This window comes from Sus scrofa, chromosome 11, assembly GCF_000003025.6.
Source record: "Sus scrofa isolate TJ Tabasco breed Duroc chromosome 11, Sscrofa11.1, whole genome shotgun sequence".
Taxonomy (NCBI): Eukaryota; Metazoa; Chordata; class Mammalia; order Artiodactyla; family Suidae; genus Sus; species Sus scrofa.
The window spans coordinates 31243068-31387246 of NC_010453.5; positions in this window are offsets into that span (position 1 = coordinate 31243068).

Sequence of the window (144179 nt, forward strand, 5' to 3'; positions counted from 1 at the left end):
GATAAGAAAATTAACAAATGGTTTAAACACTGGCTACTGCCTGAAACAACATTAAGGATAAATCATTGCAAATGGTGATTCAACAAATGAAAACAATATCCAATATCATTAATATTCAAATAAATCCAAACCTTGAAGTCATGATCATGTATTTTGTTTACTAAACCTGTAAGATGAAAAAAAAAAATCATGGTACCTCCTGAACTAGGTAGATAAGAAGGAAGAAGGGGCCAATTGATAGCACCAATTTTCTCACTTTCATCCTATAGCAATTGGGATAATTAAAAGTCCACAGATGGAGAAAAAAACATCCCCTTTATTACTGAGAAAGAATTAGCTGGTGGACATACCATAGTATGAGAACCAAAATAGGCTTCTTAACACTATGGTCAACCCCATACGCAGGTCTAGCCCTTGGGAAGGTAAGTTTAATATTGTAGAACACCAACACTTACCAAGGTTATTGTCTCTCACTGATCCAGGTGGAGAGAGAAAGAGAACTTGGCAGGGTTTGCACAGGGAAGAGAGTTATTGGGTGAGTTATCAGACAAGGGATTTATTATAGAAATTAAACATTGCTTAACTGTGGAAAGAGTCAAGGAGATGAAAATCTGAAAGGGAAGGTTGGATTATCAGAGAAGGCAACAACCAATTGATCTGAGAAACTAAGCATGTCTAACTAATAATGTGGCACCAAGGGATGCTGGCAAAGAAGGTGGTATCTTCTGTGGTTCTGCAACTAAATATTTTGTAAAGGATGTAATGACTCTCTTGGTCAGCAAGGCCAGCAATTTGGAAGAAGAGCTGGACATGGAGTAAAGGAAAATAAAAGGTGCCTCTGTGATCACTGGCATTGCCTCCAACTGCATGATCTTCCACAAGAAATGGATTTTGATTTCAGTTTTCAAATGTCTTATAAATTCCTTGTTGGACAACTATAATCTGGAATCAACAGGCAAGGGAGTTCTAAGGACTAATTCTAGTTTAACTAATGGATAGCACAAACCATCAAGGGATCCATCAAGAAAGATGGATCAATGATTGTTAGCTTTAAACTACTAACTTGCTTCTCTGTTGGATGGATGGAGAAAGAGTTGGTCAAGAGGTCCAGAATGTTTATGGAAAAATATTTTATTATTTATTTATTTTTGTCTTTTAGGGCCACACTCACTGCATATGGAGGTTCCCAGGATAGGAGTTGAATTGGAGCTGTAGCCACTGGCCTATGCCAGAGGCACAACAACGCTGGATCCAAGCCACATCTGTGACCTATACTACAGTTCATGGCAACACTGGATCCTTAACCCACTGAGCGAGGCCAGGGATTGAACCCACAACCTCATGCTTCCTAGTCGATTTCGTTTCTGCTAGCCATGACTCGAACTCCAAAAATTCTTTTTAATTAACATAAAGAATGGGTAAAAGAGATTTCCCGTATTAATGAGGATATTCTATAAAATTGGATTGTGATGATCGTTGTATAGCTATAAATGTAATAAATTCATTGAGTAATAAAAAATAAATTAAAAAAGAAAAGAAATAGAGGGGAAAAAAGAAAAGTGGCATCTCATATATTATTGGGAGACACACATTAATATATTTTTGAAATGCAATTTGGAAATACATACTAAAACATTCAAAACATTAATTCTCTCTAATACATTATTGTCATTTACAAGCATGTATCCAAAAGCAGTAATTAGAAACATGTGAAAAGATATATTTATAATTATATAAGTAGTATACTTGTAGCCTTATTTACAATGGGAGAAACTAAAAAGCAACTTCAAGCTCCTTCGATATGTAATTGCCTGAAAAATTGTGATGTTAGCATCATTGTTGTTAGGAGTTATTAAGCCTGAAATATGTGATTATAGATATAAAAATAATATGATTTCATAATGATGAATAATGACAACATATAGTGTGTGAAAATGTCAATAGGGTAATTTAATACAGTTACAAGAATTCAGCTAATATATTTCTTCATGGTTAAATGTTGTTTGAATTTTTACAAGGGATATACATTATATTAAAAAGGAAAATATAGTTATAACATTTTGAGAACAAACAACTATGTGAAAACTGGCTATTCAAGTAAATACTCTGAACAAGTTCAAGTTTTTTTGTTTTTTTTTTTAAGAAAATTGAATTTATTTTGGATGACTGCAGCAAAACACACTGGTTAAAAGACTTCTATCCATGTCATGCTTGTTTGAAAAATTTCAAGTATAAAGTTGAAAAATGTGAACACATTTAAACCTCCTGAAGTTTTAATGAAATTGAGAATGGTATTATTTCTTTAAGCCTGTTGAAATGGTTTCAATATAATCTTTTTTCCTAAAACAGTTTATTGCATTTAATGTGAGCGTCAGAAACACTTCCCCTTCCTTTTCATACAAGACTGTAAGAAGATAGAGCTTATTGTTACTATTCTATTCTTCATTCTTCCTTTGGCTTTGATTCTAAGGACAGAGCACCCTTTTCTTGCTACAGATATGACTCCGCATAAATTTTGTAGGAAAGCTCTCTAGGTAGGAAATGGTTTGGTGAAAAAAATTCTTTCCCCTTTTTATATAGTTTTTCCCTCTGCGAGCTTGTGGTCTGACCCTAAGTTTTATTATGAATCTCAGTTGCCAACCAACTTTCTTTTGTGAATTACAATCATTGGCTTCTTGCTTTGTCAGAGCCAGACATTTAAACAATAAGGGCTTCCTTGTGTATGCCTTCTTGCCATACTCCCCTGTCTTCTTTCAGGTCCTTTCTTATGAATAAAAAGGCTTTTAGAATGAAGCTAAAAGTCAGATTTGTGGACAAATATTTTTCTTTGAGTTGACTGAAGGTCAAATTCTCCAATTTACATTGGTTAAATACCACCAAGACACAAGTACATTAGCTACTAAAAGAAAGGAATGTTAAATATGGAATTAAATTCTATATAATCCTTCACATCAAATGAATGAACAACAAAGCACATCTCATAGTAATCCATAGAGTGATGGACTTTCGATGACAGGTCTGTGGCTTAAGGTTATGACCAGAGATTCTGAAGCCAGACTTTCTCAGCAGCAACATTCAGCTCTGCTGTGTGCTCCTTGGGCAAGTTTGTAAGCCTCTCTATACTTCAATTTTCCATCTATAAGACAGGAATAATAATGGCTACCACATGTAAGAGCTGGAAGGATCCAATGTGTTAGTATATGTCAATTATCTAAAAATGTACTTGCTCTACAGATTCAATGCAATCCCTATCAAATTACCCATGACATTTTTCACAGAACTAGAACAAACAATCCAAACATTTATATGGAACAACAAAAGACCCAGAATCGCCAAAGCAATCCTGAGAAACAAAAACCAAGCAGGAGGCATAACTCTCCCAGACTTCAAGAAATACTACAAAGCCACAGTCATCAAAACAGTGTGGTACTGGTATCAAAACAGACAGACAGACCAATGGAACAGAATAGAGAATCCGGAAATAAACCCTGACACCTATGGTCAATTAATCTTTGACAAGGGAGGCAAGAACATAAAATGGGAAAAGGAAAGTCTATTCAGCAAGCATTGCTGGGAAACCTGGACAGCTGCATGCAAAGCAATGAAACTAGAAAACACCCACACACCATGCACAAAAATAAACTCAAAATGGCTGGAAGACTTAAATATACGACAGAACACCATCAAACTCCTAGAAGAAAACATAGGCCAAACACTCTCTGACATCAACCTCATGAACATTTTCTCAGGTCAGTCTCCCAAAGCAATAGAAATTAGAGCAAAAATACACCCATGGGACCTCATCAAACTGAAAAGCTTTTGCACAGCAAAGGAAACCCAAAAGAAAACAAAAAGACAACTTACAGAATGGGAGAAAAGTTTCAAATGATGCAACTGACAAGGGCTTAATCTCTAGAATATATAAACAACTTATACAACCCAACAGCAAAAAAGCCAATCAATCAATGGAAAAATGGGCAAAAGACCTGAATAGACATTTCTCCAAAGAAGATATACAGATGGCCAACAAACACATGAAAAAATGCTCAACATCGCTGATTTATAAGAGAAATGCAAATCAAAACTACCATGAGATACCACCTCACACCAGTCAGAAGGGCCATCATTAATAAATCCACAAATAACAAGTGCTGGAGGGGCTGTGGAGAAAAGGGAACCCTCCTGCACTGCTGGTGGGAATGTAAATTGGTACAGCCACTATGGAGAACAGTTTGGAGATACCTTAGAAACCTATACATAGAACTTCCATATGACCCTGCAATCCCACTCTTGGGCATCTATCCAGACAAAACTCTGCTTAAAAGAGACACATGCACCCGCATGTTCATTGTAGCACTATTCACAATAGCCAGGACATGGAAACAATCCAAATGTCCATCCACAGATGATTGGATTCGGAAGAAGTGGTATATATACACAATGGAATACTACTCAGCCATAAAAAAGAATGACCTAATGCCATTTGCAGCAACATGGATGGAACTAGAGAATCTCATACTGAGTGAAATGATCCAGAAAGACAAAGGCAAATACCATATGATATCACTTATAACTGGAATCTAATATCCAGCACAAATGAACATCTCCTCAGAAAAGAAAATCATGGACTTGGAGAAGAGACTTGTGGCTTCCTGATGGGAGGGGGAGGGAGTGGGAGGGATCAGGAGCTTGGGCTTATCAGACACAACCTAGAATAGATTTACAAAGAGATCCTGCTGAATAGCATTGAGAACTATGTCTAGATACTCATGTTGCAACAGAAGAAAGGGTGGGGGAAAAACCTGTAATTGCAATGTATACATGTAAGGATAACCTGACCCCCTTGCTGTACAGTGGGAAAATTAAAAAAAATAAAAAAATAAAAAAAAAATGTACTTGCTGCTACAAGTATTATATGCTCTACAATGATTTTTTTTTATGTTCTTTCTTTGGCCACACCCACAACGTGTGGAAATTTCCCATCCAGGGATCAAACCTGTGTCACAGAAGCAACCCAATCCACTGCAGTGACAGCACTAAGTCCTTAACCTATACTGTGATTATTAAGCTTAATATAGAGAACTCCCTATACTGTGATTATTAAGCTTAATATTTTGATAAAGGGAACAGGAGAATCATTAGAGTAGGTCAGTATCATTCTCCCAATGTTAAAGGGCTTACTGGTTTTGTGCTCAGTGTGTATAGTTGTCATTTTCATAATTATATGATAACTACAAACAATGTCAAGGGCTTACTATGAGATACACTTTGTATTTAAACACTTTATATGTATTACTTCATTTGTTCCACACAAAATCTATGCAGCACATCAGATATACAGATGAGCAAATTGAGGCTGATTAAGTGCTTAAGGTTAGCTAGTGAGGAGTTCCCGTCGTGGCGCAGTGGTTAACGAATCCGACTAGGAACCATGAGGTTGCGGGTTCGGTCCCTGCCCTTGCTCAGTGGGTTAACGATCCGGCGTTGCCGTGAGCTGTGGTGTAGGTTGCAGACACGGCTTGGATCCTGCGTTGCTGTGGCTCTGGCGTAGGCCGGTGGCTACAGCTCCGATTCAACCCCTAGCCTGGGAACCTCCATATGCCGCGGGAGCGGTCCAAGAAATAACAACAACAACAAAGACAAAAAAAGACAAAAAAAAAAAAAAAAAAAAAAAAAAGGTTAGCTAGTGAGTGACAGGCCCAGTTTGCCCAATGCTGAAGTCTTTGCTTTTAAACACTGTAGGAGTTCCCGTGGTGGCGTAGTGTTTAACGAATCTGACTAGGAACCATGAGGTTGTGGGTTCGATCCCTGCCCTTGTTCAGTGGGTTAATGATCCGGCGTTGCCTGAGCTGTGGTGTAGGTCGCAGAGGCGGCTCGGATCCCGCGTTGCTGTGGCTCTGACTAGGGGTCCGATCAGACACCTAGCCTGGGAACCTCCATATGCCACGGGAGCGGCCCAAGAAATGGCAAAAAAAAAAAAAAAAAAGACAAAAAAACCAAAAACCAAAAACCAAAAAACCTTGTGTAGTGTACTTTCAAAGCTTTGTTTGTTTGTTTGTTGGCTGGACCTATGGCAGGCAGAAGTTCCTAGTCCAGGGATCAAACCTGAGCCACAGCAGTAGTAACACTCAGTCCTTAACCACGAGAACACCAGGGAATTCCCCAGAAATAAAGTTGAATGTAGGAGGTATGCATTGTTCTTATTTAGTTTCTCTAAACATTACTATTAATTTAGACCTTATTTAAAAATTCAACCATGAACATTACCTCCCCTTATGGGATAAATCATTCATAAACTACTGTTTTTTTTAAAATATATTTCCTAAATTGACTCAAGATATCCTTATTGGTCCATCAATTAAAATAAATCAAAGATTTTTAGGTTTCTAAAAGGTATATATTGTATCAACTTTAATCAACATGAATATAATAAAGAATATCCAGAGTTAACATGGCAAAAAGATCACCAACATTACAAAATCACAGACTATCACATTCCCAATAAGATAGGATCCGGACTTTATATACTCTCTTAGGGACTTGCAATTTTAATTTTAAATGCATATATTTTTTTTCTCAATTTGTAGCTCAGAGTTAATGATGTTGTCCTTTTTTTTCCTTGCAACTCTGGGAATTAGAACAATCTAAATTTCATTTTTTTTTCTTCAGATACTGCAGGATCTGTGGAGGATCAGGACTGGAAATCTTGAATTTGTCTAAGCAAAGAAAATAAGTGAAAGATGGCTAATGGAAGGAACTATATTTAGTAAACAGAGGATTTGCATTATTAACTAAAATATATATCTATATATATGCACACCCTAAAAGCTGAGAGTTAAGTTTTACTGGGGACAAAATGAGAAATTAAGCCTAGGAGGCAGCATCTAAAATAACCCTGGGAAAACCAGCTCTGAGAAGGAGTGTGTGTGTGTGTGGCAGTGCGAGGAGGGGGACTAGAACATATAGGAGTTTTGCAACAAAAGAGCAGGTACTAGCAAAAAAAAAAAAAAAAAAAAAAAAAATTACTTTAATTAAGGAATTTAGTGCTTTTCTATGTACGGAAAGATGCAAGGTTTGGGCTCACTACTCCCAACAGTAGGCAGATCACCCCAGAAGAATAACATCTGAAGAGAGTCAGGCTGCTTGCATTCAGTGGATAAGAATGAAGAACCCAACATATTGCCTCAATGACTTACTGAGATCTGCCTCCCCATCCCTCATTTCTCCCTTTAAAAACTGGTTGAGTGGAAACTTTGGATGTGGTCTCTGGACAGAGATAGATCATCTCCCCAGATTGCTGGCTTTTCTAACTGAAGCAACTTTCCTTTCTACTGACACTTGACACTCAAATTATTGGCTTTTGAGTGACAGGGAGCTGACCCTGTGTTTGGTTACAATCATATTCAGTTACTTGTAGATAAGTGTGGATGAATATTTAAAGAGGCACAAATGAAGAAGAACCAGCAATATAAATGAAGAAATAATATTTTAAACTAAAGATGAATTTCAGATTTTTTATTTTCTAAATCATCTTGAATATGGCCTTGAAGTCTGCTTAATATCACATAAATTTCATTTTATCAATCTAAGGATTATCAAGAGTTCTAATTTTACTGTTATACTTGGGTATAAATTATACTCTTAAGGTACATAGTTGGAGTTCTCTCATGGCTTAGCATGTTAAGGATCCTGCATTGCCACTGCTATGGTTCTGGTTATTGTTGTGGTGTGGGTCAGATCCCTGGCCTGCAAACTTCTACATGCTGTGGGCATGACCTAACTTAAATAAATACGTAAAAATAAAATTGCATAGTTAATAAGATTAAACATTTTTGAATTGTTTGCAAATTTCCTATCATCCTGTAACGTAATGAGATGGATATTTAGAATGCAGTATGTTTGTTTCCCTAGGATGTCTGTAACAAAGTACCACAAGCTATGTGGCTTAAACCAACTGAAATGTATTGTCTCACAAATCAGGAGACTGGCAGTTCAAAATCAGCCCTAGTGTCTTTAGAGTCAGGCTCCCTCTGAAACCAGTAGGGGAGGATCCTTCCTTGCGATTTTGTTTCTGGTGGTTGGCTTGCAATATTTGGTATCCTTTGGCTTGCAGCTGCAACACTTCCACCTCTGCATCTATTATCACATGGTGTTCTCTCCTCACCTGTCTGTGTTCCTGAAAGGAAGTTTCTTGTTCTGTTGCAGAAAGAATTCAGAAATGAGGCAGAAATTGATAAAGTAAAAGTGAGGATTTATTTAAGTGAGAAATACACCTCTTAAAGAGAGGTGGGTAGAGAGACGAGCAGCTGCCCTGTGTTTCTTTGGTACACTGGTTATAAGGGGCATCTGAGTGCATGGGCATTGGCGTGATATTCACTGGAAGGAGGGGTTTGGGGATTGCATCATATTCCCTGATTTTCATTCCAGCTCCAGAAGGAAGGAGGGACTTTTGACCTTATTCAGCCTTGACTAGGAGTGTCATGGCCTCAGTGCATAATGGGAACTTCTTACCTTCCATCTAATTTTATTTTAATGAGGGCATAATGAGCAAGAAGTTACATTTAGATGTTGGAGATTTATGGCCTTTTCCACCTTTCTTTGCCTCCAGAGCACTTATCAGCCCAAAATGTGTGGTTTCAGTCAGTCTGGAGGTTCTTGCTTTTCTTTGTATGCCCATGGACCCTGCTGTTTACATGATGCTTGATTTCCTGCCACCTGGCCCTGCACCCCCTTTCTCTGCTCATACCTAGCTGCCTGCTGTAACATCTGTGTCTTAGAGTCTCTTCTGTTCTTATAAGGACACCAGTCATACTGGATTAGAGCCCACGCTACTTCAGTATGACCTCATCTTAATTTGATTACATCGGCAAGCACTCTATTTCCAAATAAGGTCACATTCTGAGATACTGGGGGATAGGAATTAGTTCGACAATTGTGTTGTTCTATCCTTACTTATTATTGTTTTGTATTGTTGTTGATATGTCAAAGTTATGCTAAATCAAGAGCATGCAAAATGGCACCATTTTGTAGGTAATATAAGACTTCAGAGCTGCACAGATGAACTGATCATTTGAAAGGCAGCCCCAGCCTTTGTGTAATGTGTTATCTTCATTCCAACTTTAGATAAATTTACTATGCAGTTAATTATTTCAGGCTGTTACATAGTTATGATTACATCAGAAATTCCATGCCAATTCAGTGAAAGTAGCTGTTCATCTTATAGTGTTTTTAATATCTATACCTAAATTTTTATGATTGATTTAAAAGTTAAAACCTAGTGTAAGTATTTAAAATTAACAACAACAAAAAAATTTAGGGGAATGAATTTTGTTCCAGGTAAGCACCTAAGGATGCACAGAGAAAACTCAGGCTTCCTTCTAGAGTCTGAAAATATTGCTAACCAGTAATTTTGTAATAAACCTCCTCATTAGCAATACTTGGTGCTCTCTACATTAGATCTCCTTTTGTACCTGAACTTGAAACTAACTTTATGGGTTTTAGTTTCAGTTATATTCACTATTTCAGGAAGTTCCTTGCTGGGTATTTCTTACTTGTTTGATGAAGCTTGATCCTTCTGCCTGACCTTGTTTTAGAAGTAGTTGCTGAAAGGCTGTGAGTTCTTGTTCCAGTATATCACTAAAAAGTTTTTCTCTGACAAAACTGAGCAAAATTCTCTTCCTCTTGGACTGCATTCTTTGTGTTAAGTAAAGCAAGCCCCCAAGCAAGCTTATGTTCCTTCTGCAGGGTGGTCTGCTGGGGAAACACATGAACCTTTCTTCAGGGAGGCAGACACCACTTCAGGCCTGGCCAACTCCCTGTATGTGCCTTTCAGGCTTGCCTCCAGCCACAGGGTTGGATGGAGTGCCCTCCCAGCTGTAAAGCTGCTGCGGCCTTTTGTGCCTGTGGGCTTTATCTCAACAATCTGGCTGAAGCCTAGAATGCTGTCTCCTAATATTGACATCTCTTTTGGCTCCCAATGCAAATACTTAAATATGTTTAATGTAAGACTTCTGTTGTTAAATGGTACCTGCAGGAGTTTCTGTTGTGGCTCAGTGGGGTAAGAACCGGACATAGTGTCCATGAGGATGCGGGTTCAATCTCTGGCCATGCTCGGTGGATTAAGGATCCAGCATTGCCACAAGCTGCAGCTCTGATGCAATGCCTAGCCCTGGGAACTTCCATATGAAGCAGGTATGGCCATAAAAAGAAAACAAAAATGATATCTGGAAAGGTTTAAATATATATATTTAAGAAACAGAAAAGTATATATATTATATAAATATATTTACATTATATACATTATATAAATTTATAGTATATACCTTTTAAACAGAAAAATTAAAAAAAAAAGAAAACTGCAGCCTCACTATCATGTATCTTTGGTAAGAAGCCTCTAAACCAAATATTCTCCATTATAAAGTTGAGACAGAGAGAAGCCAAGTTACAGATTCTTGGTAAATTTAGAATAACTACCAACACTTCTGCTTTTTCATCTGGAATCCTCCAGAACTCATAATTATTGAATATTTTTAACATCAATACTCATTCATAACTTTGTCCATTTGTAACATCTGTGCACAACACCTCAATTTTGAAAAGCAGATAACAAATCTTGTTCTCAGTTATTAGCTGTATGACTTTGCACAAGCTGCTAAAACTTTTTGAGCCCCAGATTGCTCCAAAAGATGAAAATTATAGCTAATATATACAGGAGTACAAGAAGGAAAGAAGAAATAACAATCAATATTTAAGAATGTATATAATTTAGGAAGTGTATAAAATGTGTTATTTGGAAAATTACTAGTGACCTTTTTAGTGACTAAAAAAAAAAAACCTATGGAATGAATTATGATTTTGGTTACAAAAATTGCCTACTCAATAAAATAGCCTGAAGTCCTCAAGTAACAACGAAGTACACAAAACACAATAATGTATACACCTTTCAACTTGCAATAGTGTGAAGGATGTATTTTGAGGTGAAAATACTCAATTAAAAATACAATGTATGGTACAATCCCTACCAACATATCTATATGTATATTCATAGTGATAGTGATATGGATGTATAGATATGTAAATAAATATGTAAAAAATATTCTAGATGGAATAAAAAACTAAAATAGTAACCAAATATAGTATTATATTTGTTTATTTTGATTCTTTATTTTTCTAAATAAACTATATTAATTCCATAATAAAAGGAATTTCATATTTAAACAAACAAAAAACTGGCTGAAAACCAAACATAACAAAAATATACCCTCTTGAAAATGGCAGTCAAATGATGGTTGTGAGGAACTAATCCAATACAAAATAAAACCTAAACAACCAAAATATTTTAGAGAGAAAAACATTTTTCTGTTTATATATATATTTGACAACTACTCCCTTTCCTTACAGGCTTTATAGATGAGGAAGGGGGAAAATGAATTCAGTTCCAGGTGATCCATAATTCATGTAAATTCATTTTTTAAGGAACTGAGCTCTAGCAGTTATTAATTATTAGAAGATTTACAGTATATGTAAGAATGATGCATAGCAATGTCTGCTAGAAAAGAATGGATCCCATCCAAATAGCATGGAAATAAGTGCTGCTTTTATACATAAGGAAAGAGGATTTAATTCCATCATTATCATTGCCATTTTTAACAGCACTACAACTCTGCAGCAGTCATCATAATTATTGTCATAGGCTGGGAGGTTGTGGGAGGGCAGGAACATTTTTATAGATTAATATTCTCTTGAGGTCATGAAGTACCCAATGTGTTTCTTTTCTATCAATGGGAGGGGGAGGTGAGGAGCTGAGACTGATTAAATCTGAGAACCCTGGGTTTCTGTATGAAGATCTTAACAAGGAAATGAGATTGAGCTGCTTTAAAAGTCATCCCGTTCAGCTACAGTAAATATTGCTTGGCGGCAGTGAAATCTTAATTAGTATTTCCCTTCTGTTAAACAATTTCAGTGGTTAAGAGATCCTGAAATAGTGGCATTTGCTTCTTCTGACATGTTCTTCTTTAGCTCATTTTTTTTTTTAAATCTCAGCGTTTCAGATGAAGGACAGTCTATAAACCGCGCATATCTTTCTATGCTTATTTGCCATTGCCTTGTCCATCCGGAAAATTTTTGATTTCCTACTTATTTTTTATATTTTTAAAATTTTTTTTATTCCTCAATGAATTTATTACATTTATAGTTTTACAATGATCATCACAATCCAATTTTATAGGATTTCCATCCCACAACCCAAGCACCCCACCCCACCCCCCATGAAATGTCTCCTCCGGGAACCATAAGTTTTTCAAAGTCTGTGAGTCAGCATCTGTTCTGTAAAGAAATTCATTGTGCCCTTTTATAAGACTCCACATGTCAGTGGTAGCATTTGATGTTGTGTCTCACTGTCTGACTGACTTCACTTAGCATGATAATTTCTAGGTCCATCCATGTTGCTAAGAAAGCTATTATTTCTTTCCTTTTAATGGCTGAGTAATATTCCATTGTGTATATGTATCACATCTTCTTGATCCACTCCTCTGTCGATGGACATTTACGTTGTTTTCATGTCTTGGCTATTGAAAACTGTGCTGCAATGAACATCGGAGTACATGTGCTTTCCGAGTCATGGTTTTGTCTGAATAGATGCTCAGGAGTGGAATTGCTGAATCAAATGGGAGTTCTATTTTTAGTTTTCTAAGAATACTTCATACTGTTTTCCACATTGGTTGCAGCAATTTATAATCCCACCAGCAGGGTAATAGTGTTCCTTTTTCTCCACATCCTCTCTAGCACTTATTATTTGTAGACATTTTGATGATGGCCATTCTGACTGTTATAAGGTGGTACCTCTTAGTGGTTTTGATTTGCATTTCTCTAACAATGAGTGATGTTGACCATTGTTTCATGTGTTTTTTGGCCATCTGTATGTCTTCTTTGGAGAACTGTCTGTTTAGATCTTCTGCCCATTTTTTGATGAAGTTGTTTGTTTTTTGGTATGGAGCTGCAGAAGGTGTTTATAAATTTTGGAGATTAATCCCTTGTCAGTTGATTCATTTGGAAAGGTTTTCTCCCACTCTGTGTGTTGTCTTTTCATTTTGTTTAGGGTTTCCTTTGCTGTGCAGAAACTTTAATTTAATTAAATCCCATTTGTTTATTTTTGTTTTTGTTTTCATTACTCTAAGAGGTGGATCTGAGATGATGTTGCTGTTATTTATGTCAGAGAGTGGTCTGTGTTTTCCTCTAAGAGTTTGATAGTGTCTGGTCTTATATCTAGGTCTTTAATCCATTTTGAGTTTATTTTTTGTGTATGGTATTAGGAAGTGTTCTAATTTCATTCTTTTCCATGTGGCTGTTCAGATTTCCCAGCACCACTTATTGAACAGGCTTTTTCTCCATTGTATATTCTTGCCTCCTTTGTCATAGATTAGTTGGCTGTAGGTATGTGGGTTTAATGCTGGGCTTTCTATCCTGTTCCCCTGATCTATATTACTGTTTTGATGACTGTTGCTTTGTAGTATAGTCTGAAGTCCAGGAGCCTGATTCCTTCTAGCTCCATTTTTCCTTTTTCAGGATGTTTTTGTCTATGCTGGGTCTTTTGGGCTTCCAAACATATTTTAAAATATTTTGTTCAAGTTCTGTGAAAAATGTCCTTGGTAATTTGATAGGGATTGTACTGAATATGTAGATTACCTTGGGTAGTATAGTCATAACTCTTCCAATCCAAGAGCATGGTATGTCTTTCCACCTGTTTGTGTCATCTTGGATTTCTTTCATCAGTGTCTTATAGTTTTCAGAGTACAGGACTTTTGTCTCTTTAGGTAGGTTTACTCCTATGTATTTTATGCTTTTGGATGTGATGCTAAACGGGATTGCTTCCCTAATTTCTCTTTCTGATCTTTCATTGTTAGTATATAGAAATGCTGTTGATTTCTGTGTATTAATTTTGTATCCTGTGACTTTCCCAAATTCATGGATGAGCTCTAACAGTTTTTTGGTAGAGTCTTTGGTATTCTCTAGGTATAGTATAATGTCATCTTCAAATAGTGATATTTTACTTCTTCCTTTCCAACTTGGATTCCTTTTATTTCTTTTACTTCTCTGATTTCTGGCTTGGACTTCCAAAACTATGTTGAATAGTAGTGGTGAGACTGGAAATCCTTGTCTCTTTCCTGATCTCAGTGGGAATACTTTCAGCTTTTCAACTTTGAGAATGATGTTCGCTGTGGGTTTGTCATATATGGCCTTTATTATGTTGAGGTAGGTTCCCAATATGCCCACTTTCTGAACGGTTTTTATCAGAAATGGGTGTTGGATTTTGTCCAAGGCTTTTTCTGCATCTATTGAGAGGATCATATGGTTTTTATTCTTCAGTTTTTTAATGTGGTGTATCACACTGATTGATTTGCAGATATGGAAGAATCCTTGCATCCCTTGGATAAATCCCACTTGATAATGATGTACAATCCTTTTAATTTATTGTTGGATGTGGTTTGCTAGTATTTTGTTGAGGATTTTTGCATTGATGTTCATCTGTGTAATTGGCCTGTAGTTTTCTTTTTTTGTGGTATCTTTGTCTGGTTTTTGGTATCAGGGTGATGAGAATGAGTTTGAGAGTGACTCTTCCTCTGCAATTTTTTGAAATAGTTTCAGAGGGAGAGGTGTCAGCTCTTCTCTGAATGTTTGATAGAATTTGCCTGTGAAGCCATCTGGTCCTGGACTTTGGTTTGTTGGAATTTTTTTAATCACAGTTTCAATTTCAGTTCTTGTGATTGGTCCACTCACCTTTTCTATTTCATCTTGGTTTAGTCTTGGGAGATGGTACTTTTCTAGGAATTTGTCCATTTCTTCTAGGTTTTCTGTTTTATTGGCATATATTTTCATATAGTTGTCTCTTATGACCCTTTGTATTTCTGTGATGGCCATTGTTATTTCTCCTTCTTCATTTCTAATTTTATTGTTTTATGGAGTTCCCGTGGTGGCGCAGTGGTTAACGAATCCGACTAGGAACCATGAGGTTGCGGGTTTGGTCCCTGCCCTTGCTCAGTGGGTTAACGATCTGGCGTTGCCGTGAGCTGTGGTGTAGGTTGCAGACGTGGCTCGGATCCCGCGTTGCTGTGGCTCTGGCGTAGGCTGGTGGCTACAGCTCCGATTCAGCCCCTAGCCTGGGAACCTCCATATGCCGCGGGGAGCGGCCCAAGAAATAGCAACAACAACAACAATAACAACAACAACAAAAAAAAAAAGACAAAAAAAAATAAAAAATAAAAAAAAAATAATTTTATTGTTTTGTGTCCTCTCTTTTTTTTTTCTTGATAAGTCTGGCTAAGGGTTTATCAATTTTGTTGTGCTCTTCAAAGAACCAGATTTTTGTTTCATTGATCTTTTCTATGGTTTTCTTTGTTTCTATTTCATTGACTTCTGCTCTGATCTTTATGATTTCTTTCCTTCTGCTAACGTTAGGTCTTGTCTGTTGTCTCTCAAAATGCTTTACATTTAAAGTTAGCTTGTTCATTTGAGCTTTTTCTTGTTTCCCGAGGTGGGCTTGTATTGCTATAAACTTTCCTCTTGGAATGGTTTTGCTGCATCCCACAGATTTTGGAGTATACTATCATTATTGTCATTTGCTTCTAGGTATTTTTTAATTTCCTCTTTGATTTCTTCAGTGATCCATTGGTTGTTTAGTAGCATGTTGTTTGGTCTCCACGCATTTGTGTTTTTTGCCGTTTTATTCTTGTTGTTGGTTTCTGGTCATATAGCATTGTGGTCAGAAAAGATGCATGATATGATTTCAATTTTCTTAAAGTTACCGAGGCTTGATTTGTAGCCCAGGATGTGATCCATCTTAGAGAATGTTCCATGTGCACTTGAGAAGAAAGTGTATTTTGTTGCTTTTGGATGGAATGTCCTATAAATTGATATTAAGTCCATCTGGTTTAATGCATCATTCAGGGCCTGTGTTTCCTTATTGATTTTCTATCTGGTTGATCTGTCCACTGCTGTAAGTGGGGTGCTAATGCTTCCCACTATTATTGTGTTATGTCAATTTGTCCTTTTAAGGTTGTTAGCAGTTGCCTTATATATTGTGGTGAAGCTATGTTTGGTGCATATTTAAATTCGTCATATCCTCTTCTTGGATTGATCCTTTGATCATTAGGTAGTGACCTTCCTTGTCACTTAAAATATTCTTCATTTTAAAGTCTGTTTTGTATGATATGAGTATTGCTAACCCAGCTTTCTTTTGATCCCTGTTTGCATGGAATATTTTCTTCCATCTTCTCACTTTCAATTTGTATGTGTCCCTGGAAGTGAAGGGGTCTCTTGAAGAGTTCTCTCCTATTCTGTTTTGATGACTATCTCTAGTGTTCTATTTGAGTTGATTTTTCTTATTTGTTTATGTATCCATTGTAGATTTTTGGTTTGCAGTTATTCTGAAGTTTTGATATAAGCATCTAAATATATACAAGATTGTTTTAAGTTGTTGGTCTCTTAATTGCAAGTGCAACTCCAGTACATTCATACCCTCTTCTTCTCACTATTTCTGATTTTGGTGGCATAATTTTGCATGGATGAGTTTGTATCTTTACTGTATATATACCTTTACTGGTGAGACTTGTCATTTGTGATATTTTTGTTTCTGCTGCAGCCTTTTCTTTTCTGCCTAGAGAAGTTCCTTTAGTATTTGTTGTAAAGCTGGTTTAGTGTTGCTGAATTCTCTTAGCCTTTGCCTATCTGTGACACTTTGATTTCTCCTTCAAATCTGAATGGGAGCCTTTCTGAGTAGAGTAATCTTGGCTGGAGGTTTTTTCCTTTCATCACGTTAAGTATATCATGCCACTCCCTTCTGGCCTGCAGAGTTTCTGCTGAAAAATCTGCCAATAACCTTATTGGGGTTCCCTTGTATATTATTTGTTTCTTTTCCCTAGCTGCTTTCAATATTTTCTCTCTGTCTTTAATTTTGGTCAGTTTGATTAATATGTCTTGGGGTATGCCTCCTTGAGTTTATTTTGTATGGTACTCATTGTACTTCCTAGATTTGAGTGAGAGGTTCCTTTCCCATGTTAGGGAATTTTTCAGCCATTATCTCTTGGAATATTTTTTCTGTCCCCTTCTCTCTCTCTTGTCCTTCTGTCACCCCATAATATGGATGTTGGTACATTTAATGTTGTCCCAGAGTTCTCTGAGACTCTCCTCATTTGTTTTCAATCTTTTTTCTCTTTTCTGTTCTGCATCTGTAATTTCCACTAATCTGTCCTCCAGCTTGCTTATTCGTTCTTCTGTGTCCTATATTCTGATCTTGGCTGCTTCTAATGAATTTTTTATCTCAGTTATTGTATTTTGCATTTCTTCTTGTTTAAGTTTTATATCTTGTAGTTCTTTGCTAAGTGTTTGCTGTAAATTATCCATCTATGCCTCCAGTTTATTTCCAATGTCTTGCATCATCTTCAGCATTAACAGTCTAAACTCTTTTTCCTGGAGGCTGAGAATCTCCTGATCACTTAGCTGTTTTTCTGTTTTTTTTTTTTTTTTTTGCTTTTTTTTCTCCCTCCCTCATCTGAGTTACAGTTCTCTGTCTTTTCATTTTTATAGGATTTTAGGTTTTTGGTTTCATTTCCTATTTAAAACTTAATTTGTTAAACACAGCATTAGAATCTATTTCTCTCAGGTCAGGTTAATCATCTCAGTTTCTTTTTTATTTTTTTAAGGCTGTACCTGAGGCATATGGAAGTTTCCAGGCTAGGGTTTGAATTGGAACTGCAGGTGCTGGTCTGTGCCAAAGACATAGCAATGTGGGATCCAAGCCATGTCTGCAATTTGCACCATAGTTCATGGCAATGCTGGAACCTTACTCTGCCCAGAGAGGCCAGGGATCAAATCTTCATCCACTTGGATACTAGTTGGTTTCTAAATCCACTGAGCCCCAGTGAGAACTCCATCATTTCAGTTTCTGTTACAACAAATATGTTTCCACAAACTCTCCTCCACTGTTGGTAGAAATTTAAATTAGCACAACTACTATGGGAAAAGTGTGGCAGGTCCTCAGAATACTAAATATAGAACTATCATATGGTCCAGCAACCAAACTCTTGGGTGTGTATCCAGACAAAACTATAACTCAAAAAGATACGTGCACCCCTATGATCATAACAGCACTATTCGCAACAGCCCCGACATGGAAACAAACTAAATGTCCATTAACAGATGAATGGATTAAGATGACGTGCCACATATATGCAATGGAATACTACTCAGCCATTAAAAAGAATGGAATAATGTCATTCCCAGCAACATGGATGGACCTAGGGATCACCATACTAAGTGAAATTAGTCAGAAAGAGAAGGAAAAAGACCATATGATATCACTTATATGTGAAATTGAAAATATGGCACAAACAAAACTATCTGCAAAATAGAAGCAGACTCACAGACATAGAGAACATACTTGTGGTTGCCAAGAGGGAGAGTGGAGGGAGTGAGATGGATTGGGGTTTTGGAGTTAATAGATGAAAATTATTACATTTAAATGGATACACAACAATGTCCTATTATATAGCACAGGGAACTCTATCCAATCTCTTGGGATAGACCTTGATGGAAAATAACATATCAAAAAAGAATGTGTGTGTATATATTGTTACTTTGCTGTACAGCAGAAATTGGCCCAACACTGTAAACCATCTACATTTTAATTTAAAAAAATGGATAAATTCTGCCAAAATAAGTTGTTAAAAAAGATGTTTCCACACAAAAATGCTAAGCTGAAAAGTGAATTATGTCAGTACTTAGTCTATTTTTAGAAACATAAATCATTTCAGATGGCTTTGTGAATGTATTTCTAGAAAAATATCATGACATATTTAATTATGATGCAATATAAACTTAAAACCATGGACAATTCTTCTGAAACTGAGAATGGCTTTTCCCAGATTTATTCCTAAATTTCTAACAGAATTCATACTCATTCTTCATTCATTTTCAGTCATTTCATATTTATTTAGAAAATCTAAATATGTTGAGAAGTTTAGCCATGGATATTACTCTCAGGGGACTATCAAACTCTTTGGAGAAGATAGGTTATGCACACGAGAAACAAATATGTCTACCTTCCAAAAGTTTAGCTAACTTAAATGGTGAAATTTAAGAAGTGCAGAAATTGACAGAACATTGTAAATCAATTATTTTAAAAAGAAGCACCAATAATACAAAGTTAAGAAAGGTAATTAAACTAATTTTTGCACATACATTTTTTCAACTGGTTTAAATGTGTTTTTCTTTTTTCCTATAAATTGACCAGGAAATATACTCTTTGAGCATCTTAACCCCAAATTAGTATACTTATGTGCGTGAAAAGGGATAGTAAGGGGCCAGGATATTGGAACAATACTATAAAATAAGACTGTTCCCAATAAAATAGGACATAACTTTTTTAGCTTATTTTTTAGTAGACTTAAGAATTTAATCTCTGCTCTTTTCTCCCTACAATTGTTTCTACATGTTGATAACAGAAGTACTTCATTTCTCTTAGTAGGTAAGAGAAGTGAACCAGGAGTGGGTGGTTAAGATAGAGTTGCATAGCCTTTATATTTTATTTTTTTTTTTTTATTTTTTTTTTTTTTTAATTTTATTTTCCCACTGTACAGCAAGGGGGTCAGGTTATCCTTACATGTATACATTACAATTACAGTTTTTCCCCCACCATTTCTTCTGTTGCAACATGAGTATCTAGACATAGTTCTCAATGCTATTCAGCGGGATCTCCTTGTAAATCTATTCTACGTTGTGTCTGATAAGCCCAAGCTCCCGATCCCTCCCACTCCCTCCCCCTCCCATCAGGCAACCACAAGTCTCTTCTCCAAGTCCATGATTGATTTTCTTTTCTGAGGAGATGTTCATTTGTGCTGGATATTAGATTCCAGTTATAAGTGATGTCATATGGTATTTGTCTTTGTCTTTCTGGCTCATTTCACTCAGTATGAGATTCTCTAGTTCCATCCATGTTGCTGCAAATGGCATGATGTCATCCTTTTTTATGGCTGAGTAGTATTCCATCGTGTATATATACCACATCTTCCGAATCCAATCCTCTGTCGATGGACATTTGGATTGTTTCCATGTCCTGGCTATTGTGAATAGTGCTACAATGAACATGCGGGTGCATGTGTCTCTTTTAAGTAGAGCTTTGTCCGGATAGATGCCCAAGAGTGGTATTGCAGGGTCATATGGAAGTTCTATGTATAGATTTCTAAGGTATCTCCAAACTGTTCTCCATAGTGGCTGTACCAGTTTACATTCCCACCAACAGTGCAGGAGGGTTCCCTTTTCTCCACAGCCCCTCCAGCACTTGTTATTTGTGGATTTATTAATGATGGCCATTCTGACTGGTGTGAGGTGGTATCTCATGGTAGTTTTGATTTGCATTTCTCTTATAATCAGCGATGTTGAGCATTTTTTCATGTGTTTGTTGGCCATCTGTATATCTTCCTTGGAGAAATGTCTATTCAGGTCTTTTGCCCATTTTTCCAATGATTGATTGGTTTTTTTGCTGTTGAGTTGTATAAGTTGCTTGTATATTCTAGAGATTAAGCCCTTGTCAGTTGCATCATTTGAAACTATTTTCTCCCATTCTGTAAGTTGTCTTTTTGTATTCTTTTGGGTTTCCTTTGCTGTGCAAAAGCTTTTCAGTTTGATGAGGTCCCATGGGTTTATTTTTGCTCTAGTTTCTATTGCTTTGGGAGACTGACCTGAGAAAATATTCATGATGTTGATGTCAGAGAGTGTTTTGCCTATGTTTTCTTCTAGGAGTTTGATGGTGTCCTGTCGTATATTTAAGTCTTTCAGCCATTTGGAGTTTATTTTTGTGCATGGTGTGAGGGTGTGTTCTAGTTTCATTGCTTTGCATGCAGCTGTCCAGGTTTCCCAGCAATGCTTGCTGAATAGACTTTCCTTTTCCCATTTGATGTTCTTGCCTCCCTTGTCAAAGATTAATTGACCATAGGTGTCAGGGTTAATTTCCAGATTCTCTATTCTGTTCCATTGGTCTGTCTGTCTGTTTTGATACCAGTACCACACTGTTTTGATGACTGTGGCTTTGTAGTATTTCTTGAAGTCTGGGAGAGTTATGCCTCCTGCTTGGTTTTTGTTTCTCAGGATTGCTTTGGCGATTCTGGGTCTTTTGTTGTTCCATATAAATGTTTGGATTGTTTGTTCTAGTTCTGTGAAAAATGTTATGGGTAATTTGATAGGGATTGCATTGAATCTGTAGATTGCTTTGGGTAGGATGGCCATTTTCACAATATTGATTTTTCCAATCCAGGAACATGGAATATCTTTCCATTTTTTTATATCTTCTTTGATTTCTTTGATTAAGGTTTTATAGTTCTCGGCATATAGGTCCTTTACCTCTTTGGTTAGGTGTATTCCGAGGTATTTGATTTTGTGAGGTACAATTTTAAAAGGTATCGTATTTTTGTATTCCTTTTCTAATGCTTCATTGCTGGTATACAGAAATGCAACTGACTTCTGAATGTTAATCTTATATCCTGCCACTTTGCTGAATTTATTAATCAGTTCAAGGAGTTTTGGGGTTGAGTCCTTAGGGTTTTCTAGGTATAGAATCATGTCATCTGCATACAGTGACAGTTTGATCTCTTCTCTTCCTATATGGATGCCTTTGATTTCTTTTGTGTGTCTAATTGCTGTGGCTAAGACTTCCAAAACTATGTTGAAGAGCAGTGGTGAGAGTGGGCATCCCTGTCTTGTTCCAGATTTGAGTGAGAAGGCTTTCAGTTTTTCCCCATTGAGGATTATATTTGCTGTGGGTTTATCATAAATGGCTTTGATTATATTCAGGAATGTTCCCTCTATACCCACTTTGGCGAGGGTCTTGATCATGAATGGATGTTGAACTTTGTCAAATGCTTTTTCTGCGTCTATTGAGATGATCATATGATTTTTGACTTTTTTCTTGTTAATGTGGTGTATGATGTTGATTGATTTGCGTATGTTGAACCATCCTTGTGAACCTGGGATGAACCCAACCTGGTCATGGTGTATAATTTTTTTGATATGTTGTTGGATTCGGTTGGCTAAGATTTTGTTGAGAAGTTTTGCATCTATATTCATCAATGATATTGGGCGATAGTTTTCTTTTTTGGTGGTATCTCTGCCTGGTTTTGGAATGAGTGTGATGGTGGCCTCATAGAATGTCTTTGGGAGTATTCCTTCTTCTTCAACCTTTTGAAAGAGTTTAAGGAGGATGGGCACCAATTCCTCTTTATATGTTTGATAGAATTCACCTGTGAAGCCATCTGGTCCTGGGCTTTTATTTGTAGGGAGTGATTTTATGACCTCTTCAATTTCATTTCTGGTGATTGGTCTGTTCAGTTGGTCTGTTTCTGCTTGATTCAGTTTTCGCAGGCTGTAAGATTCTAGAAAATTGTCCATTTCTTCCAGATTGTCAAACTTATTGCCATATAGTTGTTCATAGTATTCTCTTATGGTTTTTTGTATTTCTGCTGTATCCGTTGTGATTTCTCCTTTTTCATTTATAATTTTGGTGATTTGGGTTCTTTCTCTCCTCTTTTTAGTGAGTCTGGCCAGGGGTTTATCAATTTTGTTCACCTTTTCAAAGAACCAGCTCTTGGTTTTATTAATTTTCTCTATTGTTTTTTGAGTCTCTATTTTATTGATTTCTTCTTTGATCTTTACAATTTCCTTCCTTCTGCTGACTTTAGGACTTCTTTGTTCTTCTTTTTCTAATTCATTTAGGTGGAGGGTTAAGTTGTCAATTTGGGATCTTTCTTCTTTTTTGAGAAAGGCCTGGATTGCTATAAATTTCCCTCTGAGCACTGCTTTCGCAGCATCCCATAGATTTTGAGAGGTTGTGTCTTCATTATCATTTGTTTCAAGATAGTTTTTAATTTCCTTCTTGATTTCCTCATTGACCCATTGGTTTTTTAGTAGCATGTTGTTTAGTCTCCATGGAGTAGGTTTTTTCTCTTTCCTTTTCCCATGGTTGATTTCTAATTTCATGGCATTGTGGTCAGAGAAGATACTTGAGATAATTTCTATGCTCCTAAATTTATTGAGATTCGCTTTATGTCCCAATATGTGGTCGATTCTTGAGAATGTTCCATGAGCATTTGAGAAGAATGTGTATTCTGATTTTTTTGGATGTAGTGTCCTGAAGATATCAATGAAGTCTAACTTTTCTATTGTTTCCTTTAGGATCTCTGTTGCTTTATTGGTTTTCTGTCTAGAGGATCTGTCCATTGATGTGAGGGGGGTATTTAGGTCTCCTACTATGATTGTATTCTCATCAATATCTCCCTTTATGTCTGTTAATATTTGTTGTATGTATCTGGGTGCTCCTATGTTTGGGGCATATATGTTGATGATAGTAACATCCTCTCCTTGGATGGATCCCTTAATCATTAAATAGTGTCCTTCTTTGTCTTTCTTTATGTCTTTTGTTTTAAAGTCTATTTTGTCTGATATGAGCGTTGCAACTCCTGCTTTTCTGTCATGTCTATTGGCATGAAATACTTTTCCCCAGCCTTTCACTTTCAATCTATATGTATCTTTTGTCCTAAGGTGAGTTTCTTGTAGGCAGCATATTGAAGGTTTTTGCCGTTTTATCCACTCAGCCATTCTGTGTCTTTTGATTGGGGCATTCAGTCCATTGACATTTAAGGTGATAATTGATAGATGATTATTTATTGCCATTTGATCCTCGTGTTCCAGTTGATTCTATGGTTCTCCATTCTTCTTCTTTTTTTTTTTTTTTTTTTTTTTTTGGTTGGATGGTCTCCTGTTATTATCTGCTTGAGTGTATTTTTTTTTTTCATTTTTTGCAAATGCAATATTTGGTTTTGGCTTGTGGTTGCCCTGTTTTTTAAGTATGCTAACCCCTTCCCATAATTGTGTGTTTTAGCCTGATGGTCCTGTAAGTTCAAACACTTCATTATTATATTAAAATTAAGAAGAGAGACATACATACAAACAAAAAGGATTATTTACCTCCTAACATCCCTTGCCCACATTTTATGGTTTTGATGACTCTTTTATTTTTTTCTTTTTAATTTTATTTTGTTTGAAGCATGTTCATGATTAAATCTGTATGCTGGCTTATTTGAGTGACTGCTCTCTGATTGTATCTTCCTCAGTCCTAGTTCTTCCTCTTCTTCTTCTTCTTCTTTTTTTTTTTTTTTCTTTTCTTTTTTCTTCCCTTTCCTTCCTTTCTTTTTGGTTTAGAGAAGCCCTTTCAATATTTCCTTTAACCTGGGTTTTGTGTTGCTGTATTCTTTAAGTTTTTGTTTGTTGGGAAAAATTTTTATTTCCCCTTCTATTTTAAATGATATTCTTGCTGGATAAAGTATTCTAGGTTGCATATTTTTTCCTTTGAGCACTTTAAATATCTCTTGCCATTCCCTCCTGGCCTGTAGTGTTTCTGTAGAGAAATCAGCTGATATTCTTATGGGGGTTCCCTTGTAGGTAACATTCTGTTTTTCTCTTGCTGCCTTTAGGATCCTCTCTTTATCACTAACTTTTGCCATTTTTATTATGATGTGTCTTGGTGTGGGTCTGTTTGGGTTCAGTTTGTTTGGGGCCCTCTGTGCTTCTTGTATCTTGAATCCAGTATCCTTTAGATTTGGGAAGTTTCCAGCGATAATTTCTTCAAATATATTTTCCATTCCTTTATCTTTTTCTACTCCTTCTGGAATTCCTATTATGCGTAGATTGGCCCGTTTTATATTATCCCATAGGTCTCTTATATTGCTTTCCAGTTTTTTGATTCGGTTTTCTGTCTGTTGACCAGATTGAGTGATTTCCATTATTCTATCTTCCATATCACTGATTCGTTCTTCTGCATTATTCATTCTGGTTTTTACTGCCCCTAGTTCAGTTTGCATCTCTGCAAATGAATGTTCTAGTTTTTCTTGGCTCCTCCTTATATTTTCTAGCTCCTTTCTGAGGGTATCTGCATTGCTGTTCATATCTTCTCTTAATTCCTTCAGTATTTTCACTATTTCTCTTTTGAACTCCAGGTCTGTCAGACTGCAGAGATCAGTTTCATTGTTGACTGTTTTAGGTGAGTTCTCCTGTTGGTTTGACTGGGGGTGGTTTCTCAGCTTCTTCATCTTGCTTGTTGTCTTCTTTCTCCTGAGGGAGTTGTACTCTCCGTTATCGGGTAGTGTTTGCCTTGTCACTGCCCTGGAATATTTCCTGAGGGCTGTCGTTGTTGGTCAATCTTTTTTTGAGGCAGTGTGGCTTTTCTGGAGTGTTGATGGGACTAACAGTGTTTCTTTGAAGCAAAGGAGGACTTCCTGAGGGCAGACAGGACTGGGAGGTCCACCCCACGATGGTAGCAGATTTCACTTGGTTCTCAGCACCCCCTGGGGTCTTGGGCGGGTAGCAGGGCCCTTGGAGACTCAAGAGGTTCCTCCCCAGGGCAGCCCGACTCAGAAAGACCGTCTGAGATCTTTTCCCGATTCCGCCAGGCTTGTTGCAGCTTTTCTGGGCTGCAGGGGGTCCTGCCTGGAGCTGGCAGTCCTATGCAGCTGGTCCACTAGGTCTCAGCACCCCTTGGGTTCTTGGGCGGGTAGCAGGGCCTTTGGAGACTCAAGAGGCTCCTCCCCAGAACAGCCCGACTCAGAAAGACCATCTGAGATCTTTTCCCAAGTCGGCCAGGCTTGTTGCAGCTTTTCTGGGCTGCAGGGGGTCCTGCCTGGAGCTGGCAGTCCTATGCAGCTGGTCCACTAGGTCTCAGCACCCCCTGGGGTCTTGGGCGGGTAGCAGGGCCCTTGGAGGCTCAAGAGGCTCCTCCCCAGGACAGCCCGACTCAGAAAGACCGTCTGAGATCTTTTCCCGATTCGGCCAGGCTTGTTGCAGCTTTTCTGGGCTGCAGGGGGTCCTGCCTGGAGCTGGCAGTCCTATGCAGCTGGTCTACTAGGTCTCAGCACCCCTTGGGGTCTTGGGCGGGTAGCAGGGCCCTTGGAGGCTCAAGAGGCTCCTCCCCAGGGCAGCCCGACTCAGAAAGACCGTCTGAGATCTTTTCCCGATTCGGCCAGGCTTGTTGCAGCTTTTCTGGGCTGCAGGGGGTCCTGCCTGGAGCTGGCAGTCCTATGCAGCTGGTCCACTAGGTCTCAGCACCCCCTGGGGTCTTGGGCGGCCTTTATATTTTAAATCAAGAGATGATTAAATGGTAACCTTAGATCAGAATAGTTTCTTCTGTTATCCTAGTATCACAGCTCCACTGTCACTCTTCTAGGAAGCTCAATGAAAATTGTGCAAATATTAAGAAAATGAAATAAAAACTAGCTCTCTCCTTCTTTGGTTAATGTATATTTAACCTTCTTCAAGTGGGAATTTGAAGAGAATCATCTCAATGTATATAGTTTGATATACTTTCAATCACTCTTCATATGTCCGTTCTCCTCTAATATTAGTTTTGCTCTGTTAAACTTCTTGACCAGAGATGAATAATATACATATATCCCTAATTGAGGGGGTCCCCAAATTCTCACCTGTGCACAGATATTTTGAAAGTCATTCAGCTGCAAGAAATATACAAACTTTTATAACTTAAACCCTTTCTATGACATGCTTAAATAGCTAAACTAATAGTTGCAGAACAATATAAATTTGTAATATTTTAAAGTTCCTTCTTAATATGCTATCAGTTTTGATTCAAAAAGAACTTGAAAAGGAAATATAGGTACATAGTATCCTCTTGTATAGGAAGAATGAAATTCAAAGAGGGTCAGAGACTTTATCTAAAAATAGATTCAGACATTTTGATTTGGAAATAATATTTTAGGTATCATGACCATATTTTTATTAATTATATGATCCCTTTGAAAATGAAAGAAAAACTAGAACTTCCTTGGAAAACTGAGATATAGGTTTTAATAGTCATCTTGTCAATTACATTGTTTTAATTCCATCCATGATAATTTAGTTCTTGCTTAAATAATTCCAATTATGAGAGAAAAATATTTTGTGAGACAAGTTACTCCTTAATTCCCCTTTTTCCATATTAGATATTTTATTTATATTCATCCAAAGTCTTCACCCATTTATCTTTTACACATTGATTTTTCTTTTCTTTTCAGGGCCACATCCGCAGCATATGGAGGTTCCCAGGCTAGGGGTCAAATAGGAGCTGTAGCCAGTGGCCTACACCACGGTCAGACCAATGCCAGTTCTGAGCTGTGTCTGTTAACTACACCATAGCTCATGGCAATGCCAGATCCTTAACCCACTAAGCCAGTCCAGTGATAGAACCTGTGTCCTTCTGGATTCTAGTCAGCTTAATTTTCACTGAGCCACGACGGGAACTCCTACCCTCTGATCTTAAGTTAACTTAGAAAATGACCTATCTTCTGCATAGAAGTCCTTTAAATATCTGAGTTCCTCCTTCATTTATCTATAGTTCTCTTCTCCATCACTACCATATTTTTTCCTTTGTCCTATATGAAGCATGATTTTCAGACACCTTAACACTTTTCCATGGTGCTTTTTAAAATGTATCATTTATAAATGAGAGCAGACTATAGTGAAAGGAACTGGTGTAACTAGATCCAATTGTGTTTCAGTGTTGACAGAAATAGGACTGTTTCTAGCTTTATGTTAGGTGATAATGACTGGTATCATGCTATCATCATGACAGGCATCTGAAGTCCAGTTATTGTGGGAGCCATTGTGGATTGCAGAGATCCATCCTAGATTGTAATCAACACTAAACTCCTTCCCTCACAGGAGAAGCACTCTGCTGACTCCTGACTCCTACTTTCCTCCTGACCCTGGGACAATCCTCTTATTTCCAGGATCACCTCTCCTGTAAAAGAGTCTCCTCAGAATGCACTGCTGGGCTCCCATAACCCCACCAAATCTCATGCATCTTTGCCTCATCCAATGGGAACATCTCTCTTAACAGCAATTTTTTTCCCCTTGTTTTCTCCAGCCAGATTCTTGTCTTCAGACTTCTGGTAAAAGAAAGTAGGCTTCGGTTTCTAGGTTCATGTGTTTTCCAATCCCTATTGAACACACACAAATTTGGTCTAAGTTTGTCTGGAGCAAAACCGCACAAGTGCTGTGACATAGTGTAGACAAATTCCTGACCATTAAGAAAAGGTCAGGCTCACCCTCCTGTAGGAAATCATCTCTATTCTAAAAGTTCACTTGAAAGAATCTTCACTTTTCTAGTCTTCTATCATATATTGTTTTGGGGAGGGGCATTAGATTTTTTAACCCAGTTTGCTACTCAATAAATACTGTCATGGATTTATTCAAAAAGCATTTTTTAGAATGAGTGGGTATTTAATACCTACTGTCTTCAGCTTAAGACTTTAGCTAGAACTTTAAAAAAAATGCATTTAACATTTTGATGAATTAGTCTTATCCTTTACACAACATAGGAAAAGAATCAAAACTATTAACTTTAATCTATGTACAAATAGTGGGGAAAAAAATAGAGCTGTAGGAAAAAATGCTGAAACAGACTCTTGTACCTCAGCTCCCACTGTTATGCAAAATATTTAACAGCATGAAAGCAACTTAATAGTCATAGAGTCACTGGTCCCATCATTTTAACCCCTGGGTGCATTCATCCTAAAGATGTTTATATAATCCTTATTTCTATAGGATTCTCAGAAAGAAAGAGAAATCAGAATGCATGACTAACATGATGCTGTCAATATTTATGACACTGTGTAAATCTAACCCACATTGTTGGGGAAAAAAATCAGCTTCCTTATAGTCCAATAGCTCTTAAATAATAAAGTTTACTTTGGATGATTAATCATGGGAATCCTGCTTACACATCTCTATCCTGATCTTTTAAATCATATCACATCTTCTTTTCATTTAGTGAGAATCTAGATGATTTGCATACCTTCCTCTGATTGATGGTTTTGAAGTAGAGCCCTCACAGGGCTCAGTTAATATGGAAATCAATAATGCTGATGCTAAAAGGACTCAATGTGTATGTGTTTCCTTCTTTCTCCACAATGTTATCTAGGGCCCTTTCTTAAAAGGTCCCTCCGACTATGTTATCTGAGCATTGCTATGGGATCAGGGACCAAGAACTGCTCATTTGAAAATCTAAACTGACTTTTGATTCTTATGATTAGTATTTTAAATACAATTATTACAAAGTCTTTCCTATAAATTATCCCCAAATCTGGACTTTAGAAAAGAACTTTAGAATTAAAAGTGGAAATTTAAAATGTATAGTTTCTAGTGATCCATTTTAATACTACTCAGTTCCTGGATGCCCTGCATGAGTTACTACAATGTCAGCTACTGCTCACTGTTCCATTTAATTATTGAGATAACTTACAGAAACATACAGAACTCAGCAACAGAACATTCATAGTTGAGTAAGTAGAACAGAAATGATGAGCCTATTCAGCTAATTGAAGATAGTTCATTAATAGCCAGAGGATTGAGATTATAAAGTCTCATCTTAGAAAGGATCTATGGTACTACAGCAGGCCCACTCTGTTTGGGGAAGATTTATATCCGTACCTGAAAGAAGAAAATGTATATGATTCACAAATAGCTTTCAATAATAAGACAAAGTCTTATTACTTTGTCATTTTTCAAAATAAGTCACCTATAAATGTTTTGAAACTTTCACTGTGAAGAAATTTTTAAAAAGGTTTACTAAATTAATTGTACTACATATTATGTCTTGGCCTTTTTTCCATTTTCTTTGATAGAAATAGACAATGACCTGCTACTGTGGTCTATAACGTAACCCTTATAAAACATTTGGTTGTAATTAATCACTACCTTGATACTTTATTAAAAAATAACCCCCCAAACCTTCCTGTTTCTTTGACTTTTTGTATGTTCTACATTTTAACATAATGGACATACTTTGAATTTCTTCATAATTCTTTTCTTACTTATTTATATTTCTGTTTTTTAAAGTTGTATTGATATATAATTGATTTACAATGTTGTGATAATTTCTGCTGTGCAACAAAGTGATTCAGTTGTACATGTACATAGGCCATCACAGAATATTGGTTACAGTTCCTTGTACTATGCAGCTGTTGGGCAGTCATTCTGTATTTCTCAGTGTGCATAAGCCAGTCCCAAATCCCCAGTCCATCCCTCCCTCCCACCTGTCCCCTTTAGTAATTATAAGCTTGTTTTCAAAGTCTGTGAGTCTGTTTCTATTCTGCAAATAAATTCACTTGTACCTTTTTTTTTAAATCCCACCTAGAGATGATATCATATGATGTTTATCTTTCACTGTTTGACTACCTTCACTTAACATGATAATCTCTAGGTCCATCCATATTGCTACAAATGGCATTATTTCATTCTTCATAATTCTAAGTTTTCAATAAACACACTAAGCTGTGGATCCAAGACCCCAATAATGGAATACCTCTAAAGAGCTGATACACTTATCACTGAATTTTCTCCTGGGATGTTAAATCATTCCTCATCTTTCCCTAGAAGATCTTTTTTGGGGGTGAATAAACAGCCAATCTGTACTTGCTTCTACTATTTAGAGACTTTTATGGTCAAGATTTTCCTTAAATTTCCCATACTAGCTGCCTGTGTGAAGATACCTTGCTAATGCAGAGGGAGTGTAAAAAAGAGGGACAGGGGCCCTGGAGGGTCATGTGTCTTGAATAGATATTAAGGGACTTCTTAAAAATAAACCATTCATTTTAAACCTGGCCCTTCTTGCAATTCCATTTTCTTGTCCCTTTATAATCAACACCTAGCCTCTGGGTTACCTTATTTTTAATATTGCTGAACTAAAATTTGATAGGCTTTTGGGTGATAGCTATGAACTTCACAACTATTATTGTTATGTATATAATATATAAATGTTATATGTAATATATAAAATATGCATTATATATAATATTATATAAAATATATAATATAAAAAGTTATATGTTTATAACTGTAATTTTGAACATTTATAAGTTCCACCCACTGCACTGGAAACACTAGAAGGACATGGGCTATACATGATATATTCATCATTATATGCTAGCACCTAGTATTCCTTCATTCATTTAACAGTATCTATCAAGTACCTACTATGTGTCTGACATGTTCTCAGCTTACAAAAGAAAAATACTTTTCCTCAAAGAGCTTGCATTCCACTATCTGACACATGGACATACTCTATAATCACTAGGTTGCTTTATTAAATGAGTGAATAAGTAAATGAATCAGTAACCCAAGAAATTATTCCCATGTTTATAAAATAGTTTTAAAATAGCTACATAATTTTTAACCTATGATGACAAATCACTAATTACTGGTATAGGTTCTCTGTGAGTGTTTTATATAGTGATTTTTTCTATATTTTTTAGTGTGTTTCTCTCACCTTACTCATTTTTCTCTCTTTATGCAACCATGATTACTTATGATCTTATATCTTAAAAAAATAAGCCATATATCCTAAATACATACAAATTAGAGGCTTACATAATGAGGCCATATGTAGACATATAGATAAATTCAATATAAGTTTATTTAATATTTTGAGATAAATAGAACTAAAAATTATTCACCTCTTCCAAATAACTACAAATCAAATTTACTTTATTTCATAAGTTCCAATCAAATGCAACAAAGTGTTCATATATATTCACTTTAAACTGACATTTATTTTGTTCTACTTTTGTACTCATTTTCATTTCTTTATCTGTTTTTCCCATTTTTCAATATATATTTTATTTTCCAACTATCTCTGTCCTCAAAGTGTGTTCAAATATGCAGAAGAAGACACCATGGATTACCCTTATTATTTACATATTCATTAAAAGCATCACTGTTGCTAATTGGATTGGATATATTTTCCATTATAATGAATGTGTTAAACTCAATATAAATTATTCCTTTTTAGTATTTACTTAGTACCTACTCATATTTTTGTATGTAGCATTCACTTTTGGTATTAATTGGGACATTTTTATATTATTATAAATTATTTAGTAAAACTAAAATATTTTATTTAGTATATAGAATTGTTAATAGTCAGGGTTATGAATGCAAGAATAATTTATTCAGGAGAATTTATAAAGGCTCTCACTGAGTCCAGTTCTTTTATTTTCAGGTGGCATCTCACTTCTTAACGTAAATAGACATCCAGTTGCTTTTGAGTTACACAGGACTTGGGAATGTAGTGAGAATATTATGGCATCACGTTTATGTAGTTATTCATTAGTGTACAAATTAGAATTTTCAAATATTATAAATATCATTCATGTCCTTATATCCTCTTTCCTTATGTAATGATTCAATTTCCAGATTATCCATATGTTGTATAGGGTTGTAGTGGCTTCATGTTATAAATCAAACACTTGAGATACATTTCTGTAGATATAATGGGTGGGTCAGAATTATTTATAGCCTATGCTATGTATAGCACAAAAAGTGACTTGAGATTGAATTATAGCCCTTTCCTGAAGAGTAGCTTTTTGGAATAATAGAAAAGTTATCATCCTATCATCCAGTGCATATATCCTCATGAGCACTCTCATATTCAGCATATGAACTGTCAGAGTGATCATTCACCATGGATGCCTCTGATGGATGAATTACTCATTTCTGCCTAACGGACCACTCAGCATTTCAATTCAACAGTAACTAAGCATATTCTTCATAGTTTTCAATGATCAAACACCTAGTATATTGCTAAATCCTTAGAGATACTCAGTGGTTCTTTGATGATGATTTTGCTTATGAGCCAAATAGATTAGGGAAGCAGAAAATAGAAAAATAATCAATGGCAAAATCTTACACATTTTGGCTCTCCAGTGTTAACTTTAAAGGAGATAGGCACATGATCTACTAAACCTGAGACTGTAAAAAAAATGTTCAAATTAATTAATCAATATGCTGCTATAGGTATACAATATTAAAGATAGAGCTCCTTAATAAAAGTTTTTTTTAAGATGTATTATATTTTCCCTAAGGTGACATATTTTATGCTATAGCCTCAATAACTATTGTTACATTGACAAAAGTGTATTGAGTCTTTAATATTTATTATATAAATATGTATTTATATAAATATGTATTGTTTATATAAATATGTATTTATTATATAAATATGTATTATCTTTAATTAAAGATGAACATTACTTTCAAATAAAAATAGTATGTATAGGTTAAGGTTAACATAATGTGTTATATAAAATTTTTCAGTTTTAATGTAAATAGTTTACATTTTACACAAAATGTGGTCCTGTGCAATTTGTATGTTCATTTTGCCTCCATTAGTTCCTTAAGAAATTCTACAATTTGTTTACATTAAATATAAATCAGGGAGACAGTAGAGCAAATGTCTCTTCATTTTCTTCTTTTCAACTGATATTTGGTGGTAGATTAGCAGCCATATCTTCTTATAACATATTTTTACATGGCACAGGACTAATCAGGCTGATAAATATATGAGTAATATGTCATTTTCAATTAGTAAATGTCATTCTTAAGTAGAAAAATGTGAACATTTAAAGACATGAAGATTTTAAATTATCCATATTTACTGAGTCCTATTTTTTTCACTGTGTTTACAGAGAAACAACAGAAAATTCTATTTTGTCCATTTAATTCCATAAGTTAGCTTTATACATTTTGCACATGTGAATTTGGATTTTACATTTTCTTGAATCAGACCTAATCTGTGGTGTAATGTAGAGTATTGAAATGCAAACACAATTAACATTGCCAAGAAATATTCCCTACAGTCTGCTGTTTACATCAGTTAACCCATATTGTGGACTATAGAAACTTGGCAATAGACAAATTGGCTACAAGATCTAGGCAGGCATCATTTTTTTTTTTTTAATACTTGGAAAGTTTCTATTTCATAAAATGCTGTAATATAACCACATTGTCTTTTTCTAGGCAGCAACTAAACTCATATACTAAAATGAGAACTATATACAATTTACCATATAAGTAACTAAGTCACTTACAGTAAACTGTAAATGATGTAAATGTGAGAATTTAATATTTATTTCTAGTTTTTGTATATTACTGTAAGGAACAGATGAACGCCCTTAGTGGAGGAATATATATCCATTCTGGAACTTCATTTTTTACTGAAGGTTTCATATATTCTTTTGGGTCTATACCCTCTAAGCTAAGAAAACTTAATTTTTACAGAGACCTATTGTCATTTGCAATTTTTTCCCCCAATTTCAGCGGATGGCAATTTTAAAATGTGTTTCATGCACCATCTCTGCATGGGTTGCTCCCTGTGTGATGTCTCTCTATGCTAATGGTCTGGGAAATGTGCTGTAGCGGTTTCCTACAATGAGCCTAACAAAGTACCACAAACTGAGTGGCTTAAAATAACAGAAATTTATTGTCTAACAATTCTGAAGGCTACAAGTCTGAAATATGGCCCTGCTGACTAAATTGTTAGCAGGGCTGGAGTCCCTGCTATGGCCCATGGGGTTAAGAACCTGACTAGTATTCAGGAGGATGTGGGTTTGATCCCTGGGCCTCACTCAGTGGGTTAAGGATCTGGTGTTGCCATGAGCTGTGGTATAGGCCACAGATACTGCTTAGATCTGGGGTTGCTGTGGCTGCGGCATAGGCTGGCAGCTACAGCTCCAATTTGATCCCTAGCCTGGGAACTTCCATAGGCCCCAGGTTTAGCCTTAAAAAGAAAAAAAATAATGTCAGCAGGGCTATATTTCCTCTGAGTCTGCCTCGAGGAATCCTTCCCCCTTCTTCCTAGCTTCTGATCCTTGGTGTTCCTTGTCCCCATCACCCCCGTTTCTTCTCCTATCATCACATTGGCCATCTTCCCTCTGTATGTCTGTGTCTCTCTTTCCTTTTCTTATAAGGACACTAGTATATTGGACTAAGGCCCAATCTAGTGGAATACAATCTCATTTTGGCTTGATTACATTTGTAAAGACCCTATTTCCACATAAGCTCATATTTGTAGGTATTGAACATTAGGACTTCGACATATCATTTTGGGGTCTCAGGGCTCAATCCACAACACTTACCTCCTTTCACTGTGTTAGGCTCTGTGGCTCTGACCCCACATAGAAAGTTGTGTATCTTTATTTTGCTTTCCACTGAATTGTTTCCTAATTTGAAAATTAACCAAAGATTCAGTGTTATGATCCGAATATTTGAGTCTCACCCCAAATTCATATGTTGAAAATATTAACCTCCAAGGTGATGATATTATATGGTGGGACCTCTGACAAGTGAATACATAATGGGAGCAGAACTCTCTTAAATGAATGGTGTCCTTTATAAAGACCTTCCAGAAAGAGCCTTTGCCCTCTTCCACCATGTGAAGACACAGCTAAAAGATGATGGTCTATGAATCCAGAAATCCTCACCAGAAACAAATCTGTTGGTGCCATGATGTAGACCTTCCAACCTCCAGAATTACAAAAAATAAAATGTTATTGTTTATAAGCCACTCAGTCTGTGTCTGTTACAGTAGCTTGAATGGACTGAGATCACTGCCTTCCTGCTATGCCACTGCACTTCCTGTGAGATTTAGAGATGGCCAAATCAGGTGATGTTATCCTTTGCTGGCACCTTGATTTTTAAAATTACACTAAAATATAAGGTCCACAGAATCTGATCAGAGAGATTTTCATACTTTTATTCTGCCTTGGAAAAAAAAACAAACCTAAACAATAGCCAGTTCCACTTGCACTGTTTTCAGATCTCTGCCATAATGTCAGAAAAGACTTCAGTGACTCATAGCATCCTGGAGGAGCTGACATTATTAAGAGATTGGTGGTATTTGCAAAAGAAAATGTCCTCAGCCAAGTTCCAATAAGGAATCTCTGTTCACCACTCTAGCAAGAAGGGATGTGTGTTCTGACCCTTTTATTATATTCTTAGGGCTGGGTTGTCAGGTCTTTTATTTTCTTCCCTAGGGCAAGATGGTGGGTCTCTGGTGAAATTTAATTACAAATTCTGCCTTATCTTCATGAAAACCAATCACAACCTTGCCTGGTTGAAATGAGTTACTCTTTAATGGATTTAGGAAGAAATACATATCAAAAAGAGCTGTATAAAGTGCCTCAAGCAGGGAAGGTCTATGTTATTCTATTCATTCTCCTTTATCCTGATACACATATATCTTAGAGTGAGAGGTCCTAGGTTACAATGTTGCTTAAGAAAAGTGATGTAAACTCTTTTTGTTATGCTGGCATTTTTATGTGACTGGGAGGGTAGTATTCAGAAGATCTTCACTGATATTTTCCCCAAACACTATGCAACACCTTTTTAACATATCGTTTGCTGTGGTAGTAGTAGCTATTCCTACTTGCACATTTTAATAGACTATAAAAGCTGCAATCTTGTAAAAGTCTATAGGTGATTTTCCTATTTGGAATTGACAATTTTTACCCTGAAAATTAAATGAGTTTAGATGCATCACACTGATATTGTATGGGCTTCAGAGCTGGGCAAACTGGGTTAGAATTCTGATTTATTACTTATTAGAGGAGAAAGTGAAGTAGATTAATTGACTTAATATAAGAAAAGTACCTTTCATATACATAAAACACATTTCAGTAGTCTAATATAGGTCTGGAATTCCCTTTTTGACATTTTAATTTGATATTCTATAAGAAATATAATTTCTGCTATACGTAAATATTCTCAAAAAGAGAATATGCAAGGAAGCCAATTGTAGGAGTTCTCTGTTGGTTCTGTAGGTTAAGGATCCAGCATTGTCATTGCTGAGGCTCAGGTCACTGCTGTAGCTCAGGTTCGATCCCTGACCCCAGAATTTCTGCATGGCATGGACAAGCTCAAGAAAAGAAAGAAAACCGACTCTAGCAAAACCCTAAGGATGGGTGAAGACTGAGCACGCGGTTTGTAAGCTAAAAGCTACTTGCCATTCTGAATCTTTCTCTGCTTCCAAAAAACACTGGACAAGCCCTTCATCTTATCCACATACCAAAAGTTAAAGATCAAATTAGCATAAATTGACTACAAATTCATTTTAAAAAATTGTTCAAAGGAAGCACTTCATTTTTGGAATATAATAGTTTTAACATTTCATATTTTATATGCTTAAACTCATTAAAGATCAGAAACTTGGAAACGCTTTAATTACCTTCAAATAAAAATGAGGTAAAATAATATAAATCTAATATCTAATATATTTTTAACAAAAATATAAGATTTTGGTATTCTGAATTATTCTTACTCTAAATAAATTTCCTTGAAAAGTGAAGTATAACTAACACATATTAAAGGCAAAAATTATAAATGCTCAGATGTATAGATTACCACACAATAGACATATTGATGTAATGAAGTTAATAAATAAAAGTTTAGAATCACCTGTTCAGTCTTTCCCAATAACAAATCATCCTCAGCTCACTGAAGATAAGCATTATTCTGACTTCTTTCATCACAGTTTTGCTTATTTCTGAAATTAAGGCAATATAATCATATAAAAGGTGCCATTTTTTTTTTTGCTGAACATTGAGTTTTCTAGATACAACCATGTAATTGTGTATAGCGGTCCTTAATTTTCATTGCTATATAGTTTCCATTATATGGCAACACCAGTATGTATCCAGCATTTTTTTTTTTTTTTTTGCCTTTTCTAGGGCCACTCCCGGGGCATATGGAGGTTCCCAGGCTAGGGGTCGAAACGGAGCTGTAGCCACCGGCCTACACCAGAGCCACAGCAACGTGGGATCCAAGCCGCGTCTGCAACCTACACAACAGCTCACGGCAACGCCGGATCCTTAACCCACTGAGCAAGGCCAGGGATCGAACCCACAACCTCATGGTTCCTAGTCGGGTTCATTAACCACTGCACCACGACGGGAACTCATCTATTATATTTTTTAATGGATATTTAAGCTATTCCCATTTGGCAATAATTATAAATAAATAATGCTGCAATGATTATTTTTGTTCATGTCCTTTGCATATTTACTGGCATTTTGGGGGATATATAAAGTACTACAGTTTATTCATTCTAGACATTAGGGCTACTTTTCATATTACAAATAGTAATGACAATTTGTGCATGTATATATATTTTGTCTTTGTTAGGACTACCCCAAGATTCCAAGACACACTAATGTTCAACTTTGTTTGGTGTTACCAAATAACTTTTAAAAGTACCCATTCTAGTATACACATCTATACACAGTTTTTTATAGTGTTGCAATTATTTTACAACCTCACAAGTACACATGGTGTCATCAGTCTTTTTCACTTTCACCATGTTGGTTGCTTTCATTTGGTTTCAAGTTGCATGGAAGTTCCTGGGCCAGGGATTGAATCTAAACCAGAGTTGCGGCCTATTCTGCAGCTGTGACAATGCTGGATACTTCAACCCGCTGTGCAGGGCTAGGGATTGAATCCACTCTTCCACAGCAACATGAGCCACTGCGGCTGGATTATTAACCTATTGTCCTACAGTGGGAACTTTTTTGAAGTAAGATTTAGTAAGTTTTTAACACTTATTCTGAAAGTAAATATGAGGTTTCTAGAGTAGGGAAGGATTATTATCACTTATAGCAATAATTGCATCAATACCCAATGCCCTTTTATTTTGTCCTAAAGTAATGCAAATGAGAACTAGATAAGGTCTACTTGTATATCAAAGTGCTCATCTTTTTCTTTGCAGAGAATTTATTGGTTTGTTTATTTAGTTTTCTTAATTTTATTGTAATAAGACCACAATCTATTATCAACAAATTTTAAATGTTCAATATATCTTTGTTGACTGTAGATACAATGTTACATAGCCGATCTCTACAGCTCATTCACCTTACTTAAGTAAAACTATATCCTTAAAGAAAACTGTATCCCTGTTAATAACAACAATTAAGCCCCTCCCTCTTCCCAGACTCTGGTATCTACCATTCCAATCTTTGATTTTTATGAATTTCATTATTTTAGATAACTCCTGTAAGTGGAAACATGCAGTACTTTTCTTTCTGTGCTGGCTTATTTAACCTAATGTCTTTAAGGCCCATCCACATTGCTACATGCTGCAGCATTTCTTTCTTCTTTAAGGCTGAATAGCATTCCATTAAGTGTATATATCACATTTTTTTTATTCTTCAGTCTATGGGCATTTATGTTGTTTCCACATTTTAGGTACTGTGAACAGTGCTGCAATGAATATAGTGCTGTTACTATCTCTTCAATATCAAAGGGGGTTTCTAAAGTCTCAGGAAAGGAACTCTGAAATTAGGAGCCTTATATAGTTTGTATGAATGCTGTACAGCTTCAACCCTCTTCTTCTATGAGATAAAAGGAATCATCTCCCCGATGTAATCACTTCCTCTTTGAGAATAAAAAGAAGCAAGGTTGCCAGGATTTTTATATTCTCGGATATAAGAATGTCTATTTATATTGGGAGAGTGAAATAAACAAAATGATGTATCCAAGGCTTCAGATTTTATCCTACTTTGAAATGTAAATAATGTGCCTCCATGCACTTTAAATCTCTCTGGAGTCCTCACTATTCATTGTCATTTTTAAACTTTTAAGACTTATCCATTAGCCCAAGTTGCAGTGTTATGTCTCAGAAACCCTTAACTTTCTGAAACATGAAATATTCATATTACTTCCCAGTTGTTTTTTGTCCCATACTTATTGAAGGGCTTTTTTTCTTATTCATATGAATTTGTAGATGTTCTTCATAGATTTTGGATATAATTTTTGTCATCTTTGGTTTTACATTTCTTTTCTCAGTTTTTTGTTTACCTATTTGCATTTCTGTGGTTTAATATAGATATTTTATGCTGACATCTTCCAGTTTATTAATCTTTTAACATCAGTGTCTAATCCATTACTAAACTCATTACTGCAATCTTAATGACAATTTTTTTATATCATTTAAATCCAGTGTTTCTATTTTATTATTTTTCTCCATTCCTGATTGGTAGTGAAGTTCTCTATCTTGTCATTAATTTTCTTGAGGCTATTCATCACAGTAAATTTAAAGACAGCATAGGACTCCTTTAATAGCTGAATCACCAATGGGCCTATTTCAATTGCCTGTTTCCTTTTGATTTTGTTTCTTGATAATATATTATGAAAGCTATAAATTCTGTAAGAAAATTATATGTGCTCTTTATGATGGTATGTATCTTCTCCATAGAAAATTTAATTTTGCTTTTGACAAGGAGTTAGATTAAAGGTAGATCAATACCTTATATCTTGATTCTGTCTCAGATGGCAGTACTTGGACGCTGGGATCTCATCTAGGTTTTTTAGATCTCACACTTAGGAATTAGTATATTAGAGCTCTCTTCTAACATCTTGAGGCATATAAAGGTCCACTCTTCCCCTGAAGCCCAAATTTTGTGTTCCAGCACTCTTTCAGCAGTGCCACTGAAAGTTCTACTTCAGTAAACTTGGTCAAGATTCTCAATCTCTAGGTATTGGGCTATTTATAAATTGGCAAGTATCAGTTTCACCTCAATGTATTGTCTCATCTCTCTAGGATCATGGTCTGCACGATCTGGTTGCCTTGGTAGTTCTCTGGTATTGTCCAAAGATTTTTTGATGATGTTATTATGTTTCCTTTGGATTTGTTTTGCTTATTTTTTTTTTTTTTTGCTATTTCAACCAGCATTTCTAGTTATTCTTGGAAAGAGAATTTCCTTTCCAAAACTTGATCCATTATAACCAGAATTGGAAAGTTTACTAAGACTATAATTATTCCTAAATTTCTACTCATTATTTAACATTGAGTAAAAATTTTATTTTTATAGAGTAGTTCTCTAACATTCCATATTGTCATGTTTCACTGTTTAATGTTTGCAGAGCTCCTTTTCACTTATCAAGGTTGGTAGTTAAGTAGTTTTTTGATTAATTTGGTTTATGACTTTATTTATCACTAGTCCGTAAACTCTAAAAATGGAGAGGATTTGCCAGTTTGCTTACCACATTACAGTAGACACTCAACAAATACTTTTAAATCCTGAATAAAAAAATGACAAAATTATCAGACATATACAAGAATAAATATCCAAAATTCAGTTAGCACTAAAATAAGTTTTAAATTGGTTTAATTTAAATAGTTTGTTGTAGGAAAAGATTCTCCACAGATATAATGCAAATATGCCTAAAATTTTACTTGAGATATTGTCTTTGTAATAATTTATTAAAAGTCCAAGCACATAATGTGGATGCAATAGTTTTATAAACACTTATAAATGAAAACAAAAACAAAAAAAAACAGTATGCTGTCTGTTTCTAAAAATACTTAAAAGTTCCTATGTGGAAAACAAACTAAAAAGTAGATAATAAATAATCATAGTTTTAATAAGTACTGATATCAGACTAATTTAATAAGCCTAATTAAAATATTAGAAGTGTAGTTAAATAAAACATGTTTTTAAGAGGCATGTTCAATAGTGACACATTTGTTGGATACTCTTTTAATAAATGAACAAAACATAAAAGTTACCATCCTGAATATAATAATAATTCTCTGGCTAAATTCTCATCTTTGACCTATGGCCTAGATATGCTCAATAGATTATACCATAAACAAAATTTTCTTTACTTATAGCTACTCTTTTTGACCCTTAGTATATTTTTCTTTTTTAAGTTTTTTTGGCTGCACCCAAGTCACATGGAACTTCCCAGGGCAGAGATTGAACAGACACCATAGCAATGACTCAAGCCACTGCAGTGATAATGCTGGATCCTTAGCCTGCTATGCCACAAGGGAACTCCTAGTCTTAATATCTTATCAACCATTAAAATCTGCCATTCCAACATGCCACCTTCTGTTGCAAAATTACTCGAGGGGAAAAATGTCTATGAACATATCGGATTAATAAATCTTCTAATCTTTAATTTTTTTCCAAAGAAATTTCAAGTCAGGAGCAGATAAATCAGTGCTAGAGTCACAAAATTCTTATTAGTAACAAGACAGTAGAAATAGTACCTGTTAGAATAACATCACCATGTGGTAAAGGAGAAATAAAAATCATCATCAGTAAGATACCAAAGGAAAATCAACACTTTTTTAAATTAAAAGATACAATTTTTGAATCTGTTTACCGAGTTTAGTGTCAGTTGTACTATTGTTCATATTTAGCTTTCTAGAAAAATGAGTAATATCAGTAGAAGGGCAATACATTTGGAGCCAGACAGTTTTGGGGTTTGAATTCTGGCTTTACAATTTACTATGCATATAATCTCACATTCTTGTTTCCGTATCTACAATATTGTGCCAACATCATCTACCGTTTAGACTTCAATGACTAAGAAAAAAATCCATAAAGTGCATATCAGAATTTCTGGTTCAAATTAAACATCCAAGATATGCCACTTTTTCTTTTCCTCTTGCACTAAAATCATTAAATAGTTGATCTATTGTATTGTATAATTTTTATTCATTCTAATATTCATCTTGTAACCACCATATTAGGCTTATAAGTTGGAATACTTTCTGTGGAATTTGACATGAGTTACTTCCTTTTACAAAATCACACTCTTTACAAAGTTAAATATTGAGGAAAAAGCTGGACTATAAATAAAATATTTAATTGAGAAGAAAAGTCATAAATAACCTTTTTGATCAAGGATTAAGTTACACATGTCTGTGCCTCTTGTAATCTCAGGGGGAAATGCCGACGATGGAGTTTACCCTGACTTGTGGAATTTTAGGGAGCGCTATAGTCAGATAATATTCACTGTCTTAAACATAAATATAGGCAATACAGTTCATGAAATATAGTCCCAAAAGGGAAACTTTATGAAGCTAAATACCAGCTCTATTGCCTTCCTTTACTATGACAAATTGTTGTCACTGTTATGCTGTCAAGAACCATATGGAAGCTAAAAAATGCGTGCAAGTCACACTTCTAGTTTACATGACATATTCCAAAATATAAAGTTGGAATTCAATAATGGCTTAAAAAAATATACTCAACTCACCTTCCCAGGGTCCTCAAAGTGGTGTAGAAGGTTGGTTTTCCACTCAGACTACCCCAGTTAAAATGATCTTGTCAGCAGCAAACAAACAATCCACTATTTACATCTAAATACCACCATCTTCTCAGATTGGCCACAGGCTTTACCTGGCTCATTTACTCAGTTTCTTGGAGAAGGTGAGCAGCAGCATGAGGACTAAATTTAGAGATGGGAACAATGGTGAAGTGTTGCCCTGGTATCAGAGGTGAATTTCTTAAAAAAACACACCCAAGATCAAGGTCCTATTCGCATTTCCCACTGCATATTCCTGTATATTCTTCCAAGGAGTTTCTAATTTATTTTACGCCTAGAGTTGCATTAACAAAGATCTCCTTGACTAATCCTAACTTCTATTTGAAGTGGGATTAGGGAGGAAAGAGATAAAAGAAGGGATGAGAAGGAGAAAATAAGTGTTACCTTCTTGCATTTAAATATAAAGGGAGGTTAATCTGCTCTTTTCATTGGATTGTGTGTCCATGTCTTTTCTCAAGTGTAACCACTTTCTTCAATAAGCAGCAGAAAGAAGGGGCTGCTACTATCCCCATCTGAAATTTCAAGTTGCTTTTCCTCAAAAGAGTTTAACCAAGTAATTTTTACTTTATATTGGGTGCTACAGATAGGATTCTTCCCACCAGTATTTGCAATCCCCACCGTACTCTCTGTCCATGCTCTGAATCAAAGTCTTCCAATCCAACAGCTGTTCCATCCTCAACAATTGCTCCTGGAAAACACCAACACCTATTTTGTCAATTCCTACTTTCTAATATCTGTATCATAAAATAAGGATTTTAATCACTCTAGTATTAAAAAAGAGAATCTTATAAATAGTTCATTGGACACTAATAAAGCATAAACCAAAGGGGGGGAAAAAAGAGTAGAAAATGCAGGTAAGATGTGTTTGAAATATTCATAGAATCCTGACCTGAGCTCCTCAGGCTGTGTGCCTAGCAGGGCTCAACTGATTTTCAATTGACGATAAAATGTTTTAAATCTCCCTCAACAATAGAGTATGTTCTTTTTCTCTAATGAGAAGCACAAGTTCAATAAAATTGGATTTTTTTTTAACTTGTCACTTGACATTTTAAAAATATCATCTTGGTTAATTCTGCCCTTCATGGTAAAATAACAGTGATGAAACTAATATAATTAGAGAAGAGAAAATTACCATTTTGAGGACTTTTAAATCTCTTACATTTTGCTAAAAGTTTTGTGTGTATTATCACTTAATTGTCAGACTAGCTCAGTGAGATAGATGTTATTTTTCCCATTTTATAGATGAAGAAACTGAAGCTCACAGATACAAAGTTGTCACATTCTGTTAATATACAAAACCGGGCACCCTGACTTCGTTTTGTGTGAGACCAAAACTCATGCCTCTGGCAACTGAGCAGCATTGCTAAATAAAAGCTCAAAACTTTCCCTAATGTTTTACAATTTGCCAGATATTTATCTTTTTCATTAATGCATCTCACAATCTCATAAGTCAACTAGAATACACATTTTAGAATTTTATTTTTTGTTTCTTTATTTATGTGTTATTTTATTGTGATGAAAATGCTTAACATGAGATCTAACCTTCTCAACAACATTTTAAGTATATAATACAGTGTGTTAACCACAGGCACAATTGCCTAAGACTTATTTATCTTACAGAATTGTGACTTTATAGCCACTGATTGGCAGCTCTTCATTTCTCCCTCCTCCAACCCCCCAACAACAAACATTTCACTTTCTGATTCTAGGAACATGACTATTTTAGATACAGCATATAAATGGAATTATGCAATATTTGTCCTCCTGTGACAGGGTTATTTCACTTAGCATAATGTCTCCAAGATTTATTCGTGTTTTCATTTTTGCAGGATTTTCTTTCCTTTTCTTTTCTTTTTTAAGACTGTATAGTATCTCAGTCTATATTGTGCCACATTTTTCTTTATCCATTCATCCAGTGGTTGACATTTCCACATCTTAGTCATTGTGAATAGTGCCACAGTGAACATGGGAGTGTGAATATCTCTTTGAGATCCTGATTTTAAATCTTTTGCCAAGATGTGCCGGAGGCAGATTGATGGATTATATGGTATGCTATTTTTTAGTTTTTTTTAGAATCTTCATACTGTTTTCCATAGCAGCTGAACAATTTTGCATTCCCACCAGCAGTGTACAGAAATTTGAGATATGTCTATTCAAATCTTTAGTTCATTTTTTGATTGGGTTATTAGGGCTTTTGTCTTTGTTTTGTCTGTTTGCTATTGAGTTTGAAGAAGTTTTTTTTTGAAAATTAACCCTTTATCTGGTATATGATTTGCAAGTATTTTCTCCCATTCCCAAGCTGTCTTTTCACTCTAAAGAAAAAAGAATATAAAGACTCTGAATGTGTAACTCATTTTCCCAAGAAGACAGAATTATAAAACGGCAGAATCAGAATTTAAATTAAATTTTTGAATAATCCACACTATTATTTGTGCAAAATAATTTTGTGCAAAATAAATCCATAAACTTCATTAAAGTTTTTCTGGAAATGCCACACCAAACATTAACTATTTTCTAGAACTTTAAAAAACAGATAAGAAATACCAGCATGAAATTCTAGTAATGAAGCCAAGAAGGAAATAGCAATAAGTGACAGGCCCTCTGGGCAACATCTGCTTTTGTTTTATAAAGTACATATTTCATTTGAAATTACTCTGGAAGAGACTACTGGCATTTTTTATTCAAGTAAATTCCATACATAATATATAGTTTATGCCGACCATATTAAAATACCTAACAGTATTCTAATATGTTCATTGCATCTATCTGCTCAGTGGCATGGCACATTTGTGGGTGGATCCACAATTTTATTCATCACAGTGAATGTTACTGCCTCACATATATTTGATATGATTTCTTAATTTACTGGATTGTATTGATAATATCTATTTTTTTTTTCATTCCTAACCAATACAATTTAGCCCATAACTTGGTAACTGAACAGAAAAATACATGATTATTCCTGTGACAGTATTTTGTAGTTCAACAGGATGATGGAAACTTCTGTTTTCTTACTTTATTCAAAGTCAATGAGTACAAGTCAATAAGGAAAAGGGGAAAAGGTTATTAATATGAACATTCATCAAGTACATTGGAATGCTTATTTTATTCATAGGAATAAACATATTCCTTATATTTGAACTGACCACTAATGTATCTTTGTTGGTGCAATTACAGGGATATATTCCATTCTACCTTCTGATTTCATAACAGTAGGAAGCTCTTATTTGAATCAGTCCCTACAGCAATTTGGAATGACAACAACCCATTTAAAAACAACCTGTTATCTTTCTCAAATACAACACGATTATTTAATTTCACTGTGCAGAACTAGTTCTTTTCTGTCTTAGAAAATGTGAATGTTCTAATTACCCACATCTTGGTTCAAAGACTATTATAAGTCTTTAAATTGGATTCTTCTACAGAATACAGAGGTTGCACATGCTTGATATATACTAACAGTGTTTAATGTGGAACTTCAGTCTTTATAAAGTGTTTAGAAATTGCAGGTATTTTTGTATAGCATCCTTTTTGATAAGTCAGTATTCAGGCCAAATCTTTATGCATTTAAGAAAAATAAACCAAATGAGGAAAGCCTGTCAGTGTAGTTTGCCATGGTCTATCTTCAAGATGGATATGAGTTGCTGCTGCTATATCAAGCATGTGCAATCTGTCCAGATCTTTAAAACTTCTGCCATTAGCAAAACTGACTGATTATGAGGTACCAGGATCATTCTCCCTCAGTATATATATAACATAGCTAAGGCTTCCAAGATGGGATTCTGGAGGTCAAGGGACACCAAAAATATGTCATCATTCTCTGGTGTCTTGCACAAATTCATACTCAAGGTGAGTCCCCATAAAATGTAAGTTTAATGAAAGACTAAATGTTATTATGACCATTTTTACATGGAATGGCCAAATAAAATCAGTTCCAGAAACTCTAATTTAATCTGACAAGCCCATCCTGTCTATACAAATCTGATCTAGAGAAAATCAGAACTTTTAGGCTTGACTGACATCACTGGCACTGTGTTCTGTAAGCCAGTACATATTTATGCTGAAATAGCACCTCAACACTGAAGAACTGAGCAGATTATAGGAAAAATATCTCTTCTAATTTATTACCAGTAGCACTTAACATTCTGCGTCAAGAGCCAACACTGAGAGGCCAACAGATCAGGAACTTTCCCAAATAGTTTTTTGCCTATGATTGCAATTAAGTGACCATAGCCGATAGTGACTAGTCCAAGAGTAGAGCAATAAAAGGGAAAAAAGAATGACAATAATATAAAAGTAGATGGAATACAAGCAAGAAGAGAAAATAGAAAAGAGATACACTGAGTATAACTATTGTGTTTTTACAAGATTTTATTGGCATCCTGGTCACAGATTGACCATGATAATTTTCAGATACATTACACAGTGCTCTTGTGTTCAGAGAACAAACAAAAAGAGAAGGATTAGCCAGATGGACAGATTTATGCCTCTTTCTTCCCCCGCTTCCCCTTTCAAATCACATAGTTCTGCCTTTATATATCTTTTCTGGATATTTCTACAAGATAGTTCATATGAAGCAGTTATGATACCTTTCAAAAATGTGTTATTGTTACTTTTTTTTTTAATAGTCCCTCTGTCTAGGAGAGAAATAATAGGTAAGGAGGGAAAGATTTAGGCAATTATCTTCATTCTGTATTTGACACATCGTATGTTTCGGTCTGCAATTCACCAGCCATTAGCTACAGAAAACATGTCTTCAAACATAGATCCTTTATGGTTCCCACTTCTATCTGCAAAATCATCTCCGCCTATGTTGCCTGTTTAACTTGGACTCTTCCTAAAGTTGCAACTTCATTTGTCTCCTGACATACCTTATACGTTCTCTCTTCCATAACCTTGCTCATCTGTTCTCTTCTCTACCTAAAACACTCTTAGCTATGTTTTTAACCTGACTTCACACCCATCTTTCAAGCCCTTTTGGAAATATATTTCAAGATCTTTTTTTCCCCCCAATTTCCATCTGGATGGGAACTTTTCCTTCCCTGTCCTTCATATTATATGAGTATATTATGTATTATATGTTTGCCTTTAGTTTTTGCTTAGATCAATTATAAACTGATGAAGAGAGAATGCTCTAGGATCAGGATGCCTCATCCAAATCTCAGTGTTGCCACTTTTCAGGTATATGACCCTAAACGAGTTATTTATGCACTCGATGCCTCAATTTTACCATTTCATAGAAATTTTGTGAAATTTAGATAAAACAAGCAAAAATCATATTTTGTAGATAGTAAGTGCTCCATGTAACTACTTATTAAGATCATTATTATTTGTTTTATAAATATGCATTATTTCCCCCAAAGACAACATGTCTTATTCCATTACTGATACATTATAGACTATATCAAGGTGCTTGATATTCAGTAAGTAAAGTTTAGTTTGAATTGTGTTGAAATAAGTTAAATCAATGTCTATTTTAGAGTTCCTCTGTAATAGAATCTTGCCAAAAAATAGCAGAATCTCTCTTTATTCTGGGTTTCCTGGTATAGTTCCAACTTTGGTTATTACATTTGGTTTATAACATTCCTTGTGTGCTTTAGTTGGACATGTGCTTTTCTTACCTCCCAGAAGGGTAGAAAAAAAAAGGAAATATGCAATGATTCAACCTGTAAGGGGTTACATTCCACTGTGATATGGTTGAGACCAATTCCCTTCACCTGCGCTGAACAGAGCTCAGTGAAGGCATGGTACGTGTCTTGCAAATGAAAATTCTTCACAAGAAGCCTTTATCAAGCACAGTGGCTAATATGCACTGGGAGTTTACTATGCTCAGGTCTGTATGATAAATTTCTCAGATGAATTTATTGTTATAACTTCAACAGTTCAAAGAAGAACTGTTTTGTCCAATTAAGACAGAGTTCAATGAGTTTGCATGATGTGCTCAGAGTTATCCAGCTAATGAAATGGCAGAATCTAGATCTGAAGACAATTCTTGGCAGACTTATTTCTTGGCCTCCTTAATCAACAGAAATTAATGAGGCCAAGACAAGAAATGCGGGCAGGGCTTTATTGGGGCCCCTACTGTAGCAGGAAGAAGGGAAAACAAACAACAGTTGCCCTTGCTTGCTCCTCGAAAGTGGGGAACTGATTTCCCATTTGGGCTGAGGGTAGGGTCAAGCACAGGGGCTGGCCAAAGGGGTAGCTTAGGTGGTTTGCTTACCCCTTTGGTGGTGTTTTATGCAGGCAGAATGAGTAGAACCCTGTTTTTGCTCTTGTTTCTTCAGAAGTGGCCATTGGTTTTTAGTTTTGTGTCTTGCCCATAATTTGTCCCAACTGAGCATGTACACATTTATTTTTAGTCCCTTATAGTTCCTTTGTATTGCTCAGAGGAGATGTTTGTCTAGGTGCACACACAGCAGTCACTGCAGCAAAGTGTCCTGGGTCCCAGCCTATCTCACTCTGATTTCAGAAAAAGATAGCTTTTTGCTAGATTGATTCTTTACATACTAATATTGAAAGCCATCATTTAAGCTTCAATATCCATCTTTATTAGTGAGAGTTTTTTAGAGATTTAATGCTCAGATCCATACAGAGAACAAATTTTAATAATAATAAAAGCACTAAAATGCTTAAACCCTATCATAAATGGCTGGGAAAGTGCATAGAATATTGAGGTAGGTGAATAACAAACTATTAACTGAGAGCTGTGGTCTCTAGGATTTTTTGTTGTTGTTCTTCACCCTTTCTCCCTCTCATCCAAAGATTTTATGTTGTAGGAATCTGATTTTCTGAGTTCAAAAATATAAACTCTGAAGGACTTTTAGCACATAACATTATGATGTAAATTAGAAACATGCAAAAAACATAGGAAGTGTCAGGTTACCACAAGCAAGATAAAATTCTCTTGACTGAGCAAAGAATAAGGAATGGAGAATGAAAGGGAAGAGAAAACACTTGAGTGGCTTAGTCTCCATGAAAATGTCTTATACATTGTTCCTGCCCAACCCAGACAGAGGTTCAATACTGAGTACTTGAAAGTTCAGTTTGGGGAACACATAGCAGAGAGGACCTTTGTAGGAACACCTCAAAAGCTGAAAGTACAACAAAGTTCCTATGCAGTCAGGATGATGATGCAAATGCAGAAAAAAAAATGTCTACATAATATGCATGATGAGGAAGGAGGATTAGCAAATGTAAGAATGAAGAACACAAGAGCAACTGCCAGCAATCACCATAAAATGCCACTATAGGGTATTTTAAAGAACCCTGACGTAATTCAGAATGAAGGGTAGGAGAGACCCTGAACCGAAAGTGTTCAAATTCTCCCATCCTTGGAGAGAAACCTCCCATCATCCTCCCATCATCCTCCCGTCATGGCTCAGTAATAACAACCCCAACTAGGATCCAAGAGGATGTGGGTTTGATCCCTGGCTTCACTCAGTGGTTTAAGGATGCGGCATTGCCATGATCTGTAGTGTTCGTCAGAGACAGGACTTGATCCTGTGGGCTGTGTCTGTGGGTGGGCTGGCAGCTACAGCTCGCATTTGACCCCTAGCCTGGGAACTTCCATATGCTGCAGGTGAGACCCTAAAAAGACAAAAAGAAAAAAAATATTCTCCCATCCCAAGGAAGGAGTTTCAGAACAGAAAGCTAATTTGAGATGCAGAAAATGAAGTTATGTTTTGTGTCCAATTGAGTTTATAATCTGAAATCCATAGCAATTTATAACTATTTATTTTAGCTCCACTAATCCAATTTAAACCAATAATTTCAGAATGAAATTTACTCAAATTGCATAACTTAATTTTAAAAGTATATAACACATGTGCATAAACAACATGAAGTAATAATTCTATAACTCTGCCTCTCCTTTTTATGGCTTTTTTTTTAAAGAAATAAACATTACTAAGAGCATTTCTATAAGAGTAATCTAAAGCTCGTTCTTCATTGTCTACTCTTGGCTTGAAATCATTTTCAAAGAATGAAATTAAATTATTTAATCTTTATTGAATCTTCTTTAGAAAATTTCTCAAAAGGTTATATATTTTTAATATTAGCAAATTTATTTTAAGAATTTTTCATCCTTAGATTTCTCTCACCACTTCTGCAGATGGTCCAAAATCTCTTCTTTCAAAATAAACTTCTAAAATATGATTCCCCTGTTGGCCATTTATATTGGAATAATAATATTACTTCATAATGCCTAAGTGCTCAGCATAGTGTCAAGCACATATTAAACACTCCATAAATGTTAGTTCTTTTTATTAATTGCTGTTATTATTACTGTTATTGTGTCTGACAATTTAGAACTATATTGCTATTCACAAAAATCAGAGATGTTTAGCAAGAAAGTTAAATGATGGAGGTTGTTTGCTGAATATGCAGGAAGGGAGGAGAGTCCCTCCATAAAAGTCTGTCACATGTGATGCAAAAACACAGCTGAGATCCAAGGCCTCCTTGAAAATAATACACAGACACAAGCCCTGTCAGTGCTTTAAGGGTATTTAATGTGAAATTTCATGATGCCTCAGAGAGCCTATGACGTTTGAGGTTCTAGGCTCTCAGGTGCCTTTGTGGCAATGTTCTATCTAGCCAGAATAAAAAGTGAAACTCTGGCACATACATGCTCTCACAGCTAAAATACAACCACTCAGCTTCACAGCCTGGACTTAGATGAGATTCCAGCAACTTCAGTGTGTTCTGTGGAGACCAGTCCTCCTATGCTCCTCCAGTATCTTCACTCCTGAGGACTCAATAGTCTCCTCTTGCCATTTGCTGTAGTCAGGAGTCTTGGTCTACTGGTCTGTTCTCCCACATCTAAAGTAAGTGACAACATGAAGCAATAGCAGTAGTGAAGGTAGATTTTTATTAGACACTTCATGCCTCACATTAATTTATAAATTCATTAAATTATTCATCAAATATTTAAGAAAAACTAACCATGCCCCAGACATTTTTCCATTTTCTAGCAATCTAGAAAACTCAGAAACTTTGGTTCTAACATTAAGGACAGAGGCAATAAGGGAGAAGAGACATGAGAAGAAAAGATAATACCCTTAATGATAGCTGTCAAAACAGCAATAAAATTAACTGATTTAGTGGAACGTGACTGGGGTAGTGGGGGTGGAAGGTGTGTATGTCATAGTGAGTGAAATAAAGGAGCCACACTTAACATTCTTGGGTCTAAGATGCTACGAAGAATAAACACTGAATTCAAAAGTTCTAAAGGCACAAACAATATTGGGGTACCAGAGGAAGAGAAAGAAGGTGGGTGTTGCTGACTCATGGTCTATCAGCAGAAAATGGTAAGGAATGAGATGGAGAGGCAGGCCAGAGTCATATAATGAGACTCTTGTGCCCATGCTAAGGAGTTTGAATTGTCTTGTGTATGCAGTGGAAAGCCATGTAAATATTTCAGCAGTGGGAATATACAATCTGATTTACATTAGGTTACTATCATTCTGAGGGCTTGGTGTTGAACAGACAAGAGGGACTTCAGGCAAATAATTTAGGATGCTGTTTCAAGAGAAAAATTATGTTGGTTTAGATCATAGCAGCAAAACTGAAGAAGAATTCTGGGCTTTGGATGCAGCATTTTAACTTCTGTTAGAATAAAGAAGACCTTTATGTTTATGGATAATTTTGAAGTGGGATGTATTACTTGCAAAAAGTGAATTTTATAACAGTAAGATGTCAGTGCACAGGAAGAAACTAGGAAAAAGCACAAAACAGTATATTCACCCTGAGTTTATGTAATATATAATTTAGTTAGGTTGTTAGTTAGTTAGTTTGTTTTTAGCTGTGCCCAGGGCATGCAGAAGATTCTGGGCCAGAGATAGAATCCAAGCAACAGTGGCCACCAGAACACCAGCAGTGACAATGCTGGATGTGTAACCAGCTGAGCCACCTAATCTTGTTTTATGATGTTTAATCAATGGTTCTTTAGTTGGAGTATCTAAGAATAAAGACATTTAGGAATTTCTTCCATGTGATTATAGAACTTGGTAGTCTAATTTTAACCCTAACTCCTCTGGAAAAATAGAGTTCCTTTTGTCTTAAATGGATGTAAAGAAGGCTTGCATGTCACCCCTGCTAGAATTGGTGCCCAAAATATACAGATCCTTAATTTTCCCCCTTGGAGTATTTGACATCTTGGTTGGTTGAGGAACAATGGAATTCCTACCATTGTGCTTCTGATTTCCATTAATGGAAATGATTTAATAAACAGAATCTAGATTGATGCTCAGTAGAAACATTTTGGTGGGGGGGGTGTAGCCTGCAGGGAATGTTTTATAAACCAGCTCTGCAATGCCACATACACTGAGTATGTATCATTTTCTGATTTACAGTACAATGATGCTTCTTCCTCCTCCAGGATTCAAAGATAATCATGTATATCACATATAAGGAATTCTTGAAAAAAGTGCATTTGAAATACAATTCCTAATAGTACAATCTTTAAATGTGAACTCGAGCCCCAAAGTGATTTAGAGACTTGCCCTAAGTATTCCACATGCTGAGTAGTGAAGATGGATTTTGTACATTGAATTCTTAGCTAATATCCCTCATTCACGCCGAGAGTCAATCTAATTTTTTCAAAACTCATGTTTTAATAACCATAACCTAATGTTCTATCTTTAAATATCAATGAGTTGAAGATACAAGTAATTTTCAAATCTAAGTGTGAATGTGACAGTCCTTAAAAATTAGAACATGTGGGAAATGTAAAGAAGTTAATATAAAATTATACTAAAATGTGTAGTGTGTGTTTTTCATAAATATTCACATTCTCAAATCCTTTAGTATGTGTAAAATTGAATAATTCTTTTGGGGGGAGCCACACCCACACCATGCATAATTTCCTTAGGCCAAAGATCGTACCCATGCCACAGCAGTGACCTGAGTCACAGCAGTGACAACACCAGAACCTTAAAGTAATGCACCATCAGGGAACTCCCTGAATAATTTTTTATTACTAGATTTACACAGCTTAAAGGCAAAATATCATGAAATGGTAAAATCAAGACTACTTAAGAATTGCATAAGTGCCACGGCAAATCATCCTAATTATTCTTTATTAGTGTGTAAGTCATTAAAATGACACATGGACATTGTTTCAAACCTCTAGGACTGAATATGGTATCATATTTGATTCTTACATTATTATGAGATGTACAGTCACGGCTAGTTTTAATATACTATATACCCTAAGTCAGCTGTCATGCTTCTCCAGTGTGATGTATTTTGTTCTGCTGTGGTAGGTATTTACATGAATGTTCTTAATGATTTAAGCAACTTGGCTCAGAGGCTCTTTTCATAACTCCTGCTGAAGAAGAGGTAATAATAGTGGACAATACTGTCATCTGTCATATAAAACTTCAGAATGTTCCCATTAAGAGAAAACCACTCAGCAGTTTTTCCAGGTGTTACCGATCAGCTACAAATTCCTCCTTATTTTCAGTTTCACTCTGTGTCAACATAAATTAATAGTGGTTTTACAAGTTAATTCCTTTCACTAGCCAACGCTTTCTCTGAGAGCATATAATGAATTCACGCACCACCATGACACGTTGCTCATATCTGTAAGAGAATTTTCACTTAATATATTTGATTTGTAAGTTAGCAAGATGGAAAATGATATAACCAAAAAGAAAGTAAAATCATATGGGATATCTGTCTGTGCATAGGTAGAATATCAAGTTACAAGGATATGTAAGTTGGTATAATGTGTAGAGGGTGCTGCTGAAGAGAGAGTCTTTGGGAGTATTTTTCATCCCTACTAACAATAGGACCATGGATACATTATGAAACCTTTCTAAATGTCAGTCTTCATCTTTAAATTGAGGACAATATTGTAGCTACTTCAACAGACATACTGCAGATGGTATTCTTCATAAGCCTGGCATGTGTTAAGCACCTGAAAAACTGTGCATAGTACCATTAATGTTATAATGATTGTGGTTATTAATATTAGAAATAGAAACTAAATGACATTTTTGTTTGTGGTGGTTTTAAGACATGTCTGCTAATTTTTTGACAAACCCGACTTCCAGTAGGAAGAGTATTCTTGCCCCATTATACATGAACTGGCCTTAACAGTTCATTTCCAACAAATAGAATGTTTTGGAGGTTGCTGTGTGCCTTCTAAGACTGTGTCATACATTGTGGTAGAGTTCCCCCATATTCTGTCTCTCTTTTGGGCCATATGCATTTTGAGTTCTGAGTAGCCATGTGAGAAGTCCTTGACGCCGCCATGCTGAAGTGATAACATCGAGCTTGAAAGATGACCATGGAGGTCTAGCCGTTCCATCCTCCAACTGTTTGTTATTTACAGTCCATAAGTAGATACTTAGATGATTGCAGCTCCAGCAGCAGTCTGACTGTCACTATATGAGAGATGACAGCAAGGTGCAATTGTTCAAGCCATTATTGGGAGGTAGTTTTAGGCATCAGTATATTACCAAAACACTATTAGAAAGGTCAACCCTTTCTATCTTTCTACCTCTTTCTCCCTTTTGACATCGCTGTGATCTAATGGTGTAATCAAGGGTATAGAAACATTTCTTTTCAAATGGTAATGTCACATGCCTTGTAGGTCTGCTTGTAAGAGGGCAAGCGTGAAGAGAGTAAAAGATGGTGGACTCTTGTCCAGACCGTCAGCATGGATAAAGGTATGCAGACTTTTATGCAAGAAAAGACCGTTCTGTCTCTGTGGTCAGCATGTGGAGGAATGAGTCAGCTGTGTTATTTCCAGTTTTTTAGGCTGAGAGCTAGGAAAATAACATGAATTTAGGAACATGTGGCCACCTATGCAGCCATTGCATTGCTGTTAGGAAACTCCACTCACAAATCCAAGTACATGTGGACACCCCTGGTGTCACAGGGGCTCATAAAGGGGAAGACACCTGTGAATGAGAATAACTGACACTCTTGGAGAATGTGCTAGGTCATGCATGGCAGAGAACCCCAGAATATTCAACATAACATGGACACTCTGGGCTTCATTACAGAATATCCCAAAGGATAAAAAAGGGATGAAAATGGCCTGAACAAATTAAGCCACTCTCAAGTCATGATAAACTCTTTCTGATTTCCATCATCAATGTTTAGTTAATTCACTCATTGAAAGCAGTAGCACATTGATGAGTTCTCTGTATGTTTCACAGAATAACTATAAAACATGGCACCAAAACCCCATCAAAAGACAAAACTTGCTCTGCGGTTTTACTCTGAGAAATTTAGTGTAAGTGAAACTTCCATCACTTTTCTCACCTCACAGTTTAAATTAAACACTTTCCTATCTTAAAATCAAGTTCAGTTACAGAGTCATATAAGCCTAGAAAATTGTGAGTCTGTGTCAAAAACTTGCCAGAGGTCTAGTCTCAGGCTCATACACTCTTCAATGCAACAATGCAGTTTCATGCGTACAGAAATGGTGAGACTCTTGGACCCTCAGGAAGAAGGTCAATCTCCTAGAAATACGTTGAAACTGAAAGTTAATCTGCATTATAGAATGTTACTTTGTAAAAGTCAGCAGTAGAGGAAACAGTTATATTTAACATTTTTTGACCTCTTTTCTCAGTATCACCACACTTTCAACTACCAGTCTTCAGTCTCAGAAATTTCGAGGGCTCCCCTCTGCCCCTGCTTTGTCAGTCTATTCCCCTGGTATGCCTCAAAGGTATGAGATTTTCAAAGTCCAACTATTTGGGGATAGGAAGGAACACAGCAGAATTTTGTTTGCTCCAAATGTTTTCTGAAATATGTGACAAGCCCTCCAGGAAAAAACATTTTGGATGCCAAACTCTCATTATCACATTAATTGCCTCAGTCATGACAGTTTGGGCCTGACCAAATGTCTGGGACCCTTCTCGCTCCTCAAGAGCAACACAGGCCAAAGGAAAGTGGGTTTAGAGCTCCCCAGGCCACCAGCAAAAAGGTGTGGGGCCCCATCTTTACCAACAAGTCACTGTTAGTTTAGTGGGGATGTGGCTGTCAAAAATCTTGGTCTCTAAAAACTTATGACAAATATTCATATAAACGAAAAGAAGTAGGGTTAAATTATATTTTCTCAGCAGGGCATTTTCGCAATAATTGAATTGTCCAATTGACCATATGTCAAAGAAACACAGGGTGAAGAAGGTGAGTAGAGGGCTTACAGATAAAAGCTGCAAATGGGCTTTGAGCTTCTCTTCATCTGAAAAGGAATGAACACTGTGTATTCAGAACACGGAGAGCAATTTGAACTGAGCCGACAGTAAGTTACATCCAAAGTCAAAGCAAAATCCAAAAGAAGATTTCCTTAATACTTTCTCCTCCAAATATCATTAATCTTAAAGTAGCCTTTTTAATTAATGTAATTAGAGGTTTTAATTACTGAAAGTCAGGTTAAAGATGAAAAGTACCATGTAATGAAGATGATTATTTTCTTCCTTTAAGCCCCAGTGGATAACCAAATGCAGTTTTTCTTCCCAACCCTTTCAACTTCAGTGATATTTCCTATATTTAAATAATTATAAGAGTTAAGGGAAAGAAGGGGGTGAATGGAATATGTGAAAATTCTGATTGAACATAAGGAGAAGATAGCTTTGATCTCTCTCAGGTCATAAAGGAGTCTCAAGGAATTAGGTCTCAATGATATTGCAATTTTTATAAACAGAGGGTGGCAATGCATATTGAGCCAATATTTTCTTTTTCTTTCTTTTTTTTCTTGTTATTTATGGCCACTCCTGCAGCATATGAAAGTTCCCAGGCTAAGGGTCTCATTGGAGCTGCAGCTGCTGGCCTACACCACAGCCATAGCAACTTGGGATCCGAGTCATGTCTGCAACGTAGGCCACAGCTCATGGCAACACCAGATCCTTAACCAACTGAGCAAGGCCAGGGATCGAACCCGCATCCTTATGGATATTAATCCAGTTCATTAATGCTGAGCCACAATAGAAACTCCTCAGGCAATCTTTTCACAAAGCAATTTTGTTTTTAATTTTTAATTTTTGTCTTTTGTCCTTTTATGGCCTCATCCGCAGCATATGGAAGTTCCCAGGTTAGGGGTCTAATCAGAGCTGTTGCTGCTGGCTCCCCCAGAGCCACAGCAACGCAGGATCTGAGCCGCATCTGCGACCTACACCACAGCTCATGGTGATGCTGGATCCTTAACCCACTGAGTGAAGCCAGGGATCTAACCTGGAACCTCATGGTTCCTAGTCAGATTCGTTTCCACTGTGCCACGACGGGAACTTCACAAAGCAATTTATTTTAAAAAGTTCTTCAATGACAAAAAAAAAACAGAAAAAAAAGTTATGAAAGCCATCACAGCGTTACTTGTAAAATGGAAATTTTGGTAAAAATATGACTGTTTATTATTGGAATAAAGACTGTGCTACAGTAGTAAAGAGACTCCAGCCATAGTTTAGATGAAAGTGTTTCCTCATATTTTACACAAGCTTCTGGCTGATCTAGGAGAGTGTTGGATAGCTTTCTACCATGAGGTTATTTGGAGGCCCTGGTTCCTTCTCTCTTCTTTTGCTTCCATCTCCACGTGGAGTTTCTGTTTCTAGTTGGGCCACTCCCACTTCAGGCTTCCAGCCTGAGGAAAGTGGGAAGAAAGAGCAGGAAGAGCAAGTAGTTGGATTTTTAAAAAGGCAGATTCAAAGGCGCATACACTCTTTCCGTTTTTATTAGTTGACAAAACTTAATCACCTCGAGATAACTACCTACAATGGTTGCTGCAAATTTTAGTTTTCTAAGTGGGTAGACATGCGTCCCTTTAAATTGGGTGGTGCAATGGTTCTAGCATTGAAAGGAAGGAGGGAAAATATATGGAGACAATAGGAATAGATGTCACCAAGTCTAATCGCAGAGATGTCCATCAGTATATTTTGAAATAATACTTTTTATGGAATGATGTAACATAAGTAAATGCTTTTACCCAAAAAATTGTAGCAATGAAAAACATTTACATCATACTCTACACACACACACACACACACACACACACACCCCTAAATTTAATGGTTCGCTTTATGTGTCAAATTGTCTAGGCCACAGTACTCAGATATTTAGTCAAACACTAGTCTAGATTTTTCTGTAAGGTATTTTGTAAAATGAAATTAACATTAACTGTACTTTGAGATTCCCCTTCATAATACGTGTGGGCTTCATCCAATCACTTGAAGGCCTTAAAATAAAACAGACTGAATCCCTTGAGAAAGATAATTTCTCCTTAGATGCTCAAGATCTGCTCAACTTGAGTCCACACAGTGTCCATCTTTACAGAGCAGACTTTGCTCTTGTCAGCCTCCATAATGATGTGAGACAATTCTTTAAAAATCTCTCTGTCTCTCTACATACACACATACACACACACACACACACACACACATGCACATGCACACACAAACATCTATTTTACGTATGTATCCTACAGAGGTGTGTTCCTGATTTACAGGACATTAAAATTAATATAGATCTACTGCACATTTTTATGGATTACAGTGTTAAGGTTTTACATACAGTGGTTTATTTTGTCTCACATAATTTATTTTGAAATTAGAGAAATGTATTAAAGCTTCATATTTCTTGTTATTTTTCCTTCTGCATTTCTTGTTTGACCTAGTTGCTGCCATGTAAATTGATAGACAGATTTTCATAATTATTTTCTTTATTATATGCCATAAAGTGCCTTTGTCATTTCTGTTCCTTTTCAGCTGGAAGCATGTAGTTGAAACAACTTTGCTCAACTTTTTCAAGATTTAAATAACATTGTTTTCAGTGCATCATGTTTATACTTCATAGCTTTATATTATGCTCTGTAGTACAAACCGAAGTCTTTTCTTATTTCCTTTAATAGAACAGTTATAATCTTTTATGTGTATTGATAAGGATATGTATGATCTTAATTTTAGCTTATTATTTTATATTTATTTATGTTTGCATGATTTTTTTTAATGTATTTTAAAACGTATTTTCTCAGAGTTCCCCTTGTGGCTCAGTGGTTAAGGAATCCACTAGGAACCATGAAGTTGCGGGTCCGATCCTTGGCCTCGCTCAGTGGGTTAAGGATCCAGTGTTGCTGTGAGCTGTGGTATAGGTCACAGATGCGGCTAAGATCTGGAGTTGTTATGGCTGTGGTGTAGGCCAGTGGCTACAGCTCTGATTCGACCCCTAGCCTGGGAACCTCCATATGCCTCGGGTGCGGCCCTAGAAAAGACAAAAAGACAAAAAAATAAAAAATAAAAAATAAAATGTGTCTTCTCTGTTTTTCTCCCTTTCTGTTTGTGGCTTTTCTAATATTTACAAAGTGTTAGCTATTGTTCTAGAGATTACCTTTACAGCATGCCTTCATAAGATACTCCTAGTTCTGTCTTTCTGTGTAGAGTAACTCCTAGTTTCACTTTATGGAAAATAATATTTTTTTATGCTTTACTTCTCTTTTCTATCATTCTCTTATATCCAAAGATTTGAGCTATGGTATACTCTTTATTTGTATTCACTTTTGTACAATTAAATATATTTCTGCCTCTACTAGTTGATATGTCAGGTTTGTGTTGTAATGTTTTGGTTCATAGCTGTGACATGTAGGAGATCTGCAAGTTCTCAATTTTTCTCCTCATGCCCTTCTCAATTTCGTTAGTTATTTAATAATGTTTATAGTATATTTAACCACTCTGGTCTTCATTTTCCTTTAGAACCTAATTTCATCATTCAATATGTTTAATGCTTGTTCTCGTGGCTTTGGTTAAATTTTCAACCACCAACACTTGGCAGGCTGAATTCAGTCTCTATCAGATTCCTCAGGCTATTCTTGGGGACAAACCCCCCCCCCTATTTTTCTGTAGCTTTTATAATTGAAAGATCTTGGTTATAAAATCTTTGGCTGAACCTTTATCTTCTTAGGAATATCAGAGCCCAGTGTATTTTGGAGTTGAATAATTGGATAGGGTTGCCTCAGGAAACACTCTCTTTTTTCATTTTATAAGTGACTCTTTTTTGCCTCGGCTACCAAAATGTTTATTTTAAAATTTGACTAACTTTACTAGGATGTATCTTGATATTAACCATTGTATTTCATTCTCCCTGGTACACAGTACAACTTTCAACATGTAGATTCAAGGCTTCCTGTTATTATCATATTTTTATATATTTACTCTGTTTCATTGGTATGAAATGTTCTCCTTTCACTGTCTTCTAACTTGATCATGTTCTAATGCTTCTTCAATTCCTTGATTGTGTGTGTGTGTGTGTGTGTGTGTGTGTGTGTGTCTGTCGGCGGGGGGGGGGGGGGGGGCTCCTCATTTCTATCCTCCATATTCTTCACTGTGTCTTACATCATCTCCTTGCTTGTACTTAGTTTCATCTGAAGTGCTTAAGACTGGGTTCCTTCATTTCCTTTCCTGAGTTTTGCCACTTCTCAGACTCTGCTTTTCTCACATTCAGATTGCATTGTCCCTGGGCCTTTGTATTTGAGTTTTGTCTTCTTCTCTTCTGTCCTAGGTATAACTCACACATATATATACATATGATGTATGTGTATATTTTCTATATATATATATATATAATTGACATATATATTTACCTAATTTCATGTAATCAATGTCATCTATTTTTTTTCTCAGCTCATAAGGAAGAAAATAAAGAGATCAGTGAGATGGAATCACAGAGATCTCCAGCAAGAAGGGGAAGCCCTTGAATGATAAATCCTTGTCTCCATTTCTCATTTATAAACAAACCCACAGTTACAGGAAACAAAGGAAAAAAATAATAGAGCATATAAGCAAATTCTTACCAGATGATATTATCTGGTACTGCAAGGACTTTTAGAGATGAAGAAAATACCACAAAATCTGTGCATAATCACATTCTAAACACACAATTGCCCTAAATATTGCAGGAGACCTTGCAGAGTCATTTTTAATTTCAGAGGTCACAACATCTCTGGAGAATTCAGCCATCTCAACAAATGCTCACAGAAATTATTTCTAAAGCTCTGATACCATAAAGTAAAAAAGAACCAAATGACCATGAGCATGAGGTTGAATCCACGGGCTTCTGTTCTATCTATAATCATTTAGCCCACTGGAGTTTTTCATTGCTCATACCACTTCAGTCAGCAACTGCAAGGATTCTCATTCACTAGCCAGTATATACCAGTGAGTAGCAATCTACGTGTTCAGCTTTAAAAAATCTGGTGCTCTAATGAATGTGTGGGATGAGGGGCATGACAAGATTACTGAGTAGTTCACCCCTTCATCTCTTTTTCTCTTGGGTTTTTCTTTCCCAATAATAAGGTCTGAGCGAGCTATGTGCCACCTAAAATGGGCAATTTGTCTATGGACCATGTTTTGCCGACTTCTTTAATTGGCTAGTGCAAGGTTTCTAAGTCAGCAAAGAGAATTTAGAAAACATTCAGATGGCTGTATCCAAAGGCTCATTAGCTATTTCCTAGAGCCAGCCCTGTTTATGCAAATACAGTTTAGAACCAAAAATTTAACATTAAGAGAAAAATCTCACTCTTTCCATAACAGAAGAACCCTTTGGGTAATATCCAATTAATAGGACAAGCTATTTTGAATGCAAGCAGTTGCCTGTGCCAAGTAAATTCTTGAAGGAACAATGCAGGCTCTGTCTTCCAGAGGCTTGTTGAAGTGGTCACTAATGTCGTAGTAGTAATAGCCTGAGTCAAACCATCCATTTATGTGAGCCAAAGAAGAACACGCCTTGTTTCCTCAACAGTTTGCTGATCTATGACTATGGCATCTTTATTGTTAGATATAAATAAACCAAATCCTCATTTCAAGAATGGCAAAGAAATAAAGAATAAAACCTGGAGAAAGGAGATAGAGACTGATTAACTTTCACAAAATAGAGCCACAGATTTGAAGTTATTTTTTCTTCTTCTTTTTTTTTTTCTTTTTTCCTTTTTATGGTTGCACCTGCCACATATGGAAATTCCCAGGCCAGGGGTCAAATTGGAGCTGCAGCTGCCCTCTATGCCACAGCCACAGCAATGCTGGATCTAAGCCATATCTGTGAACTATGCCTCAGCTTATGGCAAAACCAGATCCTTAACCCATTAAGTAGGCCAGGGATCAAACCCACATCCTCACAGATACAATGTTGAGTCCTTAACCCACTAAGCTACAACAGCAACTGCTGCTTTTTTCTTACTGATGCATTTTTTTTTCCTTCTCAAGAAAAGTTCACCCTCCAACCATCCATTTGCTTATAAGCAATGACAATAACAACCAAAACAACAACAATATGAAAAACAATATGAAAGCCTGGAATACACAAGGTATGCTGATGAAAAAACAAATAGTTCCACTTTGATCATGGGCAATTTTAATTGACCAGTGTTTAGAGATTGAAGAATAGTTAAATACATCAGGAAGGTACAGATGCTCTCTTTCCTCATATGTTAAGATTCCTAACCTACTGGGAATATACTGTATTCTAATTTAACATATCCCAGAGGTAGCCGATTTATGATTACATAAAGCATAATGAAGATATCCCTTTCTTTGTAAGTACTCAGGATTAACCCATGAGAGAGACTACTTTCCACAACAAGACATTAGTGAAATCGTGGCTCAATGGTTTAAGAACCCAACACAGTGTCCGTGAGGATGCAGATTTGATCACTGGCCTCGCTCAGTTAAGTTTCTGATATTGCCACAAGCTGCAGTGTAGGTCGCAGATGTGGCTTGGCCTTGGTGTTGCTATAGCTGTGGTGTGGGCTGGCAATTGCAGCTCTGATTTGACCTCCAGGCCAGGAACTTCCATATGCTGCTGGTGCAGACCTAAAAAAAAAAAAAACACGGTGAAATAATATTTGGTTACTTTTAATGAGCTCATACAAAGACAGGAAACTATGTAACTGGGTTATGTATTCTACTAATTCTCAGAAATCTCATTTTTCTATTTTTTTTAGACAAACTAAGGTGTCATAATGGTCTCAGAAGGCTTAAAGTAAATTCTGACTCCACTCATAAATAACCTCTAATGTTAGTCAACTTATGTAGCTTATGGTAATTCCATTTTCTTATCCTCAAAGTGAGAAGAATAATTATGACCCCCTCCAAATTGGCTTACAGAATTTTTTGATAAACACAAAAGTTTACATGTAAAAAAAAAAAAAAAAACTTCATAAATACAGACTGTCTTACAATGGTGTCTTGTTTTTTCTTGGTTGCTGTTACACTAATCCCTTTTGACCACTTTGGCAGGATAGTAGGAGGGAAAAAGTAAGACTTACATTTCTGGTTAGTTTATATATTTTACTATCAGATGATAAAATGCCAGAGTGTGAGGTTGTCATTTGCTCTTCAGACCGTTCCAAAGGATAGATATTGAATTAAATCAGCAAAATTTTTCCTTCAGTTTAAATATAATGACATCCAGGATGTGATTCTTCCAAAAATCAATATGTATAAAATAGAAATGTATATTTGTTTTTTTTCCATCTCATTTAAGTTAATGTGTACCATTGTCTTTGGTGGGCATAGTCTCTATATTTTTCATCAGCTTTGAGAAAGATATTTGAAATATTCTGCTATTAGTTGAAAATGCCTAGTGCCTTTAGACACCTTATTCTATGTCCATCCTTCTCATTATGCCATGAAGCATGTAACATATGGATATCTTGAATTTGGACATATTTCTCCATTTTGAACAATATTAGAAATGGTATCTCCTTCTTAATTCTAAACAGATGTACTTAAAATGGGAATGAGTTTCCCTTTGAACCTAGAATTAATTTTATACACTGGTTAAGGGATTTATTCCCTCTAAAACAGGATAAGGTTTCACACTCCTTTACCATGACAGCAAAGCAAACCTAGTTGAGAATTTCAAACAACTTCATACTCTTTTGTGGTAACTTCCTTCTATAGAAATACAGAGTGCATAAGGATGGAGCTGCAGAACTTCCCTTCAGTTCTTTTTATTCTCTTCAAAATGTTCTTGGAAACATCTTTAAATAATAATGTCAGAAGAGAGTTTCAATTTTGGGTCATTTAAATTGATTCAAGGTAAAGTAAGAATACAAATTAAATAAGACAATTATATATACATATATAATTGTATTTTTAGTGTCATTATATATATAAGTATAAAGTCAGTATATACATAAGTCAATATATATAAAAAGTCTGTATATATATATATATATATATATATATATATATATATAAAGTCAATTCAATTTGTAGACTGTATCCTCCCTTTATATCTACCCAATGGACAAGAGACAGATTATACTCTGCCTATAGAGGGCATATTGCCTAGATATTTGGGTGGTGAATAATTCTTAAAAAAAAGATAACTCGTTATAGCATATCTATGGATATAAATTAGTGCAATAATGAGCAAAGAAAAAAGATGTTGATGTTTATAGTTTAATTTTTTGAGTATAAAAACAAATGAGTTTAAAATTAGAAACAAAGATAATGACAGCAGCAGAGTATCATCTTATGTCTGACTTGAGGCAAAGGTCTAAAATCTAAAATATTTAAAGCTTTATTAAGCAGTATTTGCCATTATAGGAATAAAAAAGATATACTTCAAAAATGACTAGACTTCTGAAATGGAATTGATTTTCATTGTATCTGTCAAAAATGAAGAAAAGGAAAAAGTCCACAAAATAAAATGGCATTTGATACAAATGGTGCTATTATTACATATAAATTGGATATTGAGACTCCATACAATCTTCTTGCAAACTAGATATGCAGACATCTGAAAATGAAATCTGTAATAGGGAAATATAGTGAAGTAGTAAAGAAAAGCGAATTTCAGCATTAAAAATATGAGCACCCCGGTGGAATACAAGAGTAAATTATATAAAGTGACTTTTATTCTCAAGCAGGGAAAGTTAGAGTTAAAACTGGAATTTTTAACTTGGAAGAAACTTGGATACATTTTAGATTAAGAAAATGACTTTTTCCTCAAAAAGCAAGGTTTTATAACTTACTAGTGTTACTTCCACAGGTTACTTTAACTTAATTTCAAACCTCCACAGAATTTACAGAAAACATAATTTATGCTGTTTAGCTTGGTTTTCTTACAGCTATTGATGTTCAGCAAACCTTTGCATTTCCAATATGAGCTTTAAATGATACTGTATGAATAAATACAATTGAATCCCTAGAGTTTCACACTTAGCTCAAAAGTCAGCATCAACCTATGCAGAAAAGCCCTGGTTTGGCCACTCTAAAATGCATTTTCTTATCCCTACTCAAAATGTGGAAAGCACCAGAATAAAAAGTCATGTGCAGGTCACTGCAAAGGAAAAGATAACACTGAAACAACCTGAATATACTTGTCGATGTGTTTAAATGGATTATTATGTTTCCCTATAACATGGCGTATGCAACGAAAGCAAAATGTAAACGCAGTGATTCATGCAATGAGCAAGGTACCTGTGTCACCAAAGTCAGGGCTGAAAATGTGAGTTGGACTGAATGATGAAGCCTGACATCATTTGTTAGTCGAATGAATTTTCTGACTAGATTCCCAGAAAAAGGAATCAGTGAGAAAAAAGACGATAACTGTTGAATTTTCATAGATGCATTAGGAAGAGCATAACAAAATAGATCAGAGTATATTCCAATGTTAATTTAAATGTAAAATAATTTAAATAATAGATTTGAGAATACATTTGTTATGATTTGTTAACACATACACAAAATAGCATCATGGTCTGCATGTGACCCTATGGTAATATTTACAAAGAACCAGGTTAGCAACTATAGCTAAACAAGAATTAGATTGTATTTCTCCAACTTCCTCCTTTCCAAATGCTTCTTGTTCTGCCTTTTAAAATCACATTAGTGCCTCTGGTCCCAGTGTTTTAAAAACAAAGAAATGTAGTGATTTTTTTAGATATGTACCCAGGAATGGAATTGTTGGATCATATGGTAGTTTTATTTTATTTTTTTTAAAGAAACCTCTACATGCACCCCACAATGTTCATAGCATCATTATTTACAACTGCCAAGACTGGAAGCAACCTAAGTGCCTATCAACAGATGAATGGATAAAGAAGGCATATATCATATCTGTCTCTCTCTAGATAGAGAGACAGAGACAGAGACAGTGACAGAGAATGTTAGCCATAAAAAAGAATGAAATTTGCCCTTGCAGCGACTTAGATGGACTTGGAGGGTATTAATGATAAGTGAACTATGTCAGACAGAGAAAGAGAAATACTGTATGATATCATTTATACATGGAATCTTTAAAAATAGAAGAAATATAACAAAAAAGAAGTGGACTTATAGAGAACAAATTAGTGGTTACTAGTGGGGAGGGTGAGGAAGGAGGGAAAATATAGAGGTAAGGGATTAAAGGGTACAAAGCAATATGTATAAAACATGTTACAAAGATATATTGTACAACACAGGGAATATAGCTGTTTATAATAGCTATAAATGGAGTATAATCTTTAAAAATTATGAATCACTATATTATACCCTTCTAATTTACAATACCATACATCAACTATACTTCAATTAAAAAAGGAAGGAAGGAGGGAAGAAAGATGAAGGAAGAAGGAAAGAAATGTGAATATTAAGTAGATTGATACAATTGAAGAACTTTAGAAATAGAAATATATCCCAAAGTCAATAATAAGACTTGACAAGGAAGACCAAACAAATTTGTGGATAACAGGGATTTGAAAAAAGAACTCCACACCATAAGCAAAGCTCTCCTTCTAAACTTACTATTCCAGGGAAACCCTGCAAGGCAGTCATCTAGGAGAAGCTAGAGGCAGAATACAAACACAGAACACAATGTGATCTCTTGTCTGCTTTTGCTTAATGTTGTTCCTTCTGTGATGGTTCCAGCTCACCCTCTACACCTGGGATAATTTGAGCCATCCTTAAATGCCAGTTCCAGTTGAACTTCTTACTAGTGACCTTATCTTCGATGGGTTTCTGCCCAATGTTTCTATCACTGGTCTTGTCTTACCATTTCCTGCTTTATACTTTTTTGTGTGTGTACCTGATTAGCTTATTACTTGGGTAGAAACTCTGTGAGGACAGGCATTCTATTAGCACTTATTCCACATCACAATATAATGCTTTGAACTGTAGCTACTTAATGAATGTTAAACACACACACACACACACACACACACACACACACACACACACACGATGAAAACAATGAATAGATACTTAGAAATTCTGAGTAGTCATTCAGGACAATGCTTTTGAACATGTGGTTTGAGAGCAGTCTGTATCCAAATTAACTATAAGACCTGACCTCCTGAATGTAGAACTTCGGGAATGGGGCCTGAAAACTTGAATTTGTAACAAGCTCTTCAGTAATGCTTTGGCCCCTTAAAATTTGTGAAATACTATGGGTGTGGAGGGATTGAGGATGAAAGATTTTCAGAGAGGTCAACAATGTATATTTGTGTCTTCAATAACCTATAATTCATTATTTTACTAACGTCTGTTCTATTCTCTGAGTTATCTACAAACATCTGGGCAACTCCTTGATTTAGGATGGTGTTGGTTACAGTGTCCAGGGATCAGAGAATCTGATTTAGAAGAGATGTGTATTAGTTTTCTAATGCTGCTGTAACAGGTAACCCCATATTTAGCAGTAAAACAATAAACATTTATTATTTTACAGTTTCCATGAGTTGGAAGCCTGGGCATTTTCTAGACTTTTGGAAATCTACTGGGGACTCATAGAACTAAAACCAAGATGTTAGCCACTCACATAGTTGTAAAGTCATTCATATTGTCAGCAGAACCATTTCTTGCAGTTGTAGGACCAAGGGTAATATTTTGTTGTCAGATAGGGGCCTTCCTTACTCTCTAGAGCACTCTCTGTATTTGTGCATGGACCTGTCCATCTCAGAGCCTTAAAGCACACTTAGAATCTTTCTCAGGCTTGCAATCTCTCTGACCTGCCCATACACTGCCTTTCTTTTGCCTCCCTGTTCTGATGCATCTGCCTTTTACTGCAGATGGATCAAATTCTCTGTCTTAAACTTTTATATTATCATATTAAGTCCACCCTGATAACTCAGTATACTTCCTGTTTTAAAGTTTTATCTGCAATGTCCTTTCTGCCTTTTAATATAACATTCACAGTTTTCAGAGCTGAGAATTTTGGAGGTCATCATTTGGCATGCAGAAGATATAATAAATGTCTAGTTCAAACTTCCTCAGTTTCTCAAGGTCTCTACTGAAACACCGTGTATGCTTTGGAGCATACTCAGAACTCATTGTCAATCATGATCTTAATCAGCTGCAATAATCTCTATGATTCCTTTAAAATATCTTTTAATGTCACCTAAAAGAATATTATCCGTTCATGAATCCGTATAAAAATGTTCAATCATATAGGGCTTTTTGATATTTAAACTTGCTAAGTCCTCTTTGCAAACATAGCTGCTGAACCACCACCTCAATTTTGTTGGTATGAATGCCAGTTTTGGTAGCTGGGGTTTCATTGCAAAAGTTAGATATAGCTTCTTTACACTATAGAATTTTCCATGCTGTGTATTTGCTACCTTTCCAATGTTATGGCCTCCTTCTAATATTTAGCTTTATTTGTTCAGAGGTCAGTTTCTGAAATAGTAGCAGAGAAGCATCAGTAAGTAATGATTAAACTTAAGCATTTTAGCAAAGTAAAATAAAGCATGTTACTCTTTAAAGGGATAAATGGTTAAAGGAGAGAGGCTTCCTGAAGAGAAAAAACCTTTCAAGCTCTGGGTATGAAAAATGAGAAAATGATATTAACAAATATTGGCCTATTCGTTCGACTTGTTTTGTTGTTGTTATTTGTTTGTTTTATTTTTGCCCTATATCCATGGAAGAAGCAATTAGGACTACAGTAGCTGGCCATGATTTAAAAAGTTGAATTGTTTTTTCTGTGTTTATTTAGCTCAGGAAGAAGCATATATAATTTGTAAAGTTAACACCATGTTGGAGAAAGAAGAAGATGTGCACTTGCAGAGCAAAGGGATTTTCATACAAATCAAGGACTTCTGATATCCAAGAACCATGGACAAATGTTCAGGATTTCACAGAGCACCAAGAACTTTACAGAATTAAACTCATTTCAAGTACACATTAAAAAAAAAAAGAAGAAAAAAACCTTATTTTAGATAACCAAACAGGATTCAGTAAGGATGGGAGTTAAAAACTATTTTCCGAGATCACACAATTTTTACAGAATGATGATTTGTACACTGAGTGTTGCACTTCAAAGCCCATGATCTCTTTGCTCTCAAACATTATTTCCATGGGAAGCAAATGGTTTAAAACTACCCTTATCAAAGCCATGAAGAAAGATTTAATATTCGCAACTGGAAAGGATGGTGAGATTTGTTCCTATGTTGCAGTGTGTTCCCCATCCTTTACTTTCTGCTCAAAAATTTTCAGTATTTTTTACTTATTATATTTCTTTATTGAAATACTCTAGAAATACATGGTAAAATGCTGAAAACATGGTAAAGCACTAATGAGTACAAAATGGAATATTGTATAAGATCAATATCCCTTCTACCTTTACCTATCAGCTCTCTATATCCCCATCTTAGAGGCAACCACTAACATTGATTCATTTATGTTGCATCCTCTCAGAAATATATGTGTTTATACAACATAAATGTGTACGTATGTGTGTGTGTGTGTTCATGTGTGTACACAGGTCCTGTTTGTATATTTGCAGACTCATGGCATAGGACATATGCCTGTTTTTCCAGATATATAACATGTTTTCATACATGAAATATATCTTAAAGATTATTTTTTAGTGTATATGTAAATCCATTGAATTCATCTTTTTAATAACTGCATAGTCTTGTAATGTATGCTTCTACTTTTAAATAAATTAGCTATTGCTGCAATTTTTTTTCTAATCTGTTATTACCAAAGACAATGTAATAGCTTACATATGCACATGTACATCTTTATGCACAAATGCCTGCAAAATACACTCTTAGATATGCAGTTTCCAGGTGAGTGTTCACGTTGCCGTTTCAAATTGCCACACTAGTTTCAAGTGTTTTTACCTATTTCTACTCTCTTAGACAGCATATGAAATGACTTGTTTCCCCATACTCTTACCTACATAATATTATCACATATTTTTGATCTGTGCCAATGTGGAAAGTGAAAAATGGCATCTCATTATTTGTGTAATTTGCATGTAATTATGCAAAATATTATGTTTTCTTATATTTAAAAGCCATTTATCTTTGTTTTTATTTATAACAGTTAACAGCATCTTCATGCTGTGTCTGGTTTTCTCTTGCATTTTGGTCATCTTTGTCACTTTCTTACTGATTTAAAAATACCCTTTTATAATAAAGAAATTAGGTTTTGTCCATCATTTGTGGTGTATACATCTTGTTCTGTTTATCTTTTGATGTAGTTTATGAATTATTTGCCATTTTAAAAAAATTTATAAGAGTGAAATTTATCATTAATCTTTTCCTTTATTGCTCTGGCTGCTAGGGTCTTATTTTAAAAGTTTGATTCTTCATATTTATTTGAAAGGCTATGCCAATGATTACTTTTGGTGATAAACCAACTGTATTTCTTTTTTTCAGCTAGAACTTATTTTAGTGACACAAATAGGAATCTAGTTTTTTTTTTTTTTTCAAATGGCCAGCCAATGTCCAAAGACTTTGACTTGAAACATTGTAATTATGCTATTTTCAGTTTTATAGATAGATGCATAAATTGTTCTGGTGTTACTGTTTTGTACCATCACTCTTTCTTTCTCAGTTTAAATGGAAAATCCAAATTATCTCAATTCCAATGACAATATATTTTAATGGCTAACAGTCTAAGCTAATATCACTTCAACACAAAGACATAGTCTCACTAGTTATTTTTTCAAGTTTAAATTTTTGCATGGAATTTGGAATCAGCTGGTTTGTGTTTGCAAAGAAAGAACTGGCCATATTTAGGGTATTGCATCAAAATTGAAAAATGTTTAGGAATATTAAAATACCCAATTAACCTCTAAGAAACAATATGAGTATTTCCATAAATTTAACTCTCTTTTTTTAATCTTTCTCTTCCATGGTTGTGAGAGAGCATTTCTTTTTATTTTTTTCACATAGATGCTGATCTTTCTCATTCATTTTATTAATAAGTATTTATTTTCTTATCTTTAAATGAGCACAATTGTAAACTGTTTTGAGCATTAATTTTCATACATGTAAAAAATCCTATAAAAGTGATTTGGTCATAGTAAATACTCATTATGTGTTAGTTATTACTTATTAATTTGTAATAATTTTAAAACTTCAAATTACTGGGTGTAAAATATATCGTTAGTTTTGATAGTCTTATAAAATAATTAATTTGGGTAATATTTATATTATTTAGGCTTCCTCTTGTATAGACACTTTATCAAAACCATGATTATTTTGCCTCTTCAAAAAAGCCTACCTCCAAAATTACAAAGCCACAGTAATCAAGACAGTGTGGTACTGGTACCAAAACAGACACATAGACCAATGGAACAGAATAGAGAAACCAGAAATAAACCCAGACACCTACTGTCAATCAATCTTTGACAAAGGAGGCAAGAACATAAAATGGGCAAAAGACAGTCTACTCAGCAAGCATTGCTGGGAAACCTGGACGGCTGCATGCAAAGCAATGAAACTAGAACAACACCCTCACATCATCCATCAAAATAAACTCAAAATGGCTGAAAGACTTAAATATAAGATAAGACACCATCAAACTCCTGGAAGAGAACATAGACAAAACATTCTCTCACATCAACCTTATGAATATTTTCTCAGGTCAGTCCCTCAAAGCAACAGAAATAAGAGCAATAATAAACCAATGGGACCTAATTAAACTGACAAGTTTTTGCACAGCAAAGGGAACCAAAAAGAAAACAAAAAGACAACTTACAGAATGGGAGAAAATAGTTTCTAATGATGCAACTGACAAGGGATTAATCTCTAAACTATACAAGCAACTTATACAACTCAACAGCAAAAAAGCCAGCAACCCAACTGAACCCAATTGAACCAACTGTAAATTGAAAAATGGGCAAAAGACCTAAATAGACATTTCTCCCAGGAAGATATACAGATGACTAACAAGCACATGAGAAAATGCTCAACATCCCTGATTATTAGAGAAATGCAAATCAAAACTCCCATGAGATACCACCTCACACCAGTCAGGATGGCCATCATTCATTAAGTCCACAAATAACAAGTGCTGGAGGGGGTGTGGAGAAAAGGGAACCCTCCTGCACTGTTGGTGGGAATGTAAGCTGTTCCAGCCACTATGGAGAACAGTATGGAGGTACCTCAGAAATCTATATATAGAACTACCATATGACCCAGCAAACCCACTCTTGGACATATATCTGGACAAAACTTTCCTTAAAAAGACATGCACCCGCATGTTCATTGCACCACTATTCACAATAGCCAAGACAGGGAAACAACCCAAATGTCCATTAACAGATGATTGGATCAGGAAGATATGGTATATATACACAATGAAATACTACTCAGCCATAAAAAAGAACAAAATAATGCCATTTGCAGCAACAAATACCATATGGATGGATGGAACTAGAGACTCTCATCCTGAGTGAAGTAAGTAAGTCAGAAAGAGAAAGACAAATGCCGTATGATATCACTTACATCTGGAGTCTAATATAAGGCACAAATGAACCTTTCCCCAGAAAAGAAAATCATGGACTTCGAGAATAGACTTGTGGTGCAAAGAGGGAGGGAGAGGGAGTGGGGTGGTTTGGACTCTTGGGGTTAACAGATAAAAACTATTGCCTTTGGAATGGATTAGCAATGAGATCCTGCTGTGTAGCACTGGGAACTATGTCTAGTCACTTATGATGGAGCATGATAAAGTGCGAAAAGAGAATGCGTACATGTATGTGTAGCTGGTCACCATGCTGTACAGTAGGAAAAAAAATTTGTTTTGGGGAAATAACTATTAAAATAATAATAAAAAAGCCTACCTCATTATTACATTTAATGAAATTGCATTGACTTCTACTTGCAGAGAAATTTTAAGCAATATGTGCACATTATTTTCTAGTCATGACATAATACATGTAGCCATCTATTATTTCTAACCAATTATGTATTGGTTTTTGATATGCCTTTTTAGGCATTGGCATTGCACTGAATAAGCTATTGTTTACATATGTGACTTTTCTTCTTTTAATTATTTATATTTTTGACATTAAAAGTCTTTAAATATCTGAGTTAATTTTCTTTTTTAATTTTTTTAATTTATTGGATATTTTCTTATATAATAATTAGAAAATTTTCATAAATATTTATGAATTAAATTTTTTTCAATTTTTTGTTGTATGCTATGGTAAATGTTTGCATGTTTTGGGATGCATACATAGTTCTATACTTGTTTTATATAAAAGTTTTAAAGGTGCTTCTCACATTTATGTGCTGTGGAATTTGAAATATAATTGGATTTATCTGTTCCTTGAATGTTTGATGTGACTCTATTATAAAGGTTACTGTTCCTTGTAAATTTTTATTTTGTGGGATTGAGAGTGGGAGTTGTGAGCTCTTGTGGTTAAGAGGTGGACCAAAAGGGATTTTTATCAATTTTCTTATCCTTAGCTATGATAACTGCTTTGTAAAAAAAAAAATCCTATCCTTTCCAAATTCATATTTTCAGCTTTTTTTGGTATGGAATTGATTATAACATTATCTTAGAATTGATTCATTTTCCTTTCTATTTATAGCTATGTGTCAATTTCTTTTCCAAACTTTTAATTTGTTTTCTTAAAAAATATTTCTGCTATTTATTAAAGGGTTATTAATATATTTTATTAATGTTATTGTTTCAGAGAATTCACTTGAAGTTATTATTTCTAACCTTTGCTTTTTCTCTATTATGTTTCTATATCTTACCATTTTTTTTCCATTTTGTGCTGAAGTTAAACTTGATTTTCTAATTTCCTGAGTGAATTCTTAATTAATTAATATTTGCTCACACTTCATAATGGATAATTTACTTAAAGTCAACTAATGGTGGACCTTAACCATATCTACAAAATACGTTGAATGAAAACCCTAGATTAAGACTGGATGAAATAGCCAGGTACTAGCCAAATTAATCCACAAAACTAATCATCACATTGAGAGACCTCATCTAAAAGCGGAAAGTCATTTCCATCACAAATGTGTCTTGCTTATTTCTTCAGTTTCCCAAGGGCAACTTTCAGCACTTACTGCTCCTTGGATTCAAATCATCTCTCTGTTCTTTGGCATATGGAGATGGAAAGATTACCTGAGGCAGGAAATCACCTAAACAAGTTCCCATCACAGACAAGCCGAAACACCAACCACATTGACATTTTCTTGGCTCCTGGACAGCGCACACTTGATAGTCTTTCCCCTTTCAGATAATAAAGGTAGCAATACGCTAAGAAAAGTATGTTATAGGAGGGCATGGACAAAAGCTAAAGTTGTTGTCCGTATTTTATCCCGATTATCAGTGTTGCTTAGCTTTCTTCTAAAGAGGCTATAATTTCCTCCATTCAGGGCTCTTAGCTTACTGAGGGAATTTTGGAGTTTCTACATCAATTCCTTAGACTGTTCAATTTCTTCCTTGGTATCTTCCTGGTATAGAGTTGCTTGAGTTAAACAGATTAAACAATACATTTAAATTTAGAAAAATGTTAAGTAATATTTCCTTATGAAGAATTACTATGATAAAAAGAATTTCTTTTTAAAATTGGATAACAAAATAAGCAAAGTTAAATAGCCAAGTGTAAATCACAATATTTTGAAAAAATTTAGTCTATGATGGAAGGAATTGAGTTATTTAATCTCTCAGGAACAAGTTATCGCATCTTTATTGTGGCTGTTGATCCAACATATCTAGGCCACACAATACACGCCCAGCTCAAAAACAGGTAACTCTCAGTGTTTAATGTGGAAAGATAGAGCTATCAGAATCTGTTGGATGAGAGTTTGTGACTGGAAAGAGTTCTTCAGGTGCTTTTGATATGCCTCCCTGAGATTATAGGCCAATCTTTCCTCAATTTGATAATCATTTCTCTAAAATTGGAAGTGGCCCAAGACATAGTTGTAGAGCTACACAATAGGGAGAAATATTAGCTTTGAGCTATCATTTTAAGCTTGAAATTTAACAGCACAGTATATCTTTGGTATATTATACTATATTGAAATGGTATGATATGTATGGCATATTGTATTTTTGGTATTACTGTATATTCTTCTGCTGTATTTCTGCCTTTCTCTGTCTTCCTCTCTCTTTCTCTATTTCTTACAAATAGATTCTCAAGGGTATATAGGAAATTTATATAAATTTTGCAGATAGGTTGTATGTCCTCCACTTTTAACTCAGGGGGCATGATGTTTTGAATGGACCATTAGAATTCCTCTTGTCTACTGGTCATGGTTAAGGCAGAATGGTATTTAAATAGTTCTCAATTTTTGTAATCTTTCATGTTATCACTCTATTAATTCTACTCAACTTAATAGGCACTTACATTTTGCTTTTCACCATTTCTTCCTACTCCTTCAGTGATTTACATCAATGATGTTAAGCATCATTTAAAACAGATGAACCAGTAGCATATTTTTTTTTCTTTTTACAACAGTCTGTCTTACAGTGCAGTTTCTTTTTTTCTAATTTTTGGTCAAGTGGAAATACCTACTGGCAAAAATTTATCCTGTGTTAAAATTAACTGAAAAATAAGGATAATGTTGGAGTTCCTGTCTTATATCCATGAAGACGTTTAATCTCTGGCCTTGCTTAATGGGTTAAGGATCCAGCTTTGCCATGAGCTCCGGTGTAGGTTGCAGAAGCAGCTCAGGTCTTGTGTTGCTGTGGCTGTGGCACAGGCTGCCAACTGTAGTTCCGATTTGACCCCTATCCTGGGAACTTCCACATACCACATAGCCCTAAAAAAGAAGACAAAAAAAAAAGATAATTTAATAACAATGGATTATGCATTTGATAGAACACTATGACTAGATTTTTAAAAGTCAACATTTTTCTATGCTCCGTAGTAATAATCATTATTAATAGCTTCCTGTTTCCTTGATTTAATTTTCTATCCTGAATTTATCATTATTTATTACAAAATCAGTCTTGACAAGATTATTTAATCATTTTCAGAATTTTTTTTTGTCTTCTTTTTCTTTTCTAGGGCTGCACCTGCGGTGTATGGAGGGGTCCATACTAGGGGTCCAATCCGAGCTGCAGCTGCCAGCCTACACCAGAGCCATAACAACGTGGGATCTGAGCCGCATCTGCGATCTACATCACAGCTCAGAGCAATGCCAACTCCTCAACCCGCTGAGCAAGGCCATGCAACCCCATGGTTCCTCGTCGGATTCATTAAACATTGAGCCACGACGGGAACTCCCATTTTCAGAATTTTTAATGAAAAATCAGGAAAGGAAAATACTCATGTGGAATTGGCAGAAAACTCGGGCTTTTCAGGCAGTACTAAAATGGTTTAGAATAATTAATTTGACTGAACCCTCCATCATTAGGGAAAGTGAAGACCGGATTGAGAAAGTGAACACCTCTGCTATTACCACTGCTAATGTCAACAACAGCAATAGTAATTAATATTGCGTGATCACTGTACTGGGTCCTCTCCTTTCAGCTGTAGTCTTACTCTTTAAAGTTCTCTTTGATGAGAAGATGACACTGCCCACATTTTATGGACAAACTACTTCTATGGTATTGAATAACCTATGTTCATGTAGTTAGTTTATCTGTGATATGAATCCAGGTCTCTTGACTTAAAAATGGAGTTTCACCCCTGATTATAAATGTCTTCTCCAATTTCATATTTTCTTAAAGAATTGTAGGTATTTTTTTAGGTATTACTTTCAAATACACCCAGATAAATATTAGGAATTACAGTAATGATGATTTATTCCCCTCTTCAGAGTTCAGAGGCAGAGACAGAAAATATTAGCATCTATAGATGTGCTTTTGAATGAGAAATGGTGGAGGAAAAGCACTGGGCACTAGTTTGACTAAATTCTGATTTGGTTTATTATGTGGTCTTTTCCACCATCACCACGAACAGAGCAGTGGCCCTGTCTGCTTTTGTAATACGTGACCAAAACCAACTTCTTCCTGTCCTGACACCCTCATTGAAATAATATGAACAGACCTCACAACCTCATAATGGAAATGAGAGATTTATAGCTTTGGCAGTAGAATTCACCCTTCAGTTTTCGTGACTCCAAGTGAACCACATAATCTTGTGCTCTAACAGATATACTACTCCTTCGATTGCCTAGAATTAATTTTAATATTTTCAATACAGACAACTTGGTATTTATGTACTAGTGTCTATGAACTTTAATCTCTTTGTTTTAGGAGAGGTTGGCTTACTTTGAAGTACTCCAACATGGAAGTAGCAATCTAGGGATGGTTAGCTAACATTGGAAAAACACTCATCAGGCATCCATGCTGTAGAAGTGACCAGTGCAATTGCTTCAACTGACCCTAACTGCAATTTCACAACCAGTTCATTAATTAGCATAAGGGATGTTAGGAATAGTTTTTCATTACTAAAATGAGCAGCATTCGAATTTGTCAGTTCGCTAGGTATGGTGTACAGGCATGACCGCAATTGGGTGATTGCTGCCTAAGACTCGAGTGAGCACAATCAACCAATGCTCTTCAGAGGAGCACGCCCAGATCCACACTAAGACTCTAGTTAAGCCCCTCGTTCTGCCAAATCACAGCAGACTGTGTCCCCTGAGTCTCACTAAGTCAAGAGTGGATGTTACAATGAGACTATTACACTTGCTTTCAATGAACCTTTGTGCCAGGTATATATTGCCATGCCTAAAAGATAGTTTTCCTGGACTTCACCAAACTTACAGGAAAAGGTTGTCTGCCTGTTTCTGCCAGAATGATGAGGTGTTTTTTGTAGTTGTAGCTACCTTAACTTGAGACTTTCATTTGGTATGAAGCTTGTTTTGGGGTTTCTAGATCTCTCACCTATTTTCATTCCTAAGAGGTAGTGATGGGTCATTACCCAGAAAAAACAGTGGAAGTCAAATTATCATAGGTCGGCTTCAACTCCATATGCAATAGCCTAATAGCACTTGTTTTATTTTCTTCTTAAATTATAATAAGGCCTATTGCTTATTATTTGATTTTGCCTAATACAAATCCTTATTGTAAAGTGATGCTCGGAAGTGCCTTAAGTTATTGCTGTATTCCTCACCATTGTTCCTCAAAAGTTCAAGTGCTCCTTCCTGCCATCCTCATTCTGCTAGCACTTCCACAGAAGTTTCTGAGGCTTACAGCACAGCACAAGTCCAATGGAGAAGTCTTACATAACAAAGAAAGGATTGTCTTATTCATTCCACTCAGTTGGGGGTGCGTCTCTGTTTTGTAGGCTCAGTATTCATTTTGAAGGCTAATGCTCAGCCTTTCAGGCCCAAGTGTTGGCAACCTCTACAATTTCACACACACTTCAAAATAGTAGTGTGGAGTCTGAGAATACTTGCTAGAATATCTAAATTTCTAAATAAAAGACTTCTGAAATTCCTTGTCATTTGGGTAATGACATTCTTGTAATCTTATCCAGAAGGATGCTGCCAGAGTAGGTTCTGCTTCTTTTCTCTTTATTTTTTTCTTCTTTTGTGGCCACACCCATGGCATATGGAAGTTCCCTGGGCAGGGATCAAATCTGAGCCACAGCTGCAGCAACACTGGATCCTTAACCCACTGAGCTGAGCTGGGGATGGAACCTGCACCTCTGCAGTGACACAAGCCACTTTAGACAAAGGTGGATAAAGGCAGATCCTTAACCTGCTGAGCCACAGCAGGAAGGAACTCCTCTTTTCTCTTTTTTATAAGTATCCTTTAACTGTGTTTTGTCCAGCTATGATTCATCAAAGGAAAATTGTTCCCTCTGTTCCACCTATAATCATTGTTCAAAATTTTAAGTGCCACTAGTCCCCTTGATGTAGACTTATTTATGGATAAAATTTTCTTACACAGAAAAGGTAAAGATGTTTCACAAGCCAGGAAAAGGGATGTTTTCACAGCTTTACAAAATCTGTGGTCATGCAGCAAAAAAAGGCTTGGTACAAATTAGTATACTAGACTATTTCACAAGAAAATATATTCATATAATTTCTTTCTGTTCAATACTTAATTAACATACTATATAGCTGGTTAGCATATTCTCCTAATTAGATTATATACTTTATGGGGATAATCAATGTGTTTACTTCTCTAATCAATACACTTTAAGCATTACTTAAAGTTTCTATTTTCTAACGCTTCCCAGAGGTATAATTATATATATGTAAAATATTTTCTGCAGCTTGGGTCATACAATCATTTACAGTATTTGAGTAATAGAGTGAACCAAATGAAAGTCAACAAATGTTATAATAAACAAGAGCATGACCGGCAGGCTGTGGGCAAGGGAAAAACAGCAACTTTAGTGTAAAAGTTTCTTACACAGCGTTACCAGTTACTAGCCAGGTGTCCATGGACATCTGACCTTGGGCATCTGACCTTGGGTTGTTGTGAGAATTAAAGAAAAATAACATGAAAAGATGACTAACTCCTTTTATAGAATGTAGTGAATGTTTACAAGTGTACCTCACTATGCTGTATTATTGGGGTTTATTTTTTGAAAGACATAATGATTTAAAAAATGTGCTTTACCATCAAGGAATTTTCTAAATAAATGCAAATTCCCAGAGAAAATTCTGGTTTGTTGATGGTTTTGAGTAGAAAAAACCAATTGAGTAAATGTTTAGAAAAATAGGACTCTCAAATATATAGCATTCATTGTATGAAAAACTGTAGTGTGAATACATTAAAAAGAAGCTTGTTTTTAGATAGAGCAAAACTAGTTATCTAGAGTAAAGAATTACCTCAAAATGAATAGATCCTGTCAAAAAAATTAAGAACAATTCAAAAAAATGACAAAAGTGCAAAAAACTAAAATATGAACCATGTCTGAGGGAAATGATTAATTTTAGGGAAAATTCACCTCAGGTTTGAGTTAAAAAAACTTTTTACTACTTAACTGGAATTAAGAATGCACTTTCTACATTGTAAATCTAGTGTTCTATTTTCAATTGATTTATAATATACAGTTAAGATTTTTTAATAGTAGGTTATTTCAAACCTGTTAAAATAGTTTAATAAATATTAATTTCGAGAACATTCACATTTGAGTTTTCATGTAGGAGGGGGAATAATGGTAAAGAAATGCCAGCAGCTCACCTGGTTCCAAAAAGTTTCAGAACCTATAGTCTGCTGTGCTTTATTGAAAAAGTTAAACAAGGAATTCTGTCGTGGCTTAGTGGATTATGAAGCTGGCTAGTATCCATGAGGATATGGGTTCGATCCCTTGCCTCACTCAGTGGGTTAAGGATCTGGAGTTGCTGTGAGCTGTGGTGGTCTAGGTTGTAGACATGGCTCAGATATAGCTTTGCTGTGGCTGCAGTGTGTAGCTCCCCCCCCCAAAAAAAAGCTAAAAGAATACAAAGAAAAGTCTACATATTTTTTCCCTTACCTCTCAACATGAGGGCTAACCAAGAAGCATCATGAAGTTTGACTAAACTTTAGAGAGTTTTCTTCCTGATTCCATCCTTCTCCCTAACTATCATACCTCCCTTTTCTTAGAGCATTTACTTTAGGACATATCACTGTAAATTATTTCTTTGCCCCTTCGAGATGTAAATCTCCACAAAACAAAAAGTCTCTTTTCAGTTTTACAACCCAGAATGTCTTTCTGAAGGACCTGGAAACCATCTTTAAAAATGTAAATATAAAGAGAGGTAGTACCTTTGCCTTCCAGTTTCCTGAGAGGGTGGAAACTAACTTTGGAGGGCACTTTGTTCCAAGCTGTAAAATGACTTCGTGTCATGAAGATAGCAGACGTTTACTTTTCCTCAAGCTAAGGCCAGCTAGCCAACACAAATGGTCAAGACCACACCCTCCATCCTAGTGCTTCATAAACCCCTAGATTTAGTTGCAGAGAAGTTGAGTTCAGCCTGAGTTCAGGCTTTCCCCTAAAGCAATAGCTCTGAAAAAAAAGTCTTATCTGGCAATATTAAATTGTCCAGTGTAATTTTCGCTTTAAATGGTAGTGCTAAAAACAAAAATAATTCAATATAAGGAGTCAGAAAAAAAAATACTTTTTTTTGTGTGTTCTTTTTAGGGCACACCTGCAGCATATAGAACTTCCTTGGCTAGGGGTTGAATCAGAGCTATAGCTGCTGGTCTACACCACAGCCACAGCAACGCCAGATCCAAGCTGCATCTATGACCTACACCACAGCTCACGGCAATGCCAGATTCTTAACCCACTGAGCAAGGACAGAAATTAAACTTGCATTCTCATGGATACTAGTTGGGTTCATTACTGCTGAGCCACAATGGGAACTCCCCAAAATGTACCATTTTTATGTAGGATATTCAAACATGTCCTCTCTGAAAATGAAATGTCCGAAAAGATATCTGAAGGTATGGAGGGATGTACATATATGGATTACAAAGAAACTGAATATATATATACACATATGATTTAATATCCATATATCCATATATATATATTTATATATATGTATGTATTTGGATGTATGGACTACATAGAAATGAAAGAAATAACAGTGTGAAAAATCCTTGATATGTCATTTGTCTTGGAAAGTCTGAGGAACATCAGGAGATTTTTTTCTCCGTGGAACATCATTATGGATGAGGTCCTTTAAAAGACAGCTTCCTTCTTTCTTGGATGACAAAACTGAGGCTCAGAAGAGTTTAATGACCTCTATAGATAAATGAAGATTTTTCTATTAGGAAAGATTCAATAGTCAATCAAAGTGATTTATATTTTTGAGTTGCATTTTTCTTTAATAAAAAATCCTAAAGGATTATCAACTGGAAAATCCAATAAGTTCACATCATAAAATGTAATCTTTTAAAAGAAATGAGAAAATTTATGAAAATTCTTCAGTGGCTAAATTATAATATAAAGACATCTTTAGGAATGAGAAATTGAAAGCAAACTTCGGATGTTAATTATAACCATTTTGAAATGGTTTCATTTATTGACCAAGATACTTTAGCAAAAAACTCATTCATGAAGTATCTCCTTGAAAATTCCTTCAATAATATTGAGCATAAAATACATGTAAAATAGAGAAGGGATTCAGATAGTAATGAAAGACTGCATATTTCAAATATAGCAATGGTAGAAGGTAGTATATAATTCTGGCTCTGCCACTTATAAAGTAAGTGACTTTGGGCAAGTTTTAAATTCTTTAAGCTCTAATGTCATCATTTATAAAATAAGGATATTGGTATATAACTCACAGGGCTGTTATAGGATTAAATGAAATAATGTATGCAAACTACTTGGTATAGCTTTCAAAATGTGTGTAATTGTCATCAATATTTTTATACTGTTACTAAATGTGCAGTGTAAAAAATGCCAGCAAGTGTCATCAATAGTATTTTTATACTGTTATTAAATTGACTGCAAAACTCCTGGACTTAATTTGTTTTAGTATGTTTTTAATATTGAAAGTTTAAAAAGCATCCAAAAATAGAGAAAACATTATAATAAACTATTCGTGTTTCTATATTCAACCCCTATCTTTTCCTCCCCAGCGATGGATTATGAGAAAATGAATTTCAATCATCCTGCCATTTAATTCATAAGTATTTCAGAATGTGTCTCTAAAAGATCAGGACTTTTAAAAAATAAGATATTCTATATGTCATTCTCACAGCTAAAACATTAACAATAATTCCTTAATGTTAAATTCTAATCAATATTCAGATTTTTCTGATTATCTCAAAATTTGTTTCAATTTGTTTATTTGTTTTGGAATCGATGCAAATAATATCCACACATTGAAACTAGTTATGCCTTTTTAATCTGTTGTAATCTATAACCTCTGTTTTTCTTTTTGTCTCTCAGTCTTATTTAAGATTTCAGACCATTTTAAATTTGAAATTCAAGACTAAATAGCGTTAGCATTCTATCCTGTTCTACCCATTGCAACTGCTGGCATGATGTCTCTCAGTAAAGGAAATGAGTAATTAATTCGTCTGTAGGCCTTGATAGAGATGAGAGAGATGGCAAAAGACTTTTAGTTCAATAGATGGGAAGCACTCAAGAGAGGGGGCGTGGTCCTGACAAGGCAGTTTGGAGTGGGGGTGAAGCAGTCAGTCAGACTTAGCAGCAAAATCAATAAAGGCAAATTGTTTGCAGCTGCTCACAGAGTTCTTCTTGATAAACAAGATTTTGCCATTAGAGATTACAGAATAAGAGGCTGCTACAAAATAGTCCACAGTTCTCACCAGATAATCCCAAATGAGGTAATCATTTCACTTGCACCCTCTGATCCTATCATGTTTAAACCTTTAAAAAGAATTTCCTGGTGTATAGCAATGATTGAAGTCACTTTCCAAAACTTCTCGTATATATTGTATCCTATTTTCACTTTTTGTTCGGGTAATAAAGCAATAGAAATAAAATCAATAGGGAAGGAACAATGATGTTCATGCACAGATGTTAACTGCAAGAACTGTAAAAAGTAAATATTTTAATCCATGGGAATGTAATTGTACGAACATGTCCTTTCCAGAAAATCATTTTGGATAGCTGGGAGAACTCAGCGCATTTTGGAGGATGTGACTAAATTTAGCCAAAATACTAATATTTCAAGGAAGAAGGCAGAAGTGTGCAGACTATGTGAACTGAATGAGAATTTCTAAGTTAATGTGCAGGGGTAAACTCGAGTTCCCAACACCCAGAAGAACAAATAATCCTGAGGTGAAAAATTGTAAAGGAATTAGAAGCATTATGAAAGTCTGAAGATTAAGCAATTGGGAAGACTAATGACAAAAGCCACAAAGACAAATACTCACCCAAGGAGGGTGCAACAGTGTGCTATGGGCTAAATATACCATAGAGATATCAGAAAACATCTGGTTCTGACAATGACTATTGTGTGTACTTGGGCAAATCATTAGATTTCTCTGAGGCAATCTTCCATTTCTCCCTTGGGGAAATGAAGAAAAAAAAATCTAGCTGGAAGAGGTATTGTAAATGGCAAATTATAAAATATATGTAAGTGATTGATCATGATGCTTATCACTTGGTGATGTTTACAAAAGGGTGACAAGTATTCTTCACATACACTATGAGACTCTCCAGATTGTAAGGCACTTAAAGCTCAGCTGCTCTAATCACAATGCTTGAAATTTGAAAATGGAAGCCATCATTAATATTATTATTATTTTTAAACCTCTGTGACTTCCCTGCCAAGGATTCATTCAGTTGATAATTATATGCTTCTAATGATGGAGAGTCCATTTCCTCTTGAGCCAAAGTGCTTTCAAATACACGTAGTCACTTCTTGTGAAATTGGAGTTTGCTTCTGTTACAATATGAGTTAGGAACTGCTTTTGCTTTCCTGCTAAGCATATTAAATTAGAATACAAATCATTGCTGTTTGGTAGGCTGGATCATATATTTTTGTTGAAGGAGGTGGAGACAAGTGCATTTTAAAATCATAACCAGCGCAGTGTCTAATATATAATATGTCCTCCTTAAATGTTTGTTATTGGTGATAATGATGATAATGAATCTACTTCTGATCTTTGTGCTTACACATTTTGAAGCTATTTTCAAGTTTTGTATAAAATTTTCTTCTTGTTGTGTCTTCAAAATATACAGCTGGTCTCCATTATCTCAGACATGCCTCTGTGGCATGTGTGTTTTATATTATTGCTCATTTGTTTCTTTCTCTGCCTACTCATCTGTTTTCCTGGCAGTGACTTTTAGCCTCCTCATTTGTCTAAGTAAGTATTGTCCTTGGCTACTTCCCTTCCATCATTTCTATTGTTTCTTGCTTTCTGGTCACTTTGTTTGATGGCATCTGTGCAATACTTCGCACTCATTAATATCCTCCACAAGTTGCTTAATAATAGAGGAACCCTGTTGAGTCTCTGCACAGTTAAGAAGTCTGTCCAGTTTTTGATAAAAGCCTGTACACAGATTATTCTTAAGAAATTTTCAGAAGTTAATGACAGGGAAATAAAGGCAGATGCAACCACTCAGTAATTTCTTTGATATGTGGTGTGTATGTGTGTGTGTTTGTGTGTGTGTGTGAGAGTAAGAGAGAGAAAGAGAGAGAGAGAGATTTAACTCATTTACTGAAAAAAAAGCACTACATTGACAAATTATTCTTATGAGTAGGTCATCTAACTATAACTAATTCTTAAAAGTATTTTGTTAAAACATTCCAATGATAATTATTATTGGAGAAAACTTTAATTAACTTTAAGCTTAATTATGCAAAATGGTTAGTCTCTTTATTGTATATTGTGTGCATGCATAATATATTTCAAATCAAATATCTTTCATTTTACAAGGCATGTAAATACTTTGATCACCTCAGTGATAAGAATGTTCTAAAACAGACATTTACTTCTTACTTAATGCTTAGTTCTAAAGGGATAAAGATAGTAATTCAACATGGCATCATTCAAGATGACCAACTTATCTAATTACTCTTTGACCTCCAAGATGCAGGCCAGCTATTCTCTCTTTGTCTATAGATGCTGGTGGCTCTCTTATTCTAGAGACTTCTATGGGAGAGGCTATTTAAAACCAAGTGCTCGCATACTACAGAGTTTCTGCAATAGTTATAACTTGTGGAGTAGAAAGATCATTTGTAGTTCAATCAAGATTTCTGCTAATGCAGTGGGTGATAGGTACATGAAGAACATGTCAGTTAATATTAAGAATGACATAAAGAGTGTGTTCACCCAAAAGTTGAAGTCAGAGCACAAAGGATAACATAAAATCCTTTCATATGGAAATGCAACTCCACAGCTGGAACCCTGGTGGGAGGCCAGGGGTTTTACTTCACCCTCCACTTCCCTGGGGTGAAATGAAGTGTGAAAAGAGCTCTAGGTTCACTCTGGTTTTCCTCCTGTGAAAATGGTAGCTATTCTCTAAATCTTCAAATGTCTCTCTTGTTCAGACAAGAACAAAAATTTCATTTTTCTTAAATTTTCTGTCTCGAAAGAGTGCCTGGTTACTTTGAAAATCTTAAGTAATTCCTTCTATCTTCCTTTCTCCTTTATTTTAAACTTTTTACATTTATATTTCACTTTATTTTTCTGAGCATTTTAGGTAATAGTAAAAGACAGTGCTTTTAGGAACATCAAAAGATGTTCAAATATGTACAAACTATTTCATTGTTGAAATAATGAAAGTGGCTCCATCATATCTTCATTATTCCCAAACACATGTACATATGTACCAAAGACTCATTGAGTACAAATAGCTGGACAAGTGAACTTTATCCCAAGGATACTACTGACATTTCAATTGAGACTGGTTGCCTAGGAACCAGCTCCCTCTCCTAGACCCTAGCAGTGCTTGTCCTACTAACAGTGATTGAAGTTTATTAGCTCCATTAATTCTGATTTTTGGAGTTTGTACCCAGGGACAGAGGGGGATACTGTCTTTCTAAACCTTTGTTGTCACTGGCAAAGATCACACTCAACAAGTACTGCACACTAATTCTGTGGAATTTTTACAAATCAGCTAATCTGCCCAGGATAATGTTTACACAGAGGTCTTTTTGTCTTAATTGGCCATAGATTTTTTTTTTTCTTCTAATTATCATCCCAGTTGAGTGTGGAGGACAATAGACATTAAAAATAAATGTCATTTTATGTGCCTTCCAAGGGTAATAAAGTCATTTAGCCAAATATTCACAGGCCAGATAGGGAAAACACAATGGACTACAGAGAATGTTTGTCCTGTTGGTAATTTTCTGCAAACCTGTCCCCTCCTTTCTCCCTTTCACATCTCTATAATATGTCATTTAATCTAAAATAAACCAGATCTGGGAAGGTGTCTGAGTTTTAGCCAAGGGGAAGTCCTGTTCAGGTTTATTTTACCTGGGGTCTGCATGTAGGAAATATATTTATTTCTAATGGAATCCCAATTTCACAGACAAAAACATGAATACAAATCCTTACTGGAGATGTTCAGCAACCCAACAATTATAAAGCCATGTAAATTACAGTGTTCTCCCAAGCTGTCAAAAGGCTCCGGGAGCTGGTACGGAACAATCTTTTCTAATTTCAATCTGTTTTGCATCATAGATAAATTCCCAGAGCTTCCTGGAATTGCACATGTTTGAGGACACTGAACATTAGAAAAAGTTTAGGTTGGTGTTGCTTATAAAAGTCTTAGAAGGGGAAAGCAACTGTCCATGAATGCCTCCATATTGGGGCTTCTTCAACTGGGGCCAGAGGATTGGATTCAAGAATCCATGTGCTGATACCTACCAAACCCTTTGTAGAATTGTATCGCAATTTTTCTTCAAATGGATTTTTTCCCAAGTATGTTTTTGCTATTCCCTAAAAATACATATTATTTTCAAATGCCTAAACCAGGATTTACAGTGTCATATATAGGAACTAATGCTTATGATTGAAAAATATATGTACAATTTGGGAAATGGAAAATAATAGGAGATATTTTAGGAAGGTATTGTATATTATACAAGATAGATGTGTATGTTTTCATTTTATTTGCACATGGTGAATTTAGTAGCTTTTAAATGAATTTATAATGACTAAAATCTACCTGATATTGACATAGAACTAGCCATAATAACTTTATCTTGATCATTTCCAAAATGAAATAAAGAATAAACTTTTTTGGACATAGAAAATACCAACACAAAGAAATACCTATTTCTGTGAGGTGGACACCAGATACATTTACTCAGAAAATTAGTAATATATGCAGAAAGTATTCTTTATATTGCATGATATGTGAAATAATAATGTAGTATAGTTAGTATGTTTTCTTGACCAGAACAAAAAATTTAAATATTAGCGTGGGCATTAATTTCTAGACTGTGAGGCTGTTAACTGAACTTTCTTCTATCTAATCATTATGAATCATCTACAGTGCATGGTTTTACACTTCCTGTTGCACAGTCTTGAAATGAAATGCAAGAGAAATAGCCTGAGTCATAATGAACATTTCCATCCAATCATGAGGCACAATGTTCATCTCTGCCATGAAATATTGAGGCCACAGAACATGCATTAATTATAAGATGATTTTATGTGCCTTTATGATGTGTTTATCCTAAAAGGTTATGGAAACAAAAATATTTACAGAAATAATGTCTTCCCAATAAGCCACCTGAGAGAAGAATGTTTAGAAAGTGAAATGATGAAGAATATTAGATTTCAACTTAACTTTAAAATTGCCAAGTAAAGCCACTGTGTTGGATCTTAAGGACACAGGTGTTCCTAAAGAGGTGCAAATGTTCAGAATAAATCTAGAAATATAGCTGAGGCCACTACTTTCAGAAAATAGGAAAATAGTTGAACCTCTCGTGAGTCATTGCCAGATAAATAAAAAGTAATATGTGCTTATTTAGATACATCTAGAAAAGAAATGTCTTTACAGTTTCACAAGTTTTAGAATAACTTAATTATTAAATATGTATTGATCAAAGGCATCAGGAATCCATGCAGAAATGGCTAATTCTAGAGCTGGGACAGGAACAATATAAAATGGTTCTGGAAAAACTTAGAGCACTAGAAAGTAATGTTCAAAAATAAAGGATAGGGGCCTGTCAAAGGGATGAAGGAACAAATCAGAAGGAATTCCTGGTGGCCATCGCTGGGATATTTTAATCAACAAAATCAATAGTTTTGGGGACTTACTGCTATGGCTCAGTGGGTTAAGAATCTTACTAGTATCCATGAGGATGTGGGTTCAATCCCTGGCCTAGCTCAGTGGGTTAAAGATCCAGCATTGCTGCAAGCTTCAGTGTAGGTCACAGATGCAGCTCTGTTCTGGCACTGATGTGGCTGTGGTGTAGGCTGGCAGCTGCAGCTTCGAGTTGACCCCCCCTAGCCTGGGAACTTCCATATGCTGCAGGCGTGGCCCTTAAATATATAGTATTTGTATATAAATCAAGGTATAAAATACACATCCAGGAGTTCATATTGATATAAATAATAAGAAGCAAATTAATACATAAATAGAAACAACAGACAAATCTTTCTTCTAGAAGAATTCCAAATGATACATGTAGACATCTCCCCCTTTTAAAAAATAGAGCTTAGATGTCCCCCTGCCACCCTCATGTACTATTTACAGGACATAATGACTCATCTCCAAATAATAGAGTAAGAAAATGGAAAACAGTACCATAGTATGTTTGCAAAGGTGAAATCGAGCAGATGCCACCTTAACTAAGTGATGGAAATTATACCATCAGAGATGTCATGGAGATGTCCTGATAGGACAGATGCGAAGGGAGCTTCTTCTCTGTGGGGTAATGTCTAAATTCGGAAAACCCCAGTCAAATCACAAAATAAACATCAGACCAACCAAATGTGAGGGATGTTTTTGACCAGTATTTTTCAAAATTGTCAAGGTTATTAAGAAAAAAAGGCTTAAATCAAGGAAAGTCTGAGAGACTCACAGACCAGCAGAGTCTAAAGAAACACAATAATTGAATGTAATGTGGATCCTGAAACAGAAAAAAGACATTAATAGAAAAACTGGTGAAATTTGTATAAATTCTGCAGGTTGGTTAATGTAATGTATTAATATTGTAAATCTGAGAGAGTACTAGAGTAGAACTCTTTCAGAGCTGTTACTCTATACCACCCACCCCGTGCCAGAAAAGTGCTTCTCCTTTTTCTACCTTTCAAACACACACTGGACTGCTTTACGTCAAATTACTGTCTCTCTGTGAAGTTCATACTTCTCAAAAACAATGACGTTCTCTCCCTGTTCTCACTGCATGTATATATACAACTCTATTTTAGAATGTCCTATACAGTTATAAGCACATGCCTATATGCTTCTCTCTCCCATTAGAAAGTAGGCTGATTGACTCCAGGACCCTGTGGTATTAATCTCACTTTTCCACTGGAGCTTACAAAGTGCTCCAGGTGATTATTTAAGGGTTTTGAATAAATGACACTTACAACAGAAAATGCATATGTTCCTTCTTATTGGTCTCCACATGCAAAGAAAAATTGGTCACTTCTGGCAATTATATATGTCAACTACTATTGCTACTTTTTATCTGAAGTACTCAGAAAGGATTTGTTGCCTTCTGGAAAGTTTTCAATTGCACAATTGCCACAGTTAAAACTTGCAAGAGTCAAGTGCCACTACCCTGCCACTTGGCTGAATATGGCATTTATAGAAAGAAAATGTTTGCAGGTTGCGGGGTAATAGTGTGAAATAATGAATATATTTTTACTTGGAGCATTTTTTCCTCCAATCATAACATGCAAATATGTTTTTTTCATTTCCAAATATACTCAGAATTTATTTTCTATTCAGGGAATTCTATCTCTCCACTCCACAACATTTAGAATTTAAATTTGGTAGCTTGGGGTTGAAAATTGTACCTGCTTAAGACAGGTAAAATTGGAGTAGTCACATTCATACCTCTGAGCACATCAGAAGGTGCAAAGCTTATTCCTCCACCACACACTGCAGACTTTATTATTTCTCCAGTGAAATCTACAAACATAATGAAATTGAACATCTAAAGGTGGATAGGTACCTTGAAGACACTTCACAAATTCTCACACCAAGGGAACAAAGAAAGCATATAAGGAAAAGACAGAAATATGTATGTATATACATATATGTCCATACGAGTGAAAGATGTATATATACACATGCATTGAAATACAAATATGTATACATATATATAAAACTAAATTGGACACTACTGAGAAGGAAGAAATAATAAGACTGGAGAATTGTAGCATACTGAAACTGGGAATTCCTTCTTTACTCTGTACCCTGAGCAAAGGATTTGATGTGCATATTTCTCGGTTGAAAAAAGTAATTTGACTTTTATTATAACAGCAGAAGTGTTATATAATCATCAAATTCATAAGTAATCCACATGTAGAAAATATATCTCAATCGATATTAAAATAATGAGCATCAATTCTAAAAGTGCAATTTAGCATTGAGCTTCATTTTCTTAAACATTTCAGACTTTTGCCTAAATGATGTAGGTAGTTTTGAACTTCTACTTTTTTACCGTATGGACATTACTTAAATCCATGTAGAAATTCTCTAGTCTCCTTAAATGCAAGAGAAATTTAGGATGAAGTTAGAAAATAAGTCATGTAGTGGAAATCTATGTGTAGAGGATATGAACACCCCGTTTTCAGAAGATTATAGGTAGCTGAACAGGAAAAGACACTGATTGCTAAAAAATGGTCACTTAACCAGTTTTGGACATACACTAATTACTAGTTGAGGAAGGCTTTATCTACCAGGTCTGCTTATAAAACATTTTCTGCCTAAATATTATCTAGGTAATCCTGCATTATTTTTAATCTCTATACTCTTTTATCACCTATGTGTTCCTACAAAAATTTTGAATCTCCTGTGGTTCCTATTGACTTTATATTAAGATCCACCAGATGGAAGCACAGCAGTGTCATGTATAAAGAACTCTGTCATAAATACTTTTATTTATGTATAAATAAAAAACTCGTGGAGACAATAGGACAATGTCATGATAGAGTCCTTTATTTCAGAGATAAAACCATCAATTGAAACAATCTATTCAAAGGCCTGCCTGAAGAAAATGTGTGACAATTCTATGGACATTAAAAATATTGGTATTATGTTAGCTGGGATAAAATTTCTAAGGAAGACCCCTTTACCTGTTACTGTTCATATGATCTAAAAAGACAATGTTCTCAGAGTATCAAATAAATTGTCATTTACTGCAATACATTTTCTATGCATTTGAGGAGAGGATGGCCTTAAAAATAATTCACGAAGACAAAGGTGGTGAATAATCAAGGATAAATGTGTATTAACTTGGTGTGAGAATTATCTATGATGATAAAGCATGAGCCAAAAGATTAAAAATGAGTAATCAAGAATATAGACAGGACAAAAAAAAAAAAAAAAAAGATGGCCTGAATTTCAATTGGTAGGAAAGTGCAAAACTGTGATATAATAAAGTTGTGGTGCCAAGCATTAGGTATATTCCAACTTCTTTCCAGAAATTTAAAAATCAAAGGTGTCAGATTTAATTCAAATATATCAGAAAACAGTGGGCAAATTATATAAAATAGCTTTGAAATTAAACCCAAGTGCATAAAGCTGACCCTAGGTAAATTTGAAAACTAGAATACTTTCTGTAATTCCACACTAATGCCAATATTTTAATCTTCTTACAGTACCTATAATCAATACTAAATTGGCTAAAAAATCATTTCCCATTATATGGTAGGTTAGGTTTTCACATTACTTAGATCACATCTTATTAAAAGAATCTTCCTAAAGAGAGTAATATCAATCCCTAAAACATGAACCCCTAATGATAGACTGGCAGGTATTACCCCAAAAGAGTAAGAAAACTGTTTTAAGATATTACAATTTTGAGAAAACTCAAGCTCTAAAATTTTATTTCACTTAAACATGTTTTGAATTCTCAGGTACTCAGATAGCAAACAAAAGGAAAAAGAGTCTCGAGTTCCTGTCGTGGCTCAGCGATTAATGAACTCAATGAGTATCCATGCGGTTGCGGTTCAATCCCTGACCTCTCTCGGTGGGTTAAGGATCCAGCATTGCTGTGAGCTGTGGTATAGGCTGCAGATGAAGCCTGGATCTAGAGTTGTTGTGGCTGTGGTGTAAGCCAGCAGCTGCAGCTCCGATTAGACCCCTAGGCTGGGAACATCCATATGCTGCGGCTGTGGCCCTGAAAAGCATTTCACAAGTTGATTAACACCTGATCCTCACTTTAAGATCTGTGGTTTAATCATGAACCAGTATGGGAGTCACTTTCAATTCTCAATCTTAGAAAGAAGCAAAAACACTGCCTAAGTATAATTCAAGATTTTGATGAGTAGCTTGATGTTCTATGTAATTTTTAAATTCTTTTTACTCTTGTTTGTTCAGTTTTTACTATTTCTTGATTAATATATGGCTTCTAATCCAAGATTCCACTATCTATGACAACTGATCATAGACTTTGTTTTCTTGTACACTGCTGGGACAGAAGAATTTGGCTGTTCAGTTATACTCAGAGCGTAAGCTGTAAAATACCAACGTTGAGTTATGCTTTTCTGTTTTGGAATCATGAGGTCTTAACCGTCCATGGCATTGGTATTGAGCTTCCTGAGAATCTTCCCAAGTATTCAAGAAAAGTGATTATTTTAAGTTATTGTTCTATTTAAAGGTAAAGTCTCAAGGTAGATGTAGGTTTATTCATTTTAATATTAATCTATAAAAATAGATTTAATTTAAGGAAATAATTATTGTTACATATACAGATGATTTAAAATGTGTGTACATGTAAGTACAGAACAAAGTATGTGTACATTTTAATACACTGGAGAACTGAAGATGTATGTGTATATATACATACATATGTTATATATTATCTATATAATTACATATCATTTCTCAAACTAGAGATAAGCACTACTATTATGTTGATGAATGACTAAAAATATAGCCAAACATGCACATAGACACACATTCATTCACCAACACACTTAGATGTATAGATACTGATGAGATTTTGGTCATAGAAATGCTGCAACTCATTATGGTCTATGGAATGAGCTCCAAACAGAGAGGAAAGCACACTTCAGTTATTAAAAAATAGTTAATGTTCTTCTGGACAATTTTCAGCTGCATATGTTTCATTGAATTGAAATATTATTTTCAAAAGGCTAGTCTCCAGAGAGGGATTGAGACTTTGTTTCTTAAGGGAAAATTTTTATCATTATTGACCTGCTGTTGGAGAAAGACCAGGTAAAGGAAAATAAATGAAAAGTGTTACATGGCCTGCTTTTACTTTGCTTATAAGAACTGTTTTTTCTGGGGATCAATGTTTGCACCTTGTAGTATTATGACTTTCATGTTGTCTTTGCAATATGGGTCAGGCAATCAATGTAACACTGAAATTTTTCCACCACCCTTCAGTTGGCCATGACCATGCACTCTTTAATTTTCAATTTGAATTTGGATTTGTTCCAGAGACCCCTTAAAGAAATTGATTCCTGACTGTAAGTGGCTTACACCGTTCCTGATATTTGGAACTGATGTTGTGGCAACTACATATAGTTGGAGTCAAAACCTCATGTTATCTTTGCCAGATGCTAACTTTCTGTGGAGGAAAGTCTTTCTTTGCCCTTTAGTGAATTATATCATTTCCTTTTTTTATATCCTAATTTTCATCGAACTGATGTTAATAAAGTAAGAGTTGTTGATCATAAACTTTGGTTACAACAGGTTATCCTCAGTTTTCTTTCCCAATTTCATATATTTATATTCTTAAATATTACTTGGTTTCTTTTTCTATGTCACTGGAGTTTGGCAATATATTTACCAACAATAGGCAACTAGGAACTGAAGAATCTTTGAGATTATGGTCAGTTACTGTTGTAAAAATAAATCATTCACCCAGATTGATGGATTTTTTACATAGATATTTTAGTCATATATAATTTTTCCTTTGAGAATTTTTTATAATAAGTTACACATAAATCAATTTTTAGTCCTTAACTGAAAATATAAATAGTATTTCAGAATTTTGTGGTGTCCTGGGTTATCAAAGAGCCATTAATCATTTCTGAATAATTTCTAAATAGGTTGAAAGTAATGGATATGGTTTTGAGTTTCACCTAATTTTATGATACTTTGGATATATATTTTTTTCTTTCCAAAATCACTTTTTTTACTAATAAAAATTGGAAAATTAAATCAATATATAGTACAAAATATATTTAAATTCATATTTAAAGCATGCTCATATACATTTCTGTTAAGAATGTAAACTGATTCACATAAACCTTTAGAGAATCATGCACACAATATGAGAAAAATTAAAATGTTCAGAATTTTGAAAATTATTTATGACTTTCCCTGTTCAATATTAATTATTGAGTTAGGTTGCGTTACAACTATAGGTTTATTCATTAGCATAGTTTTAATTTCCTAATTTGGTAAATTTACTACAATGGTAATATCTTACTACTTTATATATAATATATATAATGTCAACTCTATATAAGATATATGATGAGTCAACTTAGTTTTAAACTTAAATAAAATATACTCAATATACCATGTATATTATAGCAAGGTTCCAATGTTTTTTTTTTTGTTTGTTTGTTTGTTTTTTTTTGTCTTTTCAGTGCATTTGTTTTATTTCATTGTTTGGCACTAACAATTGCAATCAAGCAGATCAAAAATTCCCCATGTCTAAGCCACTTATTGATAGTTATATCACATATGTGGTATAAGTGAGGGTGAATGTATGGTTAAGAGAAGAAAATGGAAAAGCTATCAAACATTGTGTGTCTCGGACCACAAAGCCCAAATGCACCTACACAATTACCCAGTTAACTTGGAAGTGAATGGGCCATTGTGGGCAACAGACACCCATCTGTTCTAATCCTCTTCTTTTCAGTGGGTCATTCTCCATTTACTTCAGTTGTTATCACTAACACTTCAAGCAGGCAATGTTAAAACTCTTATCCTCTGATCTTTCTTTTCTCCTAATTGGTAAGGAATTCATTTTCTTTAACCTCTATTTATAAACTCCTTCATGTTTAATTGGTTGCTAACCCTATCATTAAAAGGAAGAAGTAAACCAACTAACATTTTCGGAGATTTCTTTTATTCAACCAAATGAGAAAAGTAAAAATGGAAATACTAAGTAAAAACAGTATTTTTATCATAGCTTAAAATAGCCATTGTAATTGTAATAGTCTATATTAATGAGAGAAATAAAGAGACAAACTCTTATTTAAGCACAGATTATCATTTAAAAATTATTTTATAATTATTTACTGCTAAAAGCATTTTAGGTTGAATTATTTCAGCTGGGCAACTATTCTTCTTAGTTTCCTTTCTTCCTAACACTAGGCAAGTGTCTATATTTGTTAATAAAATAATTGTTTTTCAATCTCGCTGAAGAGAGGAATTAGAAGTTATTAAGAATTTTACTAAAGCAACTGCTTGTGAGAATTGCGTAAGTCACAGGGAAACAAGCCTCAGGTTTTGATACACAGGTTAATTTTCTAATGCTCTTCAAAGGTCATTAGGCCCTGGAACTAATAGTCCCTTTCAATGACCTTTTAATAACCTCCTTTAATAACATAACAAAGAATGTATCAAGGCTACCTGCAGGGGAGCCATCACCAGCCAGAACACAATGGGTCCTTACTCCTGGCTAAGATTCTTAAGTGCTGGTATTCACAGGCCTCTTTCCTTTTTCTCAAAAGGGCCACAAAAAAGGACCCATCATGTTCTTGAGAGAATTTAAACTTATCATATTGATAAAAGTAGAGTTGTTTTGTTTTGTTTTGTTTTGTTTTTTGCCCATGGGGCATGCTAAAGTTCTTGGCAGGGATCAAACCTACACCAGAGCAGTGACTTGAGCCGCTGCAGTGACAGTGCTGGATCCTTAACCTGCTTCCCCGCAAGGAACTCCCAAAACTGGGCTTTCTTTAAAAAGATGTAGTAGAAGCAATAAAAATATAAATCATTCCATATTTTTACATACGCGTCTCTTCATTGATCTAAAGGTACTTACTGAATGCCCGTAAGGCATTGGACTAGCTATGTTTTAAAGACGAAATAGGAGTTCCTGCTGTGGCTCAGTGGTAATGAACCCAACTAATATCCATGAGGATGTAGGTTTGATCCCTGACCTCACTCAGTGGGTTAAAGACCCAGTATTGCCCTGAGCTATGGTGTAGGTCGAAGACTCAGCTCAATTCCTGCATTGCTGTGGCTATGATGTAGGCCAGTGGCTACAGTTCCAATTCTACCCTTAGCTTGGGAACTTCCATATACCCCAGGTGCATCCCTAAAAAGCAAAAAAGTAAAAATAAAAACAGAGATGAAATAAGAGAAGAGACAAAATATATGTCCAAAAGGAGCTTACATGTATAAAAGAGAAGATAAAACAAGAAAAAAATGGAAAACTAAGTGATTAAAAAGAATAATGTAGCCAAGTTAGTTATGACAGGAACTTAAATAATACCTGCCTAGCTTTACATTAATAAAAAAATTAACTGAAGGGATATCCTTAGCCAGTATCTTGATGAAATTATCTTGTTTCATATAATCCTATATAAGCTAGGTAATATGACTAAAGAGATAAGAAAACAGACTCAGAAAAAGAAATTTAACCAAGACCATGTAGCTAGTGCATATGACATCTCAGTCAAACCAGCGTTAATTTAATTCTAGAGTCTATTCTCACTCTAAATTCCAATGATAATTAATTTGAATCTAGAAAGTTAAGTATGCGTTTGACAGATAAACAAAGTAAAGAAGAAATATTGGTTTTAATCCACTGAATTTTTTCAACTAATATTTTATAATCCCGTGAAACTGACGTGTGCATTTCTCTTGCAAAATTGGTGATGGTGATACTAATATCAAAACCTTATATTAACAACTCTGTTATACAAAGACTTTATATATGTGAAATCATGTATTTCTCATTAACACCATGAGGGCAGAGTGTTCAGGCCATTGCACACTGAAGAAACAGACATGTTAAATACTGTGTTTTGAGACACACAGTAAAGCTGAAATGTGTGGTACACTCTAAGTCCATATTCATAACAGCTATGCAATCCTGCTTCTTTCAGAAAGTTACAGGCTATACTAAACAGTTTGAGGTTTGAGCAATGGGTGAACCACTAGAGGGTTCAATTGAGAGATTTTTTTTCTTTTCATGAATAGAAACCAGAATTATCAAGAATGGACAGGTTTGTGTGACCACCTCCTAAACACTGAAAGCATCCTCTGTATTTATTTAAAATGACACTTTTCAGTCTACTACATGATTACATGCTTATTTTACTGTGACCTCTTTCCTTCCGCTACCACACTCACCACTTCTCAGGCTGCAGCTCCCGGATGGCTAGAACTCCGTTTTGTTATTTGATCCTCAGCATCTGGTTTTTCCTCAGACACTATGTTTATCCTGAGGAAAACTAGTTAGGAGTCCTAGAAAAGTTCGAAAAAGAGATAATGAGGTCCTGCACCATTGTTATGCCAAAGGGGATGGGAATCAGGAGCATATTGCTGAGATAGTCAGAACGTAATAATTAGCTATGTATGGGTTGAAAGAGGGAATTATTTAAGATGATTGACAAATATCTGGATGATGGGGATTATAGAGGAGGTAGAATCATTCACAAAGAGAAGGATTTCAAGAATTAATTTCAGGGATTTTAAATGTTAGGAAGTTGGGGGTTCAGGCTAGATTTGGAAAGGTGGTGAAGTGGGTGTTTTCCTCATAGATCTTTCATGGCAACTATGAATATAATTTTGCTGTTAGTTGTATAATTGTACCACCGATATATTATTTTCCTGTACAAAAATATATTGTCAGTCTTTCCAACTTGATAAGTCTGTCAACCAGGAAAGACACTTCTTTTCATTTCCAGCCTCCACTTTTCCTATTGTGAAAAAGATGGATAACTTATTTGAGTAAGAGTTATAGATAAGAGGTTTTTGACTGACGTTATACAGAAATAGCAAATATTTAGAACTGAGGATGTGTTTCTAAAATACAGGTTAATTTCATCTTGACCAAGAAGACATGACGTTTTTCTAAATGAGATTATTTTTCAGTTGGACCTCATATTATTAATTCTACTACTTATAATTGTATTTAATCCAACTTACAAGAAGACTACTTATCATTTCCCACTAGAATACAGACAGTAGGGCAACTTGTTATGAATAAATATTTATCTCTTAACCCATGCATATTATATTTTATATATTCAATAAATATTTATATATGAAAGAAAATTTTAATGTTTGATTTTTATGTTAATTGTCCAAATCAATATTTATGAATTAAATATATATTTCACATAAAAATGTTCTGTTTTTCTGTATAGTATAAGAATGCTGTTTTCTGGTTTGATTTGTTTTTAGTCATGTTTTCCTGAGAATGTAATTTGAGATGAAATGGCATTCCATTCAATTCGTTATGTTAATGAGCACTCAATAGATCTTACTTTTTAAAAGAAAATACACATAGACGTAAAAAAAAATGTTTGGGGTATAAGAGTTTTATTTGTTATTTTAAAAGATATCAGTTGTCCAGAAGGCGCTAAATACCAAAGCTGAGGGATTCAGATTTGGTGTTATCACTTATCATTTGTTATCATGATTCCTATCAAAAATACATCCATTCCAGAGAGAAGCTGTGAGTTGGAATTCCCTCACAATTTTATGGCAATATGCCAGCGGTGGGGTTTATGGTAAGTGTGTGTCTGAGCCTTTCCTACCTATTTCAGTGTGAATATTTTCTCAGTCACCTTATGTGTAGGAGTCGCTCAGCTAGTGCCTGAGTTTCTCTCAGGGGGAATTGTGTAGAGCTCTGTGTGTAGCTGTATATGTCTTGCTGTGTGTACCTTTGTACACTGTTGATGGGAATGTAAATTGTCCAGCCACTATGCAAAACAGTATGGAGTTTCCTCAGAAAATTAAAAATGGAGCCCAATCTCATTTACGAAAACATCATGTCTTCTAGTTAACCCAAAGGAATAAAATAAGGATCTCCTGGAGGAAATATATGCAAACCATGCTTATTATAGCATTATTCATAATAGCCAAGGTAGTAAAACAAACTGTCCATCAAGAGATGAATTTATAAATAAATAAATGGAATATGCTATAGCCCTAAAAAAGAAATGTATCCTATTATTTGAGATGATATGAGTGAAATTGGAGGGCATTATTCTAAGTGAAATAAGCCAACAGAGAAAGACAAATAATGCATGCATCACTTATAGGTGGAATCTTAAAAAAAAAAAAAAGGCAAACTCATAAAAATAGAGAGTAGAATAGTGATTGTCAGGGTTGGAAGGTGGGTAAAATAGGGAGAGTTTGGTAAAAGCCTATAAATTTTCAGTAATGAGTTGAATAAGATCTGATGATCTTAAATACAACATGATAATGTTGTATTGTGCACTTGAAATTTGCTGAGAGTAGAATTTAAGTGTTATAAAAAAAGAAAATGTAAATATGTGAGGTAATGGATGTGTTAATTAGCTAGATAGTAGAATTCTTTCATAATGTCTATATCTATCAAATCATCAGGACATGCACTTTTAATATGTAACAATTTTGTCAATTATACCTCAGTGAAGCTGAAACAAAATAAAACCTATTACAAAGCAAATATAAATCAATTTCTAATATTAATTTAGGTTATTTTTTCAGGATATGTGGCACACAAGAATGGCCACTAAAGTGTTTTCTGGATTTCCTGGAAGGAATGGAAGAATTAAATTTAAAAATTGGCAAATGTTTATAAGTGCTATTTTTGGATCTCACCAAAATTGGACAATTCAATCATATCTTTTGTGTGGAGTATTTTCACGAACATGCAAAGCTAATAGTTCGATTTTCATTCTTACATGGTTGAATGTGTTCCTTGACTTTAAAATTTGGCTGATAACCATTCAGCCTGATTCGATTAGTCTTTTTTTCCTTTCATTGCAGCTCCTTACTGCAAGCTTGAAAAGGACCTAGCCTGTAGCCAAGAGTTAGCCAATCCATTACCAGCCCCTTTCTTTGAATTAGTTTCTTTTAGCATTTTTTTCAAATCTCTGAGAGTGCATTTTCAGATAAAGAGGTGTCTTCTTCATTGTGTGTGCACTCATGTACATGAAAGTATATATGTGTTTCTGTGTGTGCACGCACACATGTGCGTGTGTGCGTGTGTGTGTGTGTGTGAGAGAGAGAGAGAGAGAGAGACCCTCAAGGCAACTCAACCAGTCTGCTCATTTCATAGTATCATTGTGCACCATGCTCAGGTGTTCCCCTTGCTGACAGAATCCAGCCCCAAGTCTTCCCTTCCAATCCCATGTCCCTGTTTCCACTGAGCAGGAGTAACTTCCTGTTATTCATCCACATTCTGGCTTTTCCACCCAGGGGAAAGAATGAAGTAGACCCTCTAGGAAATCACCTTATAGCAATCACCTCAGCACCTTAGAATGACTTTCTGAGAATGTGATCTTCACCTATCTGGACACTCCTGTTACAATTTCAAATTCTTATCACTACACCTCAAATCACTTATCGCTGCTGCATTTTTATTTAGAAGACCATATCACTTTCAAGTATACTATATATAAGAGATGATAGATAGATAAGATGTAAATATAGGTATAGATATAGGTAGATCTATAGCTATGTAATACATCTGTCTATTTGTATATATATGTAATCTATCTGTTTATTTATCTATCTAATCTATTTATCTTTATTCCCCTGACAGTAATGCATTGTTGTTTTGTTTTTGTTTTGTTTCTTCCTTGGTCCCTAACAAGGACCCTTCTGAAAACACAGTGAGATACACACACACACACACACACACACACACACACACATGCACGCACACACACATATATATTTTTTTTCTTACTGTGGTACTTACCCCTGGTACTCTGAAAATTATTCTGCCCCTGATAAGAAAAATCTCATCAAAAGAGTATAACACATTTCTGCTCCTGCCGGGCCTTTAAAAGCCAACCAAAGCTGAAGCTCACACTGAATTCCTCAACCCACTTGGCCACAGAAAGTTCTCCAGTCATTCTGGGCATTGCAGGAATCACCTTTTCTTTGTGATATTCCACCTATTTAGCTTGTAGTCACTCTTTGTTTTTTAATTACTTGATTGAGATGGTTCCATGAACAAAACTGGAGTTTTCAGAGGATAACTAAAAGGCTCAGACAAGTTAAGGGGAAAAAAAAGAATGACTGTAGTTAATTCAGATACTAAAATATGCATGATCCCTTCTTCCTACTAGTTTAGGCACTCTGGGTGACCTGCTTTCCCCTGTAATTTCAGGCTTCCCACAAGGAGTACACAGGGCCGCGGCAGGAGGCCTTTTACATCTCTGGCGTTCTGTGACATCTTTGGCTTTTCTGGGTCTAGAAATATTTCTAATGTTTGCAAACATTGTCTCTGGTGCAGGCTTTGTTCACTTCCAAAGGCCTCGACATTTATTCCGCATTATTATTTTTTTTTAATTGTAGATGAGAGAAGCTTCTCTTTTCTGAGAAGTGGAGAAGGAATGCACCCCGTGATTTTAAAGCTTCTTCTCTGATATTGGCATTTAGCAGTGGTACTACCAGATTGATCCTTTAGAAAAATGCAAGAAAACCACATCCCTGACAGGGGGGAGAACTCTTGCTTGCTGGAATGAGAGCAGCTATGGCGTCTTCTGATCTCATTATTACCAATGAAACTGGTAACCCACTTCTGCAAATTGGCAGATTGAGTAGGGAGTCTGAGAAGCAAAGTGGCAGCCTTTCCTTTATCTGTATTCCAGAGTTAAGAGCAGTTTCAGCTTTTTTTTTTTTTTTTTTTCCCTCTCCCAGTATTGTTGTGGTACAGCAGTGAGAAATCACAATGGGAAGAAAAAAAAAAGACAGCTAGCTAATGATGAAAAGTCTCTCTCTCAAGTTACAACAGAGACGAGCCTATACTACACTGGGGAACTTACCTAGAGATGGTTGGAGAGGCTTCCCCAAAATGCAAGATTAAAAATGGCCTTAAATTTTTGGTCATCATTTCTCATCATCTTCAAAATATATTTCTTCTTAAAACTATCAATTAATAGATTATTATCTGACTTTAATATTTGAGAAGCCCTAAAAATGCATCAGTTATGTTTCTTTAAAAAAATATCTTTTTTTCTTCTTTCTATGTTTGGTTCAACTGTCATAGCATTGAATGGTGGGGAAAGTAAAAGCTTCAGAAATGCAGGGGGTTTTTTTTGTTTGTTTTTAAGTATAGAAATTCAATCTAGTCACTTTTCACTTGACTCGTTTATAATGATGACCAAATAAGTGAATTTTGTTACAGTGTTTACTCTCTTTCGGGGCAACAAAAATTAAAGCATACTTGTGTACCCCTTGCAAACTTCAGAGCACATGTTGACTTATGGTCAACACCTATGGTGACTATCAGCACATACATGAGTGTGCAGTTTCCCAGCTCTTTACATCATCTTTAAGTTAGATTTCTTACATCCAGGCTGGCTATCCTGCTGAAGGATTTGCATCGGCTGTCATTCTTCTGACACACAGACACCAGTCTCCAGCACTCAGAAAGCTCCTTTTCAATTTATTTATTTTTTTCCTTGACATAACAACCAGGAATGAAAGATCAGAATGTCTTTTTCCTGGGTTAGCAGTTCATGGAACCAATGTGACTTCTCTGGTTGGAGGGCAGGCTGAAACACAGCACTTTACAAAAGCAAATCCAGTTGTTTCAACCTAACAGAATGTTGAATCTGGCCTGACATCTCAGACATAACATTTGCTTCTTCCTGTTCCCCATGCCATGGCCTCTCCCTGCCTTTCCCACACCATCATCCACTCTTCGGTTCATCACCGAATTTCAGCTACACACCGTCTCTATCTCCACCTTGAACACAGTAAGGCCATTTTTGTCTCTAGATCTTTGCATTTTCTTTTCCTTTCTTTTTGATGCTTCTCTCAGATCTTTGTATGATTGCTCCCACCTTGCAGGTGAGAATTCAGGGTTTACCTTTCCTGAGCACATCAGGTAAACAAGCCTCTTGTTGTAGACACAGTCACATGTGATTCTGTTACATTTCCTTGGTGGATCTAGTTGGGATCTTATCATGTGTACATATTTGCATTTCTATTCCTGATTATCTTTCTTTATTTCAGTGAGAAAAGAAATGTGTTCTCTTTGTAAACCACAATATACCCACTGGCTGTAACAGCTTGGGTGTTTTAGGACATAATCAAGGCATTAATTCCTTGATTGAAATATGGTAAAGCTAAATAAAAAACAAAAGTTGGATCATGCTGCCTATAATTACCAAATGGTAAAGCATGATTATTCACATCGAATCATTTTAAATATAAAATAATGCAAAAGGCATTAATACAAATTATAATTTTATAAAAGCAATCTGAAGATATCTTCAGTAGGATAGCTGTTCAGACTCCAAGGCTTATTGTCTTTATTTACTAGTTGAAGACTTCTTAAGGCCTTCATCCTAATATGTATCAAAGGTATGGACAGAATCTCCTTATACAATACTTGGTAAGACATTACTGTATGCCTACCCTTGTTCTCTTTACATTTATTGGGAAAATTAATGAGACTATAGCTGATCTTGTGTTTTTGTTACCCTTTGGAGATGATTTTCATAATGTTATTTAGGTGCTACAATATTTGGGTATCTACAGATGAAGGTTTTTCTTAGTAAAGATAGAATTTCAGAGTCTATTTTAAAAACATCATGCATGGTACATTCTATTCTGTTCTTTTGTTTTATTAAAATAATAGAAAAATTGTAATAGGTATATATTATTTAACTAAGAAGTAGAAGACATGAGTCCAGAGATAAAACCATTTCTAAATTCACAAAAGCGAGTCAGTTGTGGGGACACACAATCCAAGAATCCCTTTGCCAAGTCTAGTGCACATCCAAGTACTGCTGTGTAATAATGATATTGGAGGAAGCACAGGCGAGAACAGAAGTGATGGTGGCTTCTAATTCAGCTTTGGCTGATGAGCTAAATGAACTGGCAGCATTAATAGGACAGGGACTAGGAGGAGTAGTGATGGCCAATTTTCTGTGCAAACTAACACAACATTTTCTTTAGCAGAGGAAATGGATTGAGAATTCTCTCCACTTTCAGATGTCTTTTGTTCAAGGCTTCATAAGTGCTGTTTGTCATGGTATATTTCTATTTGCTGGAAAATTTTAATAATTAGGAAGTGTTCTAGAAAAGTTTCAATAGTTTTCTCAGCACTGAAGCCAGGTTTGTGAGCACTGGAAGATCTTTTGATCCCTTATACCAATGATTTGATAATTTTCAAAGGTTCCTGTTAGAACCTCTGACAAGTCAAGCTTTGCTCCTAGGCCAGTCAATTCTAACTTAGATTCTGGGAGGTACTTGCAGTTCAGGGATGGAAAATGAAAGTATGGGTGTGAAGACTGAGTATGTGATCCCATTTAACCTTCCAGTTAATCTACCAAGACTCAGCATTAGTCAAAGGTAAGAGAAAGATTCTTTTGGACTCCCTCTCCACAGACTAGAAATAGACAAATTGGGGCAAGCATTTTTTTTTCTGGTTTTTAAAGTTTTATTGAATTACAGTTGCTTTACAAGGTTGTGATAATTTCTCCTATATACAACAAAGTGATTCTGCTATACATATACACATATCCATTCTCTTTCAGATTCTTTTCCCACATAGATTATCACAGAATATTGGGTAGAGTTCCCTGTGCTATACAGCAGGTCCCCATTGGCCAGTCATTCCATACACCTCAGTGTGCATATGTCAATCCCAAACCTGCAGTCCCTTCCTCCCCACTCTGCCTTTGGTAACCATAAGTTTTTTAAAGTCTGTGAGTCTATTTCTGTTTTGCAAATAAGTTCATTTTTATCCTTTTTTTTTTTTTAGATTCCATATATAAGTGATATCATATGATGTTTTCTGTAACTGTCTGATTAACTTCACTTAGTATGATAATTTTAGGTCCATCCATTTGGGGCCAACATTTTTTAATGACTTATATTTTTCTTCTTATGGAAAACAACATCACCACCTTTTATTATTCTTTCAAAATACTTACTACTTTCACAAATTTCTAACTAATGATATAATTACTTCATTAGGTAGCATAATTAGAAATTTCTTGAAGTATAAAGAGCTCCTGGTAAAGAAATGCTTAATTTACTAAATAATTGCGATTCAAATGATTATTAGGTTTAAATCAGAAATTGCTGAAAACCTCAAGTAATGGTTTTTACCAGTACCACATGATAAAGTAATTGCTCAATTAGCAATTACTTACAAAGAGCAGTGCCCTTTATTTTTACTTAAAATAAGTAAGCTGATTTCCACTCTTCAAAAATGAATATTAATTAGAAAGATAAAAAAATCACACCTTGTTTGCAGAACCTACAGTCATAAAGCAGCTCTGCCTGTTCATGTGAACTAGATACAGAAATAAACAAAGAAACTTCTACATTTTATCCTTAACTCCAGAAGCATAAGAGAGAGGGAGAAATTCTGACTTTAAGATTGATTTTTCTGGGTGCCTTTACTAGAGTGAGCTAAATGAATTTTTATTACTTTGAAAATAGACATGCTACTTCCCAGGTCTTTCAATTTTTAAATGACTAATGTTTGTGACTACAGATGATTATATAATAATTAAAATCACACATTTTTTTAGGTAATCATGCTTACCCTTTTATACTGAGGCATTCATTATTCAATTTTTTCTCCTTCCTCTTGGCATTAGCTTACATAGTGTGTAGGAGTGTAGGACACTGTCTATAATGTAGCTTTATAATATTATTTTTCCTCCTGCTTGAATATAACATTTCTAATTTTTCTACTTCTCTTTTAATTTTTATTTTTTTAATTTTAATTTTTAAAAGTTTTATTGAAGCATAGTTGATTTACAATATTATGATAATTTCTGCTATACAACAAAGTGATTCGGTTTTACATACACATATATACACATATCCATTCTTTCTGAAATTCTTAAAATTCTTCACTTATTGTGTTTTATTACAATCAAGCTGCTTTTTATGGTTTGTGTCTGTTTATGTTGCTTGAATGTTACTATATCTTTGAAAGAAGTAGGGTTTTGCAGGCAGGTAGATGTATGCTTCATTTCTTCAGTTCACATTTCTGACCCTTACTGGCTGTGACATGTAGAGCAATTAAACTATTGCAGACTGTTTTCTCATCTCAGAAATGGGGGGCATGATGGCTCCCTCCTAGGGACATGTAGGGATAAAATAAAATAAGGTATGAGAGATCGCCACCATGGACAGCACTTAATATGCACCACGCCCTCTGTTTCAACCATAGCTCTCCAACTACTGGGAGGGTTCAAGTAGATATGGGATGGTTGTCAAACTGAACCACTGTAGAAGGATTTTCTGTACTGAGGGAAAGTTTCATTCCAAAGTTGGATAACATCTTCTCTATCTCTACATTTCTGTTTTCTGAGTGAAACCAAATTAACTCTAAAGATAATATTTGCATGTTGAGGCCAAGGCAATGCTTTTCACCTAATAGTAGAAAAGGTAAGATAAGGCAAACATGAAAACTAAGTACCTTTATTTACCATAATAATAGTCTCTAGACTAGGGGCAAGCTAAATCCAGAGAGAAGTGAATGGTGCCTTCAATCTGTATTATGAAACCAAACATGGGACTCCTCAGACAGTCATGCACAGCCATGAAGCTTTTATTAGCAAATATTTTGTTTTTGTATTTGCAAGGTTTTAAACTTTTTATTTTATGTTGGAGTATAGTTGATTTACAAAATTGTGTTAGTTTCAAGTGTATAGCAAAGTGATTCAGTTATACAAATACATATATCTATATATCTATTCCTTTTCAGATTCTTTTCCCATATTGGTTATTACAGTATATTGAGTTTTAGCAAGCTTTCTTTTTTGTTTGTTTGTTTATTTGTTTTTTTGTCTGTGCTTATGGCATGCAGAAGTTCTTGGCCACACCACAGCAGTTACCATAACCATAGCCATGGCAAGGCTGAATCCTTAACCCACTGAGCAACAAAGGAACAAACTCCTGGCCAGCATTTTTGGTAACACTGAACAATTATGTTCTCCATCCACATCTCTTAGGGGCTGAATTGTGTTCCCCCCTCAAAAGTATACTGAAGTTCTAACCCAGGAGCCTCAGAATGTAACTTTATTTGGAAATATAATCATTGCAAATATAATTAATTAAGATGAGATTATTCTAGAGAAAGTTTAGCTCCTAATCTATTGTGACAAGTGTCCTTATAAGAAGAGAAGAGATATATTCATTGTAATGATAGAGTCATAGGAAAGTACCCATTGGCCCCACCCAAACCCACTCTCCTTCCCAAAGATTTTATCAAGAAAATGTAACAGAAATAGCAAATCTTGATGGTTGTCATTTTCTGAAGAAAAATGTATGCTAGCTACTCCATGGTACTCCTAGTATGTTCACTTTTGATCATCAGGCAATCCTGCTTTTAGTATAACACTTCTAGTATTTATATTTCCCTTTTAATTTAAATTTTTTTTTAATTTTTATTTTTTAAGTTTTATTGAAGTATAGTTGATTTACAATGTTGTGATAATTTCTGCTAATCAAAAAAGTGATTCAGTTTTACATGTATATATATATATACACACACACATCCATTCTTTTTGAAATTCTTAAGATTACTTATGAATTTAAAAAATAATCACTGCCTAAGTAAATAAATATATTGGTGCAACCACTATGGAGGACCTTACGGAGGTTCCTTAAAAAACTAACTATAGAAATACTATATGATCCAGCAATCCCTCTCCTGGGTAAAACCAGAGAAAACCATAATTCAAAAAGTTATGTGCACCCAAATGTTCATTGCAACAGTATTTACAATTGCCAAGACATGAAAATAACCTAAATGTCTATTGACAGAGAAATGGATAAAGAAGATGTGGTACATATATATAACAGAGTATTATTCAGTTATAAAAAAATGAAATAATACCATTTGCAGCAACATGGATGGACCTAGACATCTGTACTGGGTGAAGTAAGTCAGACAGAGATAGACAGATATCATATTTTATCACTTATGTGTGAAATATAATAAAAAATGACACAAAACTGATTTATAAAACAGAAACAAACTCAAAGATTTCAAAACCAATCTTATGGTTACTATAGGTGAGCCATTGTGGGGACAGAGGAGCTGGGAGGGTAGGAATAACATATACACACTACTGTACAAAATAGATGACTAATGATAACCTACTGAATAGCACAGGAAAAATCTACTTAATAGTTTGTAAAAACCTATATAAAAAAAAAATGTCCGTATTTATATGTATGACTGATTCATTTTGCTGTACACCTGAAACTAGTACAACATTGTAAGTCAACTATATGCCTATAAAAATTTTTAAAAATAAAAGAAATAGTTTTAATTAAAAACAAGGAAGAGAGATAGACACAGAGAGAAAACAGCATTTGGCAGCAGAGGCAGAGTTTGAAGAGAGGTGCATTAGAACACTGAGGATAGACTGCTACCACCATAAGTTATGCAGAGGCAAGGAAGTTGTCTACCAGAGTCTCAGAGGGGGACACGTCTCTGCTTATGCCTTTACTTAGGGCATCATTTTCTAGAAATTTGAGAGAATACATTTCTATTGTTTTAAGACACTCAATTTATAGTACTTGATTCCAGCAACCCCAGGAAACCAATCCAACATCACATTAAAAAAAAAAAAAAAGCAGTTATATGAAGTAAAATCATTAAAATCAGGCAGAATGACATCAAGAGGAGGAACAGCTAGGTTCAAGAAGCTGGAGGAATTATATGGAAAAATTAAACAAACAATACAAATGTGGGCTGTTTTATAATTATGTTATACTTTATAATCAGAGTATGTCTGAAGTGAAAACCAAGCTTTCATTTCTTGCGTATGAGTTTCTTAAGTTCAAAGACTATGTATTGTTTATTTTATACCCTTGGGGCCTTGAACAATGCTTGTCACAGAGTAGGTGTTAAGTGAAGGAAAAAAGGAAGAACTGAAAGAGGAAAAGAAGAACAGGTGGGAGGGAGGATGAAAGAAGGAAGGGAAGCAGGAAGGAAAGAATCAGGAAAGGAAAAATGTAAAGAAAGAGGATAACATAAACTGTTTTTAATCTTCTATGCACAACTTAAGTAGAATTCATGAAAACTGGAGACTAAATTTTATTTGACCTATCATTCACTAAAAAGCCAGTTTAGTAAAACACTGCTCTACCTTCTCCAGGTCTATCCTGTTGACTTAAAAAATATGCACAGCTTAAAAGTTGAGAGTTAAGTTTTATTGGGTGCAAAATGAGGATTCTAGTCTGGGAGGCATCATATCAGATAGCTCTGAAATAGCATTCCATAGAGGCAGAGAGAAATGTCAGTATCTGCTGTGTGATTTTGGTGAAAGTGGAGGTACATGCAACCAAGCACACATTTTATAGGAGGTTGCTGCTGGTCTCATGAAGGCTACAGCTAGTCACAGGAGGAGAGGCCACCATGAAGGATTTTAGTGCTTTTCTAGATATGAAGAGATGCAAGAATTTGGCTCATAAAATCTCCTGAAAATATCTATCTGAAGACCTGTTCTGCCAGTTTTCCCAGAGCAAAAAGTGCCTCACTCCTGATCTCCACCTTTCAAAGGGTGTTGAGGGTCAGCAACTTCAGTGACTCATTATTCAATCCAGGTAGATGGCAGGCGCCAATATCCAGTTCACAATTCTGAGCCGTGAATTATTATTACAAAAGAAATATGACATTGGCATTTACATTTAATTTATATGTAAATTTACACTAAAATTAAACATATTCTTTATAAGAGTTAACTTCAAAACTGGAAACAAATAGTGTTATGGCCATATATTTGTACATTAAGATTACTCTGAGGATACAAAGTTAATTTGTACTACCTTCTATCACTTCTAACTAGTTTGCTGAACCTTGAGAATCAAATTTGGTTAGTTAAATATGTGTATAAATTTTTTCAGCCTTTAAACTAAGTTTGCTTTTCTTTAAAAAAAGAAAAAATATGATATCTATACCTGAATTCTGCTTTAAGATAAAATGTATCAACCTTATTTTATAGAATGCCTTGAATGAAAGGTAAAAAGAAAAAATTTCACTATTTATTATGTTTTCTATGTTTGCTTAACTATTCTGATAAAACTAAAAAAAGGAATATCAAGTATTTTTACAAATGTTTTACTTGATTTCCATTATAAAAACCATCTCGCCTTTTAACTTTTCCTGCTTATCTTCAATTATTTTTGATTTACTGGGTTAATTTTCACATTTATCTGAGAGGCTATTGGGTGCCAACAGGTAGAATAAGTGCATAATTAGACACATATAGCTTAGAGGGAGGCCCTCAAATTTTTCATAGAGTTCATTTAATCAAATGAAATATTCATGTAAGTTTCATTCAGTATTACAGGGTAAACTTCAGGTGTTCAGCAACAAAGGTGGAGACTATGACAGACAGTGGGGAAGAGACTCCAGTGCAGAAGCAAGTGGTACAAATGGAGATGATAACAACTTACTTAACATACCATATCAAATGAGTCTTGTTAGTAGTTTACGTTTCTTTGAATTTTGTTGAATTAGCATATAAAATCAGAAGATTATCTTCATATTCATATGCAGATAACAAAACTGGTGGTACCATTTGAAGAGTTTTGAATTTTTCTCTAATTCACTTAATTCAAATTAATCCATTATCCTCTAGCCTCACTCAATCTTACAGGATTTCTTAGTATTTCAAAATAACAACCACCAAAAATAGTGCCATGTCTTTTACAAAAATTATAAAAATCCTCATTTAAACCCTACAAGGAATTTAGAAGGTTTTCTGTTTGTTTATATGTGAGGAAACTGGCATCTTACAGGTGCTTGAAATGGGTAAGGTTTTCAACTGCCAGTTCATTTGCTTCATTTGGTTAGAGATTCAAATAATCTAAATTCAGTGCAAGAAATTTCACAATGAGCATCTACTGTTCTCCAAAGATTGGACTGGGCACAGGGAATAAAGAAATAAATCCAGAAGTGAAAATATTTCTCATATGCAGGTTATAGTGGAATTATTAGTTGCCTAAAATATACTTGAGAATGCTAAATGACTGCAGTAAGATGCACCTTAATAATTATAACCCTAAATATCAACAATGTTTAAAATGTTACTTTTTAAAGCAAGTGCTTATGCAATATTTACTCATGGTGTATATTGTTCTAGGAGCCTAGAATGTTTGCTTTTTTAATCTTCATAAATAAATCTGCAAAGAAAGACCTATGATATTTTATCAAAGAGAAAACACGCACACCAAGAGATTCATAAACTTGTTCGAGGTCAGACAGCAAAAATGAGGTATCAGAAATTTGCAACCAGGCAGCCTGATGCCAGAGGCTCTCCTTAACCACTACACTGCACTGCCCCTGCTGGGCTGAGACACCTGCCACGTAAAAATTTATCCTTTCAAGATAATCTGTAAAATTGCCCCAAAGTGACTACACTGAGAACACCAGCTATTGAAATACCACACTTCTTCCACGCCTCCCCATCCCATACCATCATCAGGCTTATTTTAAGTTCATTTCTCCAGAGATACTGCCATAGACACTTGCTTTGCATGTGTTTGTGTAAATTAAGTTTCCTTAGAAACATGAAAGAGCAAGACAGTAACTATAAAGGGCATATTTAAATAGGTTATTAAACACCAGTGTGATTTTTCAAAAGCAGGCAACCCCTACAGATAAACACATACACGTCTCAAGTATATAAATGATTTATGAGCTTAAATATATTCAGAAAAATAAAAGAGATGTGTACTAGAAATAGAGAGGTTTACAAACAGACTAGTCTTTCAAGAAAAAAATCCCTCCCTTGCTATTCAGCAAGCATGCTTTTTTACTACATATGCACTCTCATTTGCTCTAGTTTATGCTGAAAAAGGGAAAATATACCTAATATTTATTGAATGCTTGCTATGTAGCAGGCTTTTCCACATATGGCTTCTAGTTCTAATAATGCTTCATAATATTATTATCCTTATATTACATCTTGAGAAATTGAGACACTGATAGGTTAAGTGACTTGACCAAAGTCACACAGCTGGTTAACAGTGAAGAGAGGATACTAATTCAGGTTGTCTTACCTATGTGTGCTAGTTTTGCCAAACTATTACATTTAGAACTGGTAAGTAATGATGTCCAACTGTACAGCACAGGGAACTGTGTCCAGTCTTTTGGGTTAGAACATGATGGAAGATAGTATTAAAAAAAAAGAATGTACATATATATGTATATATATATATACACATATATATGTATATACACACACACACACACACGATTGGATCACTTTTCTATACAGCAGAAATTGAAGGATCATTGTAAATCAAATAAATAAAATTATTTTTTTAAAAGAAGACAATGTGAATATAATGGATTCACAGTAACATCTCCTCCCCCCCCTTTTTAGTCAACACTCACAGCATATGGAAGTTCTCAGGCTAGGGATCAAACCAGTAATTCCACAGAGACAAGCAGGCTCATTAACCCACTATGCCACAGCAGGAACTCTGCAAAAATAATGGATATAAACTTTTTGGACATATAGATTCAGTGATGAAAATCTGAAGCATGCCTATAGCTTTTTTTTTTAATGCACACTTTAATTAATTAATTCCTTTTTAATTCAAAATTTTCATGCTAAAAACTTATAATAAATGCTTGGTGTTAGCCTACATACCATTCAGGTTTTGGTGTAAAGTTTTTTTGGCTAAAAGAAATAACGTTATAATTATTTTATGATATTTATATTTTATTCATTAATTTTTGATTTTCAAGGCAGTGTGGTTTTTGGCCAAAATTCAGTGTTTTCTTATTAATCGACTAGGTCATCATATGCATCCTTACCTTTTAATTGAGCTCAATCTGAGGTTTTTTTTTTTTTTTTTTTTTTCCACTTCTGAAATCTGTACCTCAGGGAAAAAAACAAATGGATCTAGCAATACCCAGGGCATCCTAAGCTGTGTGATTAGTCAGCTCTCAGGGTCACTCATTAGCTTGCATGGATGCCCTTCTCTGGGAATGGCCTGCAGTGAAAGAAGCGTTCCCACAGCCACCACGTTGTTACTCGGTGGTATTTTTTCTTAACCGTGACTGACAGATCCGGAGTGGAGTCATCTGGTCCCAAGTGAGTCAATTGGGAATTTTTACTTTTTTTTTTTTCTTTAGCTGCACCCACAGCACTCAGAAGTTCTCAGGCCAGAGAGCAAACTGGAGCTGCAACAGTAACCAGAGCCACAGCAGTGACAAGGTGGGATCCTTAACCCACTGGAGCCATGAGGGAACTAGGGGAGTTTTAACATTTTGATATGAGACATAGATCCTGAGAGTTGTTAGAACCCAGACCATTTAACTAGAATACTCTTGTTGTTTAACTGGTAAATCGCTGTTGCAGAGATGCCCAGAACAACCTTAGCTCTTATTTTCCAGTCTCTTGATTTTAAAGTTCTTTCTTGGTTTCAATGAGACTTGCATTTTTTTCCTAATTCATTTTAACTTTGGATCTAATAAACTAGAGTTTTCTATTGCTTGCTATTAAAAACATGTTTACTCACATATATCCATAATTGTATAGGCTATCAAAACCCACGTGAAAAAGATAAATTCCCCAAATGAGAAACATCCATAATGGGAAGGATTCATGACCTTTTAATAATATTTCCATTGAATGTTATCTGTATTATTTCCTATTGTTGCTTAGTGACTTACACAATGCAAATTATTTTTGTTTACACTTTTGAGGTCTAAAAATCAAGGGGTCAGGAGGCTATGTTCCTTGTGGAGCTTCAGGGAAGAAATCTCTTTTCTTCCAGCTTTTGGTTTTCCAGCTTTTGGTCTGCCAGCATTCCTTGAATAGTGATCATTTCCTCTATCTCCAAAGAGAATCATTCCAATGATGGTTTCATCTTTAGATGTATTTTTCTGACTTTTATCTTCTTGCCTCCTTCTTATAAGAACCTTTGTGATTACAGTGGACCCACAGGGATAATTCAGCATAATCTCCCCAACCCCAAGATCCTTAATCACATCTGCAATGTCCCATTGACTTTGTAAGGCAACATGGTCACGGTTTCTGGAGATGAGAACATGGATATCATTTGGTGCCACATAGATTATTTGGGGGTCATTTTCTAGGCCACTCCACTATAAACTGTAGATTATTATAGTGGGGGTGAAAGGACTGCTGAGGGGCACATTTTGCATTGCCTACTCTAGAGATAGCAGCAAACCTCATGAGATGAATAAGTTTTCCTAAGATTCCACACATCAGAAAGTGTTCTGACTTCCATGCATTACCATGAATTTTAAGAGGGAACCAGCTAAGAATAACATAAACAATATGGTCTTTTCCTCACTTCCTGTGATAAGATATCTTCTCTTTCTGACTTCATATACAAAACATTTTGGAAAGATCAAGGAGGGTAGGACTCTAGCAACTGGTATATTTGCATGTATACATTAAGTTAATGAACCTGTCCAAGATGATTTATAAGTTAGCCTTTATTTTTAATTAACACCTAGTATTTTGAAAGAAATCTTGGATGTGGAGAAAGTGTAATAAGTGAAGAAGTGTCATCAACTTTTAGGTCAGTCCATAAGATTTTACATACCAGTTGATTGTGTATACTTTTGTGAAGACACCATTTAAATAGAATTTTAATAATTTTTTTTTATTGTCCTCCAAAGGCCAGATCTACCCAAGACAAATCCAATATTATTCATATAAAAAAAGCTTAATGTGGAAGGAATACTTTCAATCTATAATTTGATACAGTAAGGGAAATGTTAAGAGCCCTTGGCTTTAATAAACACAGCTTGTAGTTAGGAGTTATTCTTTAAAGGAAAACAAATTGTGGATCTTTGAAAGAAAATGAGTAGCGAATGTCAACTGAAGTTTGGTGAACATGAGTAATTAAGGCCCAGATGCTCTGCTTGACCCTCTGCCCACTGTCAAACAGCCCACATCGTCAACACTTGTTTACAGCAGCCCTGATCATAGAGTTGCATAACCCCAGGTTCCTCATACCTACAATTGTCAATCACTACAAACAGAGACTCCGCACCAGTGACCCTTGTGAAGAAGAATTAGCTCTGACAGATTTGATAATAGTGAAGGATCCCAGGGCATGCCACAGTCGTGGTTAAGACCATATACTTTTTTTTTTTTTTTTTTGTCTTTTTGCTATTTCTTTGGGGCCGCTCCCACGGCATATGGAGGTTCCCAGGCTAGGGGTCGAATCGGAGCTGTAGCCACTAGCCTACACCAGAGCCACAGCAACGCGGGATCCGAGCCGCGTCTGCAACCTACACCACACACAGCTCAGGGCAACACCGGATCCTTAACCCACTGAGCAAGGCCAGGGACCGAACCCGCAACCTCATGGTTCCTAGTCGGATTCGTTAACCACTGCGCCACGACGGGAACTCCCCATATACTTTTTTAATATCTAAAATTAAACACAGAAGTGGTACCTCTAAGATTTTACTTCCTTGGTGGGGTGAAAAGGGATTTTGGAAGCCATGTTCTGGTTCAGAGATGAAATCCACTTTTGATGTTATGCTCATCAAATAAGGCATTTTCTTCAATGGGCAAATTTGGGTGAGGCTGTGGAAAAGATTATAAAAAAGATTTATAATAAGATACAATGTATTTAAATCCTTTTTTCTATCTATTTTTGATCCTGTGTTCACAGATTACTTAACGCTCTGAGTTTCAGATGTCAATCATAATTTTAAGAAAAGTACTTCATCACTAGTAATTTTTGAACACTTCCTCAAAATAGATATAGTTCGAACAGCATGAATTTATAATCCTCCAAACAATCTTTTGAGGTAGGTACTAGGTTTATGAACACTTGTCAACAAGGAAACTGAGGCTTAGACAAGTTAGGTAAACTGTCTACAATTTTATTAATAGAAAGATAGTAACACCGATCTAAAAAACTTAGATCCAACTAGGATTCAAGATAATGACTTTAATGAACTTTGACACTCAAAAATGGATTCTAATATTTGAAGAAAGTGTAGCATACCACACAGAACACTTGATGTGATTAGAAATGACCTGTGTTTCTGTCTCCAATGTGCCAATCACTATGACTATGGTATCAGGTAAATTATTTCACTTCAATTATTATCAGTATACTCATTTATATAAAGCAAATAAACATTATGAGATTTTCTGTGTGAATTAAAGGAGTCGGTGTGTATGAAAACTGAGTAAGGGGCAGGACACAGAGCAGGAGGAAATAAATTACCATTTCCATTTCCTTCTTCTCTCTCTCTCTCTTTTTTTTTTTTTTTTTTTTTTTTTTTTCTTCCTGGAAATAAGGGAGAATGTTAATCCCAAAGAGATTCTATTACAAATTTTGTCTGCTTTTTAATAATCCAGTGGGGAAGTGACTTAATCCCATTTTGTCATCGCAAAATGAGGATGATGATATGGGTAATGGAAGACATTAACAAGGCAACATTTATAAGGCACTAGCCCACTAGGTGGTATGGAATATGAATAGGACAAATCCTGTTCTCTCTCTTTCAAAGTAACACCTATATCCTTCCATAAAGAGAACTGTTAGTTGAATGGTAGCTGAAGACACTAAAAGAGATTATACATGTTTACTCTTTAATTTGACAAATGTGTGCGGAGCACTTATTCCATCATTGTTCACTGAAAAGACATTCTGTGGTGGATAAGGCAGAGGTTCACAGAATTTACTTCCATGGTAGAGAGAAAAAGCAATAAATATGTAGATGATTAATGTGTTGAGTGCTAAGAAGAAAAGCAAAGAGAAGACTGGGATGGTGTGATTCTTAGAAAAAAGTGTTTGAAGGGAAGAGAGCCAGCCATGCAAAGCAGGAAAGAGCGTTTCAGGCTGGAGATGCCAGGAAAGCAAGTTCTAGGTGGCACAAATACCCTAGGGAGTGAATTTTGTTTCTTTTGAAATTACCTTTCTCAAGAAGAAAATTACATAAAAATACACAATTCTACATGTATGATTTGGCAATATTGGCAATATATTGTGCTTTCAGAAATTTTTCTTTTGATTCTGAAAAATTCTGGTTTTACTTTTATTAAAAAGAAAAGCCTCTTGCCCTTTCAAATAGATGAAAAAGTGTGAATCATTTTTAAATAAGTCTTTTTGCCCTTTCGTTTCTTTTTTTTTCAACCTTTTCTTTCACATAATTTATTCCCATCACAACTAGTTGTCTTAATAATATAATAGGTTTTCTTCCATATTTTATTTCTGTTCCTACAATCTAATATACATAAATGCATATATTCATTTTCCATGATCTTGACACTATAAAAAATTCTGAAATAACACAAGTGCTTGCAAGTACACATGTGGGCATACATATTTTAGACCTGGGTTGAAAGGTGTTGGGGGAAAATTGCCCATACCTGAATGTGTAGTCAAAGATTATTAATACTGGTTACCAGGTTGTTTTCTAAAACGGCTGCAACAGCTTATTTCCAGCAGCAATGAATGTGAGAAATCTGTTGTCTGAATCACTAGCGATGGCAGAAACAAATCCTTTGAGGCTTAAATTTTTGCCTATGTAATAAGTAAATGTGATACCATAAGGTGACTTTGATTTTACTTCCTTGATTACCACAAATTTTGACCATTTCTTCATGTTTTTTAGCAATTTGTGTTTGCTTTTTTATGAAAGGCCCGTTAGTAATTTTTTTCTCTATTGCTCTTTTATATTGCTATTTTCTTTGTTATCGATCTTATATTTCCTATGCTCCATATTACCAGTATTTTCCCTAAATATGTTGTTTCCCTGTAGACTTAATTTATAGGACCTTTTCCATGCAAATTAAATTTTTATATTTTGAATATGGATTTTGCCACTTCCCAACCTAATTTTACATTCTTTCAACTAGGTTTTCCTATACTGTTAGGCCTGCTATTTTTTATTTATTTATTTTTTGTCTTTTTGTCTTTTTAGGGCTGCACCTATATGGAGGTTCCCAGGCTGGGGGTCTAATCAGAGCTGTAGCCGCTGGCCTATACCATAGCCACAGCAATGCCAGGTCCAAGCCATGTCTTCCACCTACACCACAGCTCATGGCAACACTGGATCCTTAACTCACTAAGCAAGGCCAGGGATGAAAACCACAACCTCATGGTTTTCTAGTTGGATTTGTGTCTGCTGTGCCACGACGGGAACTCCCTAGGCCTCTTATTTTTACACCGATTTTTTTTTTTTTACATTGTAATATTATGATTTCTACATATAAATATTTAATTAATCTGGAATTTATGCTGTTTATAATAGAAGATAGGGCCTAATCTTGCTTTCTTCCCAACATCTATCCACTTGGGTCAGTACTGTTGAATAATGAAACTTATTGCCTCTGACTGGAAATATCCTTATTTGTTGCATCCTCATCTATACTGGGATCCATTTCTAGATTCTCTTTGAAGCACAGTTTGAAGAAACGGAGTGAGCCTATGTCTCAGGGCCACGGTGAGAAGGAGACGACAGTAGCATTAACTGAATTCCAATAAGAAGGCAAAGACAAAGTCAGACCCCTATGGGGCAGGAGAGTAGAAGAAAGGAGATTCACTTTAAAAGGCCAATTCAGAGAACCAAGTAAAAGATTATGTGGCCAAGGAGATGGGATAGGATTAACTCAAAATATTTGGGGTCTTTGGCTAGTCGTTTATTATCTGGGGTAACTAGTTGACCCAAATAGAACTAGTGCTGAACCACTGTGAGTATACTGAAAATATGTTTTCTAGAATACTTACAGAGTAGAGTTTCTAATAAATCAGAAATACTAGTTACCAGATACTTTAAAAACTTCTGTGTTTCAGCTTGTTGATGATATTTCTAATATTTCTAATTTGTATTCATCACCTTCCCTGAGATAGTTAAGTTCAGTTTATTGAAGGTAATTGAATCTTTCATGATTCAGAATCCTCAGTGCCTCAGGAACATCATTCTAAACATCAATCCTCATTTTATGGGCAGAGATCAGACAGAAACTCGAGTGAATATAAGTAAAACTCTGGAAATTGCATTTTTACCAAAGCCCTGATATCATCCTAGTTTATTATGCCTTTTTTGGATCATTTGACTTTTTTCCTAAAAAGCTGAGTATGTAACAATTTTAGTTAACTCAAGTTTCAGGTTTATTGTAATATTTAGAGTGTATCAGAGGATACAAATCTTTTTTCTTAAGAGAAATTTCTATTTTTTTTCCACTTGGTCCAAATATAATGGAAGCTATAGTGCAGAGACTTTATGAGGATATGGAGGAGTAAAAGAAGGTGAGCATAGAGTTTGACTTAGACATTAACAAAATGATATTAAGAAGGATTTTAGGCAAGAGGAAATGAAAAAAGAAAATAAAAAAAGAGAAAACTGAATCTTATTTTGTACCAGTTAGCCCCTCCTCATTTGCATTTCCAAAAGGAATTATATTATTAGGGTGGGACTCCAAATCTAAGTGACAAGGTTTAATGAGCTACATTGGGAACAATGGAAATCTCTTCTTGCTTGAACACAAGGCAACTTAAGTCAAGAACTTCAGCTGCGCAACTGCCTGCCCCCTTTCACATTTCCCCTTTCACCCCCCCACACTCTTCCAGTAGCAAGGAGGCACAACCCTAAATCATATCTGTCCTCACAAAGCAGACAGCTTTCCCTGCTGTTTCGGGAAAGTTTTCTAGCCCTCAAACTTAAAGATTTTTTAAGTATGGAGCCATATGCATGGCAGTCACCTTCAGGGAAATTTATCCTGGCTGATTACACAGACAAGGGGATTGGCCGTGTCACATTTCTCCAGACTCACTGTAGAGAAAAGGAGAACGTGAAAAAGACATAGAAACTGACACTTAAGAGTAAGATGAAAGAGTGAATTTTTGAGAAATGAGAGGGAGGCGCCCAGGCCGCTTTATCACTCTGCATTTATTAAAAAGTTCCAGAGAGAAAAAGCCCCCTATTCTCCCATGTAGACTCCCCCTACAGCTAATGATATACCACAACAAAAAGTCATCTAATTAGTGTTCTTTGATCGATCCAATTAGCACTTTTCTTTGGTGGTGGTAAAGTGTGGTGGTGATGGGTGTTGTGATAATTGGAGGGGAAAGAGAAAGAGCTAGAAATCTTACACTCTTTAAAACCAAGAGTATACATCTTACTAAAGAATGACTGTTCTTTATCTCAGAAGGCAATACACTTGAAACAAAGGCACAGTTTAAGAAAGTATTCAAGGAGCAGTGAAAGCAAATGGGACACCACTTTGATAATCAGGGGAACTATGGCAACCTTGGAGATCAGTGGAAGATCAGATGCCCCAGAAAGATCAACAGCATGTTCTACAGCTTTTATTAACATTATTAAAAGTGTAACTTATTGGTTAGGGACAGAGACTGAATAGCCAAAGTTATTTTGCTATGCATCGGTACTTTTCAGAATGTCATTTAGAAAAAGTGAGGGAGAATGGAGATATAGAGAGGGAGAAAAAGGAATACTTGAAAAGAACAAGATTAAGACAGTAAAGGAGATTATAGGAGGAGTATTGGAGTAATGTGAAAAAAAGAATATATACATGCATGTGTGACTGGGTTACTTCGCTATACAGCAAAATATTGACAGAACACAGTAAACTGAATATAATGGAAAAAATAAAAATCATTTAAAAAAATTAAAAAATATGCACTCGAGTTCCCATCATGGCACAGTGGTTAACGAATCCGACTAGGAACCATGAGGTTGCGGGTTTGGTCCCTGCCCTTACCCAGTGGGTTAATGATCCGGCGTTGCCCTGAGCTGTGGTGTAGGTTGCAGACGCGGCTCGGATCCCGCATTGCTGTGGCTCTGGCGTAAACTGGTGGCTACAGCTCCGATTCGACCCCTAGCCTGGGAATCTCCATAAGCCGCGGAAGCGGCCCAAGAAATAGCAAAAAAAAATAATAATAATAAATAAATAAATAAATAAAAATAAAAATAAAAAATATGCACCACAATGTTGAAACATGTCTTGACAAATTCTTCTTTAAATCTCCCAATAAGTGAACTCATTACCTGACAAGTTATTACTTATTTTTAAAATTTTATCCTGTTAAAAAGAAACATTCTTCTTTTAACCAAAACTATATGTAGAACACAACTTTCTTCTTCATACCATTAAAAAATAATAACTCTGACAAAAATTTTATAAATTCAAAAGCTAATTCTTCCCTTTAAATCTTAGCTAAGAAATCCAGTTCCTTCATTTTCTTCTCATGCTACTTTCTCATCATACTCTGCATTATCCAGGCTAGGATTGTTTAGATTCACTCTAATTTTAATCCCACTCTTAAAATAGCACACCGTAACTGAGCAATGGTATTTAAATATGCTGATCATCATCCATATCTAAAAAGTTAACAAATTTCAATTTAACAAAAATTGTTCTTAGAATGGTATTATTTCCTTGTGTTCATAGCTTTATTTCTATAGAGTCACAAAACATATACTTAACATGTCTGTCTATGTTTTTCCCATGGAAATGTTTTGTTTTGTAATCTTAGCTAGAGACTTACATTGTTCAATTCCAGCTTTATTTTGATTGATTGCAGCATGATAATTTTCACTATCTCTTTACTTTTAGCCTATCCATGCCTTTACATTTAGTGTGAAATTGTTGTAGACAACATGTACTTTAGTCTTTTTTTTAAATCCACTCTTACTCTCTGTCTTTTAATTGGTACATTTTAAATATTCACATTGAAAATGGTTATGTATACAGTTGGATATATATATATACATATATATATCATATTTGTAACTATTTTGTATACATTTTATTTTTTTCATTTATTCTGTGTTCTTTTTCAATTGAGCATTGAATATGATTGCATTTGCTCTCTTTTCTTAGTGTATTAATTCTACTTCTTATTTAAGAAAACGTAGTGATTGCCTCATAGCTCCTAATATATCTTTTTAACTAACCTGAGTTTAATTTTGAATAATACCATATCACTTCATACTTACTCAGATTACCTATAACAGTATTTATAATTCCTTCATTCTAGCCTTTGTGGCATTGCTGTCATTAATTTAACCATATGCTGTAATTGCCTAACATGTGGACACTATCATTTCTTTAAACAGTTACTTTTTAATCAATTAAGTTTAAGAAAAATAAAATATCTTATTTTTATTTTATTTATTCCTACTAAATAGTCTCCCTTTCTTTATGTAGAGCCAAGTTTCTGACATATGTCATTTTGACTCTCCTTTGAAGAATTCCTTTAAACATTTTTGCAAAGGGGGTATTATGAATTGAATATTTGTATCCTCCCAAATTTGAATGTTCATCCTGATCCCCACTATGATGGTATTTAGGGGTGGAGTCCTTGGGAGATGCTTAGCTTTAGATGAAGTCAAGAGAGTGGGGCCTATATAATGTGGTTAGTGCCCTTTTAAGAAGAGAAAAAGGCAACAGAGCACTGCCTCTCTGCCAGGTGAGGACACAGCTATAAGGCAGCCATCTACAACCCAAGAAGAGAGCTGGCACTAGATGCCAACCTTGCTGATACTTCTCATTTCCAGAATTTCAATAAATAGATTCCTTGTTTTCACCACCTAGTCTATCATGGCTTGTTTTAGCAGTAGCCAGTTAGAACTAAGACACAAGATTTCCTGATGATGAATTCCTTTAGCTATTGTTTGTTAGAGAATATATTTCTCCTTTGCTTTTGAAGTATAATTTCAATGGATATAGAATCCAAAGTTAGCATTTTTTCCATATTTCACTCCAGTATTCTTGTTTGCCTGACCCCCCCGCCCCCCGCCCCAACACACGTAGGAAGTTCCCAGGCCAGGGATCAAACCTGCACCACAGTAATGACAACACCAGGTCCTTAACCCACTATGCCACAGGAAAACTTCAGTTTGCATGTTTTTTGATAAGAAGTCACCTGTGATTCTTACCCTCATTACACTATAGGTAAACTTGGCTTTCTACCCTCTTTCAAGATTTCTTTTTTGTTTTCTGTTTTCTGCAGTGTATACATAATATACTTAAGTGATGTTGGATTTTTCTTTATTTATGGTTTCCTTTTTGGAATTTATCCTAATTCATGTTCTCTGAGCCTCCTGGCTCTGTGTTTTGAGGTCTGTCATCAATTTTGGAAAGTTCTCAGCAATAATCACTTCAATTATTTATTTTGTCTTGTTCTTTCTTCTCTTCCTGACATTCCAAATAGAAGAAATACCTGCACTTTGAAATTGCCTCACAGTTCTTAGCCATTCACTTCTTCTTCTTTTTTTTTTAACTTTCTCTTTGAATTTCAGTTTGAGACATCTCTATCGACATTTCTTCAAGCTCATTGATTTCTTTCTCCCCTCCTCAGCTACATCCAGCCTACTGATGTATCTATCAGAAATATCCTTCAATACTGCTAGTTATTTTTTTCTTTCTAGGATATCCTTTTGAACCTTTCTTGTAGTTTTTATCCCTCTTCTTACATTACCTACTTGTTCAAACATATTGCTCATACTTTGCAGTAGAGCCTTTTGCATATTAATCATAGTTTTTTAAAAACGTTGTCAGATAATTTCAACATCAGTGTCATATATGTCTGATTCTCTTGCCTGCTTTACCTCTTAAGTCTGTGTTTTCCTCGCCTTTTTGCCATAGCTTGCAATTCCTTGTCAAAAACTAGACATGATGTATAGGGTAATAGAGAATAAGGTAAATAAGTATGAGGATTCACATTAATCTGGCTAAGAATTGGGTTGTTGTTAGTGTTTGCTATAGCTATATGTTTCAAAATCTTCATTTTTTTTTTTAATTTCATCTCTTGACTTTGGGCTTGTCAGTTTTTGCAGTTTTATCATCTACAATCCTGTTATTACCCTGGAATCCAGTTGGTAGGTTACTAAGGTTTGAGGGAAAGTATTCTTTAGTCTTATAATCAAATCTCAGTCTAAGTGGCATGTGTCTCTGGACAAGTATTTCTCCGCTAGTACAACTTTCTTCCCACAATTGGGAAAGACAAGAAGGCTGAGAAGGACTGGTTTGGGATGAATACAATTTTCTCAGATGAGAAAAGTCCCTGTTAATTTTTTCACTCTTCTGGAGAATACATTTTTTTTACAGAAAACATTCTGGGCATATTTCACAATGTCTACTTTTTCTTTCTCCTGCCAGAGCCAAGAAGTCATCTTTCTTGAATCTGTACTTGAGTACCTGGTGGGGTTACTGGAGGTAAACTCCCCTGCACCCCCAATATGAGGCTCCTTTAAAATTGTAGCCTGCAAAAGTTTCTGATTCTCATGCAAGTTCACACTCAGCCTCCATCAATTTGACAAATTATCACTTTGCTTTCCCTACCACTTTATGGCTCTAACAGTTTCTGCTCTAAATAAGAAGATCTCATCTGTGACTCACCATGTTCACCTCTCTCTCCAAATTTCCAGTTGGAGATGTGCGTTGCAGTCTCATTTCTCTAGTGGATTCAAGGAAAAAAAGTTGATTTTTTTTTAACTTTTTTTTTCTAAGTAAGGATGGAGTGACCATTTCCAATTTCTCTGCATTTTAGAACTAAATCCAGAATTCTCACCCGTGTAAACTTTAACAGCTTCTCTAACTCATACCATTTTCATCAGTTAGTGAACTGCTATCATTATTATCTTCATCCTGAGTGTTCAAATACAATATACACATACTAATTTGCAACCAGAAGTAACCCCAGTCAAGACCTATGTACAAATCTCTTAAATTTCAATCATTGTTGGAGAGTAAAAGCTAAATGCTGGATTTTATTTTATTTATTTATTCTTAAATTGTAAAGGCTGATTCTAGGCTGGTGATGTCTGCATATTCTCATTTGAAATTTTTTATTAGGCGTCACTACTATATTAGCTTTATTACTACTATATTAGGTGGCTCAGGCTGCCTAGCATTCTTGTTTGGGGCACTTTTTTTTTTTTCCTTTTTGGGGCTGCACCTGTGGCATATGGGTTCAAATCAGAGCTGTAGCTGCCGGTCTATGCCACAGCCACAGCAGTGTGGGATCTGAGCTGTGTCTGCAACCTACACCACAGCTTACGGCAACTCCCGATCCTTAACCCACTGAGTGAAGCCAGGGATCAAACCTGCAACCTCATGGTTCCTAGTTGGATTCATTTGTGCTGTGCCATGATGGAAACTCCAGGGAAAATGTTAATGAAACCAAGGTCACAGGTTTCATCCCCCCCATGGGTCAATTATCTTTCCAGGTTCCACTGCACAGTTTTCCCTCATTTTACAAACTCCAATCAGGAATTCTGCATATGGGTATCATTGCTAACTAAGGGGATGCAATTAAAGAGCATGGAATTACTTTTAGGGAAAAAACTCAATGTTCACCTAATCTAGTCACGAGGCCAGAAGCTGTTTGATTTTATAATAGCAGGGCACTTAATATAATGCCTGTTCACACCTGCAATTAGATTCAGAGTAGCCCTTCAAGTCATAAATGGCCAGAACCTAAAATGACATGACATGGCACATCCAGAGTGGAGTACCTTTATACATAAAGTGAATAGATAAATGTATACCCTGTAGAGAGATAAAATGATACCTTATATGCAAAGAAATGAGTTTTAAAAATTTAACAAAAAAGTTTCATTCGCAATTCTCATATTTTAATTTGTGCAAATAGAGTCCAGATATTTTTATAGCAATTGGTATGTTTTAACCAGAATGGTTTCTTTATATTATTTCATTTAAGGAAATAAAATAAAGGTCCTCGATCTCAAAATTCTCATAAGAAATGAAATTCAGGACTAGCAAAATATCAGTATAATCTATTGCTTTAGTAAGTACTCTATAAGTTCTAATTAGTATTTTCTTTATTAGTATTAGTATTTTCTTAATCTATCCCTCTCAACTCACTGCTTGTCACATTATGTAAACATTTTTTGTTGTCATTTTAAAACATTTATTTGATACTATTGGAAAACAAAACATGTAAAATCACAGGCAAGATTTTAATTAAGAAAGACTAAAACTAGTAGCATTAGATCAGTAAAGTGAAAATAGGAAGCCTAAAGGAGAGTTCTGTGGTGAAACATAAAGTGCCAGAATCCTTCTATACTTTGTCAAATGTGTGACCCCACATGCAAGAGACAGAAGCATCAGAAAGTTTGTGTGCCAGTTCTAGTTTTCTTTGTCAGCTTGGGAGTTCCACAAAATTATTTCAGAGGGTTGAAAATGTGTGCTTTCTCTGTCTCCTTCATCAACAAAGCAATGGAGTAGAAGTCTATTTTATTCTTCAGTTATTCTTATAACAACTGCTCAAAGAGTTGTAGAGGAAAGTTTATTAGTGGTTGAAATGATTATTGAATGCTGAAATGAGATGAGTGATGAAGTTCTCCAGGTAGACTCTGTCATCAAGCACCAGCCAGATTCTTTGTGATAAAGAGGTTTTCAGTGGAAATGGGAGGTTCCTGGCAGTACATTCTTATTAAGCTCTTCTCTCAGGGACCTCCCCATGCACCCTGCACCTCATCTGGCATTGAGATTCAGTGTAAACATGAGAATTTTTTTCAGTTCTTTGATTTAAGATTTTTATTTTTTCCAGTATAGTTGATTTACAGTGTTGTGTCAATTTCTACTGTAGAGCAAAGTAACCCAGTTACACACACACATGCACATGCACACACACACACACACACACACACATTCTTTTTCTCACATTATCCTCAATCATGTTCTATCACAAGTGACTATATATAGTTCCTTGTGCTACACAGCAGGATCTCATTGCTTTTCCACTCCAAATGCAATAGTTTGCGTCTACTAACTCCCAAATCCCAGTCCATCGCACTCCTTCCCCTTCCCCCTTGGCAAGCCCAAGTCTATTCTCCATGTTCATGAGTGTTTCTTTTCTTTAGATAGGTTCATTTGTGCCATATATTAGAGTCCAGACATAAATGATAACATATGGTATTTGTCTTTCTCTTTCTGTCTTACTTCGCTTAGTATGAGAGTCTCTAGTTCCATTCACATTGCTGCAAGTGGCATTATTTTGTTCTTTTTTATGGCTGAGTAGTAGTCCATTATGTATATATACCACATCTTTTTAATCCATTTATCCATTGATGGGCTTCTCTCTCTAGTCAAAAAGTTCTCTGAATAATCTCAACCACTTTCACACCTTTGATACTTGCCTTTCTTTTTTTTCTTTTTTTTTTTTTTCATTTCAGGGCTGCACCTGAGACATATGGAATTTCCCAAGCTAGGAGTAGAATTGGAGCTGCAGCTGTTGGCCTATGCCACAGCAAGAGCAAGGTAGGATCTGAACCATGTCTGCAACCTATATCACAGCACAGCAATGCTGGATACTTAACCTACTCATTGAGGCCAGGGATCAAACACACATAGTACCACTGAGCCATAATGAGGACTCTGATATTGCTTCTACTTGATATTTGGTTTCCAAATTTCCATCATAATTCCAACTCTGTCTTCAAGCCCATAAACTGGACAGATGATTAACTCCTCAATACTGTCTATCACTCCTACCCCCATATCAGAGACAAATCAGTTATTAGTTTCTCTCAACTCTACCTCCTCCTTAACCTGTCTTGTATCTGGTCTTTCCTCTCTAATTGCTTCCGCTATTACCCTGGAGCAGACCCTAGCCACAGCCTGATTTATAATAATAAGCTCTTAAATAGTTTTTCCCTCCAGTCTTGCACAATCCATCTGGCTTTTACTGCCAGATTGATTTTTCTAAAATGCAAATCTAATCACATTTGCTCCTGATTAAAACCTTTTAATGGTTCCCTGTTTACCACAGGATAAATAAAAACTCTTCTGTATGACACACAAAGCTATCCTTGATCTGGCCCCTACCCTCTGACCTCAGATTCCTCTTTCTTCAAATTCCTTTCTTTTCACATGCCGGATCCATTACAGATTCTCCACTGTGACAGGCCATCAGGTGCTTGTACTGGACTTCCACTTCACACCCAGCCCTGACCAACAAGCACTCTGCCTATCACCAAATTGCCTAACTGGACATTTAATAATCATCTAAGTCTTAGAGAGCTTACATCACCTTTCTCTACAGACATTTCTGACATCTTTCAGTTTATAAAGAAATTTTTGTACCCTCATAAAACCCATGTCTCCAATTCATATTGCTATGCCCAGCTTCCTTACTGGACTTTAAGCAGATTTCTTATTTATCTTGTATTCTCAGAATAGCATGCAGTTTCTGGAAAATAGGTAAATATGTAAAATAGTTGATTGAGCTGACGTTTGTATTAATTGGTAAAACTAAGCACACAGAAAGCAAATATGTTCCCATAACTGCAAGTTAGAAAGGATACTTCTATCAAAATAGCCATTTGAAATCTGAGAAGCAACTAGGATCTACTATTATTAAAGATAAATTAGATATTCTTGTTGGTCCTATAGGAATTCAAAGTGAAGCTGGGTAGGAAGAAGAAAAAGCTTTAAAAACAGTAAAAAATATCCTATTTCTCAGAACATGTTATAGCTGAATTCTCTTGTATCTAGATATTATATTCATAAATAAGGACATATGAACATAGATATAGAGGTATTACATTTTAATTCTAATTGATATCAAAATGCTTCCCTGGCTTTTCTTATAATCAATATCAGCTAAATAACTTAGCATTATGGCATTGTGGAAAGCCAAGAGGAAGAGAGGCAGCATAAACTTATTTTAAACACTTTTCTTGAGATAGGAATCTGCTTGGAAGTTGTTCTTCAAACTAAGGAAAGTAAAAATAGGCAAAGAAAATCCTTTAAATATTCAAACATCTGTGTCACTTTTAAACATTGCTCTCCTTTGTTTCTGCAGTGAATTTGGATAAGGTTTAGGTTAGGTTTTAGTTATGAAACATAAAATGAATGGATAAAATAAAGTTAATAAAATAAATAAAATAAAATTATATATTTTCTATAAATGATATTGTGTATATATATGTATATGTACATATATATGTTGATATGAATTGTGTAATCATCAACTATTAACTCCATCTGATTACCCTTATAGTTTCCTCACTTTGATCTGGATATGTATCTTCAGATCTAGACAAGTAGTCAGATTGAATCTAGAATGAAAAATGAACTACCATTTACCCTGATAAATTAGACACTTTGCCATGTATTTGTCAATAGGTTGGAATTCCTTCACAAGGTAGTCTGCTTTGTCAGCAAGTAGTGGTTTATTGCTATTCCCTTCTAATTTCCCCAAGGGCAAGGCAAACTTGAGATTACATCAAGACAAAACCGGCAGGTGCCAGATTGTCCATCTTCCTCTTCAAGCTACAGCCTTTGTCCTCATTAACTTGCTCACCTGTCTTGGGAAGAAACTTCGCCTTAACTCTTAGACATGCAGGACGTGAATTATTTTTTAAAGAAGTATTACCCACAGAAATGCCTAGAGAAAGGTCACATTATTATCTGATATACTTAATCAACATTACCCATTGGATGGAAATTGCAAGATTTCTGCCTCATGGGAGGGAGTAGGGCTGAAAATTGCATTCACTTTAACTTTTTTAATTTTCACGTGAATATTAATGAATTTAAATATACCAGAGAAAGGATGCTGACTTGTGTGAGGTTGAAGACAAAAAGGGAGGGCCTTCATCTATTGCCAAGAGGTATTTACAGCATGCAGAGGTCACAATTAGAGAATGCAAGGCTGGAGGAAGAATTTAGATAATTGACTCAGTTCACATAATTTGTGTCCAGCTAATGAATGGCACAGATTTTGAGGAGTTTTTCTACATCCAGGTAACATAGGAGTTCCATGTGAACTCAGTTTTTTGAGTCATATAGTTTTTAAATTTTATATTAGTAAGTCAAGTAAGTGACTGACTTGAAGACTAAATTCTATGGGACAGATGCTAGAAAGAATGCACATACATCTTCTCTAAGGCAGAATTTTCAAAGTGGTTTAAGGCACAACCAAGTGGCACATTTAAGATGCAACATGATCTAATGGCAAAGCATGAATAACTATTGTAAATGCTACTTACCTTTAATTATATCTTAAACCAATTTAAAATATTAAACTTACTTAAATTAAAATTTTTAGAAACTATCCTAGAAGTCTATCTGAAGGAAGTAAATTAAAATCTTTTAAGGAGTAAATAGCTTTAATACTTAAAGTCACACATGAATTTTCAAAAGTATTAATTTAGTTATATATACATATATTTCTATATAAATAAATACATATTATATACATTTATTTATAAACAAGTAAATATGATATACATATATATATATACGAAACTATATAATACAATTGTTTGAAATAGCGTGGTTTCACTCTCATAAAAAGCTAATATATTATTTAAGAGTATGGTCTTTGAAGTCAGGAAGATCTCTGTTTACCACCATGATCAGGATTTTAACTCCACTTCTGTTATTTACAAGCTGTTGCCTTGGGCAAAAAAATTATTTTTTTCTTCCTATTTTTTCAGTTGTGTTAGTAATACCCATACCGGACTGTTTTGAGAATTAGGTGAGATAACATTATAGAAATTCTTAGCATAATGCTTGCATGCAGAAAGTAGTCAAGAAATTAGATATGTTGAATCTCTCTCTTTTGCAAGACATTTTTTTGGGGGGGAGAGGGCTGGGCCTGTGGCATGTGGAAGTTCATTGGCCAGGGACTGAGCCCATGCCACAGCAGTGATGATATAGAGACCTTTAACTGCTAGGCCCCAGGGAACTTGGCAAAACACTTATTTATTATTCATTTATTTATTTATTTATTTTGCTTTTTAGGGCTGTACACATGGCATATGGAAGTCCCCAGGCTAGGGGTCAAATTGGAGCTGCAGTTGCTGGCCTACACCACAGCCACAGCAACACAGGATTCAAGCCATGTCTGAGCCCTACACTGCAGCTTGTGGCAATGTCAGATCCAGTGAGCGGGGCCAGGGGTCAAACCCTCATCCTCATGGATACTAGTCAAGTTTGTTACCACTGAGCCACAACAGGAACTCCTGCAAAACTCTTTTTAAACTGAGAGACTCTTTCCTTAGGAAGAGTGTAGGTGAATTACTCAGCTGCTTCCAGGGTTACACAGACCACTGAACAGAAGCCATTTGCATGACTACCGCTGAGACCACATATTTACCTCTTGACTTCTTGGCAACCACAACTATCCAAGGAGGACAATATTAATCATTTTTTGACCCCACATACAGGACCTTGGTTTTAAAAAAGAAATTATATCACAGAAGCAAATAATATCTATGAACACTGCAATGCTAGATTTTGATGATGAGGAAGCATAGGCCAAATAGATGTTCTAGAAAATCCAGTGGCTGTCTGGATTTTGTACCTCAGTCTCCTTCAGCTATTTCTCTTCTTTCTTCACGCCATTCCCCTATGGCAATCAGCTGTTTTTCTCTGTGTCTATAACTGTGTTTCTGCCTGGTTATATTTGTTCATTTGTTTTGTTTTTTAGAGTCCACTAAAAGTGAAATCGAACTTACTTGTCTTTCTCTGACTATTTCATTTAACAAAATATCCTCTAGGACCATCCATGTTGCCGCAAATGGCAGGACTTCATTTTTTTTATGAATGGAATGTAAGTAATATTCCATTGTGTGTAAATATATACATATATATATATATATATATATATATATCTCACATCTTTATCCATTCATCTACCGATAGGTATATAAATTGCTTCCATATCTTAGCTATTGTAAATAATGTGAACATTGGATGTATTATTTTTTTGAATTAATGTTTTTGTTTTTTTGGCTATAAACCCAAGGCTGAAGTTGCTCATTTAATCTATTTTTTAGGCTTTTTTTTTGGGCTCTCCATACTATTTTTACAGTGGCTCTATCAATTTACAATCCCACCAACAGTGCAAAAGGGTTCTCTTTACTCCACATCCTCACCAACATTTGTTATTTGTTGTCCTTTTGATAATAGCCATTTTGACAGGTGTGAGGTGTTATCTCATTGTTGTTTTGATTTGCATTTCTCTGATGATTAGCGATGTTGAACATCTTTTCCTGTGCCTGTTAGCCATCTGTATGTCTTCTTTGGATAAAAGTCTATTCAGATATTCTGTACACTTTTTATCAAATTGTTTGTTCCTTTGAAGTTGAATTGTATGAGTTTTTTTTTTTTTTCCCTATGTTTTGGATATTAACCCCTTATTGGATATATCATTTGTAAATATCTTCTCCCATAAAGTAGTTATCTTTGCATTTTGTTTATAGTTTCCTTCACTGTTGGAACTTTTAAAATTGGATGTGGTCCTGTTTATTTTTGCCTTTGTTTCCCTTTCCTGAAGATATATATCAAGGAATATTGCTAAGACTAATGTCAAAAGGCATATAGATTATGTTTCTTCAAGAAGTTTTATGATTTCAAAACTTACACTTAATTCTTTAATCCATTTTAAGTTTTTTATATATGGTATGAGAAAGTGGTTCAGTTTAATATTTTTGCATGTAGCCGTCCAGTTTTCACAACTCCGTCTATTGAAGAGGTGTCTTATCCCAATTGTATATTTTTGCCTCCTTTGTTATCAATTTTCTATATAAGTTTTGGCTTATTCATGGGTTCTCTACTTGGTTCTATGCATGTACGTGTCCATGTTGTGTGTTTTGATTAACTTTGTAGTACAGTTTGAAATCACAGAGCATGATGCCCTCAGTCTTTTTTTCTTTCTCAAGTTTGTTTTGGCCTTTTAGGATCATTTATATGTTCGTAAAATTTAGAATTATTTATTCCAGTTCTGCGACAAATTCTATTGGTATTTTGATAGTGATTGCATTGAATCTGTAGATTGCCTTGGGTATTATGTCCATTTTAATAATATTATTTCTGGAGTTCCCTGGTTGTTTAGTGGTTTAAGGATCTGGCTTTTTCACTGCTGTGGCTCTGGTTCAATCCCTGGCCCTGGAATGTCCACATTCTGCAGATGCAGCCAAAGGGAAAAAAAAAACGATAGTTATTATTTTGATTCATGATCATGGTATCCTTCCATACATTTGGGGCATCTCCAGTTTCTTTCATCAGTATATTATAGTTTTCCATGTGTAGGTCTTTTACCTCCTTAGTTAAAGTTATTCCCACATATTTTGTTATTTTTAATGCAATTGTGAATAAGAATGCTTTCTTTATTTTTCTGATAGTTTGTTTTTAGTGTATAGATACATAAGATATTTCTATATATTATTTTTTTATCCTGCAAATTTACTGAATTCATTGATAAATTCTAGTAGTTCGGGGTATGTTTTTAGAATTTTCGATGTATAGTATCATGTCATTTGCAAACAGTGACAGTTTTACTTCTCCCTTTTCAATTTAGATATCTTTTATTTCATTTTCTTTTCTGAATTTTGTGACTAGGATTTCCAATACTATGTTGAATAAAATTGATAAGTGTAGGCAACCTTGTCTCTTTGTGATCTTAGAAAAAATTATTTCAGTTTTTTTTTACCATTGAGTGCATTGTTAGTGGTGGGCTTGACTTATATGGCCTTTATTATGTCATGGTATGTTTCCTTGATTTCCACTTTGTGGAGAGTTTTTATCATAAATGGATGTTGAATCTTGTCAAAAGATTTTTCTTCATCTATTGAGATGATCATAGCATTTTTATTCTTTAATTTGTTGATATGGTGTATCACATTGATTAACTGTGCATAGTAAACCTTTCTTGCATCTCTGGAAACTGAATGCTTTTTATCTCAAACAGGAGGAACCTGATAAAGCATAGTTGAATAAGTGAATAAATGCCTTGATAGTGTCATACTTGAGATATGGGAAAAAACTTTTAGATATACTAGTCTAGCAAATACAAATTCTAGCTATAATGATTTAGATGAAAAAATTGTACTGCATATATATGTTTGGAGAGAGAATAGGAATCATCAACCTTCATTCAAGGCGTGAAATGCTTCATGGAAAATAAAAATCATAAATGATTTATGGATTATGAAGAAAGCTGAAAAAGCATACGAGGAAAATTGGAATTCATGCATAAGGGGAAGGCTGGGCAAATATTTAAAAAGAAGATAGTTGTGATGGTTAGTATTAGGCTTCAATTTGAGTGGGCCATGGATGCCCAGATTAAACATGGTTTCTGGATGTCATCTTGGAGAATGAATTTTTTTTTTTTTTTTTTTTTTTTTTTACTTATTAGGGCTGCACCTGTGGCATATTAAAGTTCACTGTCTAGGGGTCAAATCGGAGCTTCAGCAGCCAGCCTATGCCACAGCCACAGCAATGTGGTATCTGAGCCATGTCTGTGACCTATACCACAACTTGTGGCAATGCTGGATACTTAACCCACTGAGCAAGACCAGGGAAAGAACCTCATCCCCATGGGTACCAGTCGGATTTGTTTCTACTATGCCACAATGGGAACTCTGGATAATTCTAATTGGGGGACTCAGTAAAGCAGATTATGTACCCCAGTGTAAGCAGGCATCATTGAATCTATCGAGGGCCTGGATGAAACAAATCAGTGGAAGAAGAAGGAATTCATCCCTTTTTTTCTGGCCTCCCTAATAGAGCATAGTCTATGATCTGGCCCTCAGATTGGAATATAGATTGTTGGCTCCTCTGGTTCTCAGGGATTCACACTGGAGCTGTTTTACGATATCAACTTTCCTAAGTCTCTACATTGCATAGTAGAGCCCGGTTAGCTGTATAAACCAGTTCCTCTCAACACACATCCCATTGGTTCTATTTTTCTAGAGAACACTGACTAATAAAAGGGTGAAAATTATAAAGGCCATTGTGTTAATTTTTCTGAAAGGATGGGAAAAAATACATGCAACTGCTGTAGTTAGTGTTCAACCAGTTACTTTGATAATGAGAACAGAAAGAAAGGGAAAAAAAAATGTTCCAAACACTCTTTGTAAGATTTGCTGACAACAAAAATGATAGAGAAAAGGATAAATTGGGACTAGGTTTATGTTTGTGAAAGTACAAAATCAGAAAGATAATATAGTTGATGAGACTAAAAATAGTAATTGAAATAGAAAAGTAAAATGATAGGAAAAAATTCAAATTTTAATATATATTATATGCTGTTCTTTCATATATTAATATAAAATAATTTTAAAATACAAGATTTAAAAGGCCCATAAAATAAATTTAATTGTTTCTTTGGACCAAGTTTGAAGAAGGAAAACATATTTTGTTTTCCACATGTTGTTACGTGTAATATTTCAAGAAAACAAAATGAAGTTCTTTAACTCACTTTGTTTACATTTAGACATTGCATTCATGCATGTACCAAAATCCCCTTATACCAGAATTTAAAAATTTAACAATTTATGGGTAATTTATATGTAATAAACACACAGATGAAGTTTTGTGGATGATCTGGAAAAACTGTAAAATTAACAATTTTTGCCACTGATTTGCTAAGCCAAATTATGAAGCTAAATATATACAAGTTCACAATACCCTGACTATTATTTCAATATAACTATTCCAAAATGCAACGTCTTCAGTCTCGTATAATGGCTGTTCTGACAGAAGAAAATTTAATTTGATTGTTTGATCTGTTTCTAAATATTGTAAAATTATACATATGCAAGCACTGGATCGTTACCTGCTTTTAAGCTCAAACAATATGAATACAAACACATGCACACAGTACACAGACTCTCTCTCTCTTTCACACCCTCACACACACACTCACACACACTGATAGAACCAAATTATAACATGTTATTGTCTCTTCCTGAGAGTAGTTTACATTTAACAATTTAACTATCATTAAATTTTCTAAAGAAATAAATCAATGTAAGTATATATTGTATTCCTGATTATGAACTCAACATTAAATGCATCGCAGTGATTACCAAGAGCATAGCATGGAAACAAAAATACAACCATAAATTTGGCACTGAATAAATCACTAAATGCATAGCTATTCCTGACTATGAAATCTCAACATACACATACAGCAAACAGGAGTTTTTAGATTATACATGACATCCATAGGTTAATTTGCTTATTAATTATTATTAATTATTAATTTGGATCTACCTGTTTTTTAATTTCTGGTAATTCAACTAACAATATGTTATAATAGGATTTGCTCTAAAACTGGATGAATATTTCACACTGACTCATTTCTTTATGACCTTTGCCTCTTACTCAGATTTTGGATCAACTCTATGTCAAAGACAAATGTTTCTTTTTGTTATTTATTTATTTATTTATCTATTTATTTATTTATTTATTTTTCTTTTTAGGGCTGCACCCATGGCATATGGAAATTCCCAGGCCAGGGGTCCAATTGGAACTGCAGCTGCCAGCCTACACCACAACAACAGCAATACCAGTCTGTGACTTACATCATAGCTTATGGCAATGGCGGATCCCTAATCCATTGAGCAGGGCAGGGATCGAACCAGCACCCTCATGGATACCTATTCATGGTTTATTACCACTGACCCATGATGGGAAGTCTGGGAACTCTGAGGCAAATGTTTCTTAATTAGTATTCTTTTCTTATCCTTTCATGGTGACATGTGGGCTAATTTTTTATTTTCTTCACTATCACCTAAACAGTTTCCTCTCACTCTGGATGAAGAAATGGTTCCTGCAATGAAATCAATTCAGTTGCAATATGGAGAGAGGAGACATGTTCAATTACATGCTAGGGGTTATACACAATGCTGCAGCACCTAGTTAAAATATATCTCCAACTCTCGTGTTGTTTTGGCTGCCACCAATCCCAAAGCATTGTCACTTTTGTTTTTCTGTGGAGAAATCTGAATTGATTGACAAGTAAACATAGCCTTTTTTCTCTTTTCTTGTCTTTTTCTAGGGCCATACCCATGGCATATGAAGGTTCCCAGGCGAGAGGTCTAATCAGAGCTATAGCCACTGGCCAATGACAGAGCCACAGCAATGCCAGGTCTGTGCCATGTCTGCAACTTATACCACAGCTCATGGCAATGCCAGATCCTTAACCCACTGAGCAAGGCCAGAGATCAAACATGCAATCTCATGGTTCCTAGTCGGATTCGTTCACCACTGAGCCATGACATGAACTCCCTGATAGCCTTTTTTCATTTGTTAAAATTCCAAACAATTGCTACATTATAATATGGTCCTAAGCACCAATAAATGACCAATAATTTATAATTAATATAAATAGCCACGATACTAATATATATTTTTATATACAAAAATAGTCTCAGTATATCTATGATAAATCTAGTCATTTCTTTCTCTATAACATGAAAGCAAACAGAATATCTGTGTTAACTCATGCAATACCTGAAGTATAGGTCATATTAAAATGAAATGAGTTTTTATCACTTCCCAACTGAACTTGCTACTCCATTAAGTTAGATCAAATTGCTTATCTTGACAGAGATTGATTACCAATTAACTGTAGAATAAACCAACAAAAATGAAGGGTTGGGAAATGCCTTGAAGTTTACTGAGACATCTATATTAAATATAGAAGTCTGTAGCAAAAATACTCAAAAGAAAATTGTTTTTGAAAAATGTTACAGATGCTGCAAGAGGGGTAATGGTATTCTGATAAAATAAGAAATCTTGGTAGTTTTGTAGTGAAGCTTAATGTGACCTTGTAAAGAGCCTACATAAAACATTCAGTAAAATTCAGGTTTTCTGACATTCTTTACTCTTGCCACAATTTGACATCGAGTTGCATCAAGTCAAATGAAACTATGTGAACAGCCATTCTTCAAACATTAAATCCCATCTTCTTCCAGCTTCTCAGGGCATGAAATAGCTGCAACCCCCAACTGTTTGTAGGTTTCTTTGTCAAGTTGCAAGGAGAGATTGATACCCTCTGACTTTCACAGCTTTCCGAATTTTACTCTATATGGGGTAGTCCTTAGATAAAACAAATATTTCCCTACTCAAGTCTAATAAAGTTAGTGAAGAACTTTAGTTTTAAATGTTTCCAAGACTTAATTTAAGTTTTCCCACATGTGTTTTAGTAGACAGCTTCTTAAATGGCAGCTCCAGAGCCAATTCACCAAATCCCAAGAGGAAGTTAGTGTAGCATCTGCAGTTTAAATTACATTGGCTCCACCAAGCTCCATGCCCTTTACAAAATGATTGTCTGATGTGTGGCTACTTGGTTTTATCAAACAAGTTCTTCTGCTTTCTGAAACCTTTCAAAATTGCAAGGGGACTTTAGGACCTAAAATCGCTTAATCTTGAAATTCTATCTTAGTTCCAGGTTCTATCTACAACCTGGATTTGATTTTATGATTTTATGTCTGTACATTCTAAAAATATTAGCACAAATGCACAACATATGTTCACTCAAGGTAACATTGAAAAGCTGGATGTATATGATGTATGTTTTTGGAATGATTCACTTCAGGTAAGCTGGTGATAATGCTTCAGAAAGACTTCTCTTTTACTGTTTGCCTGATGGATGCAAATCAAATTCTTTGACCTTAGGAGAGTGATCATAAAATGTAATCAAAGTTTCCAGATCGAAAGGTGCTCTGAACAGTTCAGCAGGCAGCTGCATCAATGCCATAAAGCATCATGACTGCTAACATAGGTCATGTTTCCGGAAAACAAGATGAAAATCTTTTGCTTTTAAAAGAAATCTGGTCAAGTCCTAGGAAAAGAATGGCAGCTATATTTATATGGCCTCCAACCCCAAGGAACTCCAAGTAATTTGCAGATATTTTAAAAAATATAATTAACCTCTGGGGTATTCCTGTTACATGTTTAAAAGCTGGTTGCAAGTACCATCATAACAGTTCTCAAAATGAGAAGTCTGAGGAGTTAGATTATATAATGACCTAACTCAGTTTGACAAACCAAATATTGGTATAGGTTTTGAAGTAGGATTTCATTTCTTCCTTGCAAGAAATTCAAAATATTTTGAGTACTGGGGAGAAAGGGTCTCTCAACTTACAATTGAACAAAAAGAGCAATTCTCAATGTGAAAAGCAGTTCACACATGTGAAAAGTCCAAAAGACTAATTGCTTAAAAGATTACCAGCATGTGACCGTCTACTCTTTTGGTGTTTCAAACTGTATCCCTTTGAATCCAGTGCCTTTCATTTGGAGTCATTCTTTTTTTTTTTTAATTTTATAATGATTTTTATTTTTTCCATTAGAGTGTTCTGTCTGTTTTCTACTGTATGGCAAGGAGTCATTCTTGTCTTAATGATTTTAGGCAGGTAAAAATGTGTGTGTGTGTGTGTGTGTGTGTGTGTGTGCACGCACGTGTATGTGCATGTGTGTGCACATGTGTGTACATATTTATATCCACGTGTGATCTTTGAAATGTGGGGTTTTAATAAAAACATGTATTGTGTACATCTGTTTACTACTACACCCCTTCTAGCTCTCACAAGATGTGACGAATCATGCCAGAAAGAGGCAAAATTATGTTATATTTCAAAATATTTTTCAGAATTTAATGGAAAACAGTGTGATTTCCCAGGGGGAATATTATAGGCCATCAAATTTATTGACTTAGTTATTGAAGGAACCTGATAATAGGGAAGAGTGGTCAGGTATGGCAGTGAGGCCAATATCCTTGAGAAGACAAAAGTAAAAGAACTCCTGCTGTTAGCCTCTTACCGATTGAAGTCAAGAAACCAAGAGTTTTTTATTGAGCCCCAAACATACCAGGAAATACGCTGTAAGTTAAAAATAAAAGGAGAGTTAAACAAGGTCAGTACCCTTAAGGAAGATAACAAGAAAAACATTTGATCCGTTGCCAAGTAGTTTTAAGGACTATGATGAGAAATGAGGCCCATACTAGTGGCATGGATTGAATTGTGGCCACCCCTTTACCCTTGCCACACAAAAATTCCTATATTGAAACCTTAAACCCTAATGTGACTTTATGTAGAGATAAGGCCTTTAAGATGGTTAAATAAATTTATTACTGTGAGCCTAAATCTGATAGGGATGGTGTCCTTACAAGATGAGGAAAAATCACCAGGGATCTCTTTCTCTCTCTCCACACACAGGAAAGTCCCGTGAGGATACACCAATAGGTTACCATTATAATCTAGAAAGAGAGGCTTCACCAGAAACCAGCACTGATGGCACCTTGATCCTGGACTTCTAGCCTCCAGAAAAGACAGAAAATTCATTTCTATTATTTAAGTCATCCAAAATGGCATATTTTGTTGTGCTCGTCCAAGCTAATTAGAGATGATAGATAGGTATACAGGTGTGGGAAAAAATAGAGCAAAGAATAAGACTTTCTCTGAATAGAAGTGACAGAAAGCTATGGAGTGAACACTTGAATTAGTTCTTAAAAGATAAAGTAGAAAGTCTGCTGAATATCATACTTTCTCTCATAATTGTGTGTTTATGTTTTGAGACTAAGTACCAAAAGTTTTGAGAAATGACTTTGCCTGTCCTTTCATATCAGTTTCATTCTGATTTTGTCTAACACCTTTTTCCATACTATAGTTTGTGTCCTTCAAACTCACTCTTCTTTGGATCTAAACCTCCCCATCTGTTTAAGTGTTACATTCCTAAGTACTGCCCTGACTCTTACCTGCACTTCCAGTGAAATGTTGCTACTTGGTCCTCTCTCTATTTCTGAAAATTAATTATTTCAATCATCTTGGCATAAATACTACTATTAATAAATTTGTGCGTTTATCAGTACATAGTATTTTCATGTATGTTATACCATTTATCACTTAAGACAATGCTATCATACAAATCTCTTCAATCATATTTCACAAAGACAAATATTAAGGTTTAAAGAGGATAAGTGGGAGTTCCCGTTGTGGCGCTGTGGTTAACGAATCCGACTATGAACCATGAGGTTGTGTGTTCGATCCCTGCCTTTGCTCAGTGAGTTAAGGATCTGGCGTTGCCGTGAGCTGTGGTGTAGGTCGCAGACTCAGCTTGGATCCCACGTTGCTGTGGCTCTGGCATAGGCCAGGGGCTACAGCTCCAATTAGACCCCTAGCCTGGGAACCTCCATATGCAGCAGGAGCGGCCCAAGAAATGGCAAAAAGACAGAAAAAATAATAATAAAATAAAGAGGATAAGTGATTTGCTAAAGTTACTCAGTTATTGTGTTTGGTGACTAGGACATGAAGTAATTTCTGAATTTATAGTCATTTTTCTCCCAGTGGATACCTGCTATGTATGGGATAATACCAGAGTCCAGTCACCATTTTATTGCTAATAAGAGGCCATGGTCTTTGTTTGTCAACACCGAGCTCCAGTTGTCAAATTCAGTGTTTGGATGGAAGGCATCTTAGGCTTAGGTAGGTCATTGCATTCCTTTACTCTGGCCATCGAGATTTTTTTAAAGATGGATCCAAGAAGCCCATTTATTGCTAATCCCAGGTATTTTGTTGGAGGACCTTGAAGAGGTGTTTGTTCTCTTTCTCTCAACTTGAACCAAGAAGTGAAATGTGGACTGCACCTTCCATCTCCTCACTATGTGCAGCATGAGCATGAAACCAACACAAGGAAGAAAGCCAAACAAAGAAACTGAGTCCTGAAGATGTCATTTGACCAGTGAAGACATTTACACCTGACATTTGCCACCATGTAGTTTGCCCCCCAAACACTTTTATTCAGGAGAATCAACAGATTTTCCTTTTCTTGGTTGAGCCAGTTTGAATTGGAATTCACAATCGTCACAACCTCAAGTCCTAAACGAACCTGTTTTCCTCTGAGATAGCTATGCAGAAGGCAACTTAGAGCAATGGCTAAATTAATCTATAAATGTGTATTTGAGATATTCACCCCCTTATGAAGATGATATAGCCATGTTTAATCATGAACCAGGGTTATCATCACAAAGCTGGGTCAAAAATATTTCTTACTTCAGGTGGCAGACATAGTGAAATATGGCCACCATAAAAGAGAAACAGAATCGAATGAAAGTGTTCTAGTAAGGGTCTAAAATGAGATAAAAAATGAAAATAAGAATATTTTTAAGTACAAAGAGAAAAGAGGAAAAAATGGCTAAGACTCTAAGATGAATATATTGAGAAGGAAGTTCAATAAAGGAAAAAACTAGTGACCACGTATCATCAAGTCAAAGTTAAAAGGAAACTGACTTGTTTTCTGGGGTAAGTGGTAGCTAGAAGGATGTTTTCACTGTTACACAATAACTAGTGTACCTAGAGTCTCATTTTGATGGGATTCAGGGAACAAATTAGAGAAAATGAAGGTAGGAACAATTGAGAAGATTATTCATCTCATATTAAACTGCATAGGGGGGTCCTTAAGTCTTAATCCCACCTATGTTTCTGAGGAAAAAACACTCTGAGAATAAAACAGTATAGTCATCTAAATATTTTCAATTTCTAGGCCCATGTGGCACAACGACAGCAAAACATTATGGATTAAATGCATAAATATTGAATGAACAGAAGCCTTCATTTATATAAAGCTTTTAAGATTCTTAAAGGTTAAAAAAATCTGGCATCTCGCGTGGGCCACAAGAAGAGGAAA